At 26.8% G+C, this 144,179-nt stretch overlaps 2 protein-coding genes and 3 long non-coding RNA genes across 5 annotated transcripts; all 5 read left to right on the top strand.

Annotated features, from left to right (window-relative positions):
* Positions 1-59,158: 59,158 nt before the first annotated feature.
* On the top strand, positions 59,159-67,110 carry LOC129957985 (uncharacterized). Its single transcript, XR_008783086.1, has 5 exons — positions 59,159-59,174; positions 63,255-63,281; positions 65,211-65,228; positions 66,082-66,096; positions 67,092-67,110. It is a non-coding gene; the product is annotated as an uncharacterized LOC129957985 (long non-coding RNA).
* Positions 67,111-68,812: 1,702 nt separating this feature from the next.
* LOC129962333 (collagen alpha-1(I) chain-like) lies at positions 68,813-83,265 on the top strand. Its single transcript, XM_056076078.1, has 8 exons — positions 68,813-68,843; positions 71,750-71,764; positions 73,198-73,212; positions 73,894-73,908; positions 75,786-75,800; positions 77,039-77,068; positions 78,541-78,570; positions 79,559-83,265. The coding sequence occupies exons 1-8, from the start codon at positions 68,813-68,815 to the stop codon at positions 83,248-83,250; spliced, it is 3,843 nt and encodes a 1,280-aa protein (XP_055932053.1). The 3' UTR covers positions 83,251-83,265.
* An 8,710-nt stretch (positions 83,266-91,975) lies between these two features.
* Positions 91,976-110,544, top strand: LOC129962331 (uncharacterized). Its single transcript, XM_056076077.1, has 17 exons — positions 91,976-92,006; positions 93,429-93,446; positions 94,059-94,091; positions 95,995-96,012; positions 96,650-96,682; positions 98,405-98,416; positions 101,601-101,612; positions 102,035-102,091; positions 102,259-102,297; positions 103,192-103,209; positions 103,339-103,386; positions 104,573-104,590; positions 104,686-104,721; positions 104,853-104,897; positions 107,552-107,845; positions 110,237-110,248; positions 110,522-110,544. The coding sequence occupies exons 1-17, from the start codon at positions 91,976-91,978 to the stop codon at positions 110,542-110,544; spliced, it is 747 nt and encodes a 248-aa protein (XP_055932052.1).
* Positions 110,545-113,059: 2,515 nt separating this feature from the next.
* LOC129957963 (uncharacterized) lies at positions 113,060-123,033 on the top strand. Its single transcript, XR_008783065.1, has 13 exons — positions 113,060-113,071; positions 113,243-113,257; positions 113,603-113,617; positions 113,731-113,748; positions 115,848-115,862; positions 116,490-116,519; positions 117,433-117,447; positions 118,555-118,572; positions 118,724-118,738; positions 121,115-121,132; positions 121,499-121,513; positions 122,408-122,425; positions 123,019-123,033. It is a non-coding gene; the product is annotated as an uncharacterized LOC129957963 (long non-coding RNA).
* Positions 123,034-126,571: 3,538 nt separating this feature from the next.
* Positions 126,572-140,263, top strand: LOC129957974 (uncharacterized). Its single transcript, XR_008783075.1, has 10 exons — positions 126,572-126,586; positions 128,058-128,072; positions 129,366-129,383; positions 129,726-129,740; positions 131,034-131,051; positions 133,950-133,964; positions 136,133-136,150; positions 136,338-136,352; positions 137,657-137,708; positions 140,147-140,263. It is a non-coding gene; the product is annotated as an uncharacterized LOC129957974 (long non-coding RNA).
* Positions 140,264-144,179: the final 3,916 nt, after the last annotated feature.

Here is a 144,179-nt window from a genome sequence, read left to right as displayed (position 1 = left end):
TTATTATCCTATTTTATCCTAATTTGTATTTTTTACAAATTCATTTATTTAGAAACAGGGAAAATAGAATTTTCTGAAAGATTGCTAGTAGCCGCATTTCAGCCTAGCTGCCTTAAACAGCTGCCTAGATTACCTATTTGGAAATCCGCCACTGTTTGGAGTACAAAGGATTAAGGTGCCTGCTCTTGCATATAATTTGAATTTTTGTTGCAGGTAAACATTGCAGTATCAAACGCATACATGCATAATAGTGTATTAAATTGCTTAAGATGACATCCATAAATATTGAGAAAAGTACGGGATTAATTTTTGAGTTCCTGCAAGCATAATTTTGGGTGTTGATGATTCATTTTTGATTTTAACTTTAAAAGTTTGATTTAACATCTAAGAGTGATTAAGTTTAATGATGTAGGAGTGAATATTGTAGTTTATTAATTTATACATTTTCCTTTCAGGCAAAATTCCTTCTCAAGTGTTTTGAATATTAAGTAAAATAGCTGAGGGTTTTTGCTTGTTTTGTAAAACTTCTTCGATCAGTCAGGACTAATAAAATAATGTAGATGTTATTCAGTCTCTCGGAATAATTGGGGAATTAGGGACACATTTTCCCTGAATTCAAACTGTTTTCTGTGAATAAAAAATGCTGCTTTATGATAATTATGAAAATAGTCACAAAATAATCTCCAAATGATGATTTTTTAAATTTAATTCGAATTCATGAGATTTGATTTTACAATTTTTTTTAAACGGGGGTTTTATTAACAAGAATAGAATAAACTTAAAAAAAATAAGAAGAGCTCGGAATTAATCGACATTGTAAATATAAAGTTTTTAAAAAGGATACACCAATAATTCACCAATACAAAAGGATACACCAATGTTTTTAAGACCCAAAAAACACAAGTTTTGAAATTATTGCCGAAAAAAAGCAATAAATTTATTAAATTAAAATACATTTTAACTCAATGTAAAGTATATTATTTAAGGTATGTTATTGGTTATAACATTTTTATGAAAAGTATGTTATTGATTGAAGTGTGATGAAATAAGGGTTTATTTTGACATGCTTTCATTTTTATGAACATTTACAAGTTTCATTATATATTTTTCATTTGAAAATAAAAGAAATACTGAGCATATTTTAAAAGAATTTTAATAGGATGTATTGTTTTAGTTATTCATCTTCAACATTTGCCAAAAGTTCTCTGTGAATTAAATTTTATTTTATATAATGCTCTTCTATATAATAATGAAGAGTTTTTTTTTGTCCGTATCAAATAAAATGAAATTTTAGATAAGAATTAAATCTAGTAACCAATATTAAAGTCTATTTCTAATTCTCTTCCATAAAAGACAACTAAATTCTGATATTAATCCTAATTTTGTATTCCTAATGTTTAAAACAGATATATTTATAGTATATATAAATTTGTTAATATAAGAGCCTTGATCTAAAATTTAGATGAGCCCTGGTCAATAATAAAAATATATTTGTTTCTATGAATTTTAAACTTAGAGAAGGCCCATTTAATGTTGAACTCGGAGAAGCGATGAATAAAAGAGAATCTGAAATGATTAAGCAAATGTTTGTAGAAAGAAAAAATTAATCTCAAAACTACTTTTTCAGATCAGCTGCGTGGAAATAACAGCTTTTTTGTTATAAACTTCATACCGTTTGTATTCAAAGTTCTCGATATCAGCTGTATGTTTTAATTTGGCAGCTGAAAAATACGCCGATTTATGTATCTTGTCAAACTCAACTTAATATATCTATAACTCAATATTATTTTTTAATTTAACCTTTACTATGTTTGTAAACGGTTGTTAGCTAAAAACAATAAATTTAAAAGACAAATTCAATTGTTGACACTAGTGATTTCGAATGGAAAAAATTTTCCCCTGTTCTACATTTAAAGTTTAAACATAGAGACTAGATGGTTTTATTCTTGTCTTTTTTTTTTTTTTTTTTTTTTTTTCCCTAACTTACCGCATTTAAAATTCTAGAGGGCAACTGCAAGACATTGTTTTGTAATGGCTGGTAAACACACCAAGGTGCAGAACCATAAAGGATAACAATCATACAGCAGAATTTCTAGCTATTCTTTAAAATTGATATATTTATTCTCTTTAAATTATTACTAATATTATTCATAAATTTAAACTGTGTCTTAATAAGAAGTTTTTGTATTCATTATCATTTACGATTTTTATGTCTACAATATTCATTTTCTTCACCACTTTTCAAAGTTTCGTTTCCTTATTTTCTTGTAATTTTCGAAGATTTTTATTCGAGTATAGTGAGTAATAAATCTTGTACGTTGTATAGTTTTTCACTTAAATTAAATAAAGCCAGTCGGAAATAAAATTTATTGCAAAGTATGTATATTATTATTTTCGATTAAATTTTTCTTAATTGAATAAGCCGGACATGTTTGCAAATCAGACCAATTATTTTTTTTTCCAAGATATATCATTCAACGTTTATATTTCATTCACATTTTTAAATTTGCGATCAAGTTAAAAAAAAAAAAAAAAAAAGGAAGAGTACAACAAAAATTAACTCAATCTCATGCTGCCATCTAGCGAGAAGATTATAAAACTAATAAGGAGAAAAAGAAATTCTTAATTCTTATAGAATGGAGCTTGGAATAATTTGAAACTGATTGGATCATAGAAAAAATACAAACATTTCCATAAAGAGGATCTGAGTTGAAAACTGAGCACATCTCGAAAAAATTATAATTTCTAAAATAAAAAAGAAGGAAAGATTTATTTTTATTACTTAACAAATTTAAAAATAATATGCAAATAAACTAATAAGTAATAGCTTATTTAAATAAATAAAGTAAAAATAATAAAAATTAGCAATTAAAAATAAGTAATAAAAATAAGTAACAGTTATAAAAATAAGTAAGTAATTTTAAAAAACAATTAAACAAACAATACATAATATTAAAAAAAAAACTGTGATTGTATAATAAAATAATTCAAAACAATCAATTAGCATTTAACTTGATCAATTGATCTTTTTTTTTAAAGTAGGAAACATTTCATTGCTTTTTTGATTAAAGATATTGAACAGCAGTGAAGTCTTAAAGTGAAATGAGTTGCTCAGAAGCTAGAGCGATTTTTAAAATGTCCTTTTTATTTGTAAATTTTGCTGGTACCTTATATAATATTCTTCGTTAATTATTAATGTATTTACATCTTGTTTCTTATTATAATTATGTGTATTAATTAAAAGTTATTTTAGTACTAAAGCATTAATTTTTTTTTTCAATTTCACTTTCCTTTACTAACCTCCTTGGCAATCTTAGCGACTTATTAAAGAGTCTTAAAAAGCGAAGTATAAGATATGGATAAATCTAATTAAAGAAAGCAATTTGGAACTAAAAATCTTTTCCTGAATTTTAATATTTATATGGATTTTAAAGAAAATAAATCTTAATAATATAAGATATTTTATCATTATGCTAACACGATATTGAAAGAATTAGAGAAAAATTCGAACTTGTAATAAATTAAAATAAAAAAAAATGTTTGAATTAATCAAAAATTCGTGGCTTAAGGTATCCGAACACGTTCGGAGCACTTTTTTCAGAAAAACATGGTGTAAACATACTTTAACCATATTTCTAAGTTTAAGACGATTCAAAATTAGTAATAGGATGTCAATATTTGAAATAAACATTAAAACTTTTTAAAAGTTGGAATTTGATAGCATAAATTTAAGCAAATTCTTTAAAAACTTCAAATTTGCAACGCCAAAAACTATTACTCTCATCCGAACAAAACTTATATCAAAACAAACTACATAGTTTTCTCTAAGAAATGAACTACAATCGTATGGTTATAGTAATAAATAAAAATTTTAGAGCCAGTCGAAGAATTTATCGTGAAATTTTTAGTAAATTTATGACGTTATTGTTCAAACAATAGGCTGGAAATTAAAAAAAAAATATTCACGCAATCTAAATTCCTTTAGTTCATTCCCTAGAAAATAGTATAAAGGCAAAGTCCACCAAATTTCATAGTAATATGATAATTATATTTTGAGTTATTTGATTTGAAGTGAGCATAAAATAAGTAAAAATCAATTTTGAAAAAAATGCATTTAAAGTATTCACTAACATGTTTTAATAATAAATTATGTGTGTACATACTTAAAATTCACCACATTTATAGGTTATACCTTCTTCCTTCTCAACTTTTAATAATTTTAACTTCTTAATCATTTTTTTTCCTGCCAATTATTGTGTTTGGCAGAAAATGCCGTCTAGATTCATTTATTCTGTCTTTTTCGAGCTCAGCACATGCTCTAACTGTATTTGCACTATGATAACCTCCAATAACCTTAAGAACATGCAGTAATCCTATAAAACCTTCATTAAAAAGTATTACAGACATAAACGCGCCTAATCTGAATGTTCGGAGCTCAATAAAGACATCTTTAGGTACAAATTTCCACAAAACAGCGTTGAAACTCTTAATGGCATTTTGCAGTGTAAAAAATGTTCCGTATTTAAAGCTAAATTTATGTTTATACAAATTTTTAACATGTTTTTGGTCCTTTAAATCGGTACTTCCGGTTATTTAAATATCCACTTCCGGTTTACCGATCATTACGACGATATTAATATCTTGCTTTCTAATTAACGTAGAAATAAAAGTAAACCTGTTTTGGATAGCTCAAAGACTAGTCTGTCCTATAAAAGAATTTTTTTAAATGTCATTTTTGGCGAAAATCAACCTTTTCAACGTGTTCCGATACATTAAGGAATAAAATATATTTCGTTATTATTGTCTTTAATACATCAATTTTATAAATATTAAAAAGATTAAGCTGCACCTCGAATTTTAGCTTTTGTATCATCAACATTTTTACAAAATTATCCTGATAATCAGAAGAAGCTAAAAATGAAGAGGTCCCTGGTAGGGATTGCAATACCGGACCAAAATTTCAATACCGGTATTCGGTAATTTTTAGATCTTAATACCGGGATACCGGTTTTAATACCGGTATTAGAAATTTTAGAAAAAGAAAGAAAACAAAGGTGTTTCTTTGTTTTATTTCCCAGTTTTATTAGAGAGTGTAAATATCACAAAAAAATTGTAACTTATAATTTATAACAATATATATAAGAATCACAAAAAAGTAAAGGAACATCTTATTTATTTAAATCACAAAAAAAGTGTAAATATCACTATTCAGTCTGTGGTACTATTACAAATTTTTGAAATGTGATCATAAAAAACATAATGCATCAATTGTGCTCTCATTAAGCCTGAAAAGTAATTTTGTGCAAAAATTATCAGCTGTCAAAAACGCTCTTTCGGCATCTACGATAGTTAGTGGTACTGTTAGCAATGTGCGATATACTTTTTCCAAGTATTCATCTCTAAATCCCTCATCTTCAAATAAATCGATTTTTTATCGGATTGTTTTGGTAATAGCTGATTTCTGTATTGTATTTTGGTTCGTTGAAATTTTCTCATTTATCTCTAATTCTAATTTTTGTTCAAGCGACAATTCCTTTTCACTATCGACATTAGTGTCATCATAATCTTCGATAACTGAACCGAATTCATCTGAATGTGGATAGGTTGTGGCTGAAAAAGTTTAAGAAAAGTTACTATAAACTTCATCAGATTTGAATTGGTTATTCTCTTTTCTTCCTTTTCATTTTCATTTTTAAAATCATTATAATTATGTGAATACCATAAGACATTTTCTATTTCGATATGCCTTTCTTCTGTACGATTTTTCAATGTACTATATAATTCTTCAGATAGTGATGTGTGCTGCTTTTTCAGTGACTGCAACATGAAATTTATTTTTGCATTAGGTGTTAATAAATTAGAATCCGACATAATACCTCAATAGTCAATTTTATTGGAAGTAGAGCTGATACAGTTCTGGATATTAAGTCGAATTCACTATCTGAAAAATTAATTTACAGGTTTAAGTCGATCATTGCTTTTTGGATTGAATTTCTGTTTCAAAACTCGTTCCATCATGAGGAGTAAACGGTTCCAACGTGTTTTAAAATCTAATATTAACATATATTCAGTTTTATTTTTAGTTAGTATGTATTTTAGTAATATGCCATCCTTTATAGAGGAACGGTTAAATATCTTAACAATTTTTCGAACTTTATAAATTATAGGAAGCAATTCTTGATGGGTAAATATTTCATCCTTATTAGCAATATCTTCTTCAACCATTACATTGTCATTATCTTCATTGTCAATATCACTTTCACTCTTACTCTCTTCAAAATTGAAATCCGAAGTGTCTATATCCACAGTATCTGGATTCTTCTGTTCTTTATTTTTTGGTATAATACATCAATTACTCCTAACTGAATTCCATGAGCATAGCACAATTGCTGATTTGCACCAACCAACTTTCTTTTTTTCATAACTGCTGCTCCATCAGTCATTATGGATACAATATCTTCTTTCAGGGATAATCCATGTTTCACTAATTTAGATTTTAGCAATTAATTAAGCCATTAATTAGTTAATTAATTTCGCCCGTTAGGGAGACATAAAAACAAAAACGTATACTACTTTGCTATGTTGGCGATCCCTGAATATATAGTGGCGATTATTTAAAAAATTTCTAGTTATTACCGAAAAACCGGTATTTAAACTTGTGAATACCGGTATAACGAAATTGTACAAATGGCTCAAAATACCGGTATTCGGTATCCCGGTATACCGGTATTGCAGTCCCTAGTCCCTGGTGCTTAACATTTTTAGAACTTTCTGAAAGCATCTCGCTTGTGTCATGTTTTTATTAATAATCCCTGTTCTTTATAAGAATTCTAAATTTAGTTACTACTAACCAGATGTGAAAATCTTTGTAAGAGAACTTTGTAAGAGTTAATAAATTTTAACCATATATTCTTTTTCAAATTTCAGAAAAATGACTTCAGCATCATAAAGAAAACATTTTCTCACTTAACTGCCATTTGAATGATTTGAATAATGAAAGAGCTTTCGTTTCCAGTGGTAATCAAATTACAGAAGATATTATTAACATCAGGTCAGTTCAATAGATAAGAAGATCCCATTCTTTTTCATTCAATCAACTATTTAAGTGATTAGATTCATTGCTGATTTTTTTCTCATCTTTTTGTATTTTCAAAACCGATTTCTTTCTAATTTCTTATCCTCCTTCTCGATTTCTTTTTCTTTCCTTATCCTCACAATATCCACAGTCGATTTCTTTCTTAGTGTAATAATTCTGTATTATCAAAAAGAATTTCTAAAATTTTAGTTAAATTTAAAATTTTATTAAATATTAGATACCACATCACTCATATTTATATATATTTCTCCTATTAAACCAAGGGTTTATTGAGTTTTGTACAAAAAAAAAAAAAAAAATTGAATGGTAGTTTTTGGTGCTTTATTATAAAAAATGTTTCATTTTTAATTCAATTTCTCTACATAATGTTTAATAATATATGTATGTATGTAAATTTCAAATATAATTCAAAGTAATCAAATTCAAGATATTTTAACTAATTAGCTTATCATCATTCTTCAGAGTTTTATGTTCAATATTGTTTCTTATTTTTGAGAAAATGATCTACGGATAAATATTTTTTTTTAAATTAAAATTTACAAAGATTTTTCAACATTAATACTCAATTCAGCATTTTAAGTGGTATATTTTAATGTATTACTTAGTTGCCAATTTCAGTTAGTGCTTTATATTTTGTAGCAATTATAAAATTATTAATGAAAGTATGTAAGTATATATGCGTGAAGCGTTCAGAAGGTTTCTAAAAAGTTCAGCGCGTTGAGTCTCGAATTGCCATGTTAATTTTGTAAAAATACAGTTGATATTTAATATAAAATCTAAAGTTTAAAATATTGATATACTGAAGATAACAAAAACTGTGAATGACAAAACATATTTTATTTCTAAAATAATGGATTTCGAGAAATTCAAATATTTTTTAATTCGAATTTAATATTCAGTTTTTTCTCTGTTCCTTTGAATATTATATTAACGGAATAATATTTTAAATGAATTAATTTTTTTTTTGGCTTACTCATCAAATCAAATCATTATCAATCATCATCATTATCAAAATTTAAAACTGAAAAAAATATTTTTACTTATAAATTATTTTCATTAGTTACATTCGTTCGTATCTTGTGTTTTGATGGATTGTCATTAATTATTCTTTTAAAACTCGTCATTCGTTTTAGGATTTCGTTATGGAAAATACATTTAATCAAAAAAACCAATGCAAAATTTATTTCCTTTTCTTTACGAAACGTTGATCAAGTAAGATACAAACAATTCTATTTAAATTTTTTTAATTGTATTTTTGTTATTTTCTAAATACCGTTCACTGCTTGTTTATTAAACTTATTTATTCATTTTTATAGTTTTTATTTTCCAATCTTTAATTATTATTATTACTTTATTTATTAAATTCCACTTTATTATTAGTAGGCATCATCACTTTTCTTGCTACACTCATTTTTATTTATCTTTATTCGAAATTTTGGATAAATCTAATTGCTGTTGTGGTCCTATCAACTTTGAATGACGCAAGTTGTAATATCTAAGAATTAAGAATTCCTCTTTCTCTTTAGTTTAGAATTTGCTCGCTAGATGGCAACCCAATACTGAATTTAATTTTATGTCTCGCTTTAAATCGATCATAAAGTTAAAAATTTATCGAAAGGTTTATATTGAATGACATACTTTAAAAAGTATATTCTGAGAATTTAAATTTAGTCCACTTTTTATTAAATTTGTGAAATTATATAACTTCCGTTTTTATTTATTTGTATTTACTGATATTTCATATTTTAACTATTGCATTTAAACTGTATTTTAAGGCGATTTTCTATAATTTTGGGTCGTTTCACCCGCAAATCTCAATCCCATAATGGCTGGAATATAAGTTAATCGCAAGAGATTAAGAAATGAAATATCACATACCAGTAAAATACGAAATATATTAATTAAAGAAATATTGCAAAGCTTAAATATTTGGTTTTAGTTTGGAAAAATTTTATGGAAATATTCTTTTACCTATTCGGTATGCATAAATATCGGTGTTATAAATGCGAATATAACACACACGCGCGCACACACGGACACGCACACATGTGAAAGTTTCATCAATACAAAACATTCACGAATCCCCCACCCTTCTAAAAGATGAGGAGGGGGGCATATACTGTTAGATCATCATGGCACTGAAAATACTTATACTCATGAAAATCATTTGAAGGGTCTTATCTGAGATCTTTTAAAAAATCATTCAATAATTAATTTCATAGCATTTATTGCTAATTGACTGATAAATATATATTACATTCTATCAAAAGTCTTATAAGTGATTGTGCGTAATTAATGTTTCTATAAGGGTGTATTCTTTACTTAGAAAGTAATTGCAGATTTCTTAATTTTCATTCTGATTCAAATGTTACACAATATCAGTATTTTTATGTAATCGACACTTATGTAGTTCATTCAATTGGATAGAGTAAGAAATATGCATTTCTCATTAAGAATATGCAATTCTTGAAATCATAAGCTGATTTCTCGATCTCTCTGTCAAGCACAGAGATTTCTGGTTAAATTTTTAAATATATTTTTTTTCCGTCTGCATCGGAGTTCTGTGAAGATTTCCAGTTTTCAAAAAATATTTGCAAAGTGTTAGGCAAAGCAAGTAGGTCTTTCTCTAAAAGGCAATCAAATAGATTTTTAGAGATTTTCAGTTTTATATAATAATGATACATGTTTAATCTCTTGAATTAAGATGCAACATTCATTTAAAAGTCAATCGAATTCCTTGAAATAAGGACAGGAAATAAATTGCAATGCAATAATTGGTACGTCAGGTAATGAAAACATTTTCTTCACTTGAATTAGTTGCTCCAAAATGTTTAAACGTTTTTGTGTAGTTTTTTTTTTGGGGGGGGATAACTTCACATATTTTCTCTTGCATTTCTTCAGGCTCCTACAATGAATTTGACACACTGAAAAAGGATAAAAATTAAGATCATTCCCTGATATATGGAAGTAGAAAAAAAATGTAAGAAAACATTTGATAGTCTCAAGAATGTAGCTGAGTTCACAGAAACTGAAACATCATGCACGCAGCCAAGTTTAAAGAATGATTTCTATGCGCGTCGAATTTTGCTATTTAATAGGAAAATTTTATTCATTTCACACAGTCTCGCATCTGCTTTTTGCAATTCTAAACAGCGTATGATTTTCAAGTTATTTTTATACAATATAATACAGCAGAATATTTCAATTATCTGTATAAATTAGGATCAGATCAGATCCAAATAATCAAATATTCAGGTCATTGGATAACTTATGGAAAAAAAAATTATATATTAAAGGAAATTATGCTTCATAATGTATTAATTTAGCGATTACAAAAGCAGTATTGCTTGCATTTTATATATTTAAACAATATATTCTTTAAATTTGACTCCACTATTGTCTTTATGCAAGTCTTGTCGAGAAAGTTTTGCCTCTAAATCCCCCCTCCCCCTCAAAAGCGATCCGGATAACTAAAGTTTGGATAGATGAATTTCTACTGTATTTGAAATATCCTCCTGCATTTATTTTTCGTCTAATTCAATTAATTTAATTTAAAAACTTCATAATTTTTATTTTCTGCTAATTAATTGATCTTTGTAGTTCACAAAATCACGTGCTGCCGTGTATTTTTTCTTTACGTATTGGAAATTCATTGGCAGAATCCAAGTGTATTAATGGATTTTTTTTTTTTTTTGTACATGCAACGTCAGTTAGTGCCATTCTTTTTATTTGCAAAATTGTTTTCCTACCTGTATGATTTTGCAGCTGGCTTTTGAAATGCCGCCCAGGAAGGTCGACCATCTTCTTTAGCCATGTTTAGATGGTATTGTCTAATTATGGATTAAGTAATTATCGATTATGGATGAAATTTAAAATGCTAAATGAGTCATACCATTTAATTTTGAAATCCATAGCTTATCTTACAAATGACGAGAAACATAAGTCAATATAGTTAGATAAAGTGTGCCATACTTGTTGCTCAGAAACTGCATTTGGCCCAATAGACATAACAGATATCAGTGCGATGCAAAAATCATTGAAAAACAGAGTCGTTGGACCTAGAGCTACCAAATTTGGCCCATAGTTATTTTTTGTGTAGAAGGTGTTCATTAAGAAAGAGACATAACAATTTTTATTTCATATTTAATTAAAAATTAAACAAAATTTTAATTTTCTTTCTCAATAATTTAGTGGAATATTTTCAAACAAATATCATTTATTTAAAACCATTATTTAATAAATAAAAAAAATCATCCAAATAAAATTTTTTGCTGATATCAGTTTTGCTTAAGAAGAAATATTCTTTTGAGATTTAAATAAACTAAAAAAAAAATATTTTTATTCTTTTAATTACTTTGCGTTTTGTACTATTTAATTAGATAATATCTTCCAATTAAATAATACAAAACATAATCATTTGAGCATTACAAGAATATATTAATTAATTTAAAAATCCTTTGAATACTTGAGATATTTGTTGATTATGCTTAATTTTTTAATTTTAATATGGTGTATATCAGTTATTTGATTTCATCTTTTAAGTTTGAGAAGCAATGATTCGATGCCAGCATAATATAAGAGGACGACAGCAAATTAAGCATTTTTACTAATTAAGTAAAACTTAATTAAGAACTGAATTAAGTATTTTTCATTGTTTTAGTTTTTGGATTTCAGGCTCATTTGTGTTGTTGAGATAGTAAATGCATTTTTTTTTGTGTGCTCACATTGTTTTTTCTGTAAAGGTATAAAGCAAAGAAGAAGTAAATTTTAAGAATAAAGACCCGCTACGATAAAAAATAAAGATCCGCAATCAGCTACGATGTTTCAAACTCGAATTTTTTTAAAATTTCGATTTAACACTCAACACACTAACAAGTGTATGATATCGTTTCAGATATTTAGATAGATTCTCTATAGACAGGTTTTTTTAGATAAATACTATTTCTGTCATAATATCTGACTAACTAACTAAAAAAATTAACTGTCTTAAAACTAACGATGAAAAAAATGAGCTGTAGAGCATGGCAGTAGTAAGAACTACTACAAACCAGTGTAGCCACAAAAGAGGAAAAACTATAAAACTGAAACAGGAAGACAGAAAACATCTGATGTACGTATTCGATTTGGAATTAGTACACTTTTAACATTATGAGCAAATATTTGAAAGTGCATTTAATAGCAGTTTGGATGGTACTCAATAAAATACTGTGTTTAATTTGAGCAATGTCTTGCGTAAACTGAGTTGAATACAAACCTGTCAGAATGTTCTTCTTCTACTTCTTTCTTTTTTTTTTTAAGAACAATCTACAATCATTTAAAAAATTGCAAATAAGTAGGAAAAAAACTGCCGATTTCACGAATTTTTAAATCTAATTGTTAATTGTTTCGTTTTTTTAATATGAATTTTTATTTGAAAAAAATATCTACCACTGCTTAAATGAACTAGTAATTTCCTAATTAATCGAATAGATTTGCATTTGCAATTGAAAATCCGATATTTGTCGAAATTTAACTGGTACTACGAAATGTACTTCTAGTTTAGAATTGCCAAATCACTTGTTTCATATTATAGCTTCTTAAAATATGGCAATGAATATTATTTTTTTCTTTGAAATATAATCAGATGCTTTTATTTCCGATTTTATTATTTTTTTATATATAATTACCCATACCTACAATATACATATTTCAAAGAAATACCTATATATATATGTAATGATATTTTAAACTTTATCTTAATTTAGCCCATAGTAACTTCATTCTAAAATATTCTCTTATTTCGTGATCCCATTCCACTTTCTCTACTTAATTAATTCAAGAGAAGCTTCATAAAATTGCTTAGTCAGCTAAACGCCGAGATACTTTCACACGCTCGGCGTGAAGGGGTAAAAATGTCCAGTAAGCACATTCTTTCTTAAAAGATCCCTGTGTTTCCCTTACATGTGATTGACATGTATCAGAAATCCCTATCAGACTCTTAATAATATATTAGCACTGTGAAGAAATATTTTCCCTATCAAAATCTAAGGTTATATAAGGCGAGGGATAATTTATTTCGGCCTTCTTCCCCACTCTGGCTTTTGTCTGCGCTGTGGCGGACGTCTTGTTTGCGTTTCTGCTTGTAAATAATTATGCTTTCCCGATGGATATTAAAAAGAATTTAAAAAGATAAAAGGAATCTCTTCACTGCCTTCAGACTGCATTCTGCTTCACATAAAATAATGTTACATATTAAAGAGCCGCCGAAAAGTATTACATATATATATATATATTGAGCTCAGTAATGTAAAATTTACCTATTAACGATTTTAAAATATATACCAAAACCATTAAATGTTACAATAGAATTATATCTTTTGAAAAAATGGAATAAAAATTTTTTTCCTTAATGTTTACTGCGATATGAATGAAAATTTATGTTTTAGGGACTGATGCTGTTGAGTTAACACACTTGCATTAAACGCTGTGAATTTCCATTTCTCAGTTTTGAGGCTGTGTCCATTATAGTAAAGATTTATAGATTCGTTATAATAGTTTTTGTCCTTACTTCATAATTGAAAACTCTGTAGGATAAATTACGAAAATCTTTTATTTTCCTTCTTTCTCGAGCAACTATTATCTCTATTGCCACTATTGATAAAAATGAATGCATGTATTTGTGTTGTCGTTCTGCAAAACAAATATTTTGACCTAGCAACCAAATTTACATAAACACAACAAACACATTTTATTAGTTGGGAAGAAAAGGGTCATATTGGTGCAGTTTTATTTAAAATTTCAATTAAATAGAATTAAGCAAACTTTTGGCATTTTCTGACAATATCTTTCGAAAATATTACTGCATTAAAATAATTTTCAATATTAATCTATAAATCAAAATCATCAAAAATATCTTTTCAGTAATTCTGATTTAATAGCCATCAAATGATTTCAAATCATTTTCCATTATTTATGCAAACATATTAAATTCTTTTATTTACTATTGTTAAAAGCTAAAAAAAGAAAAAATTTCTCATTTTTAGTTTTTTTTTAAATATATATATTTTTTTATTTTATCAAATTTTTTTGTAGGATATATAAATGAAGTTCTCCCAGTTTTAAAACATTTAGAATCTGCCATCGATATTAAGATTTCTTCACACAGCAAGGAACATTTATTAAAACTTAACATGCATAGGGCAGGCAGGAAACGGTTATTTAATAAGCATTTCACAGATACTCAACTGATACTGTAGTTCATGTATAAAAAAGCCCCTCTCCCGAGAAAATTGAACTCTAGACACTGGTACATATCTGGCACATTGTTTTAGAGGGTGATGAAAAAAATAATTCCAGATACCATGTATATAAAGTAATATAAGCTGAATGATTATAACTGCTCTTTTTTTAAATAGTTGTAATTAATACTAAAAATGCGCCTCAATAATTTTGGAATTAATATCATATTTTAGATTAGAAAAAAATAAAATAAAATATACTGGCGTTGACAACAAGTAATTAAATATTAAATATGCGAATAATTAAATTATGGTGCTTTTAAGGGAACTGGGTATTTTGTACTTTCAAAAACTCAATTTTTACCCTCAAAAATGAGAGGCAATTACGGCAAAGTATAATGTACATAAATTTGTATGGCCAAAATCTCTTAAATAAAGTATTAAACAATTGACAGGCAGTAGGATATGATGAATGATACCTTGATAACGATATTAGGATAAAATGATAAAATTTAAATATTGTTAAGTTCTTTTTCTTAGCAAAATTCTTTATGGATACATTAAATTCTTTTTATTGTTTAATATGAATTCTCTAATATGATATTCGCAAGTAATATGTTTCTGTTAAATTCGTTTTTGTTTTTGATCAGTAATTTATTTTTTAAATACTATTTGTAATAAATATCGTGTACTTTTTCATTTTTCAAATTACATGGCATTTAATATTTTTAATTTTTTATATTCAGTATCTTGGTGCGAATCAGAGATACCGCTTCCCTGCAATGTTAATTCTACCGTATCGTATGGTTACAGATATTTTTAATGGATGCTTAATGAGTGATTTATTGATTCGAACAATCTCGGCAATCATTTGTTTATCAACGGATCAAGCGACAAAAGAGAAGGAACCGGAAAATGCAAGAATCATTGTCCTATCTCTATTAAAATGCAATATCTGGAGACTTTTTTTTTTCTGAAAAATTCCATGTGAATATCGTATTGGAAAACTTATATTAACTCGCTGGCCCTTAAACTAATAAGCTGATCTTTAAACTTTTTAATTCTCAGAATTTATCAAAATTAAAAATAATTCAGAAAAACCACCTTTATCTAATTTTTATCGATGAATTAAAGAAGATTTAAAATTTTCAGTCCACTTACAATGTCAAGTCCTTATTCTATTTCAGAATTCGAATAGAAGTCTACTGAAAGATGAATGAAACCCGGATGTGTGCTGGAGTTTTACGCAGCGCAAGTAATTGCAAATGTATCTTCAGGTGTATGAAGTGCTCTTGAGATCATTCAACAAACGAATGGTCAATTAAAGTGAAAATCACCGAATAAGAATGCATCACTTGTAAAAAAAAAAAACCAATTTACAGGTGTAAAAAATTCCTGAACTATATTTTGGTAACCCAGTCTGAAAAAAAAATGTCCTGCTGCCCTTATCCTGCCTCTAGAAAGATAAATCCTTACTCCTACTCCTTAAGAATCTACTTGAAACCCTTAAAGAAACAAAAGAACTAATGAATGAATTTCATTAAATATCGAAAATCGCCGCAAGAATCAGAGTAATTGAAAAAAGAGGAGAAACAATTATTCGCATTAATGTACTCTTTGAGTGATGTCTTAACCCTTTTCAATCTACTTTAGATTACAATTCTCTAGCCAACGCCTTCAACGTTACAACCCCATCCCAGTAGTTCTAACCACTGTTATTATCTATTCCTTGATTGATTCGAATACAGACTGGCTCCTTTCCTTATTGCTCTTGTATATACAATCCGGAGCAGTGTTGTCTCTTCCTCTTTGCGTTGCTCTCCATCCTATGACTATCCATCAAGTCTTATCTGTCAGTTATTGCAACCAACAAATAAATTGCCACCTACATCAAGTTCTTTGCATTAGATATATGGGTGAAGGGCTTTCGGAGTATTGATCGCAGTGCCAGCCTCTAGTTCCGTATGTTGAGCGCTGTTATTGCTTTCTATTTAACTATTTGTTGTCTGCTGCTGTGTATATTATCAATAGATGCTGTCCTTTTTGTACATTTCCATATTTTCTGGAATTATTGAAAGAAAAAACACCTTTAGTTCCAGTAATTTTTCTAATAGTTTTCCAATAACATTTTTCATTGAATTGGTCTTCTTTTCCCCATACATCTGCAAGATGATTTTCGTTATAATATGTATTTAAATTAAATGGCATTAAATATTTTTAAAAATTTGGTTTTTGAGTACAGAAAAATTTAAGTAAGTGCCCACTTATTATTGAACCTATATTCATATGTTATATTATTTTTTAGTAATTTCATTAAAATTGTTTTATCTGAACTTTCCTCTTTATGGTTGTGAATTTTAAAATTATCGCATTACAGCACATCTTTGATTTGTGAATTAAAAATAAATGCTTTGAAATATATTTTTAAATGTTTATTAAAATATTGTTTTTTCATAATGAAAACAGCCCATTTTTTCTGTTTGTATTAAGTCTTACATGAGATATAATGTTTACATGGGAAAATGATCTTTTATTTACATCTCAAAATTCGACGATTTTCATTTTTCGAACATGTCCCAGTAGGAATGTTCATACATAATACAAAGTGCAAGGCTGCTAAAATGAAACTGTTATAATGTATTTTGCAATTTAAAGTTTAAAAGTGCTTTGTTATGGAATTCATGAATACCAGTTCATACATAATAGATTCAATTGTAATTAAATATCATCATTATCCCTGGCGAACATTAATATCATTTGCATTTATTCCTGTTATTCTCAGTAGTTATTTTTAGATCACTTTTATTAAAAATTGATCTTTTCACATTCATCCAGAAATGTTACTAATAAATCCAAGAATCGAAATATATTCTTTCAACGTACTCACAACTATTCTTAAATGTAGATTTCGTCACCTAATATTATTATTTTAGATCAAATTCTGAATGACAAATTACTTCTTTTGTTACTTTTGATGAATTTTGCTTCGTCTTATAAGCGTTAAAAAAGAAATATAAAATAGAGCGATTAATTTAATAGTAGTTGCATAACACGATGACCTTCTTTTATCTTCATCATATTTCAGCGAAAATTGAGACTAGTCAAAACAAGATAACGTGGTATTGACTTTCTAAACCTGACCCGAAATTGCAATTCTCTTTTCTAGTTATTTAGCCTTTTAGAAAATAACAAGTAAACAGATACCCTTTACCTCTCTATATAAACAATGAATATTTTTTATTTTAATTTTTGTTGAACCGTATTCAGTATCACACCTTTTGATGGATTCGAACAAAATTTGGCACACATGTTCCTAAGAAAGATTAAATGCACTATTAAAAAGTTTTTTTACTTTCTTCTAAAGAAGGCGAAATGAGAGTAAAAGGTTTTTGTTTTTCCATTATAATTTCGGGTGAAATTATCATGCAAAAACTATTTTTATACACTCTTAAAATTCAAAAATAAGCTTTTAAGAGACATTACTTTCACTTCTCTACATTTTCTCCTTGAATTTCAGTCACTTTTTTAAAATTTCAGGTAAACGAAATTGCAATTCATTTTTTGATCGAAATGATAAATCTAATATTCATCCATTCTTTAAAAACATCTATCTTTCATGTGCTTTTAATAATGTTAAAGTTGCTTTCTCTATTTTTACTTTTATTACATAGAATAAAAGCAAACATTTTAATATGCACTAGCAGTAATTAATAATTAAATATTGCCTTTTAAAACTGATACAATTATTTTAACTATATGATTTAATTTTGTCTTTTTTGGAATTTTAAAACTTTTAGTATCCCCAATTTGCATATCATATTTTTTTTTACTTTCTTTTTTAGTTTGTGTTCATTGAGTAGAATATTATTTCATTTCACAAGCTTGTTTTTTGCATTATTACTTTTTTAATGCCCCAGTCCCTAAGTCATACTTTTTAACGGATGTTTCCTTTTAATTTTACGATTTCTAACTACATAATTTTGGTCTCTTTTGAAAATCTTAATGGTCAGAATTCTGATATTTCTTTTCTGTTAACCATTTCTATCATACCATCAGAGTTCAAAATTCAAATATTGAATTTTCTATAATTTATAAAATATTAAAGAAATTCTGATTATCAAACTTCCTAAAATAGATAGATATGGATGAATGCAGATCACAAAATCTGGACAAATTAAAAAAAAATTCACAAAAATATGGATGCAACTAAGATTTTTAAAAATCAATTATGCCTTTTTTTTTTTACTATGTTGATATTCCCATGACTATATGTTTCATATTGCTTCATGAATATTACATACCTGTAGTTTCTGATTAATAACTGTGTAATTTACGAGCGATATAAAAAATTGAAGTTACAATATTGAGAAATTTAGAAGACATACGAAATAGACATTTGAATTTATATTAATGCCATGATGTCATGAGACTGATTATCATTAGATATAAGATTGATGTACGTAATAAACAGAGTATATATAAGGGCCAATTAAAATCATACGGATTTAATGCTTGATAATTCGGCGGATTCATGGACATGAAGTTCTATCAACACGATTTCAAGAAATTTAAATGTAACAAATATTCCTAGTTGGTCACACAGACGAATAGTTTTAAATAAAAAGATAGCCCCATTCTATTATAACTAAAAGTGAGTGAGTTAGGAACATTTGAAAACTACTATCTTATAAAATCTTGCGTTTTTAGACTACTCCAATTGACCATCTCAAAGAAAAAACGCAAATAAGCCCCCAGAGTTTCCCTGAGACTTATTGGCCTAAGATTATGAAAATGTGGATTGTTCTAGAGCTGTAATATTAAAAAAAAATTAATAATAAAATAATTTCTTTTATTGAAAAGTTTGGTGTGTCAAGAATAATTCTCAGAATATGATTCCTTAGGACAAAAGGATTGTAAAAATTTAGACTTCATAATTGTTTTGATGATTATTTATTGGCCAAAACAAAATAAATATTATTATTTACGTGATTTGAATTCTTTTAAAAGGAAAACTAAACATTCATTATCAGTAAAATTCTTCTGTATATCAATTGTTTCAAAATCAGTAAAAACTTTAAAAAAAAGTTATTTCTGAAACTATTGGTTTTTGCCTGTTGCCACCTATTATAAAAGTATTTTCTAGTAAATGTAAGCACAGTAAATGTATATCGTTGAGAAACTGATAATTTTTATTTATTGTCCTTATTCATAAACCCAGAAGTAAATGATCAAATTCCTATATTTGTGAATGGTAAGAAGCAGGTTGAGAGAGTTGGTAGTTTTTATTTAAATCACGCAAATCTAATCATAATAATGAAATCATGTATATTCTTCGGCTCTCGTGAATAATTCTAACGAATCAAGAAATAGAAATTATATTAATTATTCTAATGGTAGAAGAAAGAAAGAATGCACGCTTTAGCAGTTGCCATAAATGTCATTTGACATAATTTTTTTTTTTTTTTTTTTTACTTCCAATGATGCAACTTTAAATGCAAATGATTAACACATAAGAATTTTTAGAATTAATCACAAAATATTTTTCAGAAAAGATATGTACTTGTATCGATATTTTGATTTCACTATTCATATTTAAGAATAAAACTACAAGAAATTCCAGACCTGGATTTTCAGAAAGCAATTACTTTTCAATCATAAAGGTTGAAACAAGTAAAAATAATAGTGTAACTGAACTTTTCCAGCTTGCCACCTAGCGGCCGCTCGATAAAACTTCAGTCTGTGCTCTGGAGTCATAGATGGAAGCATGATGTTTACCCCCGAGAATTGTACTTTTCCTTAAATGCTTGTATTAATTGTTTGTCCTATTATTGTTTTTCGTGTGTTATGTCCTTTAATGTTTCATTAAAAAGATTTAAATCATTCAAGCTTCTTTCCTTAAGAGTTTTGTTTTTCCCTAGCTGGAATAGTTTTTGGGACCCAACGGTAACTAGTTTCGTTTAAGTTACAATAGTGGAAATTCCAAGTATAAAGTTTAACATTCTTGTTTAGATTATTAAACAAGGCAGAGCTTTTATTTATGACATATTTGTCTAACCAAGAGTTAGCCGCATTTATCTATGGAATAATAGTGAATTGTCAACAATTAAGCTGTTTTCTTTCTTATTTATGAACAAAATTCCTCATTTTTATTAAACTAGGTCTTTATAAATATAAAGTGCACATTAAAATTAAAGAAGAAAATATGAGTACAATGCAAATTTTGAGTAGAAATGCAAATTTTTCTTTCAAATTATATAAATATATATGTTTTCACTCTGACTGTATTTGTTATATATATATATATATATATATATATATATATATATATATATATATATATATATATATATATATATATATATATATATATATATATATATATATATATATATATATATATATATATATATATATATATATATATATATATATATATGTAGCATTAAGTAAAAGATTTTAATTTGTTGATCATTGAAAGTATTTGCAGCTGTTGAAAATTATTCAAAACGTTTATTTTGCCTTGAATTATTAAAAGGAAATTTAAAAATGGCATTCAATGTTATCAACAGAAAACCCAAGACATGATCATTAGAATGAGACGCTGCGCAATTTCGCCGCTAAGAAAATGGGGGGGGAAAAAAAGAAAGAAAAAAAAAAGGATAAGCAAAGTTCGACATTATTATTGAAAAGGGGTTTCCCATTTTCAGGACAGATGCCAAAAAATGCAGTTTAAGACGATTAAAGCTACCATTATGATACCAGTTAAGCGTTTAAACCTGTCCATATATATATATATATATATATATGGACAGGTATATATATATATATAATAATAATAATTACATACATACACACATACATATATATGTATGTATGTATGTAAGCATATTTTTTTAAGCAGAATCGTGGACGAAGACAGAGAGAAGATACTTTTAAACTTTTAAACATCGTTTTTATTCCATACCGGGAGGCATAACTTATGTACAAGAAGCAAGGACAAAACGCGGATTTAGCTAGGAGCATCTTTTAAAATGAATGTGCTTGGCTGGACAGTTTTTTATCCTTTCACTCGAAACGTGTGAACTATATATATATATATATATATATATATATATATATATATATATATATATATAATAATAATAATAATAATTACATACATACACACATACATATATATGTATGTATGTATGTAAGCATATTTTTTTAAGCAGAATCGTGGACGAAGACAGAGAGAAGATACTTTGAAACTTTTAAACATCGTTTTTATTCCATACCGGGAGGCATAACTTATGTACAAGAAGCAAGGACAAAACGCGGATTATATATATATATATATATATATATATATATATATATATATATATATATATATATATATATATATATATATATATATATATATATATATATATATATATATGCATGTTTGTATATGTGTGAGTAATGGTTTTACATAATTTAATTAAAATCCTAATTAATTTCTTATTTTTTATTTTTAATCAGTCCTTACTACTTTATTCTAAAATGTCACTTATTTTTTTTAATCCAAATTTCACTTTTTATAAAAATTTAATTATTGTCAACACGCGCGCTAAAAATTTCCTTCTTCTTTGTCTCGCACGTCATAATAAGAATTCCTGGCGCCTTTGCATCAGGTGTTTCAAAGAACCTAAAATTCCTTTTTCTAAGTCGACGTGTGTCAAAGGAAAATCTCGGAATTTCGTAATAAAAATATAAAAAAGAAAAATTCTCTGTTATGGTTTCTGTGTCAATTGAAGTTCACACACACACACACACACACACACACACACACACACACACACACACACACACACACACACACACACACACACACACACACACACACACACACACACACAAACACACACACACACACACACACACACACACACACACACACACACACACACACACACACACACACACACACACACACACACACACACAGAGAGAGAGAGAGAGAGAGAGAGAGAGAGATGAGAGATTTCTGTTTTTCAAGTAGCAAATCAAGCAGAATCTTTTGTAAATGTAGTAAATTCAATATTATTCGCAGTCTCCCATGTTTAAAATTTTTTAAATGCACACATGCACACACCCAAATGTTCGAATTCCCCACCCCACCCCCAAATGGACCAATAAATTCTCATGTGCAGCTATTATATGTTTTTTATTATGTTAGAATTGCATACATAAATTCCCTACTGCAATCAAATATTGTTTGTGTCCTTTTTCGGACATTTTTTGTTATCCGTGATTATTGAACAATTCAAATCTACGGATTATCAGAAATTATATATTCAGATGAACTCATTCTGAAAGTAAATAAAATTTTAATATTAAGTTTCACTAAAGTTTTTCATTCCAATATAAAAATTATGAAAGCAGTGCATTTTAATAAATATTTTGGCAATCATTATTATAGGATTTAAAAAATAAGAATAGGATAGATATTAAGATGTAACGAGGAAAAATGCATAATAAAAAAATATTTTATATAAATGAGGGTCATGTTCAGAGATAAAATATTTTATATAGCATTATATCTTATTGTAACGTAGCACAAATTCCCTTTCTTGAGATAAAATGAAAATAATTGTCATATTTACGACTTTTTTCTATGAATCGTTATGACACTGAACTCCATAATTTCCAAAACATTTTTATTGTTTATAAGCTTATTGGGTAAATAGTAATTTTCATTTATTGCCTTGTTGGAATTTTTTTTTTAAATCCTATAATAATGATTGCCATAGTATCTTTGAAAGAATTATGACCTTTCTTCTTATATGTATTTTTTTTTGAAATAACTTATATTTGAGATGTATATCTTAATAGCTTACGAATCACTATGCAATGAAAATAAAGTACTCAAATACTTAAAAAAAATTTATGAAGTAGAAGAGGCAGTTAATTACAGTTTCATGGCGCACACAAGAGGTACGAGATTCATTGATTCGCTATTGATTTTCTCGAAACTATTACAGAGCTTTAAAAAAAATCTGCTACAATGAAAAATATTGCCTGAATATTGCTTTCCCCTGGATTTGCAATAGCAGGCTATTATCTATGTCACATGAGCCTGAATCGCAGAAAGTGAATCAGTATTTATATGTAATTATATGTTAACAAATCAACTTATTTTTAACATGAAAGTCTAATGAAACGAACTGAAAAAAAAATTGGCTGAAAAAATGCGCATTGATTAGTTCCGCATAATAACGCTGTCTAACATTTCTGCGTTGAGTATCAAGTTGTGGTATGATTAGCGGTGTTATGAAAATGAAGTGTGTTTCATTTCAACAGTTGATAAAGAATTCATATTTGTTAGATGTTGTGAATGCTGTTATTTTAGTGATATTTCTACCCTCATATATATAAATAAATTGGCATCTCAAGTGCTGTTGAAGATTTAAAAATAGTGAAAAGTTGTAGTTATGGTTAATGATAAGAATTTAAAAATAGATATCGAGGGTCAAAATTACTTTTAAATTCAACGCAGGAAATCATTAAAAAATTCGAAAAGCACCTCTTGTAGTGTTAATAAAATTATTATGCGTTAATTATTATTCATAACACAACGTCTTTTTTCTGATTTATTTTTATAAATTTTTAAAATTGTAATGGATATGCAAGTATCGAAATTTGTTGGTATAAAGATGATGTCTAACAACGTCATTAGATATGTACAAATTGCATTCGCTGAGTTCGTCAGATTACCAAAGAATATGGATTAAGATTCTTGGAAATCATCAATTTGCAAAATCATTTCAAGAGGTATAAGAAGGTTAATTAAATATGAAATTTACTTAAAAGTACTCACTCAGATTTACATATTTAATCATGATAGTAATTTGAAAAGGTGAGTATTTAATCATGATAGTAATTTGAAAAGGTGAGTATTTAATCATGATAGTAATTTGAAAAGGTGAGTATTTAATCATGATAGTAATTTGAAAAGGTTTTTGATTAGGAAGACTATTTCCCATTTGGAATGAAATATTTAGCCATTTTTCTTCTTTAAGACAATAGAAAATCCAAAATATTGTTCATATTTAAATTTGGTTTATAGTCTGTTCTCATTTTGTACTTATAAATTTTGTATCTTTTTTATATACCATTCACTAAGCACCTTTCTTTTAATGGGCAAGAGATAGTTAAACTGCTTTTTTTTAAAAAAAATATTATCTTTTAGAAAATATAATGTTATATTAAGCCGATAAAAATGGGGACAACATTTTATGACAAAAGTGGGGAGATTAAGTGGGTACAGCATCGCATATCAAAACATCATGGCCTAAATTTTCTCATATTGCTGTTGCAAATATGTTTGTAAATAAAAATAAATGCTCACATATCTAACACTACCGAATTATTCTTTGAAATGAATATATAAATTTATAATTTTAAATGTATTAAAAACAGGTTATAAATCTAACGAATGAATCAAATTTTACCTCAGTTATAGATAAGTTTCGGGGATTGGCACTCATTTATATTTCAGTCAGTCTTAAAGATGTAAAAAAGACAACATTAGGAACATATTATTCAAATGACTGCAATTATTTGTAAAAGTATTTATACATTTATTAGAATCCATTTAGCAATAACAATATCTTACTAGTATATCGTTTTTCGAAAAAAGTAATAGTAAAAGTTATTATGAACTTTTATTGAGATATAAGTTCTCTACGATATATATTTGTCGAATTTATTCTTCCCACATAGTAAAAAACCAATATCTTTAGTCTTTCAAGTAGAATTTCAATGGTTAACCGTTTTAGAACGAGGTGTTTAAAAACAAAGCTATAAAATGAAAGTATTTTTCTCTCAGTAAAACGTTTATGTACTTTCAATAATTTTATTGCAAGCTTGTTTTTATTCTGGTTTCTTTCCCTCAAAATTTTACAACAATTTCAGGAAAGTTTTGTACGAGTAATGCATTTGAGGAAGTAAACAGTCTGCTAATATAACTAAATCGAAAACATGACGTTTAATAAATATTACAAACAAACAGCTGTCCACTGAGAAACAAGCAAGCTATACTAATAATAAAAGCAGATGTGTGCATGTCTGTTTGCTCTTTAAAGGGCAGACCTTACACACAGAATTGCGAAATTCCGTACATTTATGATATGAAGAACTAGGAATGTGCGATTAGGGGCTAGTTTTTAAATTTTTATTTAAAATTTTAATAAAATCTGAGATTCTGGTATTTATCAGCACAAAAATAAAGTATTACGAAAATATTATTACAGAAAAAGGATTTTAAAATTTAAAAAATATATTTTGAATACCAATTTATTTGTCATGCGGTTTCCTCCTTTTTCTTTTAATAAATTATTCTTGTTCTAATAAATTAAAGATGATTTCCTAGTTTTATCAAACATACTCTATTTCACATGACTAAAACTATTTATTTTAACAAAGTTTATCTATTTTGATTTATTAATCACAAATTAATTTTTTTTTATATTTCTAGCGTAGAATATTATTTAATTTTTAAAATATATTTTAAAGTTCAAGACCACTGAAAGAAGTCTCGGTTTTCATTTAAAAAGTTTTACGAATAAAATTTGATTTCACTTCAGCTACAAATTAATACTTTCTATAATGTGATAATCACTATTTCCTTTCTGATCGGCATTCTACTCACAGACATTCATTTCTAATTTTATTATAATTAGAATTTTTCTTTTTAAAGACGTTTTGATGTTTTGAAATATTAAAAGAAATTTGTTCTTTTTTCGTGATTTATTATTTGAAAAATTTGAACATTAATTCCTTGTAAAGGACATTTTTTTTAAAAATTCCATTATAGTAGTTTTCAAAAATTGTTTTCATTTTAAGATTTATTTTTCTTCCAGGTTTTTTTTTTCTTTCTATAAGATGTATAAAAAGAGAAGGTATTGTCATCATCTATCAATACGAGCTCGAGATTTTGACGAATCAAAATTCACGTTTTTAGTATTATGTCTGTCTGTCTGTGAACTCAGCTACGCTTCAAAATATGCACATACTTAGTAAATAGTTTCCAATTACAAAACGTAGAAGGTGTTTTGTTGATGGAGTTTTTAATAACAGATAGTTTAATAAAATATTTTAATATTTCATATAATTTATTAAAAGAAGTATAACTAAAAAATGTCATAATCTATGTTATTGCCATTTTAATGAAATAATTTTCCTTAATGCCTTTTAGAATCATTGGTAATGTCAGTTCATTATCATTGTAGAACTTTCTGAATTTCTTTACTCCATTAAAAATTTATATTTTATATTTTATTATTATTACTGAATACTTTAACATTTTTTTTGTGAAAGTGTGTAGAAAAGCTATGATTTGCTTTGTGGGTACTCAACAGTTTTGTTTCATAAGCATGTAAAAATAAATTGCATATAATCATCAGCAGAAACAGCGTACAACTCTTGTATTGGTGGAAATATATCTGTGCGATTAGGATTAGTATTTTACAAAATGATGAATTTTTATTTTTAAGAAATATTTGTGTTCAATTAATCTGTGCACGTTGCATTTCTTAAGTTTCTTTTTATGTTAAAATTACAGCAATAATTCCATTTATTGTTTTGTTTTTAATTAATGGCTTGATGGTGAAACTATCGTCATCCATGATCTACTTACTTAAAATTGTACTGAATTCTTATTTTGGCACTGAAATTTTATATCTGCAGAAGGATCTTTTGTTGATACTGAGTTGGAAAAAAAGGATATCTCTATTTCCTTTCTGCGTAAACAGATGAGACCAGATCTTTTATGGGAAAAAAAAGTTTTATTAAGCATTTTGTCGACCATTTGGCGCAATTCATTTTTGCCTTCTTTATGCCAGCTGCTCTATGTAATGTTTCTAAAAATTCTTATCTGTAGATTAAAAAACTCCTTTACAGAAACGATTGGCATGTTTAACGACGGAGAAGTTTAAACTGTCGAAGTATTTTTCAGAAAGTGAAAAAGATAGTAATTAGTTAGTGTTTTAGAGATACGGCAAATATGATGGATATGATAAAGCGATAAAGCGATAAAGCACTTCTCTGTCTTAAAAGTGATCGTTCTAATTTGGTTTGGAAATATTTAATAGATTTCAAATTGTAAAGTATGGTTTTGAGGGTGATGTGTGAGGGTATAATATACCTGCAAGATCGAAGTAAGGAAACATTACAAATAAGGGATAAATCACATAACAATAATTTCTACATCATTAATTATAAATATATTCAAAGTTGCAACCCATTCAAGATCTTTTTGAACAATTATTGTTGCGCATGAGCAAATATTTGATGGTGCAACATTTGGCAGTTGGGGTAGTATTAATCCTACTACCGACTCTTCCTCTGTTGCACAAAGTATTATATATCAGCTAATTTATGAAACTCATAACGTTTTTAATTAATTTTCCTAAGTCAGCATATCAGACAATTTTACACGTGAGCAGTAGTTGTCCACGCCCATTTCTGCTATTTTATCTGCGTTTGTGACTAATCTTTCTTATGTGAAATCATTTTCTTTTTCTATTCTTTAATTGTCCATTACATAAGAATGATCAATTCTGAATCGCTTTCTTATCACTGCAATTTTCAACAGAGGAAGCTTACACGTGGTTGGACAAATTTTAAGAGATACGCAATATCTTTCATTCCCTATTTCTGAGAATTTCTATTTGATATTTCATTTGACCACTGAATTCTGAATATTTCATTTGACCACTGAATTGATAACCACTGAATTCTGAATTAATTGTTTATCTACCTGGAATAATTCTGTAATTCATATTACTTTCAAAATTTTACGAGATTGACAATATTATTTTTCCATCAAGAAATTCATTTTTGCTCATTGCAGAAAAATTTCACATTTTTTCAAAAGTTTCAAAACAAATAAACGGTCAATGAAAAATTTCAACTTAATGATGAACCAAATGTTTTCAAATTTATGCCTTACCTAAGTACAGGATTATATTACTATTACTGTTAAACATGTTTTCAAGTGTTGCATCTCAAATCTGGAAAAAAAAATCCCCTGCTTTTGCCCTGCATGTATATGCTTAATAAGAGGAAACGTGCGAACAGCAACACTCATGCGTTACTCAGAATAACAACTCTTAATTTTTATCAGTAAAAAAAGCAAAGTAAGTAACTAATAATTCAACATTTCCTTAAATAATAGTATATTAAATGAATATTTATATTTACATACAAGGAAAACAAAACAATTTCTCTTTGTTATTACCTAGATTCAAAGACAAATTCTCATATTAAGGGAAAAAACACATTAATCATTTCCACATGCTCTTTGCGTAGAATTAAGCACTCGGATGAAATGAAATATAAAATAATAATAACTGATACAAACCATTAGAAAAACAAGCTTACTTAACAAGCCATTACTTAACAAAAAATATTATACAGCATTTTTTTTTTTTTTTTGCCAATTTATATATTTGAACATCAGATTTTTCAGTCGTCAGTGTCATTTTTTCTTCTTTTTTGATAACTTAATTTGAAAGACTACTTTGCATATATTGAATCCCCTCCCACCCCTACTCTCCCTAAATTTTTCTCTGCTTTTCTAATGCTTCATACTACGTCGCATGCTCTAATTTTGCATATTCGAACAAACCTCTTGAGATCGGAACATTTAAGATACTCCCATAAAAGTTTACGACAGCATACATAGTTCTTAGATCAGTTCAAGAATCTTCCTTCTAGGTTTCAATACGCATACCCTGGTTGATAATAAACCCACTTTTCACAGCTGTATTGCCATGTGGCAATGCAAGAATTATTTTTATGATTTCACAAAAATCAGATTTTTTTTTTGATCTCAATATTTTAGAATAGAAATAATCTAAATGAATTTCTTCATTAAATGAATCAAGTTGTACTTCATATTCACTTTTTAAATTCTCCAAGGAAACTATAAATTTTATGTTTGCACTTTCTGAACATGCAATGGAAATTTACGATTTGAAATAAATAAATTGAAGGAGATCATTCTCTTTTCTCCCAACCCTTTCCTCCCGTTTAAACCCCATTCTACCCTGGAAATGTGGATTTAGACAAGATACAGCTTTTAAAATTGCAAAATCTTTGGACTTGCATTCAAACATTTTTTTATATTATTCTTCACACGTGTGAAGCACTCTGCTAAAAAAGATTTAAAAAAAAGTTATAACGGTTTTACAAGTATTTTAGCAGTTATAGTTATTTTTCCAATATTGGTACTCCAATATTTTCCAATTTTTCAATATTAATATTGATATTTCCATAAGACTTGGAATTTAGACTCATATTTGTTGAAGAAAAGGGGAGTGAATTGAAAGGAACGAACATCCGTGGTTTAATAGTCCGAACGGTATTGTTTTGTTTTTAGAGCTATGGCGACTGTCTTATGTTCTTGCTATATTTAAAGAGACATTATTTTAAATGAAATAAAGCTAAAGAATTTAAAAATATCTGTACTATCCAGGGGTTTAAGAAAAATTTCAAAACTCACTGTATTTTCCCTATTATACTGAAAAAAAATTGAGGCAAATAAATTTGGCGAAAATACTATTTCGATTCCTCAGTTTGATATCTAGGTTATAAAGATAATTAGGATAAAAGAAATTGAAGAAAGAACAATAAATGTGCTCTCTTTTAGTAAGACACATATAAGTTGTGAACTATCTAATAAGCCGACGTCCTGGCAAGGGGTAGCGTGTCTTCCCTGTGATCTGGGCTTCCCGGACTCGAGTCCTGGTTTGGGCATGGTTGCTGTAAAAAGGGATTGTGCAAGCGAATGTGTCAGTGTCGTTTTCATATGAGCTAAAGTCGGACTTCTGCCCTCGGGTGTTCAGGGATCTTTATCTTCCTAAACTACTGCACCCGTCTTTCCCCGATTTTGAAGGTTTGAATTGGTGTTCAATCCAAGGGGGATAAGCAACAAACAAGCAACACTATTTAATAAACAATTTATGATTTATTTAAGACTAGCTGGTACCCGGCGCGTTTCTGCTACAGAAGAAATAGTTTCGGAAATGTTATTTGAAATAGCTATCTTTTTTTAATTAGGAATGATAGAATGAATGATGTTATTTTTCTTGTCGACAATGAATGTATTCATTGAAATTGAATGATATATATAAAGGAGAAGTATAAATAATAATTGTTCTATTTTCTTTTACTTTATTATTCAAGTGCTTTAGGATAGACATTTTTTTTGTGTGTTTTTAAGTCTTTAGCAAAAACATAAATTTCGTGGCTGTCCGACTCGTGTGCATCTAACATATAGCTCGCCATGTAAAAAACATAGATTTTCTAGGTTCAATCCGCACACCTGAAGTGATTGACCTTGCACCTTATTGATGGTCAACGAGAATGCAAGTCCAATAGGGAACTGCAGTCCTTTGAAATCAAAAGGCATGTCGGTGGAGATAATGGGAACGCATGGAATTAGCACATCTCCATTCGATATTCCATTAAGAATAGTTGACTTTATTCTTGCCGCATGGTGGTCTTCTGATTCTGATGCGCATGATCGGTTAGCACATAAACGTTGTCTTTAAACAAACATTCATTTTTATGTATTAGATATAATAATTGTACTAAGCCTATAACCTTCACGCAAGTACATGCAACAAGTTAACAAAATTTTATCGCAATCGTATGAGCGGTACGGCAGCGTATAAAACACGAACAAACAAATATTCATTTTTATATATTGGATTAGTTAACAATTTAAATATACATAGATTCTTCTTTAAAAAAAGTGCACGAATTTCTGGGCTTATTAATTATGAGATTAAGACAAAAGAGCATTACTTTCTCTTTAAAATAGTTCTGAATTTTTTTTAATGCATACGTTTAGTTACTTCCAAAATAATAGATAACGTATCGAAGATTTTTTCTTTTACAATTATTTAACTTATTTAAATCTGAAATAAAAAAAAAATATGACAGGATTCCTTAAATAATTCCATGGCGAGAATATTCACAATGTATTTAGCTTTGATTCAATTTTCGTCACGTAACGGGTGCGATTCCAAGAATTTCCAAAATTTCCAAATAACTCAGAATTTTTTAAATAAAGTCCATAACAATCTTTATGAAGAGTTTTAAAATTCATTTTTAAAGAAATAAATGCATAAGATAAAAGGGTCCAAGAAATTCATACAGTTACGCTGTGGGAAACCATCAAATATATATTATACAGCAAATATGTAATCAAGATGCATATCAAATATGCGTTTTGATGTATAGCTGTTATTACAAAATGTTACTGAGGAAAATTTTAATGCTGCATTGTCTAAAATACTTATTGCTTATAAATAGGCACATGATAAACGTGAGATAAATTTCGAATTGAAAGCTCGCTTGGGGCTCTCTATTTTTATTGAAATGAAAATTAGTAGGTGCCAAATATCCCAAATGTAGATGGTTCTCATTTCTATGTATTCTATAAATTTAAGAAGATTAGCAAGTCTATGGGTTTCATAAAATACCACTGATGAGCGTAGTCAAATGTAGTGATAGAATTTTTGAAGAAAAGTTGTGCAAGTATTCATCTTAATCCACAAAGTTAACTTTGTGGATTAAAAATCTGCTGCAATACCTCACACTGCAAACATTTTAAGAGCAAGTTTTGATGGTACCATTTTTGTTATTTTCCTAGTAAGAACAACTTTTAATCACAGTTTAATCCATTTTGACCTCTACTCAATTAAATAAAAAAAGTCTGAAATTTGCTGATGCACATGTTAAATGAAATGAATGCATATGTATCCGAAAACAGTGGCGCCTTTTGAGATTGACGAAGAGGAGACTCAGCCTCAAGACATTATCTCAACATCTTAAATACTCTCGCGCATTTTAGTCTAAAAATAAAACCTTTTTATTGCTTCATTAAAAGTGTTTTTCCATCTTGTGTTTCGACGCAGTAGATTTTTTTGTGTGATATTTTGGAGTAAGTTGTTGATTCCAATTTTCTTTATGGCTAACAAGAGCAACAATAAAAATATTGTTTATCCTGCATTCCATCATTTATTGCTATTATGTTTTGATTGTAAAGATACCTTTACTCCAAAAGATGAGTAATTGTTCTATAACTATATAGGATATCAAGAAGATAATTTTAGAATTATTGTTTGTATCTATCTATGTTGTCATTGAAATAAAACGTTTGGTTAATATTAATAATATTTAGTCAGTATTATTCATTGCTTGTTATTAAAGCCAACCATAATTATTGTTTTATTGTTAGTCGATTGGCTATTGATAGCCATTTTTTTGGAATTGTCCATAACATACTGACTTCCAAAAGTTAAAGTGCAACCTAAATTTTCTATTTAATTTGAAAAAATTGAACATAAAAGAAACTTGAAAATAAAAAACGGTGCGCATTAGAATCATTTAAAGAATCTATGCAATTTCAGATTTCAAATTAAGACTAAACTATTATATTTATTGTGAAAATACAATTTTAGGTATTTATAAATGAAGAATGCATGCAAATAAATAAACAAATGAGGTTTAATATGGAAAAAGTTAAAACTTAGATGCAATGCAATGACGCATCATTTTTAATGTTTTCAATTAATTTTTCGTAATTAAAATGAGAAGCAAATGAGACCATTCAAGTTTATTTAATTGGGAACAACGCGTCTTCCGAAATAGTTCCTAAGATTCTCCTTATAATTAAGATCCAGAGATTGGGTTAATCAGTTCATTTGCTCAAAACTTTAATCTTCAAATATTTGCCAATAAGATTAGAACAGTGAGGTAGAGCATTATTTTCAATTATGATAAATTTCTCATCTATAGACCAAGATATCAACTGAAAAATGGATCAAATATTTCATACCTATATATACCAACAGTGATAATTTTTTATTGGAGCATAGTAATAATTGGAGAGAGATTCCAGGCCATGACCATAATTCCACATGTTTTTTTCTAACCATGCCTTTCGACAACGGTAGCCTGATGTTATTTGATGCTTTGCTCTCTTCATTCTAGGCAATAAATTGTAACACTGTTCAGAATATATATGAACTTATTCATGAAAAATGCTTAGGCCCGTTGCTATCTGGTACGGGAAACTTTCTTTTCATTGTTGGCGATAAAGAGGGTCTGCATACAATAATTGATTGTAAAACTATCCTAACACCATACCTGATATTCTAGTCCCTTCTTCCATGAAACGGTTTTAAATGAGCTGAGGAATAGTAGTGTTCTTCCTTCTTCGAACCAAATTACTGGAGAGAGATCTTTTGTTTATTTTGTAACACATGCAGGATAATCGTGATAAAGCATAGACTTGGTCTATTTGGTGCAAATATTGCTGAAGCTGAATTTTCGAAATGAAACTGATTCCAGAGTGTTTAGATCAGACAGCTAGGCATATTATGCCTTCTAGTGGTTAAATATATTTCAAATTAATTTTGATTGACCCGATCAGTTATCGTCTCAATAAATTGGATAAATTACTTCTCTGAAGTATTTTAAACAATATTTTTGTAGATGAAGATAGACAAATATTCGTAGAAATTGGACACAAATTATGAAACCAAGGTATTCATGTTTTTTTTTTTTGGCTTCTATGTATATCGCAATTTCTTAAAAAATAATAAAAAATAAATGGTAGACAAATTTTTAAATTTAATTGAAGTTTTACAACATCTTTCATTTAAGAGGCATTTGTTACATTTGTTTGTATTCTTTTAATTGTGAGTTTCAAGGACAAGTTGTACTTTAACTTTTGTAGACTGGGGCATTTATCCTTTATTTTGGAAAAAAATGATGAATTGCGTTTTGTTTAAGAAGTTACATTCTCAAACAATGACCCTGATTTGCTTGCTGGAAATACAGAGTGAACATCAAAGGTTTTCATTGAAGGGTTTTTTTTTTTTTTTTTTTTTTTTTTTTTTATGAATTTTTACCATATATATTTAGCTAATTCTTATATTAGGAAAATATTATATGTATCGGCTAAAATGACTTTTATCCACGAATGTAACAAGTAGTTGTAAGAAAAAATTGTTTATATTGAACAGAATATGGTGTGTAATAAAATGGCGCATGAGTTTAAAATGTGTTTGACCAGTAATATTTAAAAATAAATATAGAAGAACTCGTAATTCCGTAAACAGTAGATCTTGCAGGCAAAAATATCGTCTTGATAAGTAAGTAAAAATCTTCAAATTCTTATAGCATAATCTATATGTGATAGAATTACTGAAAAACCAAATAAGAAAGAAAATAAAGATTAGAATGGAGCTAAATTTGAAAAACAACTCCTAACAAGGAACTTCGACTGACTTCCTTTTTTTTGAAATTCATAAAAAACTTTGCTTTTATCATCTGTATGGCATTTGCGTACCGAGATACATTCATATCAGTCATAAATCTGTTAATCAGTAATCTTTTAACAATCGGTTCCTTGCTTGATAACACCCAGTTCTGGAACAGCCTGCAATACTTTAAAAATTATCTACAATTATGGGATTTGGATAAATATGATATGCTTTTTAATTAAATTTGAATCGATGTGAAAATATCCCATTGTGTTTGATTAGAAATAACGTTGTTTTATAATGAATTTAGATAAATATTAAAAAAACAAGGAGAAATTATATATTCTAAAATGATATACCCAAACGAATAAGATTTTCTTCCAGATTTTAGATCGCTAGCATTTGAGTTAACAATTTGCTAATTTATTCAAATATTATGAATTTTATTAATCGAAGGATTCGAGTTTCATTAGTGTTTGCCATTATTTCTTTTTGCTCATTTGTTTAATACAATAAATCCAAATATAAAAGTGCTTGGTATTTTATTATAGTTGCTTAAAAATAATTTCTTGATTTTGAAAAAAGGCTAAATTAAATTAGCGATTTGAAGTAACTTAGAAGAAGAAGAATATAATCGCTAATGGAATAGTCTGAAAATGCAGTAAACAGTAAAAAGAAGTTCCTTGGTTGGATGTTATGCTTTCATGAAACGAACTGATATATCAGCTATAAAACATGAATATACAGATTAGTAATTTGCTATAACGAATTTAAACTTTATTGTTTCGCTTTATAGAATAATTTTCAAAGCTGTTACCTATATAGGCACACATTATTAGATTGTTAGTTATATAACCTCTCATTCTGCATATGATATATAGCAAGTATAAAGTACATAACACACAAGAACCTACAGGTTGACAAAATATATAAATATTTCTGCTGGTTTGCCGTTTGGTAGAATGAAAAAACTGTGATAAAGGTTAATTAAATTCAAGTTTAATTTTCTTATATGTACACTTGTAAACGATAAAATGTAAACGATGCATTACTGTGCAATTCAATATGTATAAGAATTGAATTGCACAGTAATGTATATAGTAGTATATGCTTTTCATGCCTTTATCTCAACAATTACAGCATCAATGGAAAATGTAGAAAATACAATGATTCAAAATTACTTAAACTTGTAACGATGCAAAAAAAATGGGGGAAGTCATACTGCAAAAATTTCAACGGAATATCTGAATAAGAGTTTCTTCTAAAAATAAATGTGTATATATGTTTGCATCTGTTGTTGGCGTTTTACAGGGCAAATCGTCTTATGCAGAGCTACCAAATTTAATGCAAATATATTTTAGAGAAATAAATATGCCAATCAAAGCAGTTATTTGAAAATTTTGTATTAAAATTTTAATTAAATGAAAACTAAGCAAATTTTATTTTTTTAGGGCAAGCAAATTTTATTCTTCCTAAAATGTTTCACCTCTCCACTACCATCCAAAATTTTTGAAAAGATTCTCAAAAATACTAATTTATAGTAAACTCTCTTTGTGGAGAACACCCCGGTAGAGGTCCTTCTACAATTTTCGCTAATTTTGATATATCATCAAGGCTAGTTTGTCCTTCACCATTCTCTACTTCACAGAGAACTCTTTTACTATTACTATATTACTATTTACTATTACTATATTATTTACTCGTACTATTTCATTGTCCTAAAAAGTAATAATAGTGGTTGTACTATCATTCAGGTAACTGCAAAATATTCATCTTCAGATTTCAAAATAAAGCGATTCATCCAGACAAATTTAACAATACACTTTATTAACATCTCTCATTTTCGCTGTTCTTTCGTTCTGGCATAAGGAGACATTGCTTTTTTTCCTATTCTCTCCTCCCGGTTAAGTTGATAGCACAAGCTGAAAGGTAAGCATGCGTGTAGAGTAAACAATAGATTTCCCTAGCCTTTGTACTGATTTCGTCAATTTTTATTTCATATGAAAAATACCTCTTAGATACTTCATCAATGGTCACCTACTTCCCACTTATTTCCATTTTCTTGAGGTATCACACACACACACAAAAAGACATTTGGGCAGAATTGCAGACACCAACAGCTTGACGGGTCTTTTATTTTGTATGAAAGTTCAAAACCTCTAGATTTAAGGTGAACTTCAAATGCCCTGCATCATTCCATTCCTATTTTAGAGAGAAGTTTCAAAAACACTATTTTACTGTAAATTCTTTTAGATATAAAAGAACTAAGGCAAAATCCGCCATCAGCAGACACTATACAGATTACATCTTTTTTTGATTCATGACCCCTAAATACATCATCATTGGTTATCTACCCCTTTCGCCTTCCATTTTTGACAGAAATCTCAGAAACTCAACTTTACTGCACATTCCCTTTGGGAAAAAATATTATCAGAATCGCCCACTTGAATCTAGTAGAGCATGTGTGGGACATGCTTGGCCGGCGAGTTGTAGCCCGTCAACCACCTCCTCCATGTCTACCGGAACTTCAGAGAGCATTGCTTGATGAGTGGTGTAATATTCCCCAAGATCAGATCGATAATTTGTTACTCAGCATGCCTAGGCGTTGTATGGAATGTATTGCATCGTCTGGGAGACATACTATGTATTAACCGTCAAACCAACCATGTAATATTAGTTTTTGTCAATAGGTTATTTTTGGAATTTGCTCCAAGGAGCAAATAATCACTATTTTTATTAATGATATCAAACATATAGCATCTTTTTTGCTCTTTACCTTTTGTTTAATAAATAGGCTTTACAAATAAGTTACATTTGTTTTGCTTCTGACTCTTTCTTTTCCTGAACTTGCATTATCCTTAATTTATGGACATGAATGCAAATCCGTTTTCAATGAGGCTATCCTCCAATCAGGCCCAATTTCGAGATATATCGTAAAATGGTATTCTGTGTCTCCAATATCAACAACAAGATCGATTTCGTCAATTTTTTTCTACCAATTTATTTTTTCTGTCTATAAGTTTAGCGAAACAAATAGAATGTGCTGTATTCATTGTTCAAATATAATTTCTAATAGCGTTTTTATGTTTTAATTAGATATTGTTCATCAAAGTTGGTTCATAATTAAATTAATAATGGTGGGTGAACAGCTGGTCGCTGAAGGTGGCTAGTTACAATAATAACAATCATTATTTGTTAAATGAGTGGAAATCTGCAAAAGATTTCAGCGCTTCAGAAAAAAGAGGCTGAAAAATGAACTCTATTTAAGATACATTAACTTTCCTCTAATAACCCTTTTTTTTACACTTCTTTAAATTAGATTTTTCATTAACAACTGCGAAGAATCTGAATTAGTTACTTTTAGACAAAATACAGAAAGCTGTAGAAAAAAAAATAATATTCTAAAGTTAAATACTAAGGATTTTTTTAAAATGGAAAATTTAGCGAGCGCAGAAGTTTCAGAAGAAAAACAATTTTTGTTTCCTCCGTCAAAACCGGGCCATTGCCAAGTTTTTGAACCAGAAGTACAATTTAAATATCAAGTGCATTCTAAGTAGTTGAAAAGCATATTAGTAAATATTCCCGATGGCAGGAGTGGCGAGTTGAAAGACCTGGAGAAAGTAGCAAGTGTCATGCTTACAACCAACATCATTTTATCAGCTGTCTAAAATCATTGTCCTAGAAGACGCTTAAATGCCAAAATCGGTTTGAAATTATTTTGTTTCTTTCTTTAAAAATTTGATTTTTGACATTTATTTCATTTTTCATTTACAGTTTTCTATTTTCAAACATAGTATGATATAAAATAGGTCATATCTTGTATTTACTTTATATTTCATCTCCATAAGTTTTTAAAGAATTAAAAGTATTGTTTTAATACTTTATAGAATTGTATTAATTGATATAAGTATTTAAATTTTATTTAATGCATTTAAGATTGTGCAGAAAAGGATTTTTTCCCAAGATTCCGAATATTTAATTTGGAAATATTTTGCTATAGTTTCACATCTTTCACCATTTTTTTTCAAGACACACGCACATACAGACACAAACTTTAATTTCTTATTCTAAATTTCTGTGAATTAATTAAAATATTTAAACAATAATGCGTACATGAATAAATAAAATATATTCTAAACGATAGAGAAATTGTTTACATAAATGCAGATTTTAAAATAGTTTGGGCAGAATTAATTTTAAAAATGAATGTTTTTTCGATGTTTTAATGTAAAAACAGAACAAGCATAAAAATTTTGATAGAAAAAATTCTACTGGATCTTTTATTTGAAAATAGAGTTTCAGATCATTAAGAGTTTCCATGAGTTATTTAAATATTTTTAGGAGAGTTATTTAAATACGTTTAAAGTAAATGTATTTTTTATTGTTGATTAATAATTAAATAAAAATTAAAAATGCAGTTGCACTTAATATTAGTTTTCGATTAATATCTAAAGGAATTCGCAAAGGTGTACCATACTAACGAATATTTTTATTTCCTTTGCAAGGGGTTCAGTTTTATCCATCAGGTTGAATGCAAAGGAACTTAGATATATCAGGTTAAATTTTAGACTGCTGGTAAAAAAAGAGAACATTTACTATGATTATAATTTCAAAAAAGAAAAAAGCGTTAATATTTAAAACTGAAATTTAGAAAATAAATAAAAACATTCAGAAAAGTCTAGATTTAAACTTTTTCTTTTATCTTGCCATTTTTTAAAATTAACATTTTACGTAAGCTTTATAAAATATCATCATAATAGCGACACGGCTTTGCGTTGGCATGATAATATTTAGGCTTAAGTGTCCATTTAATTTGGATTATTATGATGTTATCCTGTGATTTGTAAGTAAAGTTTATATGACCTTAAAATTTTATATTCATAAAGCAGAAAGATTACCTGTGACCTATAAAGCAGATGTAAAGCTTTTAAAGTCATAAGTATTAAAAAAATAGTAGCAATTATGATTGAATTTATTGCAAACTAGTTGATAAATTGCATACGATTAAAATCATTTCACGTATATTATTTTTAACGAAAAAATTACTTTTGTACAAAATATTATAACATAAAAAATTTTATAGTTTAAAATCCTTATCATCTTTTATTGCCTATTTTTCATTAAAATTAGAATGTCAATTAAACTAGGACGATTTTTAAAAATCACTTATAACTCATTTTTTTCAAATTTTATTAAGAGTATTTGTTACATTAGTACAGCAAATTATGTTCGTAAGCGATGAAGTTCAAGATGGGGCATTATCATACGAGAGACTGATTTATTCTCAGTTTTAAATATAGTTAAATCATTAAGAAAAGAAAACGAAAGTGAAGGCAAAAAACATATTAAAATCAAAGAAAAATTTAAAAAAAAACTTTGTGCCTGAAAGAGCAGTTCTAAGTGCAGAAACAGACAAATGCTTTGTTAATTTCTAATTAGCTGAATATTTAATTTAATACTGAAGAAGTTACCCCTAAAGAGTTGTCAATGTTCTCTCTCATGTCTTACACTGCATATGTGCGAAAGCTGGCTGAATTCAGCCCATTCGTTTAAGCGGAGATATGGAACACACACGCACACACACACACACACACACACACACACACACACACACACACACACACACACACACACACACACACACACACACACACACACACACACACACACACACACACACACACACACACACGCACGCACGCACGCGCGATGATTTATTTATAGGGAAATAAAGTCAGAATCACAGAGACATCTTTGTCTAACAAAGTTATTGAAATTGTAAATTGTTTAGTAGTATATAATCATTTATTTGCAGGCATCTATATAAAACGCTAACATATAAGGTACAACGATAGCTCTTATTACTTATTGTCAAATGGCATCAGTCAAATGTAAACAAATTATACTAATAATTTCAGATTTATTCATTGAATGTTTTTTCATATGTGTAGAATTTATCGCTTCATTTAGCTAATTAAGGGAGCAACAAAATGTTATTAGAAATGTCCTAGAGAGGGTTTGTCAATGTCAAGAAATAGTTCATTCAGTCAAAGGAAAGAAGATGTAAGAAAAGACAAGAAATAACTTTCAAACAAAGTTTAACAAAGTTGAGCACAAAAATAGGTTTAATCGTAGCTAGATGGGTTATCGCTATGATTTGCCTATAGATATTTACATCAATATCTTCGAAAGTAATTATTTGCAAAAATAGTGTTATCTTAAGACTAAAAAATTACCGTTTTTAATTATATGTAATCCATTTCCCTACATTTTTCTATAATTTTAATAATATTTTTTAAATTTAATTTTATACACTTTCTGTAACAATGTTTTTAAATTCTATGACGGAATTCAAACTCACCCCTCAAAACATTCAATCGTTTACTTTCAACTCCATTATATGATCTTCACTTTTGTTTTTGTTTCGTCATATATACACTTTTTTTATTTGAAATCAACTGATTTAGTTGCATATATGTTTTACAGTAATATAAAATAACAAGATAGATTAAAAAAATCATTTCATATTAATTCATTTAAAGACCTAAAACCTCAATAATTTGAGTGAACACGCTGGTTGTCAATGACAGCTAGTATTGAAATATTACATTAGAGCGCGATAGATTTTTAAATGAAATTTATATTTTTGTCACACAAACAACAAATAAACATTTTTCAGTCTCTTTGGAGTTTTTAAAAATTCATTTTGAGATCAAGGAAAGATAAAATAATAAATTTCAGAAACAGGGCTATTGTAGATACCATTATCCATACAACAAACAGAAATGGAAAAGGTTTGATAAAACTAAATGCTTAGATGTTTGCAAATAAAATAAAATGATTTTTTTTTCTATCATAATATATTGGAGTAATATCAATACGCTGCCCCCATTTACATTTTATGGCTTCAGACGGAAAAGTAAACCAACTGTCAGTTTTATATAACCTTTCTTTAACTAAAAATAGCTTTGAGGATAAGTAGAGACGTTTGTTTTGTTATTTAGTGAAGCGTTGTGATTTTTAAGCGATTCGAATGATATTACTACATAACAATCTTATTAATGAAGGAATCTAGAATAAATAATATACGGAAGAAAATAACATTTGGTAAGAAATATTTGAATGATTATATTTCTCGTGGTCTTTCAATAAAATATGAGATTAGTTTATTTTTTGAAATATTTTTTTACTTAATTTTTATAATAATAATTTTATAAACATTTTTTTAAAATAAGATAACAAAATTAGCATTTAAGAAATAACAATTTGCTTCAAAGAAATTAGATTTTCTTCAATTTACAAAATTATTTTTCCTTTTATAATAAAAATCTTTTTTTTTCTTAATTCCTTAATTTTTTTAATTACTATTATAATGCTACAAATTAAAAATCTGTTGGGTAACATAGATTTATAGAGTAATAACGTATGTGAGCATAGTAAGAAAAATATTTTTACAAATATTGAGAAATAAATTCATCTATTGATATAATAAAAAAAATAAACAAACGTGTTTATTATCCCAATTATATAGTGCGAAATATTACATCAACGTTATATTTTTATTAAATTTGTGAAGTCTAGATTCTAAATGGAAGAAGTTAATTAATTGCTGCTATCTGCAAATATCTAGAGAAATACATTTAGTAGATTATTATAATATTTTATTTGATGAACTAGTGTATTCTTTATATATAAATATATTAAAGCCATATTTTTTAAAAAGAGGTATAAATAAGAATATTTTAGCATAAAAGTGAAATTTGTAATCCTTTATAATTGATGTATTATAAATGTTAGCAATAAATTTTTATAATAATAACACATTCGAGTTTCAATACCAATTTAATTATATGATGACAGTAAAAAGTATTAAAAGAAATTTGATGTTGATGGCGCTTTTAAATCTTTGCGAAATCTGCTAACTTTTATCCAAAGGGTTTGCTATATAATAGATTAAAGGACAGGTTTAAAACTCATATATATTTTATTAAATGTGAACAGTTCTTTTATCTAATGAATATCATTAGGACACATCACATAAAAGTTTTATAAAATTTACGATATCATTTCAATAGTTTTTAATAATTTTTTTTATCTGCCTCAGAAATTTTATGACATTAATCACTTAAGAAAAAGGCTTAAATGAGAAATCGAGCAGTTGTGTGCTTTAAAATATTTATAGATTAGAAAAATATGAAACAAATGTTTATTCAATTAATCTCATGTATAATTTTTTTTTAAATCACATTATCCACTGAATATCACTATCAAATACGAATAATAAAGAGAAAAGTTATATGCATTAGTTTTTTTTTTATCTAAATAAACTCAAAATTTTGATAATTTAAAATGGATTTCATTTACTCTATAACAAAGAAACAGAAAAGTTTAAAAATAGGAAAAATACTTTACTTTTGATTATTTATCTTAAATTTCAGAAAACGATATTCAAAATATATAAATATAGAAGCTATAAGATTTTATCTCCTCATATATCGTGAGGAGACCCGAAACATCTCATGGAGTTAATTATCAATAACATAATGTAAAGATACAAATCTTTACGAAGAACTAGCTTTCCTTCTTAAAGATTAGATTCTGCAGCATAAAACTGTTTGAAATTTTATTTTCTGAAATCTTGCTTGAGTTATTTTCAAGTTGTAAAGAGAATATTATACATGCTCTTTTCTTCAATTGTGCATCTTTGCGTAATGAAGTCGAAGCATTTGCCCTTTCTTTCTTACCCTAGTTACTCCGCTTGTAAAACATAATTTAGCAATTTAATAAATTACATTTAAAAATATATTTATATTAGTAGTCTTTATTCAAGCTGTTCATTTACTTTCGTTCCTTTTGATTTACTTAATATTCTAGCGATTGTGAATTTGCGACAATTTTCGTTTGGGGAATGGATAACATCAGATTATATGGACGTAGAGCCTTCATATTTCACAGAATGCTTTAATTTGCGAATTTTGCTTTTAATATGTAGGATCTGTAATTAAATAATTTAGTCTTTTATTTGTAAAATACTAGACTATAAACCAATTATATAAAATAAATTTGTTTATTAGAACATGTTAATAAAATAAATCTGGTTGCAATTGAATCTATCGGGTGAAAAACAGATTTTACTGACTATTTATATTTATTTAAAGATAAAACATTATTGAAATGTCAAAAACACACCACTCATTCTTCTTTTAAATGTCTGTATTCATACTATTCTAGCTTTTAACAGAGGAAATATGTTAAAGTGTGGGTGTATGTGTATAGATATCCGATATATGTTTTTATTGACAAATTGCAATTTCGGATTTTACGAGTTATTTTTTTAATTCTAAACATCTGTGTAAATAATGACCTGGTAATGTTTTTACGTAATTTTATATAAAAAAAAAAAACCCTGATCATCTGTAGATTGGATAAATGGTATGAAAAAATAAAGCCCTGGGCCATAAACATTATTAATATCAAATATAAACTCTGCATTAGTTTTTTTTTCTTATAGAATAAGTGCCTAGGAAAACAAACATTGACAGAATTTATGCTTGATGATCGCCAGATGGACTAATGCAGCTGTTTGTCTTTCAATTCACGGCTATTCTATAAAAGGGACGATCGTCAGCATAAGGCAGGCTTTGTTTTTATCCGAGCAAAAGAGTTTCCACTAATAGGCGTCAAGATGAATCCTAGCAAGATAGCAGCGCTATGTTTAGTGGGTTTCGTCTTACTTTTTAATTTCAGTAAGTTCCGATGTTCAATTTATTTCTCAGTTTTGAGCTTCTCAATATCAATACTCTTTAAGAGTTTTTGAGATATTTAGAATCAAATTATTTACTCAAGATTTTGAAATCATGAAATAGCTTTTCAGGAAGTTAAAAGATTGACCATGATTGCGCAATATATATAGGCAATAAGACATTCTTGAAGTTCCCACATCTTAAATAAATGGTGAAAGCACAAAAAACGTTGAATAATTTTTCAGAAATAATTAGAATGCTTTATTTATGAAATCTTGCTTAAGAATACCATAAATAGTTTTCTTACCAATGCAATAATTTTCTTAGTCAACGTATCTCATTTAAAATATTTCCATTAACTTATTTGTTTGTTTTTGTGCTGACACATTTGGGAGTTTATTGCTATTGCTGAATTTTTAAAGGGAGTTCCGACATGTTAATTAAAAATTTCCATTTGTAGTTTTGAATAACATTGAAACAACCTCTTTAAATAATAACGAAAATAACGAATAAAATAAATTTTCTTCTGTAAAAAATTGTTCGTGGAACTATAATTATTTATTTATATTTAATTAACAATATATAAGTAATTCAGGAAGTTACCATTAATAATTAACAAAAATCATTTCCCGCCAGTTTGTTTAAAAATTGGCAGAATATTCATATAAGTATGTTCCAATACTCGAATTAGAATTTTTTTTATTTATCTCCCACTTTTTTATTAATATTTACCTATATACTACAGAAATGAACTGAATAAATTCAATTAATTGATATTTTTAATTCTTCTATCGAGATTTTTGAAGCTCAAAATATTGAAATACTCTTCCTCTTCGCAATAAATCGCTGAAACCGCAATAATTAAGCATTTCCTTGATACGCATATAAATACATACATAAAAAAATCCCTCTTTGCTTAAAAAAATTCCATAGACGATAGTAGATTAAGTTCATATTTCTTTCAAGGTGAGGCGGAAGTTCCTTTGGAATATTAGAACGATCACCGTAATTTGTTATAAGGGCAGTTTGTTCGTTTCAATATTAATAGATGAAAATCTATTAAGATAAAAAAAAAATACTTTTTTAAGTGTGGTAAAAAGTTTTGAAATAAGAATTTGAGTGTATTTTAAGCTTACAAATGCCTCCTAAATTTGATTTTTTTTCTAATTTATTTCAAATTTGTTACCAACATGAGTTAACGAACATTTGTTTTTAGAAATGCATTAATGTATAGATGATGTATTGTTTAAAAACCATTGTATGAATTATTTTAAAAGGAAAAAGATAATTAACTGTCATGTCAGTCTCATCTTCATATAAATACTTACAATTCTTTGATTGTATTTAGATCTCAGTTGTCATTTTATTTAGCAATATAATTTATTGCTGAATATTGGCTTTGAAGACTATTCACTATTCAGTGGATGCATTGTGTAAAAATCATAAATATCGAAGATAGTCACTTTTAACTCCTTACAAACCGAGCTGAATTTTCGTGGACAAATAATCTTTTTTATATTTTGAAAATTTAAAAACATGTAAAAGCATTCGAAGAAATTAAATAAAATACCACTTTATTGTATCTAATTTCTTTTAAGAAATTCTCAACGAAAATGTGATGAAACTTGAATATAAGTACCAATAGGATATCATTTAAAATCTATCAATTCCTTTTTGTATTTGAAAAGAAATCACAATTTGTATTTAATTTTGTCTTTCAAATTGTAATAATTTATTTTATTTTTTCCAGTCGAAACTCGACCAGCTCCGGAAGGTATGTACATGAATGGTTTTTTTGTAAGATAAAGCAGAAAATTTTTTCGTCAATATTCATAATCAAATTCAACTTCGAATATTATTTTTAATGTAACAAAAGAATTGTGACAATTCAATTAAATGCTGATTTCTTTTGATGATATCCTTATATATTTCAATGATGGAGATAGATATAAGCATTACACTTAATGCTACTAAAATAAATACATAGTGATAAAAGCCCTCTTTGACATTTTTTAGTATTTTCTGTCTGTTCTTGTGAAAATCGATATTATATTTGATTATAAAGATTTTTAGAATAAAAAAATATTCCTTATTTTGAATTGAAAATTTTCACTCATAAATTTTTTGTCCTATTCTATTTAATCCATTTGTCATTTACTAGTTATATCTTTTATTGCGATATTTCATTATTATGAAACTCATCAAAACATTGAAACATTGTCTTCGTTATTTGCATTTAACATTTCTGAATTTCATGCATGTTACAGGAACGATGTCTATGTTATTAAGTTATATTTAAGTTATGTTTATTTTATTTTTCATATATTTCTTTTATTTTGAGAAATTGAACATGTATCATTAAGATTTTATGGTTCTTTTATATTCAAATACATGAAGAGAGCAATTTTATTTATAGTTGAAGAAATTGAAACATCTACAATATATTTTTAAATTCACAGGATTTTTTCCTCTGTAAACTAACAGAATATTTGTTACCAAAACTTGTAAAATAGTTCCAAACTTATAATAATGGAACTATTTTATAAGGTTACTGAAGTATTGTTACTGAACTTGATTATAAGTTCAGTAATTCTTATTAATGGAAGTTTTTGTTAATCAATATCTAAATAATGAATATATTTTTGATAGTTACATTTCATTTGGAGTTTTAATATTGACAGACACACATAGCTTGAATAATTATTCATCATCTCAAATCTGATTCTCATCTGATTTTAAAATCACAAAAGTTGTTATGCTTTTTTGAGTTTCTCTTGGGTTTTCTTACTGAATGATATTCATTAGTTTAGATAATATTATATTTCTAAATTGTGAATAATTAGTGTATAAACACAAATTTTATTTTTATTTTGTGGGTTTTTTCAAGATTAATGAATAGTTATTTCTTTTCTTTTGTTTCTTTTCCTTGAATGTTTACTGAAAGAAAGAAATGGTTTCTTTTTAAAAGCCCTTATCAAGTGTTTCTTTTTTTGCAAAAGGAATTGCATCATTAATAGTAAAATGTGTGAGTTCAATATATTTGATTACTTTTATATATACTAGAATTAGCATATATAAAAGTATATAATTTTATGCTTACATTGTATTCGATTGAAGAATTATTTATCTATCCTCTATGTTTTTAATTTTTTCAATTCTAAAAGAAAATTGACTGCTTGAATTGATTATTTATATACTAGAATTAGCATATATAAAAGTATATAATTTTATGCTTACATTGTATTCGATTGAAGAATTATTTATCTATCCTCTATGTTTTCAATTTTTTCAATTCTAAAAGAAAATTGACTGCAGAAGTCGGTTCTAGACGGAGAAGCGAAACAAAGTGACTTATTATTAACATATTAATATCATTATCACAATAATTAATATTATTTATTTACGTATTTATATTTTGATAAAGTGATTTCATATTAATTCTTTCTGTCTCTGAAACTATCATTTGTTCAGTGTGTTATTGATAAGCCAGTCTTAATTAGAAAAACGAAATTATATTGTCTCCTTTCTCAATAATTTACATTTAATATGCTGTTTATACAACAGCATATTAAACATTTTTTTGAGAATTTTCTGCTGAAATTGCTTCATTACAAATTAAAAAAACGAAATTCTTTAGATGACTGTGCTGTGATTTTTTAAAAAGAAATTTGATAGACTTTTATGAGACTCTGGAAATATTCCCAGCAGTATATTAATTTCCCACGTGAATTGCACTTGATTAAAAGTTAATAATCACTGAAAAATGCCGTTCTTTCCTTATACTTAATACATATACTTTGCATATACTTATATTAATATACTTTTGCATGCACTTAATTGTATACGAAAATTTCTCGATTTTATGATAGTATACCTCCAGCTATGGGGGGTCAAGCTGACGGGATAAACAGCAACGCAAAGTTAATGCATCACTTCTAATATTTAGATATAAATGCTTTATGGTATTAACAATGAAATCGACCTAGAACACTTTTATTTATTTATATTCTTGTTAGTTTTATGAATTAATTTTTGACACCAATATTTTAAGGTGAAAGCATATCAAAATTGATGAAAAATAGAAATATTTCCTTGAGCAAAAACTAAAGTTATTAAATGATTTTAATATAGGCATCAACTTAGGAGGTAAGTATTATTTACCTCCATTAAATAGTTCCATAAATAGAGAATGTCATCAATAACAACACAACTATTTTTCAGTAAAATCAAGCATTCAAAAAAATATTAAAATTGACAATTGATAACAATATATTGGAAACTTTTGATATGTTTTTACTTGTCTTAAATCATTTTTTGTACCATTCCTAGTATTAAACCAGACTTAACAGTTATAACTTTAAACATGTATATACATACATGTTTCAAAGGCTCTAGCCTTTTTTAACTACACACGTGGGAATATATATAAAAAATGCTTTTAACGATGATTATATTTGTAAAATAATAATATTATAACTATAAATTAGCTACCTAATATAATACTATAAAATGTCACATTTAGGTTTTCAGAAATATTGTAAAAATATATTGAAAACATTGTAAGAAACGGGGGAAATTGTTATTGGATTCTGGAAAAATGTTTTAGATATACTGAACAATTTAGTAAAAAGGAGTATACTCTGTGAAAAATCCATATCTTTTTTCGATACTTTCAGATACATCCACATTTTAATTAAAAATTTTCGTCACAAACATGCAAAATAAATTTTACACGTTTTATTAGTAATTTTTATTATATGATTATTGTGAATCAAGCCGTTATTTTGCTTAAACTATTATTGATGATTTGTGAACAATTTTGTAATTTAGACTTCCTTATAATACTTTGTTATTGTAAGCTATAATTTTTATAGTATTTATAATATAGTTTGGGGGAAGTATTTCGCGACATTGACATCATATTATAATCTCTTTTTGCGAGGAAAATGCTTCTCGAATACAATAATCTGAAGTCTATGAATTCGAACCTGTTTGGCGTATAAATAATTGCCTAAGAACAATTTAATAAGCATTCCTTTTTGAATTCCTCTTTAATAAGACGCCATCAAAGGAACGATAAATTGATTCTTTTTAAACAAATCATCTGCTTTTGATTTTCTTCTCGCTGCTTTTTCTCGTAACTTTATTACCTCATAAAATCTTTCTAATGGTTTTTATTAATTGAAAGGGAGTAAGTAGAACGTGGGTCCTATTACTATTCCAAATCATGGTTTTTCGAATATTATATTGGGAACTTATATTTCTATTTGAAGAATGTTTTGATAATTAAAAAATTAATTTTTATGAAGAAGAATATTATTATTTCTTTATTATGGGAAATTCTCTTTGCTAAGAGACTAATAACAAAGCGCATAATAATTATAAATTTTGTGATATAGCTATTGCTTCACGAAATTCTATAATTTTTTTTATCTGCTTCAGTGGAAGATTTCTTAATTCTGTTAAATACTATCTCTGTATTGTAAATAATGTATATGAAACTGAGTCTATCTTCTAATCAATGTAAATAATTATTCAGATGATAAAGGTGGAGGAGATGGAGGTAAGCTAAAAAAAATTGATGAATTTAAGTATGATGAACTCATAAGTAACATATAAAACATTTAAGAAATATATATATATATATATATATATAGCACCTACATGCCAAAAGGCTTCAAAATTTTTTCGCATTAATTGATAACAATTCAAGATTATGGTTCTTTCTGAACTGACTTAAAAAAAAAATTTTAGACTCGAATTTTAAAAGTCAAATTTTTAATTCGAAATTTTTAAAGTTATTTAATTTTGAACCATTTTCTATCCTGCACAAAGAAATACAATATATACTATTTTTATTCGAAATACGAAAACTGCATAAATGGGGAGATCTTTATGACTTTAATTGTTGAAATGTCTGTGAATGCCAAATTTCTTTTGTAAAAATCATTGGAAATGCAGCGCTTTTACACATTTTTAGAACGAACTTGGAGTCGCTTAGTTAAAATTTAAAAAATAAAGACTATCTTCGTAAAAATTCGATCTGATAGCATTTTTTTCTATGCTTTAAAACGATATCGTTATTTCTGTGATCCAAAGACTCTTCATCAAATTTCCACTTGATTGATTTCTATTCTTTTTTCCCTATTTCTCGGAGTAGGTGATGGGAATCAATCGGAATAGATTTACGCTTAGATAATAATTTTTTTTCAATATACCAAATCACACAATATTGTATAAATAAAATGTTAGGGAGCTTTTGCAGGAATATATTGAAAATGTATATATCATACTTTTATATTCATTTTTTCAAGGAATGCAGGGTTACTTTTTTTAAGTAAGCCTTATGGCTTTGCCGTGATTAAGTTTTACTCTTTGAAGATCATTGGGTTAAAAAACTGTAACGTTATTTAAATATTAGACAAAAACCTTTATCTTGAGAGTATGTTGAGTGATTTTAACATTCTTTCCATTCTTCGTATGTTTAATTTACCATTGTGTGAGAAAACAGCGACAGTCATAAACCCTTAATTGGAACTTCTTTCGCATTTATGGAATCAATTTTGAACATTTCTTTTTCCATGTACACCAGTAAATAGAACTATTTTTATTGCAGTATTTAGTTAAACCTATGTTCCATTGACAGCCCCAGTGTATTCCCATTTATCTTCTCTTAATTAATTTTGTACAGAGTTCTACGACTTGCTCAGCGCTGAGCCACAATTCTCGGCAAAAGTTGGGGAACATTATGTTTTTTTTTAACCTTTTTTAAGATGTAAATTTTCATTTATCATTTTGATAACAATTGCAATCGATTTCTGCATCAGAGTAGTTTCTCTTGTTACAAACTATTTCGCTTTAAATTACTTGAAATAGTATTTACCTTTTTTCGGGTATTCGTTTAGAGTCTTCTTTCTAAGTAGAAATAATGATTGACTTTTATACCTTTCCCTGTTAATAACGTTGCACATTTCGCACTTAGGAGTTTTAATATCATATATTTTGTAACGTTTTTGAATCATGAGTAGAAATATTTCTCTTCGGAAAGCTCAAAAATGTATATTTCAACCTACAATTTGTTTACATGCAACGTTTAGAGAGAGGAATAAATTTAAAAATAGCAGACAATATTTCTCCTTTAAAATAATAAGTTGCTGCCAGAAATGTTTTTCCAAAATATTCGCGTCACTTTTTGACATGTTTTTTTATCGAAATCGTTTGAAAATATACAGAGACCCTCTGTAACTGAAACTTTTGTTATTGTTTTCTTTAAAACGAAGCACATATGGCACAAAGCACATTTTTAGTTTCAACAGCTAATTATAAAAACAAAGAAAATCGTATAGTACGAAAAAAATCTTAAAGTCATGCATTTGATTTTGTGAACTATTAATAAAAGTATTTGATTTCTATCATTTGATAAAATCTTAGGAATTTTTTATAAGGTTTAATTTTAATGACATAAATGAAGTTCTTCGGACTAATCTTTTTCAATATTTGTTACTTCAAGTTACAATGTTTCCCTTTTTGGATATTCTTACTTTATAGGATGATCCGCGTAATGTAAAGTAAATATATTTTTTTAAATTCTATCAAGGTTGCTCTATTTATAAAGAAAAGATGGAATTTCGTATAAAAACTTTGTGGAAACAACATAAATATCATTGCAAACTTTCTATTAGTGTTCTGAATACAAAATCTCTTAAATTTACTTGAATATATAATGATGGAGGAGCAGGAAAAATGGATAGCGATTCTCCAACAAATTGATCCAGTTTTAAATTATTTTCCTAGATTTTTGTGTTTAAGAAGGAGTTGCAAAATTTTAATGGAAATTCTTAAACAAACAATATTTGATTCTTTGCTGAACGCAATTTAAGTATATCACATACTTATTATCTATACATATGCTTATAAAATTCATGCAGTTAATATTATATTGCCCTTACATGTGCAAAATTTATACATTTTAAATTTTGGAAACAAACCATGCGTGATGAGGTTTTTTCATAATTACTTTTTAATAAACCTGTACCCCAAAAAGACATATAAATACTAGTTATATTTCAGACATGAACATCTTTTCCATCGCAGACATATGCAATATTTCTGTGTTATTTAAATCAAAAAGTGCGGTTCTTTAAAAATTCCTATTATATTTTTATGTTTCTCAAATTTTTCCATTTATACACAAATTTACATTATATATCATTCATTTTTCCACATATAATTTGTTTTTACTCCCATAAAGTTTTGTATATTAATAAGTTAGCATTGCGAATTAAAATATTAATATGTAATTTTTCAATCTTTTTTTATGTTAAAGATTATTGATTTTTTTCTCTTTTGGTAACTGAATAATATTCATAAAATGGGGAATTTCGTCAGTCAATTTCTAAAATATAGGTGTTTTAAAATATATAGGAGTAAATTTAATTTCAAAAATATATAATTCATATACAGTATATTTTTTTATTTTTAAAATTTTCAATCAACATTTAGCACCAGATTAAAAAAAATTAATATCTTTAGTCATTGGAAATTTAGCCTCCTTAATTAATAAATGAATGGAAATAAAAAGATTAGTTCAATACATTTAATAATAACCGAATAGATTTGGTGATAGCTATGTCTAGATAATTATGAGTATTTTCAATTTATCATAGAATTAGGCGAGAATTGATGTGTATTATCTTTCCATAGATTTCTGAATTTTAATATTATGTGAAGGCTTCTGATATTTGTTTCCTGTTGTAGGCCGTTTTGCCCCCAATTTGATATAAATTTTATTCTTTAATTTAATTTTATAATTTCTTTTTCATGCCGAAAGAAATATCTAATGAAATCAGTTTTAACACTCCTGTTATAATTTATAAAATTGATACGGGCTTCAAATGTGAAATCAATCTTTTAATAAGCATAATGAATTAATTATTCAGGCGGAGGTGGCCGCAGAGGTGAAGGAGGTAAGCTAAAAATTGTCGATGAAATTTGATGAAATAATTTTTTTGTGTGTACAAAAAAAACTGAGGAATATGACTTAGTACATGAGTGAAATACTGTAGAAACTTGAAATGTATAAGAGTATTTTATAAAAGAAATATCAGATATATATGTAATAAATGCGCAAAAGATATAGAGACAATAAACTCATTTAAATATTCTAATCGATATTTAATTTTTGGTATGCTTGTAGGAAAAAACAAACCCTAATGCATTTGAAAGTGAGTAATGCCTAAGTGAAATTTATTATTAACTAGCCGCCTTTGGCGACCAGCCGGTTCGCCAATCTTAATGTTCGTTAAAATTTTAATAATTAAATATTTTATGCAATTTCTACTTTAATAGCTTCTTCATCAAAATATTTTAAAACTTCAAATTTTGATTATCATATAATTCATTCATAATATTATAAAGGCCTTCAGTCATAACGTAATATGTATCTCTCATTTTCTGTTAGCACCCGTAGAATTTATGCTTTAAATTAAAGTGGAAAGAATTTATCTTCAATTAATATAATAATATTTTTTACTGAAACAAAGCATTTTTTTATAATCTGATTACTGAAAATAGAGTCACTCAGCGTTTAAACTTTATGGGCACTAAAGAATATCTTTTTAAATTTATGTAATATCTCAAGAGTTGGTCAACAAAATTTTCTTAGATTCATTATGAGCCGATCGATTAATTAACAATGTTTAAATTTAAATGCATCAAACACTAAGAAAATAAAACGAATCGTTTAAAATAAACGGTTGAAAACAGGTTTAAAAAAAAACTACTTAAAAAACGATGTACTTAAAACTATAAGCATATACAAAAAATATATAACTAACATAAATACAATTTACTTACAAAAGCATGCAACTAACCCAAAAATAATTTAAATCATCCATTGATAACGTTGTCATGGCAACAATCAGAACAGAATGCGCATGCGTGAATTTTCTTCGCCGGTTACGTAACGCAAATACGTGATTTTTTCCTACGCCAGTTGGGGTAACGCTATGCGGATTAGAAATTTTTAATTTCCTTTATTCTGTTTTATTTTAATTCAAAAGTACTTCAGAATGAATCTGAAAGATGGATTCATTAACAATGTTTAATTTTAAATGCATCAAACATTAAGAAAATAAACAGAACCGATTGAAATAATCCGCCGAAAAATTTTAACCCTAGCCTCATTACTGTTGGGAGAAAAAAATACTGAAGCCTTTCTCGTTTGGCGCTGGGGATAATGGAAGATTTTTTTGGCGGAAAAGTTGGCGGTGGGGAAAATGGAAGATTTTTTGGCGGGAAAGTTAGTTTTTAATTAATAATTAAAATTCTAATTAAAAATTCGAAAAAAGAAACCCCAGGTGCACATTCCCAACCTCCAAGGTGTACATGTACCAAATTTGGTAGCTGTATGTCAAACGGTCTGGCCTGTAGAGCGCCAACACACACACACACACACACACACACACACACACACACACACACACACACACACACACACACACACACACACACACACACACACACACACACACACACACACACACATTGAGCTTTATTATAAGTATAGATAAATATACTTATCTTCAAGCTATGCGGTAGATTCATCGTCCAAAATTCCTCATGTAAATTAAAATGAAGCAGTTTGCATTTATATTTACTTTGATACTGGGAATGTAATAAATCCGAGCAATTTATACTTAGTAGAATCACATGCATATCTACAATATTGGAGCTTGTACTGCATTCAATAAAAAATAAAATCATCGTTTGATTAACGAAAACAAAATAAAAATATTTTTTCTATTTTATCTTGCTTTATTTCTTTTTGGAAAATATTTCTCATTTCTCTGCTCTTTTGTACATCTTGCGAATTTCAGACTGGTTCTTTATTGCATTGCTTGTATAAACAAATAATTGGGATTATTTGCGAGTTTTGTCTCTTTTATTCATTAAAAATTTAAATTATGAGAGGAAAATTAAGAAAAGAGTACCAAAACTGATTTAATAGATTAATTTTTCTATTTTTCACGCTACAGTAGATTTTTCATTTAGTATTAAAAAAATTATTCCCTTCTAATTCTTTTAACTCATCACATCAGTTGTGCATTTCATTCTATTGGATACACTTCACGAATGAATAATGTTTTAGGATTAATTTATATTAACTTATTGTTAATAAATGCATCTATATCATCACAATAAGCATATCCCATATTCAATTTACATTCCTAACTTCTATTAACTCACAAATCAGCGACTTACTTATCAATAAGCATAATTATTCTTTAAGCTTTGAAAAACTCAATAATTTTCAAAAAGGAAGCAGAAATAAAAATCTAAATTCAGTAAAATGTTAAAATATTTTAGAATTTTTATATTTAAATTACCAAAACGTGACAAAATTGTATTTAAATAATGTGTAGAGGAATATCTTTGGTAAATGGTTATTTATAATAAAATTTAGAAATTCATATAATTGAATTAAAAATGATTGAGGGGCAAAGAGCAATGAAAACTGTAATTAGTAATTTCACGGAACAATTAAATTTAGTATATTATTTAATAAAGTCCCGATTTCTTCGTAAAACAACACATTATTTCCAACTTCGTAATTTTGTATAATCTAAAGTATTTAAATAATTTTAATGTAGGTCTCAAACTAGGCGATGGGTACAAAATATTTATATTGCTTAAGCAGCTTTAAATGAGAAGCATATTCCCTTCTGATACTAAATAACATATTAAATTAAACTATAAAAGAAAGATATAAAAAAATCTATTGAAACTGAATTATGATAATATTTATTGACTATTTAAAATTTTAAAAATTAGTTTTATAGCATTTGAAGTTTAGTTTTGGCTACAACTTCATTTTTTTTAATATAAAAAGAAACATATGATGAATCATAAAGCTGTTCTAAAATTTTAATTGAAATTATTCTTGTTTTAAATGCTCCTAGATTTTTAATACTTTCTTTCGCATTAGCTTTTTCAGTTGTTTGAATTATGCATTAAGAAGTTGAAGGAATGTGTTAATTTTTATTTAGTTTAACTGATAAAATAATTAGCTTTATATTTACCAAAATTTTAACTACGTGTGAAGCATTAAATTGTTTCTTCTCATTATACTTCTTCAGTATTCCATCAGTGAATTTCTTTATTTATTCTTTCATGTTCAGATCAATAAACGGAATTTAGTTTTTAAAAAGCATTTATAGTAGAATTGTAGATTATTTCTATTGATGTTTAAAAAAAAAAAAATCCAAACTTTTAATGAAAAAAAATTATTCAGATGGACGTAGCAGCGGTGGAGGTAAGCTAAAAATATTAATAAATTTTTATGATTTTTTTATTATAATAAGTATTTTTTGCATAAAATATATAAAAAACTTTGGAGTACAAAAATTTTAACATTTTATTTCCAAACAATTGTTTTTAAAAATAAAATGCCAATGAATGAACTTTTACAACAGAGATAACAATCCATATAAATCTAATGAAATTTGATAAATATATTATTAAATTGATGAGATTTTTATTTAATTGTAAGATTTAAGATGGTAAGATTTAGATTAAGATGGTAAGATTTAGTTTTTTTTTTTTTTTTTTTTTTTTTTTTTTTTTTTTTCAAAATGCATATCAAAAGAAGGATATTATTTATTTAGACTACATATTTGGGGATATGCTCTTCAGTATTTGTATCGATAATATTTGAAGATGTAACTTTACCAACTAGAAATTAAAAATGAAAGATATTTCTTCTTCATATTATATTAATATTTATAACCATTTGATAGCGTAATAATTAATTAATTACAAGGGTTTCTGGCATGTTTTGAATAAGTATGGGAATTAAAATTAAAAAGTGGTATTAAATTGGTCGAATTACTAATATTCAATTTATTAATTCACAGAATATTGCATGTATATTTTTGCTACTTGTTTAGCTTATGGAAGATTACGGTTTCTGCTCGTTTCTATTACATATTTCTCATCTGTTATAATAATTTGAGTGAAAGAGTTTTAGAGAAATTCCGGTCATATTAAGATGTTTTTCGTAAATCGTTAAATGAAATTATAATATTCATTTGAGGCTACTTAGTCATTGTTATTTTCGTTTCAATTTATACAAGCATTTCAATTTATATCTTGAAATACCAAAAGCGGATTATTATTTAAAACATAAAGAACTATTTAGGCAGAGGCCTGGATTTAAGGTAAAAAGTCCTGAATGTGTAATGTATGTTATGCATTAACCAATTATGAAAATTTAGTTTAGTGAAAGAAGCTTAGCAATGTTAATATATAAATAAATGCTCTACTGAGAATATGGCCGTATATTGGGTGTATGAATACAAACCAGTCTTTTTTAAATTAAAAAAAGGGCTAAGTTACTTATTAGTAAAATAAAAATCGAATGATTTGAAATATTCCCCTCAAGAAAAAACAGTATTTGTCTATCATTTTGAAAAAAAAATGAATAACGTGGTGCAAAGCGTATGGTTGTTTACATACAAACCAATTATTAAGCCAATTTTTGACTTCTGCATGGAAACTGAACCGCTCTACAAATATATAAATAAATAAAGAGCATTTTGTATGGAGAGAAACAAATAATATTTTGAATAGATGATGAATAGAGCGCGTAGGACAACACATCCCAGCGAAGTGATTCTGAAGTTTCTTTCACTGACGTGACAACATATGGGCAAACGTAAAGCAACATTGGCATATCTTGCATTATATTCTGATGGTTCCTCCTTCAATGCTTTGTTCAGATAAAACAGCTATCATTTGTATAGTTAATTTGCTTCAAAATTTGCATCTTGGATTTTTTTTAATGGTTTATTAAGCTGTGTGCCATGTACTGAAATCATTCTTTCTGTATTCGATGAAGTATAAGTGGTAACCGAATACTGATGTTTTTCTGCCACAGTTTCTTCCGATGCATTTCTCCTATGTCACATTTCTGCAATGGAATAATGTAACCTAGCTTTCTGCAAATACTATTTGTTTGGCACAAAATTCATACTGTTATTTTAGTTAGAATGCATATATTTTTAAATTTTAACTTGGGGTCACACACTATTATTTAAAGATTATTGTCAAATCGTTCAAATCAATTTTCCCTATTTATTTGCAGGTACACAGTATTATTAAAGCCCTCTATTAAAAATGAGCGATTTATATTTATATACCCAATATACGCTTTGAAATGGGAAATAAAAGGAAATTAATAATAAACTTGTTTAAAATATTAATAAATTCTTTTTATTTCATTAAGTCTCATTTAATACCTCGGTTTCCATTTATAAAGTAATATATATTTGAATGCCCTAGAGATGATAACGTAATTAAAAGTAACAAATTATTTAGGGGGTGGTGGCAGTGGAAGTTCCGGAGGTAAGCTGAAAATTCCTGAATAAATATTAAATATTTCTTACAAATGTTACTGATGTATAAAAATCGAGTTTATAACGAAGATATGAGATAAATGTAGCAATCTCTCTCTATATATAAATGAATTCTTTTTTAATAATGCAATGAATAACATTAATATGTGAATAATATTAAATCTGAAATGATATTTTGATGATATAATTTAGTTAATTTGCATTTAAGAATAATTTAAAAAGAATCTTCGTGATTATTAATTTTATTAAATACATTTGAATTTATGAAGCAGTCATATCCTTTTTTCTTGTAAAACAATGAATAATTTAACATTATATTATAAAATAAAAGAATTTTCATTAATAAAAAGAAAATTAAAGCTTCAAAATAATTATTGCAGGCCTCAAATTAGGTGGTAAGTTGGAACATATACATATATTATAAGATGTAATGTATTTTAAGTTTTGGGTCATATTATATAAAAAACTATTCTTAATAGTTTTAGGGACAAATAAGACACAATTTCAAAAATAGGAATTTTGAGAATTTGATTTTGGGAAAGAAATATAATGAAGTAAAAATTTCTCACTTTTGGAAGAGAAATTGCTATTGTGGGAATATATAATGAAGGTATAAATAGTAAGAATATATGCGTTTAGAAATATGTGCTTTTATTCTTTCTCATATATGTAGTATGCAAAAAGAAAATATTGCAAGCATCAAAAGATTCGACCTCCGTATTTTGATGAAACTCTAGATTTCTGACTTGTTTGAGTCAGTAAAATTTATGTTTTGAATAATGCCAGTCTGTTTGCCGGTTTGTCTTTGTGCACGATAAAACAGAAGCTGAAAGACATAAACAAATGAAATTTGATAAATAGTCTTTAACCAAAATGGTATATTTATATAAAAATTGGACGAAATCTATAAGCAGGAAGTCTACCTGCTTGCTATCCTTCCTGGAACTGAGCATGAGAATTAAATAAAACACTCCAGGAGATCTAAATGAATGAAACTTATCATTAGAATGGTTTTATCAACATAAAAATATATTTAAATGAAATTTTATGCACAATAGAACAATGGAAAGATATTTAAAATTTTGATTTTGGAATCCAAATACTCTATTTCCTTCTCTATTTGATGAAACTAAAGATAAATCATTTTATATTGTGGGGACATATGGAAAAGTAGACTGGAACAAATTTTTAAAGACTAAAAATATGTCTTTGTGAGCATTCACTTTTGTTTGAATAGAATTTGTGATAATCGTGCAGTGGTAGACATTTTTGCAATAATTAATTCTTAAAAATTTTGTAATAAATTGCTATTTCAACTTTAATATGGGTAACATTATCAGACATTAAAGTAAATATGACCTATCAAATTATCCTTTGATAAATCAACTGTAGCCTAATGCGATAGTGAAAATTCAGGATTGTAAATAGTTATTAAACTAATGTATTTCATTTTAAGTATTTTAGTATTTCTTTTACAAATGCTATAAATAAATTCATTAAAAATGTATTGAAATTGAATAAGAATAACTTCTGTTTTTAATAATTATAATTGAAGTTTTTTAATGATTTTTAATTCAGGCTTAAATCTTGGCAGTAAGTGATGTTAACTACATTCATTGAGCATCTTAATCTACACAGACACATTAAATATGTATATGAAAGGAAACAAGATAAATATTTCTCATTATTTTCATGTAAGATTATTATTGCAAAAAGAAAATTAAAAATGCGGCATATTTCTTAATGAAATGATGAATATACAGACTTTTAATTGATTTTCTTATTTTAAATTTTCATAAGATTTAAACTTTTTTCAGGTATATATTTTCCAGCTTTTTTTTAATTCCTAATTTTAGTTTAAAAAATTATTAATTTTTTAAAAATTGATATTGTTTTTTATGTCAGATTTTTATTTTTATTTTGACTTTTAGAGAACTTGCAATTTGAAAATAAAGTGAAGTTACTTAAAAGTATTTAATTTATTTTAAAATAAAATTACGGATTTTGATACTAGAATGAAATGTCTTCACATACCAACATACTACTAAGAATACTACTAATAGCAACGGAATAAAAGTTTGAATGCAGATAATATTCAATATGCACTCTAGAATGATGCGACAAGCTATAGTCCAATTCTAAAAGTTAATTACAGTGAAACATTTTTAAAAATTTCAAATTGCAACACTTTTTTTTTATTTTTTAATGGAAATGTGATGGTCAATGTAAAATACTTAAATGAAGTTAGAACCAAAATTTTAAGGCTAAAAATGACATCGCTACAGAAATAAGAACAAACAAAAAAGATGTGAAAATAATAAACGTGGTGTTCATCTGAACATGTTTTACTTTTCCATTGATGTCACTATTCAAACCGAGTCTTTTGTTCTGAACCTGAAACTGAATCTCACTTAAAATCAGAGGATAGGCGATGTCTGACGGAGGACACTATCATGGCTGACGCCATTGCCTCTGTTGTGTTGCTTTTTTGTTCTTGAAAATATGCCCTTCACAATAAATGGTAACGCTTTATTATCTGAATAAACAAAATGGTGAAGAATCGTTGCATGTCTGTTGGCGAATCACCGGTTAAAATGATGCTCATGTTCAATTCAAGCAATGTGTGATTTATACATTATCACACATTGTTGTGTGATAACGTGTTGCACCCGCCCCACATAAAGGTATTGGGAGTTAGTGAATAATTTGGAGTTTGGACAGGTACTATGAGATGGGAAATGCGGTTGAGTCCTAATGCCATCAACGGTAACAGTAAAACCCCTTTCCTTAACAGTCACGTCCTGTTATCGGTTGGGGCATCAATTGCATACCTGCATTATGTCCATCAGTTTGACGAGGAGAAGCCACAAAACCGTTAGCGTCTCATCCGATTTTTCACGCGAAAATTTAAAGAAATAACCAATTGCAATTGAGACTCAACCCAAATTGAAACGATACCAAACACCCTTTTGTTCCTACTGTGCAAGCGCAGAGTTTCCCCGGCACTGTATGCCGAGTTCGACGGTTCTCAAAACTCAGCATTCTGTTGTTCATTTATTTCTGTGCAAGTTTCAAAGTATTCAAATGCCATAAGGCGATGATCGCTATCTCCGCTTAAATTTTGTTAGTGAATTCTTCGTCCAGAATATTGTTGCTAACAGTTGGCCTTTACGCATTCCGTAAACAGACGAGCAACTTTTCAAGCTGATAAATATCATTGATTCGTGGAACTGCGTACAATAAGCAGATTCAAATATCCTTAATATGATTCCCCACGATCTTCTGTTACGTACAGCAAAAAGGATTGTGCGATGCAGAGTATCTTTGATCCTTACTTTTTCTGAAGAGAATACTGCTGAACATTTACAATTGTTTGTGTTAGCGATTGCTCGTTATGAATCAATTTTGTCTAGTCAAGTAATTTCAGATTAGTAACAGAAAGATGTTTCGTCTGACGTCATATATATACAATGTCTGCTACACTTGTAAAATAACCTTCCAAAAATTTGCTAATAGATTCATCTTTATATATTTTATGTTTCCATTTGCGCTGAAGTCCCCCGATCTAATTTCAGTGGGTTTCTGAGTACTAGAATATCTAAGATTGGAAATGTACGTGTCACATCCTCATGGCACGTCTGGTTTGAAAGTTGACATTCAAATTTAGATTTGATAAATTCATATTCAAATGGTACTTACTACAGTTTTATGCATTATTTACCGAAAGCGAACAATCAAATGAATTATGATATATAAGTTTACCTCGCTACTTTTTTTTTATTTTCGCTTTTTCTTCGTTTTCGACTTACGCATATATTTTTTGCGTTAAAAATACTATTAACTTTCGTAAAAATTTCTTACTTAGAAAATTGTTTCCATGAAATAAATAGGTGTTTCTATTAAAAGATGTAGTTATTTTTTGACTCTATCCTAACTATTATAGATGAATTAGTGTTTTTCATTATCATTAATCTTTTGTCTTCTGTAATGAGCCATCTGACTGCATATTGTATAAGGTCTGCATTCAAAATTTATTCCATTCCTTCATCTGGTATGGCTTCTTGAGAAATATATATCGGGAAATTTGTTTTGTATTTATCCCTTATCTTATACTATAATAAAATGCTCAAATTAAAAATTATCCGATACATTTTTGATTTCCATAAAGCAAAAAGGAGTGAATAAATGTATCAGCTAATTCTCCATTAAAATTCACTTACTTTTCAGTTTTTTAGAAATTATGGGGTATTCTTCGGATAGAGGAATTTTTTTTTACTTTTCTTTAAAGATCATGTGCTCTTGCCCTTTTATATGATCGTATGAATCTCCAACTAAAGAAATTTTCCAATGCAAATTTAAACACTATATAACTTGAGAAATACACGCTTTCAATATTTCGTTTTCGGTTTTTAAAGTAATGTATGTAAGAGAGATTTTTAAATATATGATTTAACAAAATATTATGAATAATTCAGGAGGTAATAGTTCTGGAGTTCTCGGAGGTAAGTTGAAAATTTCTGATGATATTTTACCATACATTTCTTTATGCATTAGAAAAAAAAAAAAAAAAAAAACCCGCGGAAGATGATTTTCAAATGAAATATAGCAAAATGTGAGATTTTTTGAGAGCAAAATGGAGCAGTTAATCGAGTTAAAAGCAAATATTAATGATTTCAACTAGAGAAAACATTCTGTTAAATACTTTAAATCTTGTTTAGAAGAAGTAACTTGGTAACTTGAAGAAGTAGAGTGGTAACTTGAAAGCCTTTTTACTTCAAAAACCATTACCTTATCCGAACTTGTGCATACTGCAATCCTTTAAATTGAATTAAATATGACATTTTTGCTACGAATGCAATCATCATTTGGGTAAATAACGTTAACTCTATCAATACTGAAAATCCTCAATCCCCATTCAACGTAACTACAGTGGATGGTTGAGACTAGCTTATTATAACCCTTATTTCTATAGATCTTATAGACTGAATACCCGAAGCGCGTGCTTTGTTTGTTAGAGACGCTCGCCTAAAGGGATTTGGAGGATAGGGATTATTATGAGAACTTTCAAAAAATGTTCAAAAATACTTATTCTCAACAGGTCTCAGACATCTTTCTTTTTTACATCAATAAGCTTTTTAAGAACATAACTTGTCTTTGCCGGTTTTGAGGAGTGATAAGGAATCTCTCATATATTTAAAGAGAATCTTGAGCTTTCTATTATTCTGAAGTTCATGAACTACAATGATCTTAGAAATGTGGGTGTTGAGAAAACAACAATGTTTTTTAGGAAGATAGGCTAATATTAAAAAAATTGGAAATATTTAAAAATAAAATTTTTCAGCCGTAGTTCCATTTTTCTTAAACTCTGTGCTATTGTATAAGCTATACAAATCGCCTTTCTTCTCAATTTATTCTAATACCAACGATATTCGATGTTATATCAACAATAGCTAGAATCGTTTATTATATTAATTGTTTCAAAGTATTTAGTGTAATTAAAAACTAAATAACTGCATTACTATGAGAACCAAAGACTATAAATTATTTTACCCAGATCACGGTCTAGGTGGTAAGCAGCATTATCTGTCGAATCTATTAGAGCAATTTGCTTGATTTCTTTTCAGTTACTATCGAATTATTTTAAAGATTTTTTTTAAATTGAAAATACCATGAATAACTCAAAACATTGATCATATTAATGAATCGAATCAGATTTTATAAATCAGAATTTCAAATAATCGAGAGCTTAGTTTTGAATAAGAAGTATTTTTGGCAAAACAATCTTTTTTTTGTTGAATAAAAATACGTTATTCGTTATAAACGAATGTGGAAAAGTTAGAAATTCTTTGCATTTACTCTTTTCGCAACCGTATATTTTTTATTGAATATTTTTTCGAACTTGTAGTTGTATATGCATGGAAAATATATGCGTTGGAAGAATATATCTCAATTAATATTAATCCAATTAAAGTGAAACATCTGAAGTATATGCTTGAATTGTGTGCCGCAATCAAGTTTAACGATCAATTATTTATTATCAGATTTAAAGACTAAAAGTAATAAGTAGGTAAGCGTCAAAAAATTTGGATACTGTTTTTGTCTGTAGGCATAATGACCATGAAAATGTCAGGTAATCTTCTAAGTGGTTCGGAAGAGCTATAAAGTCTTTACTGCTAAAAAGTTTCTTTTTTATTATCGATTTTTCAACGTTTATGTTTTGGCTCGTGCTATATTTACAGCTTTAATTTTTCATTAATCAATAGCAGCAAAACTTAACTATGCGTAATTTTTTTTAAATTTAATTCGGAGACTTTATTTGGATCTTAATGAACTCGAATTATATACGATATTCTTTATTTCAAAACTGAGTAATTTTTGTCTCTTGAAAGTTTCAACTGTCGATTTTCTAACAAATGTATTAAATTATTCAGGTAATGGAAAACTTGGAGGTAAGCTGGAAATATCTGACAATACTTTTTATAATTTTTTGTAATTTGGAAATAAAATATAAAATGTAAATAAGGTAAAGCAAAATGGATGATGCGAAATGCGAGGTTGTTCTGCTTTTAAATTTGGGACTTACGAGAAAAATAGAGAAATCAATGATCCTATTTCGAACGTAAAGCATTATTAATTATTTTGATAAAAGTTTTAGTCATGATTAATCTTTTTATAAAATTAACCATAATTTTGTTATCATATTTGGTGTGTAATGAACTCTTTTAATTTCAAGTTTTAGGATATTTTTCTCTTTACATTAAATCAAAATGTTTCTTAAACAATATCGGAAAATCGCATAATATCTTCCAAGAGCGAGGTTGAGATGAAAAAAAAAGAATTCAGATACTAATTAATACAGCAAACCATTGCCTATTTTAAAGTAACAACTTTGATGGTTGTTATAAATAACATATGAATATGAGTGCAACTTCTAAATACTCATCAGCAATTATAAGTACCAAATTCTCTTTTTATAATAGTTTCATCCTCTTGCTAATAAATTTGCATCAAATCGGATTTTAATTAGACTCGTTCGGCGTCGCATTAGAAGTACAGGGTTGTTGAAATTAAAGTGATCCTACTCAAGCATATGCAGAACCAGCTCTGAATACTTCATTGAAACCGTTTATTGTTTATATAATCCAAGAAAAGACGAAAACTGCTAAAATATGATAATTTAAATTTTGACCATATAATGGGGATTTTATTCAATGTAGAAGGCTCTAAACATTTATATAATTGCTACGAATAAAAATATACGTACTTTTTTGGAAACTAAAGCTTTTTAATTATTTTACCTAGATCTCAGTCTAGGCGGTAAGTAATAATATCTGCTTCATTCCAAATATACACTATACTCAAATAATTTTCAAATCTTATCGAATTTTATTTAAGAGTAATATCTAAAATGCGTCATATTAAAAAAAAGGGAAAATTCTGATGGAAGTTATCAACAAAATCAAAATGCAATAGCTGGCAGTTTTCTAGAGAATAGGTTTGGATTAAAAGCAAGATAGGACAAATTAATCTATTTTACACAATAAGAGATATTATTCTGTATGAATGAATATAAAGAAGTTATTCTTTGTCTATTTGATTATTTTTTTCCTTAATAGTTGAGTAAAATGATTGATTTTCAACAATTTTCCACAATTTTTCATTTACAATTATTGTGCTTATTCCAAATGTATTAGTGAATTTTAAAAAATTCTTCAAATCGGAGATATTTCAATATTAAATAGAGTCAATAAGAAATTTCTCTGAATTTCCATTTTAATAATTTTTAAAAAATTGAATTTAACTTTAAAATTTGAAAGTTGTTTTAATTATTTCAAAATTATTTAATTAAAAAATTGTTTCAGCAAAAACTCTTAAGTTCAATTTTTTTAAAATTAATTTTCATTCATTTATTTTTTCTTCTTTAAAATTAAATATTTTAAATACATTATTGAAGATTCTCTTAGCTTTACAGCTGGTGTTACTTACCTTGGCATTAAAGACGCAAAACAAAACAAAATATTCTGCTTAACAGACATTTAATTTGAAGTTAAAACTCACTTTGATTAGTATAACTTGTGCTACGCTAAATATTTTTCCATTTGAGCATAGGAAATTAATCTCTGAGATTCGTGTTTAGTGATCAACGATACCTTCTAAAATTTGAGCACTAAACGTTACAGCTATCTTAATACCAAAAATTTTGATCACGGGTTTTCATGTGAAATTGTTTCAAATTATATTAATGTAATTAAAGCTAAATAAACTTAACTGTATTTCGATGAAAACTAAAGACTATAAATTATTTTACCTAGATCTTGGTCTAGGTGGTAAGTAAAAATATATGTCTTAATTAAGGGGTACATTATGTTTTACTTATTTTAAGTAATTATTAAATTATTTTTAAAGATTTTTAACTGAAATAAAAATGTGAAATTCTAATCAAATCACATCAATCAAAAGAATAAAATTTCAAATATCAGAACTATAAGCATTCCGGATTTTAGCTAAACAAGAAGCTGATACGGCAAATGAATCATGTTCCATAAAAATGTAAATTTATTTATTATAAAGGATATAAAGAAGTTATTAATTCTTTGCATTTGCTGAAAGTTCGTTTTATTTTGTTTAATTAATTCTGACTGAAAATTTTTTTTTTCGTGTTTATAATTGTCCATGCGTGTATGTAGAGTACATTTCAAATGAATCAAAGTATTTTATGCAAGTTTCAAATCAAATGATTTTGATTATTCAATGGAATACATACGAATTTGTCCGTAGATCGACTATTTTAGAAAGAAGAAAAGTACACATATTATTTCAGTTTTCGAAAGCTCTTCCATTAGAAAAAATATGTCTTAATTTTGATGCATCATTTCCTTATAATTTTACCGTCTAAAATCTTCTGTTGAAAATTTTCTTAAATGAAGAGTAGCAGTTTAGTACTTTAGAAGTAAAACCGAACTACTAAGTGGCATCCAATTTGTTGTTGTGGAATTAATGAGAAAAGTATAATTTGTGATATGCTGCCGAATTTTTTGTGTGTTTGGACAAGATGATTTCTTTTTATTATCAGATTTGAAAAAAGTAAACGAGTAATTGCAAAAAATAAAATAAAATCAAATACCGTTTTTGTGTTAAATAGCGATAAATGCGAAAAATGTCTGGTAGTTTTCTAAGTAATTTAGAATAACTTATAAAAAAGTTTTTCATGAAATAGATTTTTAATTTTCCAGCACTTTTGCTTTTGGCACATGCAACATCTATCTTTTTAATTTCTTAATTTATCTATAACAAACAACAAAGAACAATAAATTACTCTTTTCTTTTCCTTTAATTCGCAGGCTTCATTTTTACCTTAAGAATTAAAAATGTATAAGCTATTTTTTAGTATAGAGTTAGTTGTGTCTATTAAAACTTTCAATTACCAATCTTCTAATAAATATATCAATTTGTTCAGGTAATGGTAGTCTTGGAGGTAAGCTGGAAATTTCTGACACTATTTCTTATAATTTTTTATAAATCGTAAATAAAAAAAAATGAAATGCAAATAAAGCATGTACAATTAATTAATGTGATATGGGAGATTGCTCTGCAATTGGGACATATATGAAAATGGTTCGAACAAAAAACTTTATCGTTTATTCTGATAAAAAGTTTTAATGCCGATTAAAAAAAATGAAGTATATTGTAAAAGTTTTTTTTTTTAAATTTTGGGCATTAAAATACATTTCTTCGTTCAATTAAATCAAAATGCATCTTAAATAATATCAATTCTTAAACAATAAAATCTAAATATTTATTAAAAAATACCGGGGAAATGCATAACATGTTGAGGGAGAGAAATAGAGGCGGAACAAGAGTTCAGGTACTTGTTAATGTAGCAAACCATGCTCAATTTCAAATAACGCATTTCTTTACTATTACAAGTGCTATGCAAATATGAATGCATATTCTGAATGTTCATTTATAATTTTATTATGACTTATTAGCTTTTATAATTGTTTCATCTTTCTGTAAATAAATTTGAATCACAATGGGATTTGCATACACCCTTTCGGTATCCCGTAAGATGTATTAAATACATTTATTAACTAAAATATAATCAAGAACATGAGATGATTGAACTTAAAAAAAGATGTAATAGAAGTATAAAACTACTTCAAAGAATAAAGTTTTAATTAAGTCATGAGTCAATTAATTATATAAGCTGATTTTATATAGAAAAATTTCAAAAAAATATCATTCATACGCATTAAAAATGATTTTTGATTACTTTTCACGGAAATTACACCGAATTATTACATTGCATTATTAATTACATGGAAATTTTCAATTTTTATTTCGAAATTTATTTATTTTAATATTGAATGACTTTTCTTTAATACTTTATGGGAATTGGAAATGGGATTTAATACTTTATTGCAAACTTTATGGGAATTGGAAATGGGATTTAATACTTTATGGGAGAAATTCAAATATAACATTTTGATTTTGAGGTAAAACTAAAAATTTATATGTCTCTTACAAAAATAAAATTCGTAAATTATTTTATGCAGATCTCAATCGCAGTGGTAAGTAGGAATCACCGTCTTAATGCGTTGATATTAAATTCCTGATTTTCGGAACTGATTTAAGTATAAAAAAATGTACCATAAGAAATATTCCTTGGAATTTAAAATTGTGAAAGCATAAAGGAAAATTGTAAAATTTTAAGAAACATAAGTTAAAGTAATCAAGGGTTTAGATTTGAAGAGGAAAATAAAGTGTTTCATATCTTTGAAAAAAAAAATGATAAGCTTTGCTGGGATGGAATATAAGAAACAAAAGTAATTCTCGTTACTTTCAAAAGTAATTCTCGTTTTACTCTGAATTGCTTAATATTGTCATTGAAATTAAATAATTACCTGTATCTATTAGTTTTTATGTGAGACGCATTTGAATCTGATATATATCAATATATCTTCAGCATTTGTCAGATAAATTTATATAACACAATTTTATATTAAATAGTGAATGGTATCTCTAAAATTTGAAAAAAAAAATGTTTTTATTGCTATGTAAAAATCCGAAGGTTTCATTAATTTTCTTTGTAAGGAATTTTAAAACACGAGTTTCCAAATTCATGAATTTTATGCAACAATTTCATTCAAACACATGAAAACGAAATTTTATTTTCTTGAGGAAATCTAATACAATTCAATTTCATATAATTGACTTTTTTTTACCAAACTTTAAACATAAAAATTATTTGACACTAGACCTGAATCTTGGCGGATTAGCGGATAATATCTCTTTTAATAGAAAATATTTTATGAATTATAATTTAAGAGTATACTCTAAAATTTAAAATTGAACTTGAATTAATGAAGAGAGAAAATTTCTGAAACCGAAAATTGAAGTATTCGACAGTTCTGAATAAAAAAAGAAGCAAAATAAAACATTTTTTATTCTTTTTCTGTGGAATAAAAAATTTTCGTCACTGTGAAGAGATAGAGGGAAATTTAAAAATTGCCATATTTATTATGGTTTATTTGTTGTTTTAAACTTATTACGATTTTTGAAACATATAGTGTTATTCAGATTTTCGTAAATAAAAAAAAAGGAATAAAAATTATTTCGTCTAAGGAAAACTAAATTTTATTATTTATTTTAATACAGACCTCAATGTAAGCAGTAAGTAGCAATCTAACATTGGATTGTTCTTTATTAACTAAATATATATATATATATATATATAAATATGATTTAGACACACCATGTAGAAAGTTTTCACTAGAATTTGAAATTGGGATCTTTTGAGGAAAAGAAGAACTTTAGTATGAAAGAGATAAAGTAATTGAAGATTCAGATATTATAAAGAAACAAAATATGATAATAATTTAATTTTAAAGAAAAAAAATGCTTTTCACAATCGATGGACGCAAGGAAAGCTTTTAAATTTTTTTTTACATATGCTATTTAATTTTATTTTGAACTTTAATTTCATTGCCATTGACTTTCAAATAATTTTAACACATTTTTTTCAAATATTTTTAACACAGTAAGTGAGTGAATTTTAAAGAATCTGAATGTATTGCTAAAAATTTATGTGTAGGTTAATTTTTATAAGTAAAAAAAATCTGAATATTTAAAAAAAATGTGTAAAATAATAAATTATAATCATTTTTAAATCTTGCATGGAAATTTAAATTATATGTATAAAAATTAATCCTCGATTTTAAAAAAATTCAGTTTAATTGAATTTAAGTAATTACTATTGAATAAAAATGATACATTTGCGAAGGAAATAAAAAAAAAAATTAAACAATTTTAAGGCAGGGTTAAGCAGTGAATAGAATTTTTTTTAAAAATCCAGTTGTGTAAAACACATTAATTTATTCTAGTTTTACAAAATAATTTTTAAAAATTATAATTTAAAAAATGGATCAGTTTTAGATCAGTGAAAAATTATCTAGAAATTTTAATAATTAAATTTCAGAACTCGAGGAATTTGCTAAACCAGTTAGCAAACAAAGAAACGACTTTTTTATTTTTATAAAAAATATATTGTGCAAGGTTTTTGCATAGTAAGAATTGATTAAAAATAAAAATCATTCATGAAAACTAAAATGATAAAATTATATAATTAATGCACAGATTTCCCATTTTGACATCGATCTCAATCCAAGCGGTAATTAATAATGGTTAGAATAGTAAAATAATGCATTATGCTTCTCATATTATCGGTAATTATCGAATATTTTATAAGAATTATGTCATAAAGATTAATTAATGGGAATAAGATAGAAAATTTAATGATAGCTTAAAGCTGTAATATCATAATCATGAACTAAGTAAGGTAATTTGTGCATGCGAATTGTTCTAGAAATTTCAAGGAAGTTTATTATAATTCTATTTCATATAATTAAAATTAAATAAAAAATGCTGTGAGTCGATAAAAAACTAAAGTTTATAAATCCTTTTAATTCAGACCTCAATCTAAGCAGTAAGTATTAATATTTTCGTAACCATATATGCATAAGTATTGATTTCTTTTGTTATTACCGAATACTTTTAGAATTTAAAGAAATGTAATGTAATTACAATAACAAAGTGTTTTATGGAATTTGAAGTTGAGACTACACAAATTATCCGTATAAATATTTCTGAAACAATATAGAGAACAGTAAAAACAAAAAACAAATCAGAAACAAAAAATAATTGAATGTTCAGATACGAATAAACTTATATTAGGAGACATTTTTTTTCTGATTTCAGAGAATAAAAATTTTATTTATTATCACTTCACTAAAATTTTAAAATTTAATATTGAAAGATGACTTTCGTTTTAACAAGTTTGAATTTTAACATGATTTAGAGATTGTAAAGAAGCAAAACTATATTTTTTTATATTAGATTTAACGATAAAATATTCAATCAGACTATGAGTATATGTAACATGATTTAGAGATTGTAAAAAAGCAAAACTACAATTTTTTATATTAGATTTAACGATAAAATATTCAATCAGACTATGAGTATATGTGTAATGCTTCCAATTTTCTCCAGTCATAACTATGAATATTCAATCAGACTATGAGTATATGTGTAATGCTTCCAATTTTCTCCAGTCATAACTATGAATATTCAGTTATTTTAGTTAGACTAGTTATTTTTGAATTCTCAAATTACATCAAGGCAATATAAGTTTGGGGACTTGATTGTTTGATATGGAAGTATTATTTATATGTTAGGAATTCATAAAGTATAAGTTTTTCTTATATTTCTGTTTCATATAGTAAATTTACCATTCATTGGCATAGAAAATTGTGGATTTTCTTATAAATATCTTAAAACGGAAATGATAGAGGTTTGCTGAAAACTGGTGATTCAAATCTATATAATTATCTCTGTTAATAAAATAAAAAGAATTTGTATCAGTTGGATATTGCTCAGACAATTTGACCTATAACTACAAACTTTTGTACAATTGCACACTAGCGAAGCGAAATAAGAGGCTGAGAAACGTTTTAAAAATTGTAATTTATATTGTAATTATAAATCTTCAGAGATTGGTGTTTTCTGTTCTAGTTTTCAAGAATATTATTGAATAAAGTAAATTTTATATCTTTTCAGAAATTTTTAAATTTTAAATTTTTTCTCAATTTTTACAATTTTTTTTATAATTGCTATGAAGCTCACATCTTTTTATTCTTTCGTAAAATAATTAGTCGTGTGATTTTATTCCACTGTTGAAAGCGAAATAACAACTATAACTTATTTGCTATCTGCGTAATTTATGAAAGAAACAAAAAATAAAATGACAATGTGCAGTTAGAATATAGATATTCCGTCATGTTTTTTCATATAATAAAAATCAAATAAAAGTAATTCTGCACCAAAATAACCCACTAAATTTTATGAATTATTTCAACATAGACCTCAATCTAAGCGGTAAGTAATAATTTATGTCTTTATCTAGTGCCCTGGATTGTTCTTGATAAGCCACACATGTATAAAAAATTATAATTTTGAAATACCATATAGGAAATCTTAATTAGAAATTGATAATGGGACCTCATGATGAAAAGGGGATATTTGGGAAGGTTCCGGTTTGACGCAGAAACTAAATAAATCTTTTTTTTTTAATTTTAAGGAATAAAAATGCTATTCCTCATGGAAGAAAGTTAAATTATAATAATAAAAAAACTCTTTACTTATATGATTTCATTTGTTATGGAATTTTTTTCACTCTCATAGGCTTTCAGATAATCATCGTTACAGTTGTCCATAAGAGGATATATTGTATGTTTGAAATAAATTAATGAGTTTCAATCCAAGTGATAATTAGCAATGCCTGATCAAATCCAATAATGTGCATTATATTATCAACAACCGTCTAATATTTTGTAAAAATTATAATATAAAAATAATTAATGTGAATATTTGCGAAAATGTAATGATAGTTTAAAGCTTTAATTTCATAATTGTGAACTCAATCAATTATTTTATTTTACAAATTGTTCTAATTGTTTAAAAGTCGTTTAGTGTAATTCGATTTCATATGATCAAAATTGAATTAAAAAAATGCTGTGCTTCGATGAAAACTAAAGTTTATAAATCATTTTAATTCAGGCCTCAATCTGAGCAGTAAGTATTAATACTTTTTAAACCATATATGCATAAGTGTTGATTTCTTTTCAGTTATTACCGAATGTTTTAAAGAAATGTTAGATAATAATAGTTATAAAGTAATTTTTTCTAGAATTTGTTATTGGAACCGCACAAATTAACTGTATAAAACTTCAGAAACATTAATTAATTGATTGTTCAGATCCAAATAAACTTAAATTAGAAAAATCTTTTTGAAATTTCATAGAATAAAGCATTTTATTCACTATCGAAGATCTAGAGAAATTAAAATATCTTTTTTTTACGTATGAGGTTTTATTTCGCAAATATAATTTTATATGTGTTGTATTTTAGAAATTCATCCAAGACTTTTTTGTGTTCTTTAGATAATCTAATTGTTTAACAAACTAGTTTTAAATATTCAGTTGGATGATGGATATTTTTCTCTTTATATGCCTTTTATTAGGAAATAACATTTGAATTTTCTTTTAATTTTCGTAATTATTTTCAATATGAAAACAATATTTCCCAGCTATAATCTATAAATATGTGTCCATGTGATTAATATGTGTCCATCTAATCCATGTGATGCTTTTAGTATTTAAAAATGCCTCCTGCTTTTAGTCACTGAATTTTAACGCTCGTGAATTCGTGATGAAATGCTACATTTTTTAATAATATCAGATTTAACGATACAATATTTAATCAGACTATTTGTACATGTGAATTGCTTCCAATTTTCCTCAATCACTACTTGAATATTCAGTTATAATATTTATTCTAAAATTTAACTTTTGAATTCTCCATTTACATTAAAGAATGATATGTTTCAAAATTTGATTGTTTAATTTCGAAGTTGTATTCGTTTCCTATGAATTCCTATGGCATAAGATAATCTAATATTTCAGTTTTCAATTCGTAAATTTACCAACTTTTGAAATTGTGAAATATATGTTTTCTAATAATATACTGAATAGTCCTCAAAACTAATGATCAAAATTTATGAAACAAGCTCTACCACTGAGGAAAGAATGTTTGCTCTAACTAAGTCGTTTTGACCTGGAGCTACAAAATGTAGCATAAAAGCGCACTACAAGGTGAAAAAATGAGACCTATGTAAGGTTAAAAAAAAAAATTAATTGAATTCTCTCTAGAATTCGGCATTTTTTGTTATAAACTCCAAATATATTTTTTGAGAAATGGGTTTTATGCATCTTTAAAATTTAAATTAAAAAAAAAAACGGATTTTCTGATACCATCATCATTGTCATTATAGTTTATAGTTTCGTCGCATTATAGCTTAATTTTTCAGACTTTGTTTTGAAATTTTTGCAATAATATTCATTATATTTGGAATGAAGTTCGTATCCTTTTTAATTCCTTCCGTTGTTTAAAGTTCAACAACAAATGATTTGCTTATTATCTATGTTATTTACGAGAGAAACAAGAAAGTGAAGTTACAGTGTCATGAAAGACAATGTGCAATCAGGAGATAAATTATCCGGTCTTGATGTTTTAAACAATAATGTCATGCTATTTGAGCCAACAAACAAAATAGGTTTTTAAAGCAACATCGCAGTAATATCTGTTATAATTTGAGACAACGTTGGAGGAATTATGAACATCATGCATAAGAGATTTAAAAGAAATTAATTGAAATAAAAAAAATCAAATTTCAAGTTTTAAATTCATTAAAAAATACGTATTTAAATTTAAGAGCAATAACATAATTTAATAGAAATTATTTGATTAATACTCAATCAATATTTCTATTTGATCAGGTTTTTTATAATTAAGACTAATAGTGAATAAAAAAATGCAATTATACAATTATAACTGAAAGAATATTCTTTCCTTCGAATAAAGATAAATTTTTTTATATCATTTTAATGCAGACCTCAGTCTTGGGGGTAAGTAGTAATATTTAATAGCTTTAAATGAACAATGCATGCTGCTTAGCTTATTATTAGTTATTATCGAATATCGGAATCTGTTATATAAATAATAATTTAAAATTAAAAATGTTCAGTACAGTTTAAAATTTCGAGTTCGAGGGATTAAATTTAAATATGAAACAAAATAAGAGTTTTTATCTTTTTATTCTATAAAAAAATATTGCTCACTGTTGAAACGCTTGTGATAAAATATTTGTCTTCTCTAAGGAATATCCGAGCATAGATAAATTTCACATCATTTATAGCACGAAGTACTTATCTACTTCTTCTAATACTAAATTTTGCATAATAACCATTAATCTCATGAAATTTCTATAGCATATGCCTACTTAACTTTCAAACAATAGAAAAATTAGAAATTTTTTTGTTTTGAATTGAAATCTATTTGGCAGGAATGCCTTCTTTTCTTCAAAATGAGAAAAAATTGAAAAAAATATGTTCATATAGGAAAACAATTTATTTAAAGTAATATATATTTTCTGCAAACTTTTCAGCTGCAAATTAAAATAAAATGTATATACGAAAAACTTAAATATTAATTACAAGCCTTTAATTACAAGCGAAAAAATGAAAGTTTTTATTTTCATATTTAGACTTTCTTGTAAGAATGTACAAATAATCCATCCACTTTAATAAAAATGGGCTAAAATGTATGTAAAATATTCATACTATATAATATAATTCACTGATCTTAGAATCAATTAAGAATAAGGATAGGTGAATAGTTTTAGTGCTTTAAAAATATCAAATTAATTTTTTAATTATTCGTTCAACCATCTTTTGATTTTTGCAAAAAGCTTTTGGTATTGGTGAGGATAGAACCTGGCATCTTGTGGTTCGCAGCCCAGTAACATGACCACAATACAAAAGCAATTGCTAGAGTAGCAGAGCTGTTAACTGGTTTATAAGCTTTCACCACAGTATTTTCACATGAAAAATTTGAAACATAAATTACGGATAAAACAATTGAGATTAATATGATAGGAATCATAAGAATTGACAATTTTATTAATGCCGTGTTATTTTTATATACGAGAATTTTATCGGAAACAGTTCTATTTACAGGAATTATAAATTGGGGATAAAACACTTAAGAATGAATTAGATTCAGAGTTTATTTTTACAGTTTTACAAACTTTTTTAATTCTGTAATTGTCAAATCAATCTTTTAATAACTATTATAAATTATCCAGGCGGTGGTAGTTTACCAGGATTTCCCGGAGGTAAGCTGGAATTTGATACTAAACGTTGAGTCAAAATGTTTTACAAGTGTGAATGAATTATAGAGCAATTAATTTATAGAAACTATCAATATTTTTATATGCAATACAAAAAATATGTATTTTAATATATATATTATGTGAAAAAAATATATAAAACTTTATTGGAATACAGATGAAATATTATGCAAAAATAAAATACTGAATGATATACTTTTAACTTGAAATATATGCGTACGCTAATTTTCATCTTAATATTTTCAATTGAATGTTAATATTTTGTGATAATTAATTTTTTTAAACGTTTAAATGTATATAAATGTTTGTACGTAGTATAAATGTTTATGCATTCGTCAATAATAATATAAGGAATTCTCCAGTTAAATAATAATATCCTTTCAGTTTTTAAGAAATACAATAATAATTTTTTTTCTTAAAAAGAACTTAAACTTCAAATTATTTTAATGCAGGCCTCAATATAGGCGGTAAGCATTATTTTCTGAAATGATAATTAAATCCATAATATAATTTTTTATATTTTTGATAAACTTTATTTACAAAAATATGATGCAAAATCTTTAAAGGCAGCTGAAGATCTGATTGTCATTATAAAGAGCTTAAAATTTAAGAAATGTTTCAGTATTTAAATGTTCATTAATGAAAAAAATACTGTTTTAATCTTTATATAAACATTAAATGATATTTCTTGAATTAGACAGGAATAAATTAGCCCAGATAGTAGAGCATGTAAATTTCATTTCGTTTGAAATTATAATAGCTTCATATTTTAATATACTTCAAAGATTTTTATCGCATAAACTTTAACCCATTTGTCCTTATTGTCCCATTCATTTAAAATATTAGAATGATTTCTACATATTGGCTTAGTTGAAAGTTAAAGAAGTCTATATTGTCTTTTTTCCCCATCTAGATTTATAATATTGTAGCATATTAATTTTATAAAAATAACTATTTAAGAATATTTAATTTCCATTATTTTCCGTACGTTTAACGTAAAAAATGACTATTAAAACAATGGATAAATGCAGTATGTTTCAAATTTTAATTTAGGTCAACAAATATTATAGTACCACTTAGTCATAGAATTTTATATAAGTTGCTTTTGATTGAAGAATTGCAATGGTACACTAGTTCTGAAGTTTGTTTGAGCGTGAGAGATCTTTTATTAATATTCATTTAAAAATTTCTAAAGATTTGAGCTTATGGATTTCATTTGTTACTCTGTTGATATAATTGAATTCACGTGAATTTTGATATAATCCTCCTTTTAAGAACAATGTAATTTTGCAAAAATAAATAGAATTGTTTTTCATGAAAATGTATTTATACAGTCTCGAACTGCAATACTTCAAAAATTTTATAACATAAAACTTTTCATTAATTCTTCTTCCATTTATAAAATTTTGATTGTTAAATGTACATCATCTGCCATTTAATATATGTAACATCTTCAGGTGGTGGGAATAGATCTAGAGGTCGTAGAGGTAAGCTGAAAATTTGTGATAAGTAAATTATTTAAAAATCACATTATAAAGGGACCTAAATATCAAGTTTATGGCGGAATTTTTATAACTATGTGAAATAAATATTTTTTAAAAAACCAGTCTTCATAAAGTAAAATTTTTCCCCTTAATTCATTATTTAAAATTATTTATATTTAAATTCATTCTTCTTTTCACTCATGGATACTCATAATTTATCGTACCTTATTATACATAACAACTCATAATTAATTTAAGAAATCGCTTTTATTATATTACTTTTTTGTGCTTGTTACAGAATATCAAATATCTATTTAAAGAAACTGTACAATATATAAGAATTAATAAAAAGGCTACTGTGACTTTATACAAACAGAAAACGCTTGCCTATCCTATTTATCAGTTTCAAAACCACATTTTCTAAACAAAACTTTTAAGCGCATACGTATGGTTAAGAAAGAGTGTTTTTGATCTGATAAAAATCAGTCATACAGAAATTTTAAATAGAAAGAAATTTCGAAATTTTTAATATTTCTCATTCCAGTTGTAAATTATACTATAATAATTTTATAATAATTTATCATCTATTACTAACATTTGTGAGTTGTTCTGTACAACTATTTACATTTCGAATGTCTAACATGATATCTTAGGTTATGAATGTCATAAAATTTCACGTATTGAAATAATTCTATGCTCGGCTACCTTGATATATCTCTGTGAATAACAATCTTGATTAAATTTGAACATGTTTAGAAGTTTATTTATAATTGCGATAAAAATTTTATAAACGCAGAAGGTTTATTTCAAAATATTTCCTGAAAATCGTAGCTATTGATGTTCATTATCTTAAATAAAATGTAAATATTTTTCAAATGTGTTCAGTATAGTTATATATTGACGCTCACAAATATAATCATTATCAGTATTTTTTGCTTACATTTGTAACAAATGGATGTATATCTTCTAATAAATTAAATGAACTGTTCAGATTCTAAATCTAGTGGTTCCAGCTCTGATGGAAAGGGACCTGATGGTATCGGCTCTGATGGCTCTGGAATTTCTGGAAAAGGTGTAAGTGAATTAGGGTCTAATGGGAAAATAACTCTTGGATCAGGACCTAACAGTAACTTTGGGAAGGAAGGTAAAGGAGCTGGTGGCACTATAAGATCGGACGGCAAAGGAACCGGTGGCTCTGGGTTCGATGTAAAAGGCACTGGTTCTAGTCCTAATAGTAAAGGCCCTGGAACATTTGCACTTAATAATAAGGGGTCTAGTGGTTCTGGCCTTGAAAGTAATGGCTCTGAAGGTTATACACTTGATGGTAAAGGACATGGTGGTAAAGGACCAGATGATTCAGGACCTGGTGCTAAAAGACCAGATGATTCCGGATCTGGTGGTAAAAGATCTGAAGGCAAAGGCCCTAGTGGTTCTGGACCTGAAGGTAATGGACCTAGCGGTTCTGGTATTGATAGCAATGAATATAGTGGCTCGGGTCCTGATGGTAATAGACTTAGTGGTTCGCTTCCTGATGGTAATGCACCTAATAGTTCTCGTCCTGGTGGTAAAAGACCTAATGGCAAGGGCATTCGTGGTTCCGGACCTGATAGTACTGTACCTAATGGTTCTGGTACTGATAGTGAAGACCTTGGTGGTTCTGGACCAGACAGAAGTGAATCTAATGGTTCTGGTCCTGATAGCAAAGGTCCTGAAGGTACTGGTCCTGATAGCAAAGGTCCTGAAGGTACTGGTCCTGCTGGTGAAAGACCTGATGGTACTGGACCTGATACTAGTGAACCTAGTGGTTCTGCTCCTGATAGTAGAGGACCTGGAAGATCTGGAACTGATGGTAAAAGACCTGATGGTAAAGGCCCTGATGATTCTGGACCTGATAGCAGTGAACCTAGTGGTTTTGGTCCTAATAGTAGAGACCCTGGAGGTTCTGGACCTGCTGGTAAAGGACCTGGTGGTTCTGGACCTAATAGTAGTGAACCTAGTGGTCCTGATAGCAGAGCCCCTGAAGGTTCTGGACCTGACGGTAAAGGCCCGGGTGGTTCTGGACCAGATAGCAGTGTACCTAGTGGTTATGGTCCTGATAGCAGAGGCCCTGGAGGTTCTGGACCTGCTGGTAAAGGACCTAGTGGTAAACGACCTAATGGCAAAGGCCCTGGGGAGTCTGGACCTGATAGTAGTGAACCTAGTGGCTCTGGTTCTGATAATAGAGGCCCTGGAGGTTTTGGACCTGCTGGTAAAGGACCTGGCGACTCTGAACCTGATAGCAGTAAACCTGGTGGTTCTGGTCCTGATAGTAGAGGACCTGGTGGCAAAAGACCTGGTGGTAAAAGACCTAATGGCAAAGGCCCTGGTGATTCTGGACCTGATAGTAGTGAACCTAGTGGTTCTGGTCCTGATAGTAGAGGCCCTGGAGGTTCTGGACCTGCTAATAAAGGACCTGGGGGTAAAAGACCTGATGGGCAAGGCCCTGGTGATTTTGGACCTGATCGCAGTGAACCTAGGGGTTCTGGTCCTGATAGTAGTGGCCCTGGAGGTTCTGGACCTGATAGTAGAGGCCCTAGAGGTTCTGGGCGTACTGACAAAAGACCTGGTGGTAAAAGACCTGATGGCAAAGGCCCTGGTGATTCTGCACCTGATAGCAGTGACCCTAGTGGTTCTGGATCTGGTAGTAGAGGCCCTAGAGGTTCTGGGCCTGCTGGTAAAAGACCTAATGGCAAAGGCCCTGGTGATTCTGGACCTGATAACAGTGAACCTAGTGGTTCTGGTCCTGATAATAGAGGCCCTGGAGGTTCTGGACCTGCTAATAAAGGACCTGGAGGTAAAAAACCTGATGGGCAAGGCCCTGGTGATTCTGGTCCTGATCGCAGTGAACCTAGGGGTTCTGGTCCTGATAGTAGTGGCCCTGGAGGTTCTGGACCTGATAGTAGAGGCCCTAGAGGTTCTGGGCGTACTGGTAAAAGACCTGGTGGTAAAATACCTGATGGCAAAGGTCCTGGTGATTCTGCACCTGATAGCAGTAACCCTAGTGGTTCTGGTCCTGATAGTAGAGGCCCTGGAGGTTCTGGACCTGATAGTAGAGGCAATAGAGGTTCTGGGCCTGCTGGTAAAAGACCTAATGGCAAAGTACCTGGTGATTCTGGACCTGATAGTAGTGAACCCCGTGGTTCTGGTCCTGATAGTAGAGGTCCTGGAGGTTCTGGACCTGCTAATAAAGGACCTGGGGGTAAAAGACCTGATGGGCGAGACCCTATTGATTCTAGACCTGATAACAGCGAACCTAGTGGTTCTGGTCCTGATAGTAGAGGCCTTGGAGGTTCTGGACCTGATAGTAGAGACCCTAGAGGTTCCGGGCCTGCTGGGAAAAGACCTAATGGCAAAAGCCCTGGTGATTCTGGACCTGATAGTAGTGAACCTAGTGGTTCTGGTCCTGATAGTAGAGGCCCTGGAGGTTCTGGACCTGCTAGTAAAGGACCTGGGGGTAAAAGACCTGATGGGCAAGGCCCTGGTGGCTCCGTACCTGATAGCAGTGACCTTAGACGTTCTGGACCTGATAGTAAGGGCCCTGGAAGATCTAGACCTGCTGGTAAAGGACCTGGGGGTAAAAGACCTGATGGTAAAAGTCCAGATGATTCTGGACCTGAAGGTTCCAGACCTGGTGGTAAAAGTCCTGATGGCAAAGGTCCTGGTGGTTCTGGACCTGATAGTAAAGGCCCTGTAGGGCCTGTACCTGGTGGTGGAAGACCTAATGGCAGAGGTCCTGGGGGTTCTGGACCTGATAGTAGAGAACCTAATGGTTCTGGTACTGATAGTAGAGGCCCTGGAGTTTCTGGACCTGGTGATGAAAGACCTCGTGGTAAAAGACCTGATGACACAGGACCTGGTGGTTCTGGATTTAATGGTAGTGGACCTAGGGGTTCTCGTCCTGATAGTAAAGTCCCTGAAGGTTCTGGACCTGATGGTAATGGACCAGACGATAGAAGCCCTGGAGGTTCTGCACCTAATAGTAAAGGCCCTGGAGGTTCTCGACCTGATGGTAAAAGACCTAATGGCCAAGTTCCTGGAGGTTCTGGATCTGGCCTTTCCGGATTTGAGGGTAAGGGACGAAGGGTCTCCGGACCAGGTGGAAAAGGCTCAGGTGATTTAGGACTGGATGGAAAACTACCGGATCTCTCCGGACTTGATCTTTCTGGACTTGATGGAAAACTACCGGATCTTTCTGGGCTTAAAGGAAAACTACCAGATCTTTCCGGACTTGATCTTTCTGGACTTGAAGGAAAACTACCGGATCTTTCTGGACTTAAAGGAAAACTACCAGATCTTTCCGGACTTGATCTTTCTGAACTTGAAGGAAAACTACCGGATCTTTCTGGACTTAAAGGAAAACTACCAGATCTTTCTGGACTTGAAGGAAAACTCCCAGATCTTTCGGGAATAGATCTTTCTGGACATAAAGGAAAACTCCCAGATCTTTCCGAACTTGATCTTTCTGGACTTAAAGAAAAACTCCCAGATCTTTCCGAACTTGATCTTTCTGGACTTAAAGAAAAACTCCCAGATCTTTCCGAACTTGATCTTTCTGGACTTGAAGGAAAACTACCGGATCTTTCTGAACTTAAACGTGGAAATCTTGGAGGTAAGTTAAAAACTGCTATGATTTTGATAAAATAATATTTTTTTCTATACCTCACTTTGAACCTATTTTTGAAATTCACATTACGATTATAATATTGCTTTATAATTCTAAAATTTTCCTATGGTTAGAAGAAAACGATGTGAAATGAAACCAAAATCACAGTTTTTTGAGTATGCATTTAAAATAGTTTCGTCACTGAAATTTACAATATTCTTTACAAGTAACTTTAAGCGGCCGTTATCATAGATACTTGTGATACAGTTTTATGAAATAAAATAATACGATTTTCTTGTAAGTCTATTTTTTAAATTTTAATAATAACTTTTAGAATTTTAAATACTAACAATTTACAAGAAGTTTTTCATATATTTGTTAGATACTTCCATAATTTTGAATGCAATCATTAATATAAATAGAAAAAATTACGTATATATATATATATATATATATATATATATATATATATATATATATATATATATATATATATATATATATATATATATATATATATTTGATAGTGTGCATTTTAAATTTAAATAAAATTTTAATTTAAATGCTTAGTAAAATGTTTTAAATGCTATTTAAAAACAGCAATATTTGGAAAGAAATTTAAATAAAAATTTAATTTCTTTCCAAATACTGAAATTTTTGCTAGTATGGCATTTTAAGAATAGTAAGGAAAGAAGGCATTTTAAGAATCGTTCTTTAATTCTTGACATTCAAATAAGAGAAATAATATGATGGTGCTGAATAAATCTAGGAAATTTGCTGATTTATATTTAACATGTTTTAGAATCCTAAACATTTTTCATTCGCTTATTGTGTATATATATGATGAACGACACATTTGAGGTTCTTAAAAAGTCTTTCCAGTCATTGTATTTACAAGCAACGATAATAAAAAGATAATAATAACAAAGACAATATCATTCTTAAAGTAATATTACTGATACCTTGGATTAAATTCACAATACACGGAATTTATGTCTTACAGATTTTCTATATTTTTATTCCCAATCATATTGCTTTCCAAAATTGTAAAATCAATATAAAAAACTCTCAGCAAATTGCGCTACAGGTAATGGAAAAATAACTTATTCTCATGAAAGAAATTGATATTTATGAAGAATTTTAAAGAATGCTATTGGTGAAGAGTTATGAAAAATTAGTTTAAAACAGTCGCATAAATTCTGAAGTAATAATTTTTTCATTTAAAAACCTACAAAACCAATTATTCATTGAAACAACGCATCATATGAATATTGTGAATTAATTTAAGCTATTTAATTTTTCTTTAAGTTTTAATAAATGTTGTTATTTAAATTATAACATGAGTATTTTGGAATTTATGCTATTTACACAGTTTCCATCTGTCTTACGTGTGTAATATTCTGTGCCTGTTAAATTTGGATATATTTTTAAATGAATAATAATTTATAATGTGCAAAGGACAGCTTACAAAAAAAAAAAAAAAAAAGGATAATTTCCGAAATGGGAAAGGAAAATTTTTATTTTTTTGAATAACTTTTGTTTTTTTATTATTATGGTTTCTTTAGCTATTAAGTAACAAATTATTACATTTTCGTTTTATGAGCTCTCTACCTAATTTTCAAAGAATTTAAATAATTATTTGTCCTTAATGCTTTTTATTAGTGTTTGCTTGGTGCATCGAAATAAGATATGTTTTATATTTTGATATATAGAATGTAGTGTGTTTAGAGCTAGTCTTTAGAGCATGTATTCGTTTTCCAGAATACTGGAAATGAATATTTATTTTTAGTCTGAACACCATATTTCGTTGCCACGTTTCAAAAAATGGTTTTTTTTCTTCAATTCTGAATAACTATTTCTTGATATAACACACTACATTCTATTCTTCTAAGAAAACATTATTTAAAATATGCATTCTACTTTAAATTTTGATTATTTTAAATAATTTTCTATAAATATATATATTTTCTATAAATATATATATTTTCTATAAATATATTCTTTTATGAAACTGCCGTTTCATTTAATCTAACCATTTCTTGATATACACTACCTTCTATTCTTCTTGGAAAATATTATTGAAACTATGCATTATATTTTTAATTTTGATTATTTAAATTGTGATTAATTTTCTTTATATGAATATACATTCCTTTATAAAACTGTCTTCGTTTTCAAAAGGTTGAAGTTTGGTAAATAATATATTCTGATTTACAAAGTCTTATTTACTAGAAAAAAATGTGTTCGTTAAACTTTGAAAAAATAAAAAATGTATTCTATGCTATAGGAAACCAATATATATATATGAATATATATAATATATATTATATATATATATATATATATATATATATATATATATGAATTATTATATATGACCACTCTAATTCCTTTTTCTAATAAACAGAATTACATATTAGTGAGCTATGCAGAATTGTTGATATATGTGTTTATAATTCTCAAGAATTTATCAATGATTATGGATGATTCACGATATATATATATCAATCATTTGAAATTTGTAAGAGAAAGTGTAAAGTTGAGTTACTGAAAAAAACATGCATGAAATCATTAAGCTGCAGAAATTGAATTGTCACAATTTAATTAAATTTTAATGTTTAACGTCTGTTTATATTCTATTATCTGTTTAAATTCTATTAAAAATTCCAGAGACATTATTAAAATTTAAGTTTGAGTCATATTTTGCTTGACTGTTAATTCTGCTTCATTTTGTAATTTTATATATCAATTTATTCTTTTGCTAATTATGAATGAATCATTTTTCAGGAAGCGATGGTTCAGGTAAATTGAAGGCTTCGAGTTATTTATATTAAATTATATAATATGAATTGAATTTAGAATAGTGAATTTAAGGGCAATTAAAACATAAATTCTTATAATATAAATAATAAAATGAATTATTAAAATAATGGATATGCTTTTATATATATATATATATATATATATATATATATGTGTGTGTGTGTGTGTGTGTGTGTGTTTGTGTGTGTATATATATGTATATATATGTATGTGTATATATATGTGTATATATATATATGTATATATATATATATGTGTGTATATATATATATGTATATATATATATGTATATATATATATATATGTATATATATATATATGTATATATATGTATATATATATATATATGTATATATATATATATGTATATATATATATGTGTGTGTGTGTGTGTGTGTGCTTTAAGTAGCATTAGTGTCTATTTTATAAGATACATTGTTTAATTAAAGAGCAAATGTACAAGGAAATTTTGAAATGGAATGAAGATATTAATATACTTTTTATAGCGATAAAATGACAAGAGAAATTAAATATAATAATTAGAAAGGTACTTCTTAATTACAAATTTTTTTGCATACATTTATAGAGGAAGACATCTGGTTGATCTCTTTTGAAATGCAAATGACATTCTTTTAATAAATTTTTGGACGTTTTATTCATGAAATTCCTCAACTTTTGCTTCTTATTTAAAAGTCTTTTTTTATGATTATCGATATGAATTTATGAACGAATAAAAAAGATACAAGACTGGCTGAAAACGTCAAAGCAAAAATAACATTAATATTATTCTGTTAACCGTATGTTGGTTTCGCAAATTCTTAAATTGCTTTGGAAATATTGCCATTTTAGAAGGATACATGCATGTAAAGGATATAAGCATAAGGAATGCCAACGAGAAAAAAATATGTTTCAGATATTGATTAACCATTATTCGAGCTTGAGGATATCCCCTTTATCAATGAAATTTAAAATTTTTTTTCATGATATGACTAGTAGTCAATTTTGTTTTCGATATTTTCTATCATTTTTCCTTAAAATCTATTGATAATCCGCTTATTAATATATTCTGACTGCCATTTTTTTATTTAATAGAAGGAACTGTGCAAAATGTTAGTAAGATGTTGGTATAATCCAAGAAATAAAATTATACTTGAAATGCAAAGTTATTAATCAAATTTACTGAAACTGCAATTCTTGAAAATATTATTTACTAGAAGATATACTTATTTTAAGAAGAAGATTTACTTATTTTAAGAAACGATTTCGTTCCAATTTCTAATGCCTTTAAAACTTCATTCAAAATGGTTCTTTGTTTTGCGAAGACATCTGATAATGCCATATTTCAGAAAAGATTATAATTAAAAGCTAAAATTTAAGTAAGATTTATATTGATACGCAGTATTTCGTTTTAAAGTATTTGATTTAAAATTAATTAATTAACGCACATTTAAATTTTTAAAAAAATTATTATATGTATAGAGTAAACACTCTGTTGAAATTCACTGGAAATATTGTGTGCATAATATTTATATTTTTTGGCAACCATTTCAAGATATTTTTAAAAATATTTTTGCTATTTCATAATAAATGATAAGCTTTTACTACATGAATGGCAGATTGATTTTTGATGAGACATTTATTAAAAGCTAAAAACTGGATACTATATATATATATATTCTACTGTATATTGAATTTTAATCAGTTTTATTTATATATTTAAAAAAGTAGTATAGAGATTGAAAAATATTTACTAAATAAGAAGAAATAATTTTTTCAATGCAAAATGAAATAATTAATTTATTTTTGATGACTTTTTATAGGAGAGCATGTTGTCCGTGAGTAAATACGCTTAAGTTCTTCATGAAAAGATTTGTTTTTATGAAAATTTTGAATATCACCCAAAATATGCAATATTTGTTTTTTTCCTTATATAAATGTTTACTAAGCTGAGCATTCAAATTGCTAGAAGATAAAAGATTTCTTGCACTGTGGTAGGAAACCATTTATTTTTTTATACTCCAAGAAATTGAAATTCAGTCGAAGATATTGAAGTTAAATAAAGATTGAAACTTATGTTTAGTGAAAATAAATCCATTTTTTCTAAATTTGATTTAATCACCAAATTTCTTTGCAACTGTTTTCTAATGGAAAAAAAATAAATCGTATAAAGAATTTATAAAAAATTTACTTTTTAGATCATAGAAAAAGTGTTACAATTGAAATAACAACATTTTTAAATTAGTCAAAACACTGAACATATTCCAATTATTAGAAGAAAGATATCATTTTCCAAAAATTTATTATATGTTCGTAGTTTATTCAAGAAATTATATGAAAGGTGCTCAGCGTGATGAAATCATTCAGTTAGCAATCCAGTATGTGATGTGAAGTATATAGTGTTATAAAATTCTGTGATATATCTTCATTCAACAATAGAAATATATGGTTATAGCTAACTGGTTATTTTGAGATGAAAAACACTTAGCCATGTTGAAATAAAACAAAAGTGTAAGAATACATTTGTATTAAAATGGAAAAGATGTAGCTAATTCTTGCTGGAGTTAACAAAAAACAAAAACTGAATTCATCTAAAGGATGAAATGCGAAGATGAATGGATTAAACATTAAGAAATAGCTGAAGGTCAAATGTTACATCAAATAAGAAATTGGTATGGCAGAGAATATGAATAAGAATCTAAGGAACGTAACTATTAAAACAGGAAAATGATTGATTGAATCTAAAGAACATAACTATTAAAACGGAAAAGGATGGGATGAATCTAAAGAGCATAAATATCAAAAAAGGAAAAGGATAGGATGAGTGTCTTAAAGAAATGATAAAATGCAGGTTCTTGTTCTCAGTATATGCATAAATGTCTTTAGAAACAACAGAGAAATATCTTAAATAACAATAATGACATAAAATGTAAAAGAAGAAGTAATTTAGAGTTATTAATAGCGCAAATGCTGAAAAATAAAACTGATTATAGGAAAACAAATATGAATAAATTATACGACGATGAATATGAACATGTAGATGATGAAACAAATTGCATAAAACAGTGACATTAGTCAGTCAATAAATAGCTAATGAATAATCCATATTTCATAATAAAATAAATAGTATAAAATAGCAGCATAATATAGCAAAACGTAGAAATAAGTGTCTAGATCAACAGTTAAATTATAAAAAAAGTGGCTCAGTTTCTTGTTGAACCAAAAGATGTGATATAGAGCATACAAATATGAAACTAAAAACATAACAATAATTAGTTAGATAGATAAAGATATAATTTAATGTGATTGATGATATAATAAATAAACATAAGTATCGTATACGATAAATATGCATACAAAATATCATATCTAATGACAAAGCAACAGAAATAAAGATTCATGTAAAGCGAAAGTAAATGAGATTGATATAACACGAAGAAATAAAAGAATATCAAAGCCTATTAGCAAATATCTCAGAAACTAAATAATTATATATGCTGTAAGTAACCACGTAACGGGAATTGAATTTATAATTACTATTTTTCTACAAAAATGCACGGCAGATAAAATTAGATTTTAATCACTTTGCATAGAAGCATTATTGATAACTCCAGTTTCTTCAGAATAAGGATAGGTACTGCATATTCATTATAATTTAATGCTGTGAAATATTAACATTGCAATGGAATTTAAACTGCAATTGAATTATTGTAATGGAATTCATTGCAATGGAATTCAAACTGTCTTATATGTTCCCTCAAATATTTAATCGCGTGGTTTTTTTCATTATTAAAATTCAAAAAAATAAGAATTATGTTATTTTAAGAGTTTTTTTATATCTTATTGAATTTATGTTTTCTGACATTGTTTAACCCATTTTTAATTGAATATATAAAAAAGGATTACAAAATTATCAATTACATTATGAAATTATTAAGTATACATCTATAAAAAAAGAAAGCTATTAAGTATACTTAATATGTACTATTCTTTCATTTTTCATCAGCATGTTTGAATCCAACTAACGATTGTGCCCTATAATTTTTTTACTGGAATGATATAAGGAATAAGAAAGGAAAATTAGATGTGCAAGACTTCGTCTAATTAAATATCAGATGTTATAAATAGTTAAGATTTTCATTCAATTTTGGCATTCGATTCAAGTCAGAGAGGAAAGTTTATGCACAAAAAAAGCAATCCAAGAAGTGCAATAAATAACATTGCTTATATTGTTATCGTACTTAGAAGATTAAAATGTCTTTGTTAATGGAAATGTGGATATCAAGATATGCAGAATAGATTTAACTGAAGCAAATACAACGAATGCTCTCTCGGTGGAATATCTTCTGGCGAAGTTTAATTTACAAATAATATTGATAATAATTTAATTCTCATTGTACTTGAATTTTGTATTATTGCATTATTACTTAGTGAAACATCTGTTTTCAAATGATAAAATCCATCTATAAAAGCTACATCTTTTCAAGTGTTAAAATGATGATAATTGATATTTTATGACTGTATATTTTATAAGATTCTTTAGATAGAACTTCATTTGCATTTGTAATATGCAAATTAAAATGAAATTCCATTTCGATTTGCAGGTCACGTTCATCGTAAGTGCTACCTTAATCATTTTTAGAAAAAGTGTACTCCCTTGTATTGAGTTAAAAAAAAAGTTATTGTAAAGTTAATTCCTGTGTTGCATTGAGGTGTTTTAAGCAAATATTATTAGACTTTGCGTTTTTTTTTTCAAAAAATTGTCTAGATTTTGAAGATGATTATGAAAAGATACAAATGATATAAGCTTTAGTAGAAAAAAATATTCGTATACAAAATATTGAAACCATATGGAAAAGTTTTGCAAGCAAATGCATACTTGTATATTAGACTTTGCGTTTTTTTTTTTCAAAAAATTGTTTATATTTTGAAGATAATTGTGAAAAGATACAAATGATACAGGCTTTAGTAGAAAAAATATTCGTATACAAAATATTGAAACGACACGGAAAAGTTTTGCATGCAAATGCATACTGGTATATTAGACTTTGCGGTTTTTTTTCAAAAAATTGTCTAGATTTTGAAGATGATTGTGAAAAGATACAAATGATACAGGATTTAGTAGAAAAAATATTCGTATACAAAATATTGAAACCACACGGAAAAGTTTTGCATGCAAATGCATACTTGTATATTAGACTTTGCGGTTTTTTTTCAAAAAATTGTCTAGATTTTGAAGATGATTATGAAAAGATACAAATGATACAAGCTTTAGTAGAAAAAATATTCGTATACAAAATATTGAAACCATGCGGGAAAGTTTTGCATGCAAATACATACTTCTATATTTATTAGTAATATTTTCTTATCTGAAGGAAATTTCTTTGTTGTCTTTCATATAAATTATTCATTAAATAGAATTAGGTTGATGTTAGAGCAAATCATGTCATTTAAAAATTTTAATATGAAAGAAAAAGTTGCAAAAGAGAAACGCTTTTATAAGTTTCTCTCTTACGAAAAAATATTACAGAAAACTCAAGTATTTGCCTATGTTTATTGAAGATTACTTATTTTTTACACATTCAAGTGAGGCTGCAATAGAAAAATATATTGTAATATTTAAAATTATATTTGAGGTACTAGATTTTATATGCATACATTGCTTATAAAATTTTGCTTATAAAACACATTGCTAATAAAATTTATAAAATTATACATTTGCTTTTAAAATTTATAAAATTTTTTCTGAAATATTTCTTTACATAAATATGTTAAGAAAATTTTTGTATTTATTAAAAAATTTGTGGAATTTAATTGTTTGATTAAGTAACTAATTTTAATTTTTTCATTACAGATCACAAAAGTAAGATATTGTTTAATGCATTTCATGAATTTATTTCTTATTTGATTTTTTTCATATTTCCTAATTTAGAAGAGGTTTTAAAGATGACTGTGGAAAAGTTTCCATTCGTTAAGTGTAACATCCAAAGCATCCATTTATTAAGAGTAGAATAAGGAAAAATATATCGTCCATATTCTTCTCAAATTTTTTTAGAGGATATCAAATTCTAATTTCAGATTATCTTTTATTCCTTTTTAATTGAGTTCTAAAATAAATAAATTATTCTGATATAAAATAAATGATCCTTTAATGCATTTTATAAATATACTGTTATATTTATAATTTTGATAAAAAAGACTTAAGGAATTGGATTTAAGTTATAAAAAATTTTAATAATATGTTGGTCCTTTTAAGAGTTAGGTAAAATATTGTTTAAACTAAATTTTAATTTTAAAGTTAAAAGTTTTTTAAGTTCCAAAATTTTATAAAAAATTTCAACATAATTTAAATGATAAATTGAAGCTAATTCATTATTATGATATTAAATTTCTAAAAGCTGCTTAAATTTTCACTTACTTGGAATGTACGATTATTTTTCCTTTAGACAGCATATTTTTTATATTATTTATTATTTTTCTAACCAAAATTTGTTTAAAGTGTTTACATAAATTTGTGTACTTATTTTTTTAAATCAGTAATTTTTTTAATTGTGGGAATAAATTTAGTTAAAAAAATTAGTTTGCTCCTTGAATGATTTTAGAATGAACTTTAAATTGCATTGAAATATATTTAAAATTTTCGATTAAATGTTGTAAAACAGAAAGGATTATTTATTTATTTTTAGTCTCATTTTTTAAGGCAATGAAATGATTTATTTTTTCCTTTCAAGCCGGCGAAGGCAGTCCTCATGTGCACCGTAAGTAATCACTTTATTATTTACATTAATTTAAACTGCTATGAAACGTTTGAAAGGAAATATGAAATTATTCCTTAATAAGGATTTGAATTAAAGTTCTTTTTTATCATAACTCATGTAGTGAATAAAATGATGCCCACAAAAACTATCAAAAATTATTCGAATGAATTGAAAAAATTTCATTTCATGTTTGGAGCGTTTTAAACTTTAAATAATAATCTTTTTATATTTTGCTTAATAAAATATTTTCATTTACTTTCAATGTTATCTGTTCTGGAAAAAATAATATATGAAATAATATGAAGATAAAAATTATAAAGAAAACGTATTTCAAATGTTTTAAAATTTAATGAAATATTTATTATCATTAAAAATAATGATGTAAACATAGTTCAGTTTTAGAGAATTTATTTTGGAAAAATAAATCGATGGTGCAAAAATGGATCATTTGAGAATAAACAAATAAATAATAAAACATTTACTTAACATTAAATCAACATTACTTAAAAATAAAGAAATAATAAAGCATTAAATTACTGTGAACATTTGACATAAAATGAATTTAAAGATTATATATACAGCTGACTGATTTTTGATTCAATGAAGTAATTCAATATAATTTTATGATATTTCCTTTGCAGACCACAGAGAAGGAGGAGGTAAGACATCATTTAGAAACTACTTCTTTGAATCTACAGATATTTGAGGAACACAAAACATCAATTTTATTATTTTAGAGTCTATCAGTTTTGTGTTAAATAAATAGATATAGTTCCTTATAATCATGATAAAATATATAGCACATTTGTATAAGAAGAAAGTTAACATAGCGCAACTCTACAAGATAACTCTAGTTCCTGAGTTATAAAAAATAATGAATAGCGATACAAATGTTGATTGTTTCATGTTTATCTTTAAATTGATAAACATTTCTGTAATGTTTTTTTTATCAATTCTTTACTTTTATTGTAATCTAATGTTGCAGAAACTATTGATGTTGGTCAGAATATTCTCCACATTATTATAATCAATGGAAATTTCTTCATACTTTCCATTATCTTTTTTGTATCGATAAAATCTTCCCAGAAGAAAGTAGATCTCTTGAGAAATAAAAAGGATTTAAAAAATTAGCTGAAAATATTACTCAGAGACGATACAATTTTTTCTACAAATTATACTTGAAAATTATTTATAGTTTTTCTTGAAACATTAATATAAAAAGAAAAGAAATAAAATTTAAAGAAATGTTTTTCATTCTGTTTAATTTTTAGGTGAAGGCGGAGAAGGAGGACGCCATGTCCATCGTAAGTAATTTTTATGTCATAGTTTTTTAAAATTAGAATATAAATATTAAGCTTAAATATTAAAATGAACAAATAGTGAGCCATTATCTATAGAAATGAAGACTGAACTATTACACTTGTATGACGCTTAGTATGGCAAAAGTAATTTTGTAGTAGAAAAATATAAAATTATTTATTTTTATTTATATATAAACATTTGAAGAAATTTTTATTGAAATGCAATATTTATTCAACAATATTTTACCGATGATTAAAATAATTGATGCATCAGTTGACAGAATAAAAATTATTTAGAAATCAGACAATTTGCTATTTTGTGGAAAAATGTAGATTTGTAGAACAATATATTAAATTTGGCTTTTAAATGTAAATGCAATTTATATCCATAAGTCATTCTTCATATTTTGATTAATAATATAAATATAATAAATTATATTGATAAAATATTTTGACGATGTGGTTATATATAGAAATTTAATATAAAACAAAATGCAATGACAAACAAGGAAAGACATGAAATGACGACTTGTACAATACGATTAGACTTGGTTCTTAAAAAAATTGTAAATATTTAATAATTTTTCGCATGTATTTTACTTTTTTGAATACGAAATATAAAGAAAGTAAAGAATCTCCACGCTTCAAATCTGCTTATGGGAAAAACACAATTATGTCTCGCTGTCTGTGAACAAGTTAAAACTCGAAAACATTTTAAGCCAAATGAATGAAATTTGTTACATGGGTTTCTGATAAAAATTAATATCTATCAAATGTTGAGGAGAATTCATTGAAAGGGAGTCTGTCTGCTTGGCATGGTGAGTACAAATCAGTGCAATAAATAGAAAAAAACAACAACTAAAAGCTAGGTAAAAAATATTTGGTACAGAGTCTTAGAATCTATAAGATAGATTTTTTAAATCAAATTTTAACTCAAATGTCTCAACGGATTGACAGTCTGTAGGTCTGAATATTCACATGGATGTAAGCAATCCAAAAATACAATGATTTAAATCAGTGAAATTAGGTATGTCATCTTGTGACTACTCTAGTATTTCAGTGTCAAAATTTTGGTTTGAATCTCTCAGTAGAAATGTATTCAAAATGCATATCCACACATTAGATTCAGTAAAAATGTTAGATGCATTCCAAAGATCTATCTATAAGGCTATTAAGACACTCCAGACTTTACCCAAAACTCACAATTTGATGCGGTGGAGTTGGATAGGATCTTTTTTAGAATGTATAACAGAAGAACTCTCTCGCTGGTTATATTAATAGTGTTGAATTGCTATTTTAAAGATTTTCTTTTTCTTTCAGAGAAATTCTTTCTGTTATACTCTCTTTTCGTTATGAGGTTAATGTCTTTTTTATATCATTTCATCAAAATCAAGCACTGGATTTCGGAGCGTATGTTGAAAAATTAATGAAACGAAAAAAAATCTGTACACAAACCTTTTTCATTATACTCATAAAACATTTAAAGCAATAAATGATATTCTGGAAATATTGGCTTAATAATAAATAAATAATGCTGTGGAAAAAATAATATATGAAATAATATGAAGAGAATAATTACAAGGAAAATTTATTTGATAAGTTTTAAAATTTAATGAATTATTTATTATCATTAAAAATAATGATGTAAACTTAGTTCAGTTTTAGAAAATTTAATTTTGGGAAAATAAATCGATGGGGCAAAAACGGGTCATTTGAGAATAAACAAATAAATAGTAAAACATTTACTTAACATTTAATCAAAATTACTTAAAAAATTAAATAAATATTAAAGCATTAAATTACTGTGAAAATTTGACATAAAATGAATTTAAAGATTATATATACAGTTTACTGAATTTTGATTCAATGGAATAATTCAATATATTTCTTAATATTTCCTTTGCAGACCACAAAGAAGGAGGAGGTAAGACATCATTTAGAAACTATTTCTTTGCATTTACAGATACATGAGGAAAACAAAACAGCAATTTTATTTCTATAGAGTGTATCAGTTTTGTTTTAAATAAATAGATATAGTTCCCAATACTCATGATAAAATATATAACACATTTGTATATGAAGAAAGTTAACACAGAGCAACTATATTTTTAAGATACCTCTAGTTCCTGAATTATAAAAAATAATGAATAGAAATACAAATGTTGATTGTTTCATATTTATCTTTAAATCGATTAATATTTCTGTAATGTTTTTGTCAATTCTTTACTTTTATTATAATTTAATGTTGCAGAAACTATTGATGTTGGTCAAAGTATTCTCCATATTTTCTTATAACCAATAGAAATTTATTATTATTTTATTATTTTTTTGTATCAATAAAGACTTTCCAGGAAAAACGTACATCTCCTGAGAAATTAAAAGGATTTAAAAAATGAAATGAAAATATTATTAATTTTTCTGCAAATAAATATTAAAAATACTACTCAATTTTTTTCTAGAAATTATACTTGAAATTTATTCATAGTTTTAGTTGCAACATTAATATAAAAAGAAAAGAAATAAAATCTGAAGAAGTGTTTTTCATTCTGCTTAATTTTTAGGTGAAGGCGGAGAAGGAGGACGCCATGTCCATCGTAAGTAATTTTTATGTCATAGTTTTTTAAAATTAGAATATAAATATTAATCTTAAATATTAAATTGAACAAATATTGAGCCATTATATATAGAAATGAAGACTGAACTATTACACCTGTATGACGCTTAGTATGGCAGAAGTAATTTTGCAGTGGAAAAATATAAAATTATAGATTTTATTTATATATAAATATTTGAAGAAATTTTTATTAAAATGGAATAATTCTTCAACAATATTTCACCGATGATCAAAATAATTGATGTATCAGTTGACAGAATAAAAATAATTTAGAAACGTGAGAATTTGCTATTTTGTGGGAAAATGTAAAGATTTGTAGAACAATTTATTAAATTTGGCTTTTAAATGTAAATGCAGTTTACATGCATAAGTCATCCTTCATATTTTGATTGATAATATAAAAATAATAAGTTAAATTAATTAATATAATAAATTATTTTGACGATGCGGTTATATATAGAAATTTAATAGAAAACAAAATGCAATGACAAACAAGGAAATACATGAAATGACGATTTGTACAATACGATTAGACTTGATTCTTAAAAAAACTGTAAATATTTAATAATTTTTAGGAGATATTTTACTTTTTTGAATACGAAATACAAAAAAAGTAAAGAATCTCCGCGCTTCAAATCTGCTTATGGGAAAAACACAATTATGTCTCACTGTCTGTGAACACGTTAAGTCGAAAACATTTTAAGCCAAACGGATGCAATTTATTTCATGGATCTAATATAATAAAAATTGGTATATATCTATTGGTATAATAAAATAAAAATTGGTATATATCTATCAAATGTTGAGCAGAATTCATTGAAAGGGAGTCTGTCTGCCTGGCACTGAGAGTACAAACGAGTGCGATAAATAGAAAAAAAAACTAAAAACTAGGTCAATGAAATTTGGTACAATGTTTTAGAATCTAAAAGATAGATTTTTTAAATCAAATTTCAGCTCAAATATCTCAACGGGTTGACGGTCTGTCGATTTTTATATTCACATGGATGTAAGCAATTCAAAAATACAATGACTTAAATCAATGAAATCCGGTATGTCATCTTTTGACTTCTCTAGTTGTTCAGTGTCAAAATTTTGGTTTGAATCGCTCAATAGAAATGTATTCAAAATACATATCCCCACGTTAGATTCAGCAAAAATTCTAGATTCATTCCAAAGATCTATCTATAATGCTGTTAAGACACTCTAAACCTTACCTGAAACTCACAATTTGATGCTGGGGAGATGGATAGGATCTTTTTTTAGAATGTATAACAGAAGACCTCTCTCGCTGGTTATATTAATAGTGATGAATTGCTATATTAAAGATTTTCTTTTCCTTTCAGAGAAAATCTTTCTTTTATACTTATTTTTTGTTAAGAGGGGAATGGTTTTTTATATCATTGTATCAAAATGAAGAACTGGATTTCGGAGCATATGTTGAAAAATTAATCAAACGAAAAAAAAAAAAAAATCGAAACACTATACTGTACACAAACTTTTTCCATTATACTCATAAAAAATTTAAAGTAATAAATAACGTTTATCATTAGTAAGAATACTTTAATTACTCTCTTGCTTGTTTGAATTTCTCAACTTTTTTTAACTCTTAAATCATTGGGCATTTGAATGTTGTTGCTTTTTTTGTAACCTTACATTATTTTCATCAAAACATTTGTAATATAAACTATTGATATTTTTATAGACTACAAGATAGGTAAGTAGTATTTTCCATGCATTTGTGTGTGTTGCCCAATTCTAGGAGGTAAAAAGGAAAAACCATGAAAAGTTTAAAATTAAATGAGCTGAAAAATAACTATGTCCATCCAACTATTCAATAATGTAATAATTTTATTCAAAAAATAAATATATCACTAAATTAATTACAATATTTACTAATCTTAAGAAAGCAAATAATATAAGTTGAATTTTCCATACAAAAATCAAATTAGTAGGTATATAGAAACAAACATAATATTCTATATAAAATATTAATATAAGTGAATGGAAAGCTTTCCTGTAATTCCATTTAGATTAACCTCTGTTTCAGTACTTCTCATTTAGTTCAATAAAGACAGTTAAATAAATAATAAAAATTATTTCAGATAAGTTTTATCTCTTTATCTTCTCTTTTAATTTAAATTAATATAGGATAAGGGATATGAATTTTAATGATAGACTAGAGAGATTTGGAGGCTCATTAATTATTTGCTTTGGACAATCAACAAAATTAGAGATTTAGCAAATTCCCTAATTCAATATTTCATGTTCTCCGGTGTACTGAATACCTAATAATACCGTGAAGATATTAGTAACAATATTGTTGAAGATGTTTTGTTGACGGGTATCTTCTTAAAAGGAACTAATGTTCATGTTATTAAAGTGATTTTGAATGGAATTTTAATTTTTTAAAATTCTTTTTCAAAATGACAACTGTATGTTAACATTAAATCTAAAATTCTTAAACTTGAAATTTGTCTCAGATTTGGGACTATAATGTTCTAATGTCTATATTATATTACGATGATACTTTTTCCACTCACCATTTAAATTAGAAATAATATTCTATAATCTAATAATAATCGTAATTGAGTCTACAATATTCTAATTTATGCTTTTATTACTCGTTCGAGATATGTTCTGCTCCATAAAATCACAAATTTGATTACTTTTATCATCAATAATTGCTATAAATATATTTTGTTTCTCACTTCATGAATATGATAATTTAAGTTGATATGTAATAAGCAAAACTTATTCTACTTTGGCTGGCCATTTCGAGAAGTGGCTGGGAATCTTTGGCCAAAGCCTGATGTGATAATGGTAGAAGTAATTGCAATACCAAGTGCGGAACAAATATCTGTAAATGTAGGAAGAATCAATGCTTATGCAATTCGAAATCCCATGGAAGTTCAACTTGTTGTAATAAATGATGCTTAACACTATCGTAATTCTTTTCATCATTTGAAATTAGTAAAATTCACTATTAAAACAGAATACTTAAAAATAAGTAAAATATATTCATTCTTGAGTACTTCATGTTATTATAATAGCTCCGAGTAAAATAGACTTAAATTTGAGAAAGGCATGCACTCACTTTTTGAATACGTGCAGGGATTCGAATATGAGTATGTGCTTTTCTAAATCTGCAGAAATTATGCAAACCTAAATTTGCAAAATGAAATCTCGACTGGCATGGTTGGAGCCAGAAGGATTCGAACACACGCCGTTCGATCTGCAGCTGAATGCGTTGCCAACTAGGCTAATTTGTGCATGAGCACATTTGTCCAAGAAATGTTTTAAGGGTGGTCGTAAGTTTTTTTTCTGCTCCATAATCTAAGATTTCCAGATTACATTCTCTTCCAAAATATCAATTCATAAAATACGAACTTTTTAACAAGGGAAAAAAACAATATTAAGAGTAAATTAAAATAAATATAATGACATTTATGTATAAAATATAAATAAGGATATGCTGTAGGTGAAATTCGACGGATGGCACCAACAAAGAAACGTCTTTAAATAATATTAACAATAAAACTATTTTTCCTTCATATTTGTTTTAATTAGCCCTTATATTTACTATTTGCCTTTGCAAAAAAATTTCATATTTTTTGATATTTCGGGAGACAATGCAATCTAGGATCTTTAACACCCTTATAGGTAGTTGACAAATTGAGTACTCAGTTTGCCTTTGTATTCATACACGAAACGCAATGTATTTGCTCAAGATATAATTCGTCATTTTGAAGGGCGGAAATCTAATTTTCTTCATGCTATCGCGCTGTTACAGCATATACGTTCACTGAATAATTTCTATTATGACTTTAATATGAGAACACGAGTTCATATTTTTATATATTACAAGCCTATTTTTAACTCAAAGGTGTCACTTATATTTGAAATTGTTTCCGAAACAACTGTAATTAAAAAAAAAAAACAATGCACAGAAGTACGCATTTTTAAACACTTCATTTCTAAAAGTGTGTAAAACAATCTGCTCTTGATTTCTTTCTTCCTACTTTGGCCGATTGTCCCAAGTCACTACGTTAATTGGCCGGCCGAAGCCCGAAATCAAGGAAAGATAGTACATTGGCCGGTAAGTTTACAGTAACGTTGGCGCCAAAACGCGAATTGGCCGGCCTATTCGCCAACTGGCCGATTTCGGGCTTTGGCCGTAACATATATATTTAACATTATAAAAACATTCTAATATTCATATTTAGATATTTTTTCATATTTTAAAATAAAATGAGAATAGATCTGAGATAAAATTTTACTCACCTAACCCCAAATGATAATATTACATAGAATTAATTAATAATTTACATGAATAGAAAACAAATAGAACCAATAAATTCACCCAGGTTTATTTAAATTAACAAGTTATGATTAAAGAATCAATAAATTAAAGTGCACAATTCCAAATAAAGATACAGTTAAATAGTAAAAGCATAAAGGCAATTAGGAAATCACAATCTATGATGTTTTAAAGCGAACTGGCTTTGAATTTACAGAAATAGAACATTTACAATCAGAACTCAAAATCTATTTGAAACTGAACTCAACTAAAATAATTTTGATTTAAGCATCTTGAACAATTTTCGTATTAATTTCCCTAAGCATTGAATTTTTTTACTAAATATTTAATGAAATGATTAATGGCGCCATCTATCGGCACTATCTTACTAATAATGTGAAGCTGCATCTTTAAATATGTGGAGATTTAAGCAAATACGGACAAATATTGCACTCGCGTTATATGATAATGCAAGAAATATCAAAGAATTTTACTTCAGTTCTTGAGTTTATTTGGTTTTGCTAGTTAATTTCATTAGAATATTTATACAATTGTTCTATTTCATGATTGAATTTTATTTTATTTACCTTTTCCGTTTCAGGTGGAAGTGGTGGTAAGTTTCCATATTTTCAAAAAGAAAAAAAAAAAAAAAAAAAAAAAAAACAGTAAAATTGTTTTTACTAACCCTTAACTTAAAACCATTTGCACAGCTTAGGATTTTTTGAAAAGTAGAATATATGTTTTCTTTAATCAGTTTTTATTGAACTCGCAACAGACTTCCAGATACTAATAGATTAAACTGACTGAAGGAATTATCTTAAGTCTTTTATTGTTACTTAGCTACTGTTGTAACATCACAATTTTTTAAAGAAATAAATGTTTATGAATAGATTTTACAATTCTTTATTTGTTTAGGTTTCTAATATCTTAACCTGAACTAACATTGTTAGATGTTCGATAACTGTAAAATTCCAATTATCATTACTAATACTATTAAATATTATATATAATTCATTAAATATTTCATTCCAATAGGTGGAGGTGGATCAGGTGGTGGTGGATCAGGTGGTGGTGGATCTGGTGGGGGTGGAAGTAAGTTGAATATTGATTTCTTGTTTTTATTTCAATCATGAATTATGCAATTATCATTAATAAATTATCCAATTTTACTTCAATCATGAAAATTATAATTATCATTATTACTTATATAAAGTATTAAATTCTATTTATATGAACTATTAAATACTTTCTTCCAATAGGTGGAGGTGGATCAGGTGGCGGCGGCGGCGGAGGCGGCGGTAAGTTAAATATTGTTTTCTTGTTTTTATTTCATTCATGAAATTAGCATTACCAACCGAATAACATTGACTTTAACGATTCATATTTCATGTCCTTTGCTGATTGTAACATCTTCAAATTTGCTAATTTGGCTATCATTAATAATAATATAAATGAAATTTTAATAATATCAATCATTAAAAAATTGACATTTTTTAGTTTAAAAATGACTTGTATGTGCATTTAAAAATTATTCTTTCACACAAATCTAAATTATTCTTAATAATTGGAGCCCAAAAGTATTAAAATTTTATCAAAAATATTTTATCATATATTCTTAAATTGGTATGAAATCTACGAGTCTATGTACAATAACTTTATTTGTTTACAAAATAAATTTTATTCAGCATGTAAAACTGCATAAATTTTGCTTAGACATGCCATATGATAGTTAAAGTTTCAATAGAAATTAATAAATATAATCATAAAGTATAAATATAAGTAATAACAAAATGAAATCCAAAACCAAATATAAATTAAATAAAAGAGAAATTATATTTTAGATTACTCATGGATAATATTTTTTTCATCAGATTTAAGCAATTTATTTTTACATTTGAATATTATGCTTTAATTACATGAAAAGTAACCGAATGAACGACAATTAAAATATATTATTATGCATAGACTTTAGGGTATAAAATTATATATGTTAACAATGCTAAACTCAACATATCTCATTTACTATTAATTATTTGAATAGATGAAAAATATTTTTTATTGCAAATAAAGCATTCACAAGTTTGTTAATTAAATAAGATAAAAATAATTAGAATTTTAGATTTAAAATCAGACAACGAAAATTAAATGTTTATTAAAAACTTAGTTCTAAAATGTATTTTCTATAATTTTAGGTGGTCTTGGAGGAAATAGTAAGTTTGATTCCGAAAATTGTAAAAAAAATCATTCAATTTTATTCAAGTCTTATTTTATTTATACCTAAAGGATAACATTCGTAGATACAAGCTATGTATTTAATAATATTATTTCTTCTTTTTCAGTTAACCTAAGTGCTGGAGGTGGAGCTGGTGGAGGAGGTAGTGGAGGAGGTGAGTTATTTAATACTAAATGATACAAAAAATAAGTTAATAACTACATTTTACTTATTTAAAAACTCCTATTTAACGAATTGTATGTAATAGATTTACAACGAGTAATTTTATAGTATATTTAGTTAGTTGTTTTAATCAAAACGTGTGCAAATATTTAATATCGATAAATGATTGGTAGGAAAATTGACATTTATTTTTGTTAAATATAATGCATACTTCCATTTCACTTTCGAGCCAATAAATAAAAAAAAAATATATTGTTTGTTTTCTCCAAAAATTTGTTCGTTTTCTATCGGAATAGAATTGCATTATTTCATCAAAAGATCTTGTAGTACGTGATTTTATGATTTTTTTTCATTTCTAAAAGTTTTGTTCATCTTGAATGTCTCTTTTACTCATATTTGAAACTGCCATATAGAACAACAAAGAATTAGATCGAATTATAAGCTTCTAATTATATTTAATATAATATGTATTTGATAATAAAATATTCAAATATCTATTGAAGAGAACTTTGTTAGAAATTCTATAATTTCTGAGCAACAAAGACTTTTTCTGCAATTTATGATTTCAAATATTGCAGAATATTTGTTTTCTTTAATCATTTTTAATTGAATTCATAACAATCTGTGAGATATTAACGAGTTAAATAATTTTTTGATTACTTTGGGTTCATTCTGAGGAGATGAGAAGTGGATTGAGAAAAAAAATTACCAACTTATTTTTATATTATACAGGAATTTCGAGTTTTGTTGACTTCATAAGATACAATTATTTCTTTTACATTGGCAAAAAAAAAAAAAAAAAAAAAAATGTTCATTTGCTGATCAATTTTTCCAATCGCGAACTTTTTTAGTTACTTTTGTAAACAATAAGATGCTGTTTTTTATAATAATATAATTAATATATCATATCGTAAGATTCAGCACAATCAGTGATTTAAATGTAATGAAATGAATCTTTAAAAAATCAAAGGTTAATTAAATATAAGTTGATAATATACAAATAGAGTTAATTCTGCATTATACTATTTTCGTACATTTTAGCTTGCTGCAAAAATTTCGTTATTCACAAAAATTGCTGCACAAAACTACCATTTCAAATGGAAACAGAATTAATATGTATTAAAATTATTTTTAATATATCTTTATATTTCATACATTTTTTTTATTTTTATTTTTAGGTGGAATCGGAGCAAATCGTAAGTTTGTTTCTGGATTCCTGCATTGTTAAATAAGCTGTATTACTTTTAAGTAAATATACTAATTACCTGTTTATTATGCTTTCTATTTCCAGTTGACCTCAGTGGAGATGGATTTTTAAAAGATTTAGGTAAAAAAAACAACATTTTATATATTTTTTATAGCGTGAGCTCAAAATACATTTTCTACAAGAAATATTTTGGATTTAAAATGTTTCTGCAATTTAATTTCATTCTCATAATGAAATCATTCTCTTCACAGGCGAGAGATTGAAATCGAAAGGCTTCAGTCCAGAAACTATCAAAAGTAAGTTCGAAAAATCATCTATCATTTTTTTATTTCGTTTGCTCATAGAAATCAACAAAGATTACAATTTGCTGTATTATTTCAAATAATCATTCAAATAGTTTCTATAGATGCCACATTGAAAATTCTATAGGAATAATTCTTTTAGTTAAAGTAAATTTTTACATAATTTCAAATGTGAAGATTAAAAACATGTAAATTATAGAATGGATAGAAAAGAAAATGAACCAGAAACTGAAACTGTCTGTAAAATTGGATTTTGATTTATTAGAAGATGAATTTACTCATAAATCTACATTTGAACCATTTTCTTAAAGTAAAATATTTAGCATATAATATCGAATCCTATAAAATATATGTCATAGAAAATATTTTATACATGTGTGTCCATAAAAATTTTATCTTTATTCTTATAACTAAAATTTTAACTCTACCTAAAATTTTAATTTTATTTCAGAATTCACGAAGATGAGTAAGTATGACTATATTTTTTTCTTATTTCATTAATGTAATTTTTGCAGCGTTAATTTATTTAATAGTATGTTTCTGAAAATTTCAGATAAATAGTAAAAATGAGAAGTGTCATTTTACAGGAAATTATTTACAAATGGAGTATTAAAATTCAGTTCTGATTATTAATTAATGCTAAGTTTCCAATAAAATACAATTTCTTTTTGCACTTTTAATTATTTCTTATGACGGAGAAAAAATAACTAATAATAAATAATTAATTTGTATTAGATATAAGACTACATATAATACTATATATAAGACCTTCAGCCAAGAGATTTGTCGCTTCTAAGATCATAAAAAATATATTCCAAATCAAATTTATCACTTTTTTAAAATGTAAAACATATCTGCAAAAGTCGGTTTAACAATTTTTTTTGTTGCTTTATTATAAACTATTTTAACTACTCAAGGCGAGTTTGAATATATTCTGCTAAACGAAAGAAAATGATAGTAAAAGTTCACTTGGATCATAAAACATTATGGGATCCTTGTTCTCACTTACCGTTTGCCATATATGGAAGATAAAGTGATTTTACTACTGAGCGAGGAAAAGTAAAAATTTAGGAATTTTTTGATAGTCCTAAGCATAAAATAAGTATATATTTTGAAATATCGGGAAAAGTCCTATAACATGATGTCACTTTTATCAGGATACCCAGAATTCAAGTAGAGTTATAAGCGTCAAAACCTTGGTGAAAATGCAAAATCGAATTTTTTCAAAATCTTTAATGTTAAATTTCGTAAATACGATTCTAGCTACAATCTGTCAAATTTATCTAAAACATATACATTTTCCGAGCTTTTGAATGAATCTACAATAAATAATAGCAGTACTCCAGTTGAGGAAAAAGTTAGCCTTTCTTTTGCAATACATCATGGAAATCTACGTTCTTCAAAAAAGAAAACTCACAAGGAGCCATTGTAATTCTTAATTTTAATTTCTTATCCAACTTAAGTTTGCTGTTTTGCTCAGTTTCAAAAAAGCAAAATTTAAAGCCAAATAAGAAAAGTGGCATTTTTATTAAGTTATAAACACAAAAGAAATAAAGCAACTTACATCATTTTTGAAATTCATATTGACAGACTTGTATTGATGCCATTTAGTCACCTTCCTTTCATTTTCATACTTCCCAACAAATGTCTGTTTCGAAGACTGCCGAATTCAATGATGTATTGCAGACAAAAGACTAAATTTCTTTTGAACTAGAACAATAAACTGATGGACATTCAAAAGCCAATGGAATGGACAAGCACTTGGTAAATTTGACATATTCTAGCTAGAACGGTATTTGATGTATTCAGCATCAAATATTTTGATGCCTCGGCTTCAAGTCAAGTCAACTAAATAAAATGGTGACATATTATAAGAATTATCTTGCTCTTTCAAAGAATTTGTTTATTTTACATGTAAATTTGTTAGAAAATTAGGATTCTTCGACTGGTAGCATAATCGCTTTATCCGCTATAACTTTCAAACAATTAGAAATGGGGCAAGTTTGCCATATTGTTTTATAATCCACATGGGCTATTCTATTATCTTTCTTCGTTTGACAGATTTCTTCAAACTCACTCTGAATATAATTTACAGTAAATATTTTTCGGATCCTTTAGTATGTAAAGATCAGATTACTTGAATCATGTCTTTAATTAGAACTTGTTTTATAATGCAAGTGACTTTGTAAATTCACATTTTTCCCCCTTCTAATGCATTATTAATTAGAATTAAAAAAAAAAAACTTTCGAAAGTTCTAGATATTTCCAACAAATATCACATCTGTAACTTATTAAAACAGGGTAGAGTGTGACTTAACCATGAAGGTTAAAATATCTATTTTTTCAAAATATTTTAAAGGTGAATGTGACAAAGAGACAATGAAACATAAGCAGATACGATATTTTGGAGATTTGCTGCATACTATTTTATTTCTTTCACTTTTGCCATATAAAATTTTCAAATAAAGTAATTCATTGAGCATTAATTACTTTATTATTTTACTTTTGTGTGACTGTGATGCATTAAATATTCCTTTAAAATTGAAAATATGTATCTCGAATTTTAAATTGGAATTTTTGGCACAAACTAATACACAATTAAAGTTTTTTTGACAATTATTTTTCTAACACATTAATTTACTTTACAGTACGTAACATGAACATTGATCTTAGCAACCTGGATTTGAGTGACCTCGGTCTAGGCGGTGGCAGTGGTGGTGCTGGCTTAAGCGCTGGTGGTGTTCCTGGCTTAAGCGCTAGCGGTGGTGCTGGCTTAAGCGCTGGCGGTGGTGCTGGTGGAGGCGCTGGCGGTAGTGCTGGCGGTGGTGCTGGCGGTGGTGCTGGCGGTGGTGCTGGCGGCGGTGCTGGCGGCGGTGGGGGTTCTGGAGGTGCCACTGGCCCTGATCTTGCCGGTGCCGGCACACCTGTACACAAAACCGATGGTAAGTCACTTTTAAAATTCTTTGCAATTATCCTGATTTTTGTTATTCTTTATATCCCTATTATTAACATTATATATTTTTGAATAAAGCATTCCCTGTTTGAAATAATTTTTAAAGCATTTTCAACTGTATCATTGGTTTATCATTACAATATTTTGTTTAATGTTCTTAAATACAATTTTCTATAGAGCTAAAAAATTCTTAAAATGAGTTAAATTCTATCACAATTGTATAGAGAGGACTTGAAGAGAAGGGACCTCATATTCTCTGAACCTGTTTCTGGCTTATTCATTGAGACGCTAGGCAATGGGTTTTGTTTTGCTACCAACATCTAATTAAAAGATCCGTGAAGGAAGCTTAAGTTCCGTCTTAGAAAATTTCGAGGCTTTATTATTATTATTATTATTATTATTGGGACCAGAACCGCAGGAGTATTAGGAATGGTCCATGAAAGAATGAAGGCATGGACAGGACTCGATTGTTTTTGGTTCTCAGCTTGCATGATTTTCATGAGGGATAGTGAATGGCTGAATATTTCAGATGTTGATGAAGGACACCGAATTTTGATTAAGAAAATCAGCAATTTTTTTAACATAAAATTTACTGTTAGAAGTGTTTTAATTTATATTTATTTTTTATAGTACTCAATTTTTTCTAGAATATTCCATCTATCTTAGTTTCTGAAATAGTTTATGTTAAAGATAGTGATTGATTGCCTTATGGACTCTTTGAATAAGAAAAAAACCTTCTAAGAGAAGAATGCTGATATTTCTACTTTGCACAATTTCTACTTTCATCAATTCTGATGACAGAAATATTTTATGAAGTACATATTAATCGTTAGTGAAATGAAAAAAAAAAAAGTTTTTTTTCTTTGTGTTTTCAAGGGATAAGTAAGATTCCTAAATGTCAGTAAAGTACTATAATGACAACTGATATTCTTAAGAATAAAATTTATATTAATTAAAATTTGAGAACTTTAAAAAATATTTAGTACAATTGATAAAATTCTTTTGAAGAAGAAAAAACCTTGAGATTTATCCAGTATCTGAATGTATATATATATATATATATATATATATATATATATATATATATATATATATATATATATATATATATATATATATATATATATATATATATATATATATATATATATATATAAATTAATAACGAAACTAAAGTGAAATTAAAACAAATTTGAAAATTTGAAAACAGGAAAATGTTTGAACTTCATATCTTTAAAAAATATGTCGGATACCGAATATTAAATTAATTTATCAGATATAAAACGTAAGTAAAGATTATTATAGTGCACCTTCTCAGAAACTGAATTTTGAGAAGCCTGTATATAAATTAAAATCATAAATAGATGAATAAATTATTTTTAGTGATGGTAATCGAAACAAAATTTGTTCACCTATATTCTGAAACTCTTTTTCAATTCCAGAACACGTTCCTTCATCACATAGAAGAACGTGTACTTAAGTTCGGCACCTTTCCGTGCCTATTCAAAATATGCTGCTGTTCTGCTCTGATGCGTGAAAAATTTGACAAATATATTGTGATTTCATTGGATTTAAATAAAAATATAAAGTAAAAAAATCAAAGCGAACTGCAGTGGTTACTAACTGCCGAGGAATTAACATATGTTGGAATATCCAGATCTTTTTCCTTATACTCCACGAATTTTGATTTTTCTATAGACTCAGCCATTCATAGGTTCGAAAGCATCTCTATTTTATAACAGATTCAGCATATTTGAAGTTGTGGGATGAATATAAAATATAATCAAATAATGGATTGTGGAAAATTATTACAAATTGGTTCTAGAGTTAAAACATTTCCTATCTTAATAAAAGAAGTCATATGAAGAGTTCTCAAATATAGGGACTGTATATGAGAACTCTTCAAACTTAACTAACGCTGACTGAGAGACAAGTGACACTGTTCCGAGAACTCTGTAGCTGAAACTATTGACTGGAAAGCCTCAAAATTTGGTTTGGGGATTATCTTCATTAGCCCCCAAACCAAATTTTTGAGCTTTTCTGGCAATATTTCCAGGTACAGAGCTCTCGGAACAGTGTCAGTTTAAAAAAAGCACCCTGTATATTCTGAATAAAATACTTAATTATATAAAACAGGAAATATCTTAATTATACTAAAAATTCCTGCATTAGATTTTGCTGAAAGAAATTATCTATACTTTTTCTGAACTTTCAAAATTAATTGCGTTGATGGAAATAATTACAGAATCAAATAATAATAATTTTGATGGTATTGATAAATCAGTATAATAGAGTTTTAATTGTAATTTTTTTGGAATTTTTAAATTTTGTAATTATTATAAATGTTTTATGTAACATTTATTTTTTTTATCTCTTTTAGGAAGGGACAGCTGTAAGTACAAAATTATTTTAAATTTTAAATTACTTTATTCTTTCAATACTCATATAACTTCCTTGCTGTTTAATGTATTTTCCTATAGTCATTTTATTTAAACTTTCTTTGAGACATGAGTCATTTATAAAAAGGTATAATTCAAACAAGAATAGCTGTATATCCTGCTCATAACTTCCTACTAATTGAATGTTAAGTTGAAAATAGTTTAATTTATAATCTTTGTAATCTTCCACGTTATTAAAAATGATTTTATTTATTTTCCCTTTCTAGTGCAACCAGGAATGTGTAAGTGAATTTAAGACTTCTGTTATTTACTTGATTTTTTTAAATAATTCTTTTATGCAATCTTAGTAATTATTTGCCATAACTAATAAAAAGATGGCAAAGAATAAGAATAATAAAAGAGAACGAAATTGATAAATATTCGGCCATTTCTTTATCAGCTGAAAGTGTCAGATATTGAATTAAAAAGGAAAATGAAATGTAAATAATTTGTTTATTATCAAAATATTGCAAATATTGTTTGTAGAATTTCTTATGTTAAAAATTAGGATCTTAAAAAAATATAAAAAATTAATAACATCTTTTACCCGATATGTTGGAACACACTTTACCTTTCGGAAATTCAATTTATATATTGTTGGTTAAAAGCAAAATAATGAAACAAATAAGTCGATATTTTAAGCAGGTATGTCAGTTAAAGCATCAATTTTTCAAACTTTTCAAATCTAAACAAATAGGTTGCCAGTTTTAGATTAGAATTATTTAATAATTTATAGTTGCCAACTCTATTATTTAATTCCAGCATTCTATTTCTAATTATGCAATCTGACATATCCTAGTGAATCTCGAAGCAAGAGATTTCTAATTATGTTATTTATAAGTTTGTAAAATTATTTAAATTGGCTTTAATTATATCATATAATTAAAGGTGTTAAATTTGTAGTTTAAAAAGGTAAATTTGTAAAAGGAATACAGGAATGAAGTAAATTTATTCCGGAAATGCTTTCGTTGTAAAAGTTTTGCATATCGGTTTATAGTACAACTCTACTTTTTATTGCCGATCCAATTTAAATTGATTACAATATCATGATTATTTTGAAACTATTTCATTTAAATAATAGTTTATTTCAAATATTTATTTCATATAACATGTTTTTATTTTGAAAATAATTCGTGAAATATTTAATTTAAAATCACATCATTATTGGTTCATTTCTTTTATTAGGTGACGATTCAAGTGAGTATACTTGTTTGCAACTTTTCTTCTGTATTTTTAGAGCAAAATATTTTTATAATGTTATTTACAGAATTATAAAATTAAAATTTTATTTAGTTAAATATATATTACTGAAATAATCAACACATTTTTTTTTTGTAATTCTCTTCAGTATAATTTCATCAAATAATTACTAATTGTTTGAAAAATCATAAGATATGAACTTACAGAAGAGAAAAAAAATGTAATATTCATTTAGTCAAAAGGAAAAAGTGACGATTTCTGCGAAAACTTTCATTTTTTTCATTGCTGGAAAATGCACTTATTCATATTCATCATATTGATTATTTAATTCTAAAGATGTTTCTCAGAGAGAAAATGTATTTCACTAAACATAAAAAATTCAAATCAATTTGTAATTTCTATGGTAACTATTGTAAAGATTTGTCTATATTTATAAAAAAGGTAAAATTAATAGTAATATCCCCCAACAAAGAGATAAAATAAGCATTTTTAACATTACGGAATCCACTTATTACTCATTACCTGGCAATTAGTTTATCAACCAATGGTAAATATTATAAGTAGCTGCTTATATTACACTACTAGTTACATTAAAAAAGTTACTACTACTATTTTAATGTCAAAGCTTTGTCAGAACTCTTGAAAGAGAAAGAAAAGAGTCATATCTTTATTAAACTTTAGCTATCGCATGCCAATATGGGCATCAGCTGCACATATAAACTTTTCTTAATTAATTAAATAAACTGTTTCATAAAACAGATATTAGTTAATAATGAATTACAATATAGAGAAAGATCATCAGTTGATAATATTTGTCAACTTCCACACAAAAGTATTATTTAAGAGATTTTTTTGAAAAATTGAACAATATTAATAGGTAAATTCTAAAGAATATACAGCAGCATAATATCACGAATTTCCTAGAATAAAAAACGACTACTAAGCTTACTGAAAAATTGTTCCTCTCAAATTCTAACCGTCAAATTTACTTATTCAGCTGAAGGCAAAATTTTGAAACCGCCAATGGCAATAAGATTCCGTTAAATATAAATGAAAAATGTTATTTAATGTTTTTTTTTCATTTCTTCTTAACAGTGTTTTATTCTTTTTAATTAAAATAATAAATGCAGAAAAAAATGAAAATAATCAACTTTGGTGCAATCTAAGTTTTTAAAATTTTGAATTGCGAGTCGTATTAGAATTCTTTGAGCTGTTTGAAAAGAAGAAGATTTCAGAATGTATTTTAAATGTTTTCATTAATTACTAAACTCTTAAGAAATAAATATATAAGTTAATTTCCAAAAGCTCATTGAGCTTATAAATTCGTTAAAAATAAATATTCGTTCGTTTTGAAAACAGGAATCATAAAGGAAAAATGAAAATTTTTGTTGAAAGTAAAACTGGACACAGATTATTTTATTTCATTTTATTTTATTATAATTTAAGAAATGGGTATAAAATAAATACTATTTCCATTTATGTGTTGCACATTATATATATTTTTTTCGGTTATGCCATTTTCTGGTTCAATTTTAATGTTCTTTTATTTCTGTTCTATCTTTCAGTTAATGATAGATGTAAGTATCGATGCATTTCTTATTTTTTGTTTGAATTAATTATTTTTATTGGTTTATTTTAAATGTAGAATATTTTAAAAAATGTGTTATTATAGCCATTTTGTTAATTCGTAAAATCAAATAATAATCATCATTAAAATATTTAATAAATGTGTTTTTTTTTCTTTGCAGATGGTGTTGGCAAACGTAAGTACAAAAATGCCGATATAAAAGCATGGCTTCTATTACTTTAACAATTCATTTTATTCAAACATTAAACAACATGATTTATTTAACATTCATTTTTAACAACTCATGTATTATAGAATATTTATTATTTTTTACAAAACAATGTTTAAAAATAATTTAATTTGATTTCAATCTACTAATTATTATAATTAAGACACAATATATTTAATATTATGATAAGAAATTAATAAAAAATTGAAAAGATATTGATAGAACAAAACATTTCAAATAAATTTCATGAAATTATATTCATGTTTCTGAATAACGATTACTAATGGACTCAATTATTTCTTTTCCATGCAGATTTCGTCCGAGGAAGTAAGTGCTACTCTTTGCTAAAATTTTAAAATAAAAAACGAGTTTATTTTTACTTCCTATCTTTCAATCATAAAATTTACTAATACAAATACATTTTTTTATTATCATTGCAGCTAGAGATGTCGGATTTGGTACGTATTACACTAATTTTTAGATATTTTTTTGGCAATGTCCTTATATTTTCTCATTTTTCGGTGAATTTCAGTATATATATTTTCAAACAAAATACTTAAATATAATTAGGACTTAAAAATTAAGCAGTTATCAATAATAATTAATATTTCCTGCTAACATCAAAGACTCAAAATTCTAAATCTTTGGAACTTTTCAAGAATGCAAAAGTATTAATATTTCATATATGTTATTCAATTTAATCTCATCTAGAGAAGCAAACTAATGTTCAGAAATTCGTTTATTATTTTAAAATGTGTTAATGCAAATTTCTATTTTACGATGGTTAATGCAAAAGTGACATTACACACACACACACACACACACGCTCGCACGTACGCATGCACAATATCACAATTAAATAATAAATATTTTAATAAATATTGTTACGAAATTTCCGGGGTTCGTTTGGATACTGGATGTTATATGGTGTGAAGAACGCTCAATCACCAGGCGGCAGTAGAAAATAAAACAACGACGTTTATTTACACGAAGACACACAGAACAGCACAAAGACAACAACTATATACAGCACAGAAGACGATTATCTTCAGCCGAGACGTGCAGCAATAACAGCATACACAGCAGCATATAACAAGATAGACAGACAGTAGAGCACAGCTTAGTTCAGCACTAGCTTCACTCCGTCGCTGCTCTGCTTATCTCTGGAAGACCAGTGTTTTTACTGCCGATTCCTAATACTCTGCCCTAGCAGCTGCGGCCGCTTCCTTTTATAGGTCTCAGGAGGCGGGGCTAGACGCCTCTCAACCAATCAGGAACGTTCAAGGCGTATCTTCGTTCCTACTGACGGATCGGGAAAATTCTCGCTGTTTCGGGTATAACCTATTTTGGCGCCAAAGTTGCCAAATGGTCGCCAAGCTCCGCGACCCTCCAACGCGACACCGGACTCCGCCCAATACCGATGACTGTAAAACATTCTTTCCGATGATGGAACCAACTATGCTGGAAAGCAGCATTACATATTCGTAACAATATGATAATAAAACAAATAAAATGTATGCTATTTTTATTGAATATTCAATACTTTTACCTTGCTTTTAAACTTCAAAAAGAAAAACTTTAGAAAAATTGCCTTTTTTGACATCCATCCTTTAGTATAAATATGATGAAGAGAAAGATTCAAGGATGGATCACACTGAAGATACAAGCTATAAATGCAAGATCGACAGAAAAGACTGTCAGCAGTTTTGATGTATTCAGTACTAATATGAATTATATTCAATTTAAGAATGCAATAGTATAAATTTTAGCCATTATTTGACACAAACTATTCAATTAAGAGCCACACAAAAAAAAATTTATGGAGCTACTAAAAAAATGAAATAATGAAAAAGAAAATCAATAACTCTTATAAATAATTTTCATTTAGAGATTCTACTAATAGAAGCAATAAAAATATTATGAGCTCCAATCAGAACCTCAAGATAAAGTCATACCCTATAATACAAACTTTTAAACGATACCATCACGATGTTATCGATATTCTAAACGCCATTTAATATCAAGAGGTTATCTTGACATTTTGGACATTTTGTGCTAATATAATGCTATCTACCTACCTGTGTTGCAATTAGAAGCTATTGAATAGAAGCAATATTGCTTTCATGTTACATAGAAGCAATATATAGACGCAATATTGCTTTCATGTTACATAGTTCATCTGATGCTCTGCTATCCACTGCACATCTTACGAGAGGTGCAATGGATTTTAAGGCCAGCGAGAGGTTTTTGTAGCATGCCATACACGCAAGAACTAACCTTAGTTCCATATATTAAATAATTCATTCATATTTTCTCAAAAAATTCGATAAATTACAATCAATAAATTTTTCGTACAGAAAGAGAAATTTTTATAGTAATTAATATAAGTAAATGTAAAAGAATATGGAATCAATCTTTTTAAATGTTCTTAGGATTTCTAATTAGGAACTATTTTCTTAGGATCTATTTGCATATTTACATAATGACTATCTGAAATATTTTATACATATTTATTTGTGTAATGTACAATCTAACATCGTCCTTTTTTCTTTTCCAGCCATTGTTAGTGAAGGTAAATATCAATAGTATTCATTATTTTCAGCTTATTTTCTTACGTCTCTAAAGATGTATTTCAATTTAATTTCGAAATAAAATTCGATCAAATAAAATTTGCTGCTAAAATTGGATCTAGTAATTGTTTTGTTTCCTAATTTCAAATTTTTTCAACATTAAAAAATTAGCATTATTGATGGTTTTCAGTAAATAGAGTTTGTATTACGAATCACAGGGATTGTATTCTATCACTGAACTAAAATTTATTCCTTTAGATTTTTTATCAGGCTTTATTATTATTATTTTATTATTCTAAATAAATCTAAATAATTATAACTTACTCTAAATTATAAAAGTAAAAAAAAAAAAAAATTGAAAAATTATAAATAATAACGAATTATAAAGTTTAATTATTCAAATTGTTTTTATTCATAATAAACATTGGATATAACTATTCATTTTAATATTGTGTACTGCATTTTATTGGAGTATGTTTCAGTTATTGTGCCAAAAGTTAAAAAAGTCAATTAGAAAAATTAATTTGCTTTCTCCAAAAAGTGAGCTAGTTTGCCTTTACTAAATTGCAAACGTAAAATCTTTAGTTTTCCTGTTCATAAATTTTAATCATTTAATTCCTTTTTTGCAGCTGAGGATATTTTGGATCCTTTCTTGGGTGGTGAGTATTCACTTTTCTTACAGTTTCTTTCAGGAACAGAATAAGTAGTTTCATGCGCATCTCAGTCTTCATTAAATATGATTGTAGAATCTATTGGAATACCTATAATATTTAAATAAGAGTGCTGAATCACTAGATTTAATTCTTTATTTAAGAATATGTCGAAAAAGTACATAATTTATAATTTATGACGGATTCGAGGAGAATTCCAGTCATTATATAGTTTTCAATTTTAAATCTTATGTTCTTCTTTTTATTTAATATCTAATCTTAATAAAGAATTTGTTTCAACTGATTTCAAACTTATGAATGTTAAAGCATCAAAAATACTTCATCTTAAAGATTATTTAAGCTTGCTTATTTGGGAAAATTCAGTAGAAAATTAATAATGCATCTAAAATAAATCATATTTTGCTGTCATGAAGTCATCTATTTCTGTCTGCTAAGTTCCCAATTTTTTTTAGTTTATCATTTAAATGTAATCTCAAGATGGAAAGCCTCATAACAATAAATGATTCCTTAATTGTTAATATCGTATATTTTACATTTGTTGATCGAGTAGTTGTAATAGTATTCTTTTCTCAAAAGAAAAAAGAGGACATTTTTAATTTAGTTTGTGTCTGATTAAACACCTGATTCCCCCCAAAATTATTTTAGAATTTTATAATTGTAAAATTTTGTGTGGGAATGAAATTTTTAGGCATAGGGTATTATGTATAAATTCATGCAACAGTTATTTAAAAATATTTTTTTACTTTTTATATTTAATTGCAATAAATATCTGGCAGAATTTATTGCATTAGATTGCATATTACATTATTAAGATATTTTGTCAGAAATATCTTAGTAATCTATGTGATGATGGAATTTGCGTTTTTAAAGAAATTTTTATTAATTATATTTTTGTTTTTAGGTCTCACACATGGAGGTAAGTAAATTTGTTAGATGCAATTTAGTTCTGTTTAGAAATTATTTTATTCGAAGCTTGATGATATTGAATTTTTTGAAAATAATGCATGTGCTAAAACTAGCTTAAATTTTTTTTATCTGTACTCCAGTCTCATATCAAATAATTCAAAGCTTTTTATTTCATGTGCTTACTCCAGGAAGAATTTAAAGCTTTTTATTTCATGTGCTTACTCCAGGAAGAATTCAAAGCTTTTTATTTCATGTGCTTACTCCAGGAAGAATTCAAAGCTTTTTATTTCATGTGCTTACTCCAGGAAGAATTCAAAGCTTTTTATTTCATGTGCTTACTACATATCCTTAACTATTGTTGATAATATGTAGATAAAAGTTCCTCTATTTGCAACTCACAATGACTTGATGATCAAGAATTGATGAATCAGGGAATGTACTTTACTGAAAATTTTTTGGCAATAATAATGTCAGCAGTTGCCTAACTTTTATAAGTATTACCTTTCAAAAATATGCCCCTATTTATTAAATCTTCAAGATTATGAAAATAATTAAATTTGTGTAGGAAAAAATGCAGGAAAGTAGTTGCCTTGCATAGGATGTGGAAAAAAAAAATAAAAAATACAGCACTTAATGTGCATGGAGGCACAGCTTTTATTGCTGTACCAGGGGGGCGCAGGACCCCCTCAATGCGTCGCTGTGTAAATCTAGTATTTATTCCACTAAATTGATGAGCGTTGATAAGTTTGAATGGCCTTATCATTTTTTATTCTTATACAAGATAAATCTTTGTTTTTAGTTTCATGTTGAACACTATCAAGTTGTCAATTTTTGCTTTGTTTAATTTTCTATTAGAATGTCAGAAAAAGTGTTTAAAGAATCGAAATTTCTTAAGTGCACATAAGGCCATTTAATAAAAACTGTTACACGCTATTATATATATTAAAAATAATATAAAAGGTTTCACTTTGCAAGTTACTTTTTTCACAATTGTAAATAAAGCAAATTTTCGCATGTTTATTTATTTAAATAGCTAAGGAAATATAGACTTTAAATCACTTCAGTAATTATTTTTACCTGTTTAATAATTTTAATTTTTTTTTTTTTACTTTTTCAGTTGGAGAAGGACTTAAAGGTAAATAGAGCGAATAAAATTATTTCTAGATTTAAAATTTTTATCAAATTTTTGAGAATCTAAAATTATAAAAATATATTTATAGTTTGAAATTTGATTTCAATTCATAGAAAATAATGATTGTATTTTATTTATTTATTTATTTGCTTAGCTCTTTTGTGTGCCCGTAAGTATATGCCAATTTGTCAAATATTTCAATAAATCCTTTCATTAAAGAATACGCTTAATTTTGTAAACGTATAAGCGTATAAGACCATATAAAAATTAAACTAAGCAAGTTAAACATAGAGCATAAAACAATAAGAGCATATTTATTTAACATTAAAAATTTCTTACGAGTTTACTGGTTATGATTTCCATCTCTAACACAATTAAAATATAAAAAAAGGTTTCTTTTAAAGCTAGCATATGAACTATGTGAAATTATTCAATTATTTAATTGCAAAAATTTGTTTATAAAGGTAAAATCACATTTCCCTCTTCCAGTTATCAAGCATTCCCATCTCATCGAAGTAAATTAGGCCTCTAACTCTAAAATTCAGAAATCTTAAAGATATTTCTCATATCATTTAACAATTTTTCCTCATATCATTTAACAGTTTTTAAACACGAGTTCCATGGGCAAAGACGCTGAAGAAATAAAATTTTTATAATTTAGCGGTTACATAACTCTACTACCTTCTCTTTTGATACAACAGATGGCGTTATCTTATTAACATCAAGATATATTTCCCATAATCCTTCTTGAGAGTCATTATTAGATTGCATTTTAAGTAAGTGTCAGGTATTTTCGTGTCCATGTTTCTTTTGTCTTGTGAAATGTGGAACTTAGAAAATAATTAAACTATTCCTGAAACTCGTCTATTATTTTCATCTACTTTATACTGAAGCTATAAAGAATCTCGTCTCAAATAGATTTAAATAAGGTGGAAATTACCTGAGCAGTAGATTTTCAGTTGACAGAGAGAAATATTTATCTAATGTGTGCAATTATTTAATCTGATACAATTTTTTTTCATTTGTTTAATGCGCTTGCACATCGATCTTTATAAAGGCATATAAAATTATCTGGGTAGAGGGGAATATATTTTCACATAGTTCACAGATTTTCATTTCTTTTTCAATTGTTTTGTTTTAATATGAATAATTTCTATTGATTTCAAACTACTAACAATATTTTCAACCGATTCAATGACATTAATATAATTTATTAGTTCGATAAAACCAAATTCTTTCTACTTTTTTCTTGGGCATTCCTTCTTAATAAGCGTCTTCTCCCTAATCTAAGTTTGTTCCGCACATTATTTGATGTATGAAGCTGAAATAATGATCTGATTATCGACTCATTCTCATTGAGATCAAATGTGACTTTCATGTTCTATAAAAATCATAATATCTGTTTCTAAGATGGTATTTTTGATATGAAACATAAATCTCCTAGTAACAATATTTAAAGATTTCTTCCACACTTTTTATTATTGAAATGTACTTTCATAGTAAAGAGTATCAGTACACAATTCGCCAAGTGCCAGTGACTCAAAACAGTTTTGGAGGTGGGACAAAAAGGCATCTTTCCATGGACTCGTTATACCCAACAAAGGAAAATTTAAATTAAATTAAATTTATACTTATTGAAAGTAATGTTTGTAATATTCAAGTCTTTCTTATTGTAATTATGAATTTTACTGTCTAGAATATATATGTACAACGTTGCTGTTATTTATAATAGTTTATTCATTATTCATATTTCAAAAAATATATAGACATAATGCCCAAATGTTCTCTGCACTCATCTTCCCTGTTTTACATTCATTTCAGTAAATGATTATTTAAATACTGTTACGAAATCTGCATAGACTTGGTAAGAAATACAAATCGATTATGTCAAACAAAACAAAAATAAAAAGGAACCATTAAAATATTTTTTAAACATAAATTTAAACTTTTTAAAATTATATTTTATATTAAAAACATAATTAGTCATCTAAATAGTGAAAATTCAAAAATTCCTTATGAAGGAATTAATATTCGAAGAAAAAACAAAATGTGAACAAAAGTTAATGATTGTTAAATATTTTTGATAGAATGAATTTTTACCGCCTTAATACTTCAGTAAAACTGAACAGTAGAATTATTATATTTTATTTCTTAATCTTTGAACGAAATATTTTCTAGAGATAAGTTATTCGAAAATAATAAATCAAATGAAAATGAAAAAAAAAATCGAATATTCAAATAAATACGTTAAAAAGTAGTAATTTTGCTCAATTCAGCATTGCGCAGAATTAGATAAAACAATGTTTCTTTTATATTACAGGTCAATTTTAACGAAATAATTCAGTGTTTTTGAAAGGCTTATAAAATGGCCATAATATATGATGAAGCATCAAGCTGCAATGTGAATGTAACTTCTTAGTTAAATATTACTAAAATTGAAAGCGTGGGTGTTTGCACATTTTTTTTAAAAAATAAAATGGACTAAATGTAGAGTAACTTTGCATTTTATATAACTTTATCTAAAACAACAAACCATTTTTTTCAGTTGAAGATGGTTTCAGTGGTAAGTATTTTATTCATATTAATTCGGTATTTAATAAAATAAATAATTTTAATATAAAGTACATAATAACTTGTAACTTATGTATGTAACTTTTAAACCAATGTGGCACTATTTAGGGAATAAAATGAGCCATATAAAAATAAAATCTTCTTGGAATTTTTGCAATAATTTAAAATTTAAAATTTATTTTTTGAGTATTAAAATGGCATAATTCCTTTTACTTTTAACTATCTCATTAAATTTTAAATTAAAAATAATTGAAGTAATTTTTAATTCAAAGCATAGTAACTGAATTACTCTAAAAGACTTTGTTTTTTCAAAGAAATTTTAATGAGCATGATTAATAGTTTTATTCCTTTAATTTAGATTTCGGAAGTGACTGTAAGTAAAAGAACCTCTTCTTTTTACTATTTTAATTTTTTTATAGGCACATGATGTTTTTTCTTAAATCTCAAGTATCATTGAAAATCTCTTTATATATTGCTGCATTTTATAGATCGAAATTACTTCAAATCATTACACTGCTTTCACTTATGCTATAAAATAATTGTGTTATAAATGTTAAAGAATTCATATTCTAACTTTGAGACAATAATTTTATTAAATCTATTTAATAAGTACACTCCTAAAACCACACACATTGCAAAAATGAAACATTATTCAGGGGAAATCATGTATACTAAATAAACTTTATTGTTGTTTTAACTATAAATCAAGAAATTTTAATGGTTAATTTGTTGAATTAAAAATTAATTTCATGAAAATATTTCATTTTTTTCTAAAATATCAGAAACAAATTAAAGTTATTTTCATTATATACTTTTTTCAATCAAATTTTTATTTATTTGTCTCAAAACTCTTTCCAGATAATAGCTAGTACAAATTGTAATATTTCAATAAAATTGAAACAGTATTTGAAACTGCTGTGTGGCGTGAAATATCAGATTTTTAGTTTAATGTTAAATTTACTTGTTCATGAATGTAATTCTTTGCTCGATTTTTATTTTTAATTAAGAAGAAATTTTATATTTAACAATTTGAATATTGAAATTTACAATAGGTTTCATCATATTTTATTATGAATTAATTGTTACATTTTATTTATGAAGTGAAAAATAATAATAAAAAAAATCCAAACGTATAGTAATCAATAAAAAGAAAATATTTAATATATAATAATATTTTCTTAATATTTAAAAAGAATATTTTCTTTTCTTTCTTACATTTAAATTTCATTCTCTAATCTTAAATTTCTTTTTTTTTATCTATTTACAGTCGATTCTGCTACTGACAGTAAGTACACAATTTTGTATGATTTCATTAGAATCAAATAACTTCATAAATATACTGAATTTCAGTGATGCAATTAGAAAACCTTACGTTATTTTCTTAACATTCTAAGAGGCATGGAAATAAATTATAATTATAATAAGAGATTATTATCAATTCTAACTAACTTTATTTATGGCACATTTAAGATTCTTACAATGCATTGAGTTTTTCCTTTAATTTTGATTGTCGCAATATTACTAATTTTAACATTATAAAAATTAATTATTTTTATTGAATTATCTATTTAAAATTGAGTTAAAACACACTGGTATTAAAATTTTCTATTGTTATGTAAACATAAATTTTGATGTTAAAGGAGCTAAAATAATTAAGCAGTGTTCTCAATTTTTTTCAATCAGATTTTTATTAAATTCCTTTATTCTGTGCAAATTTTAAAGTTTCATCTAAAACCTTTAACATTTTATTTGTAGGATGCATTTTAAAATATTTTTCTAAAATTACTTACTCTAGAATGGCAAATATCATATATTCATATCTAATAGTTTTTATTTGTAAAATTTATTTTAAAATATTTTTCTTGAAATTCTTTTCAGTCGCTAAACATGGATGTAAGTACTTGTTTTGTAAAAACAAAATTTCTATTTTTTTGTTATAATTTTTGTTCAAGTTAAGAAAAATTTGGTAAGAAATCTTTATAAGCATAAATTTCGAAAACATGGAAGGGTTATTTCATCTTTTTAAACAACTAACATGTTTATCTTCAGATTATTTAAATGTTTCTGGTTTATTAGAAGGTCTGTTTGAATTGATGATTCCAAGATTAAATAAATATTGTATGCGTATGCTTTTATATGTCTTTAAAATAATTGAATCTTCTGTTTATATTGCATTAGAGGTACAAGAACTGTGAAAACTATTTTATAATTTTAATTCAAAATCTTTAAAAATAAAAAATAATATTTGAACAATTAGAAATTTAAATTTCTTTTTTAAACTACAACTGAAGAAGAAAAGCATTGAATTGACTATTTTAATTTCAGATGAAACAGACTTTTATTAAACTGAAAAACACATACAGTGTAATAAAGATAAGCTAAAATCAAACATGTAAATCTGCTATTTTTTTATTTTAATCAAACTTTTGACGTAAAAAAATCATTGAATTTTTCTGTCACAAAACATTTCAATAAATTATTGAACCACAAAAAATGCGTAAAAATAAAGTGTAAATAAAGAAATGCCTTAAAAAAATAAAAGGTTATCGAATACAAAGAAAGGAAAAGAAAAATGCCATTATTTATTTATATACTTATTTAGATTTTTTTAGCAAAACGTAAAATTAATTCTGAATTATCTTGAAAACAATGTTAAAGTTCCTTATAATTTGTGAATGCGAAACAGTTAATCATAATTTGTAATTCAAGAGACAGTTTTGTTAACTGCTTTTATTTATCACGAAATAATGTATATGAATATTTGGTAAAGGTAATAGCAATTTGCTTAATTCAAAAATATACAATCTAAGTTCAATTGCTCTAATAGATATTTTGAATATTTATTATAACGAATATTAGGATTAATTTAATTCTAACACTTTTCAAATATTGCCAAGAAAAAAAAAGTTATAATTTATTAATGTCCGATGCATGTGGAAAAAAATTAATAAAAAGATGATATTAAAACTCTAAGTTGCAAACGAAAGAAAATTTATGATTTTACTTAATAAGAGAATATTTTTTTGTGAAATCAATAAGCTAAAATAATGATTCACTTCATATAGTCTGAAAAAAATCTCATTCTCAGATTTATAGAATCAGATATTTTTCGGTTTCATTTTCTGAAAATATGGAATTTTAAATAAAAACAAAATTAGAATAAATAACATTTTTGATATAGTTTATTAGAAAGGTACTTAAAGTGTTTTCTTAATCTTTTTTTTTTTCAATTTTGCAGTGGTGAATCTCTTCAAATGTAAGTAAAAGTCCTTCTTTGCAATTCCTTTGAAACAAAAATTTAATCTAATAGCCAGAAATGAGCGAATGCGAAAATAATCATTTAAAATTTGCTTTCCTTTTGTTTAAAAATTCGTTTCATAAAAAAAACTTTCTATCATATAAATGAAAAATATAAATCTTTGCAAAAATTATAGTAAATTTATCTGCATTTAGCAAGCAATTTTGACGGTATAGTTAAATTATTTAATTAATTTTACACTCACTTATAACTTAATCATTTTGTCATGTATCATAGCTGAAATTCAAAAAAAAATTACTTGCATGTAGGTACATGTATTACTTGCATCAAGGTACTAAAAATAATAAATTAAAAATATCGCATTTGTGAATTAAATTTTTGTAAGTAATAAGAATATTATTACAAATAAAATACAGAAACAACAATACGCTTTATGATTATACAAAAGTATACATTTAGAGCATTTGTTGCTTAAATGAATAAAATTTCTTAAAACTTGATTAGATAATTCATTAATTACTCTTTAATAGAAAATTAATTTAAACTAAATATTCTACTTTACTTCTTTTTCATAGATTCAGAATTTTATTTCTTATAATACTTACATTGTTTAATTTTTTCTAACTCAGTTGAAAAAGTACGACTGAGTTGAGCTCTTTAGTAAATAATCTGTATTATTATAAATAAGAAATTAATGTTAACTTTTAAGTGAAGTAAAGTAACGTAGCATGCTAAGCTGCCTTATCAGATGTTCCTTAAGTTTGAATTCATATTTTACAGTTACCGTTTATGACAATGAATTACTGATTGAGAAAATAAATATTAACATTTTTATGATTTTTAATGTGTTTTTATTTTTACTTTTTAGTGCAAGGACGTAAGTATAGTAATATTTTTATTTTATCTTTTACAAAAAAACCACTAAATCCTTTATTGCTGTTAGCATGTGGACATCTTTATTCTACATTTTGCATCTGGGGAATATATTCTGTAACTATTTGAGAAGTGGTATTCTTTTCTTTGAGAATCTTATTACAATTGTAGAATCTAATCACAATTCTTAGAACCGTTAAAAATCTGCCGAGTTAACTTTCATATATTTATTTTTGCCAATCGTTAATCATGACAACATATAAGGCCAAATTATACAAAGCCAATTTATGAATTAAAAAAAAAAATTGAAGAATATCTACAATTAACATAAGAATGTATGCATAATTCATCTTGAAATTTTCATTATAATTCTTTCGGATAAATAATTTTTATTAATTTAAATTTACTTTAAAAATTTTGATTTAAAGAATTTAAATAAATATTTTCATAGTTAACTATAAATCTTTTTATAATTATTGGCTGCTTATTTATTTACGTTATTTTTTCTATCACAAAAGAATTATTTTAGTCTAACAAATAGCTAACTATAAGCTCATTTTTATAGATATTAAATACTTGTCTTTTGAAAATATCGTATTTAGAAGTATATACGAAGGTTTTTTACTTCAAAATATTGATAGCATTTTCTTATAGAATTTTTTTACTTTATTCTTCATATAGAAATCCTGAGCAATGACTTTTTTCAAAATGTCTTGAAACAAATAATTAGGAAACATTTAATGCATTAACAATGCTCGTTCTCTTTTAAAGAATTGGATAATGCAGTGAACATACCGGGAAAATTTGTTTATAAGCCTATTTTCCGATTTGTTTATGAAGTTATCTAAACTGAAACAATAATAGTCTTTTGACTTAATCAGTGTCGAAAATCATTGTTCTATTATTTTAGGCACTAATTTCAGCTTGATGTTTTCTTTTACCAAAGGCTTAGGTTTTTTTGCATTATTTTAAGAAATTCGTTTTGTTTCGGGATTAAAATATTCGGGATACATTAAAAAGAAAGTTCGAATAAAGCATTTGGATTTTGAAGAAGTTATTCAAAAGAGAATATTTGTGCAATATTTGTGTCTTCTCTTATATTAAGTGCACCAAAATCATACTTCTTTCTCCATACTAACAAACAAGTCTTGATCTTGCTATTTAGGTTCTGTCCTATGTCTGCAAGCAAAATTTGAATAATTATAATTTTTCTTAACTGACAAAATTTAAAATCAATTATCGACTGTTACTAACCTTACTTTTTACCCAAATTAATCAATTCATATATTCTTTTTACAGCCCATCCAGTTCTTGGTAAGTTCACGCCACAAATTTGATTTTAATATTTTTTCTTCTAATTCGTATGAACATAAAACCTCTAGCAGAACAGCTATTTAATATTAAAAGAATTTTTGTGAAAATTTGTATCAATTTTTACAATTCATATAATTTATTGGGCTTATTCGTTATTTGAAATCATAATAGAAAGTTAAAGCAAATACAAATTTTAGAAAACTGAATGATACAAATGTTATTTCAGTAGAGGAATAGAAATATCTTTTCTTCCAATAAAGAAGAACGAAAAATCATTTACACCAATCTAGAAGTTAGCAATCTTTCTTTAAGTCATAAATTTTCAAAGAATTAAGCTAGAAATTATATTATTTATTATTTGGTGATTGAAATATAAAACATTATAAATATTCGATGTTCACATAATAATAATTGTAATATTTACATCAGATTTCTGCCATATGAGATTCATCAAGAAGTTAAATAAATAATAAATAGTCTCCACTTTGAATCGACTTTAAAAATATTTGAAGAAAACCTCATATTTTTAAATTTTCATCAAATAAATAATATGACGCATAGGCTGAGCCGATACATTCTCTCAAAGTTTTCACCTACACTAATAGAATCTTTGTCTCTTCTGGAATTAATATACTTTTGGTCTGTAAATATAGTTGAATCTTGTATGAAACCAGCGGATTACCAGCCCATATTACAAGACCCCCATCACCAGACATTTGAGATTTAAATTAAAGAGGGAACATCTAATTTCGAAATGATAACAGCTTCTATCAAAGTATATGCTAAGGTTTTTAAAAAATAACCATACTCAGTAGTCTCTGATGGATTCACATTTTGAACCCAAAAATCCAATTTTAAGATCTTGTGTACCAAGATTCCACCTTCAAGTGGTTAAGGCTAAAGTAAGTAAGAATACACAATGGATCTTAGATGCAACCGAGTTTGAAATCCATGGTCCTCAATTCATAAGCCAATCTTTCACCTCCAAGCTAATGCTATTTAAATTTAAGAGTGAATAGTTGAATTCCAAAGAGTATAATTCGCTAAAAAAGTAGGTAACAGTGTTTTGAAAGAAGGCACCTAAACTAATATCCACTTTTTTACATTATTTTTACAATGCTTCAGCTGCTGTATACTTCGTGAGTTGAAATAATTTACTTCTTTAAAATGCCCAACTAAAAATTTGTAAGTGATTAAACTGTATATTATTTTTGAATTCGGTGATTTTCAGGAGTTTAGATCTAATAAATCAAGAGAATTGGATTAAAAATAAAAAATTGAAATTTCGGAGATTATGCTTATAATTTAATGATTAAATTTATCTTTCTGTTCTTGTATTTGTTTTGATAATCACATTATGTTATAATCAAATTATCACATAATTAAGAAGCTTGATATTTATGAAATATTTTCTGATTTATTTGAAATATTTATCATGCATGAATCTAAATTATATATTTTTCTATTGTAGGATTCCCAGTTGGAAGTTAGTAACAAAACATTTTTTTATCATTTCGTAAAATACTTGAATAGCACTTAAATAATCAATTATAAAAATTAATATGATTTTTAATTTTTGATTGAATACATAAATTTATTATGAGAATGTGTGCTTTGCAAATATTTTTGTTTGTAAAAAAATCGATAATTAATATTGTGATATGCAATATTTAGCAAATTTTCTAACAGATTTCATATTATTAAGAAAAGTTCAAATGGATTTTTATAAATAATAATTAATATTAAGTAATAAAATACTAATTGTTATAAATTGCATTCACAACTATTGAAATATAAAAATAATTTGTTTCTAAATTATCTATTAATGTATCTCAAATAAATTTTTATTGAATTGAATTTTAAATGAAAAATTCTTCCCCTCAATTCCATATACAACCGATAAAAAACAAAATATATATTGCATCCCATTTTATTATAATATATTTTGTAGAAAAATGTTAAATTAAATGATAATATTGTTCTTCAAATTATCATTTTCTCCTGCTGTTTTATAAACTGAGTAAAAAATATTAGTATGAAGGACAGTTGTCAGTTTAACAAGTATCATTGAGTTTTATAAGAAAAATGCAGTTATCTTAAATAGTATATAATACAATAAAAGTTTTCCAGAACAAAAAGAAAAATATAGCATTTAAATTTATAATAATCATTATATAGCTTTCAATAAGAACTTATAAAAGAAATGTATCTTATTAAGTAACCAAGAACTTTCACAAAAGAATAAGAAGAAAATGTGGAAGAAAGTTTCATAGAAAATATATTTGGAATATTCTAAAATAATTCAGGGAGCACGATCTCTAATTAAAATGAATATATATATTGAAATAAAGAAGGACCCATATTTAATTAAAGAATTAGAATTCCTTCTCAGTGAATACTATTCACCAGAATTTACAATGACCTCCCAGGCACAGATAAAAAGCCAAATCAATGCAAAAAAAGTTTGGAAAATGAAGGTATCTTGATAAAGTGATTCAAATTTCATTTCAAAAGCATTCATATTTGTACATTATAATATTTCCTGCTATTGTTGAAAATAAAATTTTAAAAATATTTTTGATACAAAATGTAATAAATAATATGATCTTTTTTGGAGTCTCGCCTCTTTTTTCGTGTTCTGATTTTTACCGTATAACTCATATTCGTACAACGTAGATTTCTTTAGGAATTTATAAATGGTATTTATTATAAATATTACATGTTGTTGTCAAATATATAAAAAAATCATTTCGCTAATTAATATCAATTTATATTATAGTTGTTGGCATTGCTGGAGGTATGTATTACATGATCTTTAAATAACTATTATAGGAAAATATTATTGCTCAATAAGTTAACATTTCTACAGGAGTCATTAAAAACTAACATTGAATTATCAGCTTAAAATTTCATTATTGAAGTTTTTTTATTAGTAGATTTGAAACTTTTATGATAGAAATACAAATCATTTCTAACTTTTCAATGTAAATTAAATACTTTTAATATTCTATTTCTTTCTTAAAAAATTGTGGTTAGATACATAACATTTGCCAGACTGTAATTATTTTACTAAGATTCCTTGTAGTTTTTTGGAGTGAATATGTTATATGTTTCTAAAATATCTTTTTAAATTTTTCAGAGGCCGTTAAAGCTGGTAAGAATTTGTATCTTTCATAAAATATTTTAAAACTTTGTTTCATCATGAATATTACAAATACTGTTTAAACATTTAAGAGACAATTAATAATAATTAAAGACGTGGAATTACAATTTTAGGTTTATTTCTTTGAATACGTTTTAGAAATTCTTTCAGTAGATTCTTACATTTGTCAAAAATTTTCAAGTACATAGTAATTTTTTTTAATTCTTCACTCCTTCAAATATCTTTAATTTAATATGCAGTAATCATAACAATTTAAGATATAACAGTTTAAAAATTTTAAAAATATTATAAATTAAGTTTAAAAAATAAGTTTAAAAATTAAAACTAAAATTTTAAACTTTAAATTAAAAATTAAAAGCTAAGTTTCTAAATTAAAATATTAATTAATAAATGATAAGTAATTTTAGTTAGTAAAAGAAAAAAAGGTCCTAAAAAGTTTTTTACATTTTGAAAAATAATATGTAGTTATTTTGACATTTTGAGAATCTTTATAGTAAAACAATGAAGAAAATATATTTTGAGATGTTTTAAAATACTATTTTCTCACATAGACCAATGTCCCCATTTTTTAACACTTCTACAGAGTCATGCAATATTATATGTATCACGTTATACGTGTATGTAAAGAATTTGCTAATGTTCAACTTAGTACATTAAAATTTAAATTGTGTAAAACTTTTCTCTTGAACAAACTTTACCTTAATGTGCATTAAATTATGTAATGGTACTCATATACTGGTATCTGAATAAAAGTAGAAAAAGTATTTATTCCCTTAAGTGTTGCAATTAGATTTCTATTTCTACTTGAAAAATTCATCAAATAAAGTACCTAAATGTATGAAAATACTTTCTTTGCTGTAGAAAGAAATAATTAAATAATATAGTCCCCATAGCCAAGTGAAATGTTTTTTTCACATTCATCTGTGAGGACATAGAGTTCTAATATTCTATCTGTAACATTTGTTGAGATATTAAAAGGTGAAACATTTTACTAACGGATACTTTTTGCTATGGAAAAATGTATAAAAATGTAAACTTTAAAATTTTTTTATTAACCATTACAATACTCACTTAAATTACCCACCTTATTTAAGGAAACTTAACAACCGGAAGCATATATTAAATATGTAAAAAAAGTATATGTCTATATATAATATATTTAAGGAAATAAAAGCTTTTTTGTGACATACTGTACACATTTGGCACTATATATTCTTTCAATAATGGGTTTATTGGATTAATAATTGCAAAAACTAATTACTAATTTTTAAAAACCTCTTCTAGCAAAATCTATTGGAGTAGGTAAGTTGATAAGATTTTTTGCAATACTCTAGATTTTATGCAAATTTAACTTCTTAATCTTCTTAACCGTGTGTCATATAAGCAATTTTTTTTTCTTTTTTTTTTCAAATTTATATGTTGAAACTAAATTATTCAAAAACAGAATATTTAGATACAAAACAGCACAAACACACTACATTCACTTTAATTATTCTATTGATTCTTCTTTGGGTCTGTAGGATATCACATTCCAGGAACAGAAAGTGCCATCTAAAATGATAGTAAAGAAAACAAAACAGTTAACAGAGTAACCAAAAGTGGTTACTGAGACCAGACTGAAAGCATTTAAAAAAAAGCAAATATCAAAATGCCGCGACAACAATGGGCTTGAATTTTGTTTAACTCTAATGGCCATCACCGGCCAAGATACAACTTTTCCTGTAGGAGCACGCCCTATCATTCGTAGAGTGGTAACTCGACTAAATACTGCTAATATACTTACCAGGCTAGCGAAAATCAACCATCATACTGGAAGCATCTTATCCCCGTATTCGAGGTACCCACGGGTGGAACTATATTCAAATATATGAAAAAAAAAGGAATAATGCAATCGATGTTTTTCTACATTGTAACTATGAAGTAATGAAATTTAGAGCAATGAATGTAGTAGCAAAGATGTTTATGCTTAAAATATCGATCTTTTAACTTTAAATTTCCAAGTGTATCAAAATTTCATAATTTTTTCCTAATTTGTACGAACTTAAAGTAAGATACGACTCCATTAAATGTTTAGTCAAAATGAGTTGCGATAAAATTTTATGCTTTATATAATTGTTTGAGTTGGATGACAGAATAAGAATCTCGAAAAATTAGATAAGAGTAAGCTTAAGCTTACCATTTCTGCATTTATTAAGTGGCAAGAGAGGGACCGACCATCACACCGGAAGTTTCTCATTCCATCTCCATAACTGAGGTGCTTCAAGATGTGTTCAGTTAAAAGAGAAAGCAGAACAATTAAAATATTAGTATTACTATATATGTTTTAATTTCTGGTGAATAAAAAAAAATATGTAATTTGGAAACAAAAGTTCAAATTTTCATTTTTTCAAAAAAAAAAAAAATTATCGGGGGAATAAATGTGTTTTAAAAATGAAAAAAAGAGAATTTAAAAAAAAACCCTGTTATTATTCTTTTATCAAATAATTCAAAGAGAAATATTGTCACGCAGATACTTTAGTGTGGAATGCAATGATACACACAAGAAGTAGAGCTAAACCAATTCATTAACTGAACTCTGAACTGAGAACACAGTGACTGACACATCTTCTGCTTTTATACTAGCAGGGAAAGTTCCAGAATACTTTTCTGGAGACAGTAAGAAAAGTCCAGAACACTTGTCTGTTAAACTTAAGAAATGTCCAGAATCTTCTGGAACATAAAATAAAGGGAAACATAAGATCAAAGAATTAAATATTTACACAAACTGTGAATCGCATTGTCTCTGGCGTGATTCGAACTCACAATCTCTTGATTATGAGATCAGTGCTATGACCATTCGGCCACGGAGAGTCGACTGCATCTTTTCAATGCGGCAATATTTATGAAACATTATATCATAGGCGTTGAATCCTAATAATACATAAACTATTTTTTAACTTCAGCATTTGAAAATGACGGATAATCAATTTGATCTAATACTGTCGATTAAAACTTTTTGAAAGGCGTAGTTCATTTTTTTAAAAAGATAACTAAAATAATTAAATAGTTTACATTTAATTACAAATATGTATCTTGTAAATAAATCGAAGTGTCTAATTGCAATTACAAACAGTGAACATTCGCTATGTAATTAAGAGATACGGGGAAGTTTTCTGAGCTAAGTTAATTCCTTTTTCGTCATTACAAAAGGACTATTTTGAAGTGGATGTCATAATTTTGAAATGTGATTAGATGATGAAGAGGGTAACCGAGTAAGTTCACTGTATTCTAAATCTTCACGACCCACAAAAACACTCAGGCAGGCACATATGAGGTACAAAACATAGACACTGATTTCCCAATATTGAACCCTAATTTTGTCCTCATGTAGCTGTGATCTTTTCTAGATAGAAATAAAATACAGTCCCTCCCCCCCAAAAATTTCTTAATAAATAAGGATACCTGCAGATTTGATGGAAAGAATCAAATACATTAAATTGCATGAACTAGCGTAAAACGATGAATAATCCGAATTTTAATAAAAACATTTTTGAATATTTGAACTATAAAGCATTTACTACACATTTTAAAAATATTAATTTTATCTGTGTTTTTAAGATAGTAAATTATTACATGATATTGGAGACAAAAATTAAACTTTAAAATTGAATATTTATTATAAAAATATTAATTTTACTGCCTGTTGAATATTATTTATACATTTGTTTACTTCATATGATTTGTGCACATGCAGATAGACGTTTAATTGAAATAATTTATAATTAATGTCAGAAGAGTTGATTAAATGTGAGTATTAATAGTAGAATTACGAATCATGGAATATTTTTATTAGAGTCTATTGCTCCTTTAAAGAAATGTAGAATAACTACTAGCCTTCGTCTTCTTCACAATCGCTTAAATTAATAGAATTTATTTTCCATGAATTTATCCATTGAGAATCATTCCGAACCCTCAAAACGTTCATTTAATAAAAATGTAGAAATGATTGAGATAGAAAATCTGCAAATTTCATAATAGTAAATACAACATATATCCCACGGGTTTTGTCGTATAACTAAGTACTTTATTATTATAATGAACACTGATGAATTAGAACTATGATGAAATAACGCATTAAACGAAGCTTGTAAATGGTGCTTCACTACTCATTTATTTTTCATTTTTATATTAAAATTCAACAAACTTTTCTTTATTCTACAGATGCTATTCACGGAGGTAAGTTCATTTATCAATGTAATGAATCCTCCTTATGATAACGCTTCTGTCAAGTGTAAAATTTGACACAGTCTTTTAAAAAAGGCAAAAAATCTGAAGCTTCGTTCATAATTGTTGTTAATCTTGAATTTTTTGTTTCAAATATGTAAAAAGTTCAAAATTGAAAAATTCAGAATTGAAATTGATATTTAAAAGTTATTCCTATTTTAAAAACGTAAATGAAATAAAATTTATAGATTTAAGAACATATCATTTCTAAGTTTATACATTTAAAACCATGTTTTTTTTTAAGTTTATAAATTTCCGGCCCTGTTTTTTTTAAATTTATAAATTTAAAATCATGTTATTTTTCAGTTTACAACTTTGAAACCAATTAATCCAAATTACTTATTCATTGAAGTATATAATTCATTTTTTCACTTTTTCTGATGATTCATATTTTAAGACCAGCTTTATAAATAAATTAAATGATATATCTGATGTTTTTCAAAATTAAAATCTTTTCATTAAATTATATTCTTTTAAATACAAACTACTTTTATATAAAGTAATATAAAATGCAAATCCTTCTATCATCCAATTAAAATTATAATATAAATTGATCCAACCAATTTTTAGAAACAACCTGTATCTAATTTTATCCATATAATTGTAAATACTGTTACATCAGTATTATAAGTATTGTTTACAAATGCTGAAATTATAAGAAATATGACCTTCTTTTGAGTGACTGACCTAAGCTTAGTTTTAAGCATTGTTAAATAATTAGTTTCAAAAAATAAAGAAAAGGCCGTCATCGAAAGACGTATTAAAATAAAAGAGAATTAAGAAAAACAGTGATAGAATAATTCAAAGTGTGAATCAGATAAAAGTCTTGTTAATTTTTATATTAAATATTTTATTGTATGCATTTTGAAAAATATGTTTTGATTCTCATGCATAATAAAAATGCAAAATTCAGTTGAAATCGGCTCAATTGTATTAGGAGATGTGATGTACCGTTGCGAGGAGGTTGTAGCATAAAATGAAAGGATCTATTTACTGATGAAAATGTATTGTACATCCTTTAAAATAATCTGCTCCGAGTGCAATTGACTTCTGCCAATGTTTTTTTTATCGTTAAAGCATGCCTTAAACTCGTATTTTTTGTGAAATCCCTTCAGACTTTGTAATGGATGTCTTTTATCGAATTAATGGAATCAAAGCAGTGACTATGAAGAGGCAATATCAACCATGGAAATAGGAAAAAGTTACATGATGATATATCAAATGAATACGAAACTTGTGGGGCCGTATCTGCTCAGTTGATAAGAATATTAGTTTGATTTTTGAATGACTTTGATGTAATTCTTTTGGTCTTGCTTCACATTTCTAACGCCATTTAGATGATTGTAATGCTATTTTTGAGTCAAAAAGCATATATCCAAGTTTCATCACCTGTGCTAATGTGTTTTAGAAGAAAAAAAAATCCGTTTGAGAAATCTGGAAACAAATTCCTTGGTACGGCTGAAAACGATGAGTCGCTACCCTAAATGAAATCTTTTAAAATTGATTGCCACGAACCAAATGATAAAGGAATTTGCTCAATAATATATCTTATTGTCAAACTACGACCAGACTCGATGGCGCTATAAATGGTCTGTCAGATCATGGATCATTTCCGATGAACTGTTTCTATGAACCTTTTATGCGAATTAAATATTGCTTTCTTGATAAACAGTTGTTTCTAAAAGGTATTTGCAATGATTCAAATGTTTTTATAACAGACACTTCATTGCGAAAAAAAATAAATTCTACGAGTGTTTTTTGCTTAATAACATTCGCCATTTCGGACTATGAATAGAATGAAAATTTGTAACTCTATAAAGCAAATTTATTTTCTGACGATGAAATAAATTTCTGGCTGTTTTCAGATGTTAATAGAAGTTGTAAAATGTTTAATAAGAGCTTGATAAAGACTATTTCGGATATTTTTTTAAAGCAGTACATGCGTGCATAAATACATATTTATACCACAATAATCTTTAATTTCAAAAGAGTAAATAGAATAAAAAATTCATTCTGAAGGCTTTTTTAAAATTTAATTTTATTAATAAAATAATTTTAAATTAATTACTTTTTTGTTCATTGATTTCTAATAATACTTATTTTACTTTTTACATTTTCAGTTAAACATGCTGTAAAGAGTAAGTATCTCGCTCCTGTTATACAAATTGTTATTTAATAATGATTTATTTCGTTTAAATGAGTTATACGTAATTGATATATTTAATTAGAGAGTTTGTACTTAATTAGCTTAAAAGTTTGTTTCAAAGACTTTCTATATTATGAAGGAATTTTTTTTCATTAATTTAATATTTGTTAATTTTGCAGATCTCGTCTCAAATAGTGAGTACTAAACTCTTTTCATATCTTAAAATTTTTAACTTAAAAGTTATGCGGGAGTTTTATTTGAACAAATCAAGTTCTTTCTATAACACAAAATTTTATTTTGAACAAGTAAACGCCTGTTATAACATAGTATTAATATAATTTTTTAATCTTTTCGAATTAATTCAAATAATTACAATAAGAAATATTTTAAGTCTATTATATTGAGATATTAAGTATCGTAGTAAGATTTTAACGTTATCGTATACTACAATTTTTTTTGTTTTATTTATAACTTATTAACCCTATGAATGTTTGTTGAAAGATAACTCTTTAGTTCTGAACATTCAAACCAAAAGAAACTTTAAAAAAAGACAAATTCTTCAATACAATTAATAATAATATTTTAATAGTAGATATTTTGAGAATAAGAACTATTATATTTAACAGTGTTTTAAAGATTTTTAATCGTTTTATAGCGACATATTCTATTAAAAAATAATCTCTAAAGGGAATTAAATAAGTATACCTCGTTTTAGGGCAATTTACTTTATTATTTTCTACGTTTGTGAGAGAAAATAATTCTTGGACACTTTTATTTAAGTTGATTTGTTCCATATTTGTAATGAGGGAATTTGATAATCTATTTTTCATTTCCTTCTGATGTGCTAGAGGCTTGAAATCTTATATTGTTGCATATTTTCGTAAAGTGTATATTAAAGTAATTATTTAAAAATGCTATTATCATTAAAACATTAAATGATTTATATTTTCCTTCTATGCCAATGGCACCACCTGGCACTGTCTTATAAAGAACAAAAAGTCGGAAAGTTAAAAATTTGAAAACATTTAGAATATAAAAATTCTCCTGCTTTATTTCCCCTCTTTTCTCTGTTGAAAACATTTAAAATAAAAAAAAATGACATGTTAACTATAATAATATCTAAATCTCAAATTTTCTTTCAAATTAAGTTTATTTTTTGTTTGTTTATCGTAATTGATTATTGGCCTATTTGTTAAAATATCTCAAATCTAACATCATAAAACAGTTTTAAATTTCCCCTCAAATACGAAGATCGTTTATATTTCAAAACTTCGAAGAAACAGAAAAGAGACTAGAGTAAAGAACAAAATGATTTTAGTTTTTCATTTCAGAGAAAAGACAAAAATTACTCCGCTTTAAGTCGCGTTCTCAATGAAGGGAGACAATGACGAAACAGAAGATTCTCACGCTTATATACATGTTTGTTTACAATATAAACATATTGCATTTGAATACTGGTTAAAAATGCATACTCATTTTTTTTTTTTTACTCTTTTAGTTGGTTAACTTCTCTCGAGTAAATCAGCCAGCACAAATTTCTACCTCAAATAGTAAGTATCATTTATAATAATATTTTGAATGTAATTTACAAATAAATGTCATTGAAAATAAAATGCTTCTCATTGCTCATTTTAGATTATATTTTGTAATGAATATCGTCATCATTCAATAAAATAATTAAAATTCTAATAAAAGTTTAAAATTTCATTTAAGAAATGAAATTACATACATTTTTGAATTTTTCACTAAAATTGCTCGAATAAGCATCTATGAAACAAAATTCCAACTATTTAAGGTGTTTTGAAAATAAGAAGAAACGTGTAATTTTTTAAAGGAGGGTAAAAAGATGTATAAAGAAAAATCCTTCAGTTCATAAGTTTATTAAATTATTTGTTCAAAATTTTACAGATTGCGTAAGAAAATTTTCCTGAATTGAAAAAATATATTTTTATCCCATATTTAAATACTGGTATTTGACTGATGAATATCATGACATTTTCATTTTTTTTTTGTTATGAAGCATTGAAACAATTGTTAAAGCTTTTAAATACACAGCTTGCTTATTTTGAAATTCAAAAACTGTAGAATATATTAATAAATTGCTAAACCACAATTTTGATTTAAAAAATATGATCTGCAATTTAATTTATGAGCCTTTTCGTGAATAATTTTACTAAAATTTAGAATATCAGGAAACAGTATATATTGTTATTTATATTGGCACTTGCCATGGACAAGTTCCCTGACGAAGTCAGCGATTTTAAGCCAAAGGAGCGTCTCTTGTTTTAGTAGCGCCAACTAAAGCCAAGAGTACGTCTTAGCTACTCACGCAACACATTCGCTTGCACAACCCCTTTTCACGGAAGGTGTGGAGGGGGGGGGGTACACTCACACATCTCACAGATAGAGCATATGAAGAACAACCATGCCCAAACCGGGACACGAACCCAGGACGCCCAGGTCACGGGGAAGACGCGCTATCCCTATGCCAAGACGCCGGCAAAGTATATATTATAGGAAGCATAGGAAAAAGCAAAATAACATTAAAACTTAAGTTATTAAAATATAAAGATGAATGTAACTTTTCAAAGAATAAACTAGAAACAAAATTTAATTCTTTATAAAGTAAATGGTTCTGAAATTAAGAAAAATAAAGAAATAATTATTAGAGATTTTCGTTAAAAATCGACTTCTAAACTTAGTCATCTATCTTAATGAGAACGGTGAAATAAAGTATATTAAACTTTAAAAGAATTTTTTATTAAAGAAAGTATATTATTTTAAAGAAAGTATATAAATGTTTAGAGAAACTCAACCTTAGATTGAAGTTTAAATTTTAGACTCTCTCATTTCTAAAACCATTCGAGTTCAGATACGTTTAGAAAACAGGAATTTACAAGTTTCTCTTTTGAAAATAAAAAAAAATCTCCTACCTCTTCAAAAACTGTGATGACGATCTGTGTTTATAAGGAGCTTATATATAAAATAGATTCTAGCTTAATTGATGGCCAGTAAAAAATGTATATTAAGATAACCTTTGAGAAGGAAGGCGTCCTGGCATAGGGGTAGCACGTCTTCACGATGATTTGGGCGCCCTGGGTTCGAGCTTGGTTGTTCTTTATCTGTTCTGTCTGTGAGATGTGTGAATGTTCCCCTCTGTAAAAAGGGGTTGTCAAGCGAATATGATGCGTGAGTAGCTATGTCGTACTCTTGGCCCTAGTTGGAGCTACTAAAAAAAAAAGAGACGCTCTCCCACCGGCTTAAATAGCTGTCTTCGTAATAGCGGGCTTGTCCATAGCAAGTGCCATAAGAAACAACAACAACCTTTGAGAGTTCCCTGGAAACCTCACAATCTTCTTAATTCGCTTGGGCAAGAATCTATAACGAACACAGCACTCGCCAAGGGTATTCAGATTTCTCCATTCTAGGCGTTTCAAACACCACTTAAAGTTTCGCCGACAGGAATTTCAAGCATTTCAGTATTGAAAGAGTTAAAATTATTCGTGGACTTTTTTGGAGAAACCCTCTTTTAATTGATCTTGGTTAGATATCGAGCTGGCATCTCCACTCCTATTTTGTTAACAAAATGCATCCCCAGGGACCGAGCTTGAGTCAAGGTTCTATGTATGGGAATTCTTTGATGAAATCGGATCTCAAACTTTCAGTTTTCCGATACAGATTTCGAGGCTACCATAAGGGGACCTCGGCACTTTTAAGTGCCAAGAGGTCGAATTATGCTTGTAAAAGAAGTCTGTGGTTAACGAGAAATCAAAAATTGTTACTTTAGATTAGATAATCTTCCTGAAATAATATAAAAGAAAGAAAATAGTTTTTGAAGAGAACTGCAGGATTTCATCGAAATTTTTACAATGAATTTGCACTTTCATAGAGAATAACTTATGCGCTTTATTTATGAAAATATATTTATTTCGTATTATAAAAATATTATCCAATAAAATATATCATAATACCTTCTTTTAATTCCTAGGTAGATGGAAGAAAAGATGCTCCAATAGTCATATACTCTCTTTTAGTATAATTTATTATCGATATGTAATGAAAATACGCATGTACACTTATTCAAATAAAAGTACAATTTTAAAAATTGGTTTTTTTTTATTTGGACTAAAATTTAGTTTTGGTGATTTTAAAGAATTGTATGATTCTAAATACATAATGAAACAAAGATATTAAATCTACTATTCAGATTTTTAGTTCTTGATGCCCAAATCATTGGTTAAAACAGCAAACGTATTTTAATTAACCATTTCAGTTTAGTATTTCGTTTTTAATAATTGATGGATGTCATCGTTTGAACTTCTATTTCACATATTGGTTCCTAGATGTTAATATGATAAGGACAAATGCATAATAAAGGAAAAAAAATTAATCTATTAATATCGATGAAATAAATAATTTTAAAAACGAAGTTTTCCTTAATTGTTTCTTTATGTTCAACTTTTGTATTGAAAAATAATAATTTAGGTTTGAAGGGATTAATTACTATAATTTAGATGTTAACATGATAAGGACAAATGCATAATGAATGAATAATATTAATCTATTAATCTGGATGAAAAAAATGATTTTAAAGACGAAGTTTTCCTTAATTGTTTCTTTATGTTCAACTTTTCAATTGAAACACAATAATTTAGGCTTCAAGGGATTAATTACTACATTTTAGATGTAAACATGATAAGGACAAATCCACAATGAATGAATAATATTAATCTATTAATCTGAATGAAACAAATAATTTTAAAGACGAAGTTTTCCTCTAATTGTTTCTTTATGTTCAACTTTTCTATTGAAAATAATAATTTAGGTTTGAAGGGATTAATTACTACATTTTAGATGTAAACATGATAAGGACAAATCCACAATGAATGAATAATATTAATCTATTAATCTGGATGAAACAAATAATTTTAAAGACGAAGTTTTCCTTAATTGTTTCTTTATGTCCAATTTTTCTATTGAAAATAATAATTTAGGCTTGAAGGGATTAATTACTACATTTTAGATGTAAACATGATAAGGACAAATCCACAATGAATGAATAATATTAATCTATTAATCTGGATGAAACAAATAATTTTAAAGACGAAGTTTTCCTTAATTGTTTCTTTATGTCCAATTTTTCTATTGAAAATAATAATTTAGGCTTGAAGGGATTAATTACTACATTTTAGATGTAAACATGATAAGGACAAATCCACAATGAATGAATAATATTAATCTATTAATCTGGATGAAAAAAATGATTTTAAAGACGAAGTTTTCCTTAATTGTTTCTTTATGTTCAACTTTTCAATTGAAACACAATAATTTAGGCTTCAAGGGATTAATTACTACATTTTAGATGTAAACATGATAAGGACAAATCCACAATGAATGAATAATATTAATCTATTAATCTGGATGAAACAAATAATTTTAAAGACGAAGTTTTTCTTAATTGTTTCTTTATGTCCAATTTTTCTATTGAAAATAATAATTTAGGCTTGAAGGGATTAATTACTACATTTTAGATGTAAACATGATAAGGACAAATCCACAATGAATGAATAATATTAATCTATTAATCTGGATGAAACAAATAATTTTAAAGACGAAGTTTTCCTTAATTGTTTCTTTATGTCCAATTTTTCTATTGAAAATAATAATTAAGTTTGAAGGGATTAATTACTATAATTTAGATGTTAACATGATAAGGACAAATGCATAATGAATGAATAATATTAAATCTATTAATCTGGATGAAACAAATGATTTTAAAGACGAAGTTTTCCTTAATTGTATCTTTATGTTCAACTTTGGTATTGAAAAATAATAATTTAGGCTTGAAGGGATTAATTACTGTATTTTAGATGTTATCATGATAAGGACAAATGCATAACGAATAAATAATATTAATCTATTAATCTGGATGAAATAAATAATAATTTGTATTGAAAAATAATAGTTTAAAATTGGAAAGGATGAATTACTACATTCAAGATTTCTGAAATAATTCATAAATTATCAATTTTTATTCCAAATCTATTGCGTTATTTTAAAATACACTGCATTTTAGACAAACATTAATATTCAAAGTTAATAATCACATTCATAAAAGAACACCGATTATCATTTCAATAAAATGGGTTTGATACTGAAAATGTTTCATTTTGGAAGTTAGTTCACATGATTTAGCTTGAATGATTATCGTCTTTTTTAAAAAAATTTAATTAAGATTCGGATTTAAAAAATTAGACCCTAAAGAATTTTTTTTCATCTTTTTCTATTACCATGTTAAAGTTTATTTTAACATAATAATTGTGTAAGAATTAACCTAAAAAAAAGAAGAATAAAACATACTTAATAGGCTTCTGAAACTCTCCTTAATTTCGCTTTTCAGTTTTTAAAATTTAATTCATTTCATTTATTACCATTTCGTGATGATTTTTTATTGACTTTACACAGCTTAAAATCCTGTATCTTATTAACTTACCTGTACATCATGCACCTCATGCGCTAGCTAACTTGCCGGTTCGAGAATCTAGATTCTAGAGTGCTTCAGATTAAGATTTTAAAAAAATCAGACCACTTTAATTAAAAGTAAATTCTCTCCCCTATATTAAATTAAATTGGAGGCAATATTCGATTTGTCATGTGACTTCCTTTTTAAAAATTTGGTTAATTACCGAAATGCATGTCTTCCTTCTCTAATTATTCACTTTTGGAAAATATGATTCGCTGTCATCATGATCAAAGTCTAGTGTCTAGCTACTTTTCCGTCTAGTCCGAGATATTCGATTTATTTGACATGCTCTATGTAAATTAATAAATTTTATTAAGAGAATATATTACTTTTAAATTTATGTCATCAGTCAATAATGACTAACAGTACTTGAGTGAAAATTATAATGAATGAAAATGAATGAAAAAAAATAATGCAAACAGGTTAATAATCTCTATCAATACTTTTGTTTCAATGTTTATTTCATACACCCGTTTATAAACATTGACTTTTTTACAACTTGGATACTCCGGGAAGTATATGTGAAATAGATTAGTAACATCTATGAAGGAAACGTGTTTATAAACCTTTATTCAAAAATAAACCAAACATTACCGATGGTATTTTTTTTCAATTTATCATATGTATTAAATCTAATCGTTACAATAAACACTGAGAATCGATGACATCCAGATACATTTCGTCGATTTTCAAACCAGAATTTTTTTATGTCAATCCAAATTATTTATATCCAAGCTAAAGCAAAACTTGAGTGATGTCGCACAGGCAGGAGAGAGGTTGTTTTTGTTGAATAAAATCTCATTTATGTCAGTAACTAGTTAAAAATGGGGATTTTATTGAATTCTGCCTATTTACCATACATTTTTGAATCAAACCATTGGAATAAATTCTGAGTAACTTGTTGAAATTCACTTATCCTCCTGGATGAAAAGGCTTAGAGGAGAACTTTGGGCTTTTCTATAAATCATGTCAGGAATATACGAATTCTTTAAGTCTATTCAAATTAAATAATGTTTTGTCTGAGAAAATGCCATTAATAACTTTGGTCTTTTTTCTTGCACTTTTGATCCAATCTTGATGTTGTCTTGCATGAACGTTTGTTAATTTCGATAATTTTGAGAGTATTTTGGTATTTTAGAGAATAATCTTATTTTTATTTCGTCATTTAACAAATTTTCGAAAACCTATATATTAGAAATTTTATTCTTTTTCTTAATTTTGACTTCCATCCTCTTTTCTTCTTTCCTAAAGAACGTTTTCCATGTATAGAATTTGATAAAGTCTTATAAATATTATTTTTCGCTTCTCATCTAAGCTATTAGCTTTTATTTATAATATTTTACAGCGAAATACAAAACAATGACAAAGTATTTGATTCTATACAGCACTTTTGTCATTTGACCAAAATCTGGGGCCATGACAATTTGATGACAGAGTTTCAGCTCTATTATTGTTAAACCCACTCATAAGAGAACCGATTTCTCTAAATATCCACTCA

This window comes from Argiope bruennichi, chromosome 2 (assembly GCF_947563725.1).
Source record: "Argiope bruennichi chromosome 2, qqArgBrue1.1, whole genome shotgun sequence".
In the NCBI taxonomy this organism is placed as follows: Eukaryota; Metazoa; Arthropoda; class Arachnida; order Araneae; family Araneidae; genus Argiope; species Argiope bruennichi.
The sequence above is the reverse complement of the archived record's forward strand: the minus strand, read 5'-3'. Positions and strand labels throughout refer to the sequence as shown.

Coding starts and splice junctions, on each gene's coding strand:
- LOC129962333 (XM_056076078.1), top strand. CDS start 68,813: ATGGGATTTGCATACACCCTTTCGGTATCCC. Junction 77,069..78,540: donor TTTACCAGGATTTCCCGGAG/GTAAGCTGGAAT, acceptor TAACATCTTCAG/GTGGTGGGAATAGATCTAGA. Junction 78,571..79,558: donor TAGATCTAGAGGTCGTAGAG/GTAAGCTGAAAA, acceptor TGAACTGTTCAG/ATTCTAAATCTAGTGGTTCC.
- LOC129962331 (XM_056076077.1), top strand. CDS start 91,976: ATGACTGTGGAAAAGTTTCCATTCGTTAAGT. Junction 102,092..102,258: donor TGGATCTGGTGGGGGTGGAA/GTAAGTTGAATA, acceptor TTCTTCCAATAG/GTGGAGGTGGATCAGGTGGC. Junction 104,722..104,852: donor TGGATTTTTAAAAGATTTAG/GTAAAAAAAACA, acceptor TTCTCTTCACAG/GCGAGAGATTGAAATCGAAA.